Source organism: Acomys minous, assembly GCF_964271855.1.
Source record: "Acomys minous genome assembly, chromosome: 2".
NCBI classification, from domain to species: Eukaryota; Metazoa; Chordata; class Mammalia; order Rodentia; family Muridae; genus Acomys; species Acomys minous.
The window spans coordinates 24,436,477-24,580,655 of NC_140484.1; the positions used below are offsets into that span (position 1 = coordinate 24,436,477).

Consider the following 144,179-nt stretch of genomic DNA (forward strand, 5'->3'; position numbering starts at 1 on the left):
TTTTGGTAATTGCTCAGAGGGAGATAGCGACAAGGAAGAGAGAGCCTTGCCATTTGTAAGCAGCCACATGGCAGGGAGGAGGGTTTCAGAGACACAGTGGAAGCATACTTATGCTCTGTCCAGCACCCAAAAGCAAGAGATTAAAAAAAGAAAGAGGGGAAGTAATTCAGAAAAGTGGCCAAGGTTAACTCAGCTGCATGGCTGTGGTTATATAGTGATTGTACTAGGGGCAGGATTTCTGGCAAGGAAAAGCACATTATCTCATTAAAAATATCATTATTCCTCCTATCTCTTTAGCATGGCTTCTGGTGAATCCGGGCAAAATAACCAAGGGCTTTCTCTATTAGCATTTTGTCATAATGATGTAAAAAAGTAATCAAAACAATTTTATTTATTTGTGTGTGTGTAAATGTGTGTGTGTGTGTGTGTGTGTGTGTGCATGTAATTGTGCTATGGTATGTGTGTGGAGGTCAGAAGACAGTCTCTTCTTCCACTATGTTGTTCCTTGGGACCAAGCTCAAGCTGTCAGGGCTGGAGGCCAGTACCTTTACTCAGTGAGACATCTCGACAGTCCCTTGAAGCAGTTTAAAATGCAATTTCTATCCAAACAGCACTCTTATTTTGCAGAAGTAGGACAGCCAAGCTTAAAATCCATATTGTACTGCAAACAGAAAAACTTGGATGAAGCAGGGTGTGTTGGAGGACACACACTCACTAAAAACAAAACAGTGTGGCAAATGTAGAAGGGAGAGAGCTGAGGGTATGGGAGTAAAGCCAAGTATTCATGGCCAGTGTATTTTCCTTCTTTTGTTCTTTCTTTTGTTGTTGTTGTTTTTTGTTTTTGAGACAGGGTTTTTCGGTGTAGCCTTGGCTGACCTAGACTCACATTGTAGACCAGGCCTTGAACTCACAACGATCTGCCTGCCTCTTCCTCCCGAGTGCTGGGATTAAAGGTGTGTGCCACCACGCCCATCTTGACCAGTGTATTTTCAAGTGAGTGCTAAGAACATTTCATAGGGAAAGAATAATCTTTTCAACAAATGATGCGGACACACTGACCGTGCAGACAGACATACACCAATGAGTTTCATTCATATTATATATAAAAGAGTAACTTCAAATGAGTCAAACATCCAAACATAAAGTTTTTAGGAAGAAATGTGGGTGCAAACATTCATGGAATTCAGTTAGAAAATACCTAATTTAAAAGAGAGGTTTATTAATTTATTTTTTGGGTATGAGTATTTTGTATGTACACCAGATGTCTTTCTGGTGCCTGTGGTCAGTAGAAGGCATTGGATCCTCTGGAATTGGAGTTACAGGTGGTTGTGAGCTGGGAACTGAACTCAGCCCTCTGCAAGAGCAACAAGTACTGTTTTATTTTAAGGCTTATATGTATCTTTTTATCATTTTATTCTATTTTTGATATTATAATTTAATTACAACATTTCTCCCTTAAAGTCCTTCAATACACTCCTTTCTACTCTCTTTCAAATTCATGGCCACTTTTTTCACTAATTGTTAGTGCAATCATTTATGTATATGAATATATATTCCTAAATATAAGCTATGCAGTCCATATGATGTTGCTTGTATGTCTGTTTTCAGGGCTGACCATTTGGCACGGGACAACCAGTTAGTGTGTTCTGCCCTGGAGAGAACCATCTGTCTTGCTCCCACCCTTTTTCAGCAAGAGAAACAAGTACTCTTAATTGCTGAGGTATCTTTCTTGATAGTGTTCTTAAATAGGGCATCAAAATCCTAAGGGAGAGAAGAAAAAAGTAACATATTGATCTTTTTCAAAACTGAGAACTTTTGGGATTAACAGGGTTTATATATATCTTTGGGTGGCTTGGAATTTCTGATTTTTCCCCCAGCCTCCCAAGCGCTGTGTGTCATGACACCAGGCTAGAAGCAAAAACTTGTCTGTTAAGGTACATTATTGAGAAAATGAAAGTATTATTCAAAGAATTGAAAAAAATTGGAAATCATAAATATCTAGGTGGGTTTTACATCTAAAATGTGTAAAGAATTCTTACAAGTTGACATCAAAACATTAATAGCCCCCCTGCTTTTTTTTTATTTATTTATTTATTTATTTATTTATTTATTTATTTAGAGACAGGTTTCTCTGTGTAGCCTTCGTTGTCCTGGACTCATTTTGTAGAGCAAGCTGTACCTCGAACTCACAGCAATCCACTTGCCTCTGCCTCCCGAGTGCTGTGTTTAAAGGCGTGTGCCACCATGCCTGCCGATAACAGGCCAAATTACAAGGGCCGATGGACTTAGATTTAGGCCTCTGTCCAAGTAGACAAACAGTGGGCAATGGGCACTTGAGAGGATACCTACTACCATTGATCATTAAAGAGCTTAGCACGAGGACCAGAACAAGGTACCATTTCACACTTACTGGGATGCCACTAATTAAATACATCAAAATCAACAAAGTAACAAGAATTGATGAAGCCATAACAATTTGGAAGCTCCATAATTCCTTGTGAGAATGTAATATGATGAGGCTACCTTGGAAAACATTTTGAAACACTTTAAACATTTCCACAAAGATATATGTGATCCAACAGTCCTGCTTCCTAAGTATGCAAGATAACTAAAAAGACAAGTTCATGGGGGCTGGAGAGATGGCTCAGAGGTTAGGAGCACTGACTGCTCTTCCAAAGGTCATGAGTTCAATTCCTAGCAACCATATGATGGCTCATAACCATCTATGAGATCTGGTGCCCTCTTCTTGTGTGCAGGCCAGAACATTGTATAGTAAATAAATAAATAAAAGATAAGTTCATTCAAAAGATTATATACAGATTTTTGTAATAACATTTCCTTAATAGTCAAAATGTGGAAACATTCTAAATGCTTATTAGCTGATAAACAGCTAAGCAAAATTAGGGTTACCTATCATTGAGAAGTTAGTTAGGAATAGAAATATTACATCTCAACATGGGAATGCATTGACAATATTTTTCAGTGATAAAGAAACCAGACACCAAGGGACATAAATTATCTTTTATATGAAATGCCCCAAATAGAAAAATCTGTAGAGATAGAAAGCTGCTTAGTGATTGCTAGTCCCTGAGGCAGAGGAGCAGGAGAGGGACCACTTAGTGGGCATGGAGTTTCTTGTTAGGGTGCTGAAAACTAACCCTGCTGATGGAACTATCTAAAAGTGATGGTTGTACAACTTTATGAATATATTAAAAACCACTGGTTCGCACACTTTCAAATAGATGGTATTTGGGTATGCGAATTTCATGTCAACAGAAAAGCATATGCTTGCAGGCTGTCAGGAACACTGGCCATACCTGTGTGAAAGGGACTTTAAAAAGATGGAGTATTTAACATCTCATTACAGAGGAGCATTAAGAAATGAGCATATCTAATTGCTTTGATGATAGGAGAACACTAATTTTGAACACCAATTAAGCAAAATGTCACCCCTCAGAATGAATGACATTCTTTTCAGTAGTAAACCTATATTATACAAAATTACACTGTACTATTATTATAATTTGAATCTCAGTTAAAGTTTGTGGAAATGTTTTCTCCCTAGTCACTTAAATGCCAAAAAAGGCACAATTTGCATTCTGATCTGAAAAGCCTAAAATATTAGCTGTTTGACCAGTAGTATGTATGAATATATCTATGCAGATATATTTACATCTATGTGAGTGTATGGTATATATGTTGATATATGGCATATATACGATATATTGATTATAAAATCCATTGTATAGAAGAATATTCATTTTAGAAGTATTTATATTTTCCCACAGTCCTTTTTGATTAAGAACATGAATAAAACTAAATATTATTTCCAGTTATATTATTCAAAGCAGAATTCTGTACTCTATAGATAATGCAAATTAATTCTAACTAATGATAATTATGGTAATGACAGTTATAACAAATAAAGAAATCCTGTGTGCTTCATTTTGTCTTAGGATAAAATAGTGTCAATTTTCCACTTTAAACCAAAGAAATACTGATTGTCCTTTGTAAATTAGCTAATGTTTTTTTTATTGCTCGGCATTTTCAATTTAAGTGTGATCTGTTGTATGATCTTTCAACTTTTACACAAAAGTCATATGGCGCCAGGCAATCCTGTTGCAGGGTTTGCCTTGAGCTTGTGTGATATTCTGCAATTCTTCTCTCTTGTGGACAGTGTCAGATGCTCATAGTGTGTCTCTGGTTCTGGCAAGAGAAGATGCTTCCATTCACTGCTGCAGGTGTCCCAGAGGACAAAATCCTTGACCACCAACTTAGCCTGAAGTAACCATAGGACCAGTGTCCTGGTCATCTTCCATCCCCTTTATAAGAGGTATTTCAGAAAGCCAAACAGAAAGGGAAAATAATTGCACCTGGCTACAGAAAATGCATGGTAAGAAAGCTTTCAAGCCAGGCAGTGGTGGCATGTGCCTTTAATCCCAGCATTTGAGAGGCAGAGGCAGGTGGATCACTGTGAGTTTGAGGCCAGCCTGGTCTACAAAGCAAGTCCAGGACAGACAAGGCTACACAGAGAAACCCTGTCTCAAAAAACAAAAACCAAAACAAACAAACAAACAAAAAAGCTTTCAAGAAGTGTGCAAAGTTAAAGGAAGGAAAGATGCCCTATGTACCTGAGAAGACAGGGCCTTCACTTCTAGTGCCCAGTCAAGACAAGTCTTACATGTTTCTGAAGTACAGAAGAACCGAATTGATGCTTTGTGGGGCTACATGGTCTTACACAACAACACAGAACCAAGTCGCTTTCTGGAATATTCATTGAACCTAATACTCTAGGTCTATCATGCAATCTGGGTGTCAGGGTAGAGGCAGAGGAAATCACACTAAATTCTAGATCAATTTAAGTAATGACAGCTAAGTATGATGGGGATGCAATGTTTTAGGAAAACAGTAGGACTCTCCTCCTTAAACAGAGCAAAACTCAATTTTATCTTGCATGGAAAATAGGCTTCTCTGTGATCTATTCCCAGTTCACCTTTACAATTCCAGATGCATTTGAGCACACACAGCTATGGGGGTGTTTCATGTGTTTACAGACTTTGTCTGCACTGCACTCTCTTTTCCTCCAGTCTCCCACACAGACAGTCTGAGAACCTTCTTGAGGTGAAATGGCATCTCAATGGAGTCTTTAGTGCTAATTCTAAGGCAGTGTTAAGTCCACTCTCCTTGGAGTGGACTTTTTTTTTTTTGGTTCACACATATATTAAGAGACTAATCATAATGCGGTCTATTCACACTGTAGTTATTTAGCTTGTCTTCCTATGAGGCTGCAAATGACTGCAGAGCCACAAATGTGTCTTATTTGTCTATTCCCAGCACTGACCATAGCCTTGCCTGGACACAGGCACAGCCTCCTGCTCCTGCTCCTGCTCCTGCTCCCTCCTCCACCACTACCTCCTCCTCTTCCTCCTCTTTCTAATATTACATGTTGAGGATAAAACCCAGCACCTTGAACACACTAAACATATGCTGTTCCATGGGGTTACACCCAGCTGTGAATAAAAGTTCCTGAAAAGAAGCTGTGTCTGGTTATGAGTGAAAAACTCCTGGAGAAAAAAAAAACTGTGTCTGCAGAGACTGATATGACCAATCAGAATTTCAGAACTGTGAAGAGATTGGGCTTTTGTAGCTTCAGAGGCAAATTGCCTTGTTTTGGGCTAGTGTTAGCCTTCCAGAACAGTCATTCCTTGTTCTACTCTGTATAGGAGCTAATATATTGTGACAATAGATAAAATCCTTTTAGAATCTATTGACTTAGCAGAACACTAGCAAAGAATGTCATCAGCAGCATCTTAGGGCTATTTAATACCTCCCATCTCCCTCCATCTCACTGTACCTACCAATATATTTTATTTTAATTTGTTTCTTTCTGGGTTGTTTGTTTGTTTGTTTTGTTTTGTTTTTGAGACAGTGTTTCTCTGTGTTACCTTGGCTGTCCTGGACTCATTTTATAGACCAGGCTGGCCTTGAACTCACAGTGATCTGTCTGCACATTTATTGTTTTAGGTTTTTTTTTTTTTTTAATGTATACAGTGCTCTGCCTGCATGTTGGCCTGAATGACAGAAGAGGCATTAGATCACGCTACAGATGGTTGTGAGCCACCATGCGCTTGCTAGGAATTGAACTCAGGACCTCCGGAAGAGCAGTCAGTGCTCTTAACTTCTGAGCCATCTCTCCAGCCCCCCAATGCATTCTAACTTTGCTTTGATTGATGACTCTCTCTGTTCTGTGAAACCATAAAAACTTCCCGAAACTGCTCCATGTTGGAGCATGGAACTCGCGGTAATCTAAATCTGTGTTCCCAGTCCAGGATCACTCACAGTGGCTCCAGAACAAACGATTTATTTTTCTCTTTAAGATGAGAGCTGTGGTTTTCACTTAAACACCAGTTTGGCAATTTTCATTTCAAACATGATTTTTGAAGAGTAGGCGAGTCTTAATATGTTAAAAGCATTAGAATGTACCCCAATTCTTCAGCTAAAGTCCCCCCTTTTAATTTTCTCCTTATCCTACATTCCTGTAGCTTCTGCCTGAAGTGCTGGCTCCCACGCTTTGGAGTAAAACTTCTCTAAATGCTGCCTGTCTCTTTCCTGTTCTCGACTAGGAACCTGCTTTTGTTCTGACCATCCCACTGAGATAGTTTTCTTTCTTAATGATTTCCTTCTTTCTGGTGGTTTGAATGATGGCTCCCACCGGCTCATACATTTGAATACTTGGTGACTAGTTGCCAGAATTGTTTGGGAGGGATTAGGAGGTATCACCCTGTAGAAGGAGGTAGACATGTTATTAGGGGTGAACTTGAGGTTTCAAAACCCGGGTCATTTCCAGTGTTTATGCCTGTTTCTGTCTCTGTCTCTGTCATTGTTCTCTGTCTGTCTGTCTGTCTCTGTCTCTGTCTGTCTGTCTCTGTCTCTGTCTCTGTTGTGTGTCATTGTTCTCTGTATCTCTGTCGGTCTCTCTGTTTGTCTCTGTCTCTGTCTGTCTGTCTGTCTGTCTCTCTCTCTCTCTCTGTTTGTTCTCTGCTTCTCTTGTCTTCCCAGCTTCTGTCTCTTCTCTTTACCTCTCCATCCTCCTATACTTGCCCCATGGTTGTGGACCATGATGTGGGCTCTCAGCTGTTTCTTGCTCTGCTACCATGGACTCTAATATTCTGGAACAGTAAGCAAAAGGAAGTATTTTCTTTGATAAGTTGCCTTGGGCATAGTGTTTTATCACAGCAATAGACAAGTGACTAAGATGTATGTGCCTATTCTTTGCTGGACTTAAAGTGTCCACTCCCTGCTGCTCTCCACATGCTCTGGCTTCTCCGCAGTCTTTTCCAGCTTCTTTTCCTTTCTCTTTTCTCAGGAACTTGGGGCATTCTCAATCTACTTCTCTAGACATTGTCTTGAGATATTTTCTCTTGAACTTTTGCTTGCTTACTTGAATATCCAAGATAATTTCAAATTAAATTGTCTTTTTTTTTTTGCCAGTTTTATCTATTATTTTAAAATTTAGGACCGTATTTTCTCTTTTCATTAGGTGGCACGTATTTCTCCCTATGGTTTTCCATGGATAGTCTCTTTGTAGAATATCCAGTGCTGAATAGAATCCCCACTAGGGGGTGTGCATGTATTGCTTATATGTTAAAAACAAAACAAAAGAAAAAAACTCCAAGAAACTAAAAACAGGCCTAGTAAGGAAAAATACAGAACAATTAATAAAATAAGTGTCTTTGAATGTATCCGTTCTCTGACATTTCCTCCCTCCCTCCCTTCCTCTCTTCTTTCTTTCTTTCTTTCTTTTCTTTTCTTTTTTTCTTTTTCTTTTTTGTGATAAGGTCTAACCCTGCAGTCCCATCTAGGCTGAAATTATCTGTGTAGGCCAGACTGCCCTTGCATGATGATCCACTCAACCCCACACCCTGAGTGTTAGTGGTATAAGCATCTGTCACCATGTCTACCGGCTCCCTGACTTTCTAGTCATCTTTTGAAATAATTCTTTTTAAAAAAATTTTATTTATTTACTTATTTATTCATTTATTCATTTATTTTGTGAGACAGGATCTCACTATATAGCTTCGGGTGTCCTGGAACTCACTATATAGACTAGAGTAGGCTGGACCAGAACTCACAAAGATATCAGAGATATGCCTGCCTCAGTCTCCTGAGGTCTGGGATTAAAGGCATGTGTAACTATGCTCAGTAGAAGAAGAAAAAAACTTTAAGGTTACAAATGCAAACTTTATTTTGTATAGAGAACGATCAATCTTTCAGTGAAAGGAAGTGCATTTTTAATGTTTTAAGATCCAACGCAAATGAAAGTATGACTACATGCATATGTTGGGACTAAAACCCTTCTGATTTTGTGGGGACTAGGCACGCATGTGGTGTACAGACATGCATTCAGGTAAAGTACTCTTATATACATACAGAAATACATAAAAAACATAAGATATAATGCAATAGTAAGCACTATAATGAAGAGAAAGAGAACGTTCCCTAAAAGCTTGGGGGGCGGGGGATGAGAGTAACTATGGTGACAGGGATTGTCTCAGAGAAGAGGACATTTGTGTATTCCACACTAACTCCCTTTCATTACAATGAGGCCTCAGAGCGTCTCTGCCGACAGATTTGTGTTCCATTTCTAGAACACGTGTTCTGTTATCTGCTATTGCTGTAGAGTCTTTCTAGTGGCCACAGGGTGGGATTTAGATATTTACATATGGTAATCCCGGTACAGTTTTAGCCTCTCTAATATGAAAATATGAGACCCAAAATGTTCCAAAATCTGGAACCATTTTGAGTGCCCGTATTACAAAAATTCCACAGCTAAAATGCAGGTGCACTGAAAGTATTGCACAGAATGACCAGTAGGCTCTGAAGTTAATGTGAAACATGAGGGAATGTCATGTGTAGACTTGGGCCCCGTCCCTATGATAGCTCCATATGCATAGACACATAATCAAAATGTGGAGGAGCCTGAACTACAGAGAGACACTCTGCCCTTTCAGCATTTAGCACAGGGCTTACACAGAGGGGACTGATACAGGATTATGGAAGTGTTAAAGGAATGTTACAGGAATGGCTTCTCAATATACGTGCGGGAATACAAAATCGAGAAAACCATTTGAAACTCGAAGGTTTTAGGTTTCTGCCAAATAAAGGGATACCCAACCCATACTATACCCATTTAATCTTTTATCATTAATCCTAGGGCCAAAGGACACTCACATTATTAGTTCATTTGAGTGTGAGTTAGGTAATGGGACATTAAAATGAGAGGCTGAAGAATATGGAGAAGCAAAAAAAAAAAAAAAAAAAAAAAAAAAAATTAGCCTTATACCAAAGAAGTCTGCTGCCTTGGGCCTGGGAACTCATTGGAACCCCAGCAAACAGCCATGAGCATACTTGGCTGAGTGGTGAGTTACCACAAGCCCTTTGGCAGAGGGAGTTTTTGCTCCTCTTTTGCTCATTAAATAAGCCTAGATTGCTAGAACGTTCCAGTTTATGGAAAAACAAACGGTCCTCAGCTTTTGTCCTATGTACAGCCACGTGTGGGTTTGCATAGCAATGATGAAGGCCATGTAGTTGGATCAGCTGGATGAGTACCTCCACGGAAGGAGGGCACATAGAAAAGACGAGAACTCAGGTTTGCAGAGCGATGTTCTTCCACACTTCCCAGAGCAGTTTGGAAAACAGGAGACTGCCAGCAGGAGACATCCGAAAGCTGTATTCCCAGGCGCCCCCTTTGATGACTTCATGATTTTATAGGCAATGAGTCTGGTTGAGGATTTGCATGTCTTAAAGCTGTAGTTTTCTTTTAATGAAAGAAATAAAAGGGATTAAAAACTGAAGACGTGACTTGATTTTGATGCCAACATTTCAGTTATTATCTCCAGTACAAGTGGCAGAGTGGGGAGGCAGAGAGGAATAGAGAAAGGAGCAACACCTTTCACATGTTAAGCAAACCTCAGGAAACTCAGGGGACAGCAAATTCAGACGAGTGCTTTCGTATTTTGTCAATGTTTCCAGAATCCATACCTTCAATCTTCCTTCACAAGGAAAGCATTGGGAAACAGATGGGAAAGTTTTAACACTTTTATTAGGATCCAATTATTTGGTCGTGAAGGCTGGAGGGAAGCTGCAAGTATTCCAGATTGTTCTGTCACAATTTCAGAATAATATCATGATAGATGAAACTGAAAGTCAGCATATACAAGATAATGCTGAAGAAGGCAAGGGTTTCAATAACCATGTTTATGCACTGTGACAGCTAATAAATTAAAAATCTAGCCAATCTTAGGAAACGGACCCAGCCACTAGTAGGGTAATATATTAGAGGGGACTGTTCTATAAAAAGAGGAATTTGGACCATGTGCCATATTGACAATGAAAAGGAAAGACATTTTGAAAATCATATCTCAGGATTACTTGGGGAGTCCACGTGCCACATAATTTAAAAGTTGTTATAGACTAAACAGGCTTCTCCTTCTTAAATTCACATGATGAGACCCCACTGTCCAGTGTGGTGGCATTCGGGGGACCCCTGGGAGGTGGTTGGTTACATCACAGTGGCAGAGGCCTAATGGGATTAGTGTCCATACATAAGAGATACCAACAGGTCCTCGCATCCTCATTATAGTATGAGAGCAAAGCAAGATGGCTATTTGTGAACCACACCTCTGCATCCGTTGGCCTCTGTTTTATATTCCAGGGTCTCCAGAGCTGTGAGAAATTACCTCCCGCCCCCATAAAGTCAGTCTACGGTGTTTTTGCTACATGAACTTGAATGAACTAAAACAAAACAAAGGCAAGGACCAGAAGTGACTATGAAATATTACTGAATGAGGCAAGTGTGTAGCTGGAAAGTAAATTGACAATGAATTTTTGGTATAAAAACGAACGATCTCTAAATCTTTGCATAATTCCCCATTCTGAAATATGATTTAAAAGCACCAAGCCAGAACATATATGCTGAATCGAGGAGGGAGTAAAGAAGAAATGAAATCAAAAGTAGAAAGGAGTTAAAATTCAAAAAAGCAGAAGTGTCTTGTGAGATGAAGCATTTTCAGGGATTTTTCAGAAACCTGAGGACAGGTCTAAACCCCCAAAAGGAAACACGGAGGCATTTCAATGTGGTCACACATCATCCTGGACAAACAAACTTTCCTCAGGTTCCGTTTCCTCCTCTGTATAGATGAGTGGACAAACGGCTGCAAAGTTGCCTTCTAGGTGCAAATTACTGTTTTTGTTTGAGATTAAATACAGCACCAAGTGAAGCTGAAGAAACTTCTTCTGCCCTCCCCTTTAATGTTAGAAAATACTACTTTGTTGTGTAGGGGAATTTTAGTCCAGCAACATGGCTTCTCTGATCACATCCAAAGACCTTCCAGGGCTGTGATCCTGCTGGAATGCAGACATACCCTTAGTACACACCTTTGATCCCAAACAATGAAAGTAAGGTTAGTTTGTAGAAGGGAAGGACCCATGTTTGAAAGTGATGTCTAATTGAGAGGCAGACAGAGTGGTGAATCAAAGAAAGAGCTGAAGAATAGGATTTGCCCTACACTTAAGAGAATGGAGAGGAAAGAGAGGTGACTTAAGAGAGAACAGAATAGAGTGGGGTGTGTGTGGAGGCAGGGAGACATTTTTTTTTTTACCGGAACAGTTATACGGAGACAGGCTGCAGAGGAAGAACAAGCTAGAGACAGGTGACAGAACGCGCCAGAGAGTGAGAAGGAGCCAGACGGTTAGAGCATAATGCCAAAATTGCTGCCAGGCAGAGCAATTTAGTCAGAAGCTGAGTGAAGCCAGTTTGAACCAGTCAGCTTGGAGAGGAGCTTGAGCCTTAACAACTGAGTTGAATCAGCCAGCCAGAATTCAGAAAGAGTTAGAAAGGGTTAGGTTATTTGGCAGTAAGTCTCAGAAGCTGAAAACATTCTAGGCCTACATATGATTGTGCATGTGGAGACTAGAGGCTTCCGGGACTAGGCCTAGGCTGCAGATGGAGGCAGGAAGCCTTTGAAAGGACAGTCACACCAGGCGAAGACGGTTACATCTGGTGATGCTTTTGCACTGTGACGTAGGCATTATCTTCCTCCGCCTCTCACCCTCACTTCGCTGCGCATTTCAGTAGAGCTCAGTCTTGGATTGAAGATCCTAGCCAAGTTGCTGTGAGCACTGGGCGTCCATTTAGGGCATATGTATTTCTTTTCTCTTTAATTTCTTTCAGTGTACAGGGGCAAGATTATGGACCTGGCAATTAGCCAAGCCCAAGTTTGAATATAGTAATTACTTAACCAGGGCATTGCAATAGTAGCTCTCTCCTCATCTGCCAAAATAGGGCTATGACTTTGAACAAATGAGAGTATTATTCAGCACTCAGATCAATGTAGTTAGAAGTTTTTCTTCTTATTATTTTATAAATCACCGGGGCTTAACTAGAGAAGAAAAGGCATTTGAATATTTTTGGGTCCTGGAACTATATAGGAAGCACTGTGGCTCTCAATAAAGCTTTCGAACAAATGGAATGAAGTAAAACCTCAAGGGTAATAAAAATCAGTCACCCTGACAAAGTTTGAATACCACGGGGGCGGGGTGGCTTTAGGCAACAGTTGTCTCCAGAACATTTTAACTGGCCATTTTTTGTGTGTCTATGCAAGATTTCCAGGATGTGAAGGGAAATCCAAGTCACAGCTCTATATTGTGTATTCGGAAGACTTAATATAAAGGCATATTTTCTTTCTTTCTTTTTTCTTTTTCTTCTCTTCTCTTCTCTTCTCTTCTCTCTCTCTCTCTCTCTCTCTCTCTCTCTCTCTCTCTCTCTCTCTCTCTCTCTCTCTTTCAAGCAGAGGCCTGCTTTAGGTTAGGCAGAGTTGAAGCGAAGCCCCTGAAAGCTGATGCTCAGTGCCAGGGCCCTGGGCACCCCTCCCTTAGTGTTTCCAACACTCCCACCTCCCTTTTTTTCCTTTCTTTTCATCAGAGCTCCTAACCCACCCCCATCTGCTGCTGTGGCTGCTGCTTCTTTTCTGTCTTCGTTTTCTCTCATACGTGGTGAAAATGGGAAACGGAAGTATCTATTTGATGCTTACTGTGGTGTTCAAAAAATTTCTTTAAAAAAATTTATTAAGGGATTTAAGAAATTTCTCCAATGAGGTTCTTCGCCGGCTCTTGCGCCGACCCCCCAGTCTAATTGAAAAGCAAACAGCTCCCACCGGCTTGTCATTTGCTTCAGTGCTGAGGCCAGAGGGTCTGCAGCAGGGAGAGCCTAGGGCTGGGCGTTCGCACCGTGCGGCGCGGCGGGGCTGCCCAGCAGGGGAACCCTGTGCTGGAGCCCGTGGGGCGCTGGTGGCGGCCGGAGGCGGTGGCTGGGACGCGGCACGGCTGCCGCAGGGGAGCGGCGGCGGCGGCGGCGGCGGGCGCGAGGGGCGGGGCGCACTCCGCAACTTCGGCTGCGGCCGCCGGGCGCTCTCGGGCCCCGGCGCGCGCCGCTGCGGGGCTGCGGTGCCGGTAGCCCGGCCCGGCCGGGCTCGCCACCCCGCGCCTCCCCGAGCGCCCGTCGGGGACCGCTGGCGCCTCCCGCGGGGAGTCCTCTCCTACGCGTCACCCGCAGCGGCAAAGGGGACCCTGGGACGTGTGGGGTCGCGAGGCCGATCCGGGCGCCCCCCAGTGGCCAGCGCCGGCCCCTATGGCTGGGCCGCGCGGAGCCGAGCGGGCAAGGTGAATCCAGCCCTGGGGCCGGCAGCCGTGGCGCTTGGCGGCGGCGCCGGCTCCATGGGCAGCGGCGCTGGGCAGGATGATGGACGTTAACAGCAGCGGCCGCCCCGACCTCTATGGCCATCTCCGCTCGCTCATTCTGCCGGAGGTGGGGCGCGGGCTGCAGGACCTGAGCCCCGACGGTGGCGCCCACCCTGTAGTGAGCTCCTGGATGCCGCACCTGCTGAGCGGCTTCCCAGAGGTGACGGCTAGCCCTGCTCCCACCTGGGACGCGCCCCCGGACAATGTCTCCGGCTGCTGGGAGCAGATCAACTATGGCAGAGTCGAGAAAGTTGTGATCGGCTCCATCCTGACGCTCATCACGCTGCTGACGATCGCGGGCAACTGCCTAGTGGTGATCTCGGTGTGCTTCGTCAAGAAGCTCCGCCAGCCCTCCAACTACCTGATTGTGTCCCTGGCGCTGGCTGACCTCTCGGTGGCTGTGGCGGTCATGCCTTTCGTTAGTGTCACCGACCTCATCGGGGGCAAGTGGATCTTTGGCCACTTCTTCTGTAACGTCTTCATCGCCATGGACGTCATGTGTTGCACGGCCTCGATCATGACCCTGTGCGTGATCAGCATCGACAGGTAAGGACCAGGCCGCCCCGTCCCAGGCTCCGCTGGGAGATGTGCTGGGCTCTGAGCCCGCGCCAGCCTTTCCTGGGAGGATCAAGCCAGACTTCACCGCGGGATGAAGGGCTGAGCTTAAAATACAGTCCCACACCCATCACCCCCTACACCAATCAAGCAACTTCAAGCACAGGCTAAGCATACCTTTAAAAGAAACCTTGAAATGTTTCTGGTTTAGTGTGGCGATGATGCTAAGACCGGAGCTTTTTAAGCACTATCAATTCCACCAGGGGTCTCTTTGCTTTTATTTTGTTTTGTTTTGCTTTGTTTTGTTTTTTTGGTTTTTTCTTTTGGGGGGGGGGATTGACTTGATGCTCTCTAGCTTGACAAGCCGCTGCTGTGACCCATAAAAATCATTTCTCTCTTTAAGAAGTCAGTCAGGAGGGAAAAGGCATCGTGCTTCCCAGATTTTAGGAGCTACTTTTGAAGGATTGAAGAAAGGCCCTTGAATGGTCCTAGTATTGGGCTCTTAAACGCTGCACTCTTACGAATGCTAATTATGAGTCTCGTTCTCTTGGAAGTCTGGTTTCAGTGTTTGGCCATGCTGCCGGTCTCCTGCAAGCTTACCGACTGGAGCCTTACTCCTGTCTGCAAGGTTGGTTCTAGTCTTTGGTCATATTCCTTGGGAAATCTAGGAATATAATCTCGAGAACTCCCAAGTGGAAGAATTGAAGCAGAGGTTGACCATCTGTCAGGGATGGTGGGGAAAGAGAGGGAGAGAGAAAAAATATGCCACTTTGGCTGTCATGGCAGACGAGGAGAGTCCCTGGAGTTTCTTCAGACTCGTAAGACTACAGAATTTTGACATGGAGCTGGTCTTTGGCCTTAGACATATGCAAATGACAACTTGAGGTATAGTTTCAACACTCCCTGGCTACAGGACCGTTCTGTTTCGCTTGGAATTGAAACATTAAACCTTAATATACACACTTGGAATTCTGCCGGTGACCACAAACCAGCCCAGGACCGTACCCTGTTGTGTTTAATGAGACAGAAAACAGCTGTTTATTTTCTTAGTGGACCCTCAGTATGTTTAAAGGTGTAGATCTTTCAGCGTGGGGAGAAGAATGGCTGATGCCTCTGCATTTAAAATGACAGTGCTTCACAGGGAGCAGTGGCCTGCAGCTGAGATTTCCTCCCATTTTTTTTTCCTCCTTGAAAACACTGCTATGTGTCTGTTCTTTTATTTTGCTACTTGACCAGAGTTTATAGTTACTAAGTAAAGGGAATGACAGGAGAGGGGATACTTGTCAAGAAAAGGAAGCATATTGTAGTCGCATTTAGGTAGTGATTTATGTATTTTTAAAAAGTGATCCTGCCATTTTATGTGTCACGGAAGGAGCTTCTGACAGCAAACAAAGAATTGCTTTAAGACAGGAGCATGAACTGCCTATGTGAGAATATTGGCACCAAATCTGGCAGCTGAAGTTCTGAATTACTGTAGTTAAAAATGACAAAAAAAAAAAAAATGCATTTACAGCCTGGCTGTGACAAGAGGAATTCGGAGACTGCCCTCAATATACATAATAAGTATATCCACGAGTTGTATGCGTAGATGCTGACTGCTCTGCCAACCAAGAGTTCTTCCATGAATGGTGACCTTGTAAACGGACCTCAGTGTAATAAAACAAATATCAATTTATGCTGCAAGTGATGCCTTTGTAACCCTTTCTTCATCTCATAATTGGAAAATGATAAACAGCACATTGTGCTAACTTGTCAGCCCGTGCCTCCGTTCCTGTGGGCACGTTCAGGTTTGGCTGAGCTCACCCTGTGATCCCTATACTTGGGCTAAAGGTATCCTTCACTCTGTGTGCACATGCAATTTAGGACCAGCAGTGATGTCCTGAGTACAGAGTAGAGGTTAATTCTTGGTGGACTCTGGTTTTCATTAACTATATCCTTGTGACTATAACAGATTGTAGCAATATAGGAATACTTTGTATCATTTGTTCCTCCAAGAGTTGAAACATTGGTGATTCCCTCCCCAACAGAATTTTAGATCTGCATATTATTTCTTTAGGTAGAATGAGAACTTGATAAAATTGGCAGAAATACTGAATTTTCTCTCAAGAATCCCCAAAGCTAGAAGTTGGAAGAAGATGCGTTTATAACTAAGGTGAATTTATTTCAGGGAAAAGAAGTTTCTCCAGCTCCACTGTAGAGCTTGCCAGTAATACCAAAGGTACCATCAAAATAATTTGTTCTTCTTTCACTCCCTGAGTAACTAACATGGGTGGCATTTGCACTTTGTTCCGGACAACCAAGGATGAGTAACACTATTCACTATTCTTTTTTGGCGCATACCCACACAATTGTATGACTTTGGATATATCTGTTGGGCATTTAACCAGTCCAAAGTGAAACCTGAAATTTCTTCTCACCACGCCCTACCATCTTGGGCTCTTTCCACAGCTGTTTCTAATGCAAAACCATATTGTTTTCCATTAGGCCTCAAAATTCCCATCCTGCACTCATTTCACAGAAGTAGCAACCACCAGATTAGAAAACTCTTTCCATCCCATCCCTCTCAAAGACTTGGATCTTTATTAATGCTTCCACTTTGGTCTTTGACTTTTCTTCTCTATTAGGTTAACTGCAGTCTTCCATCTTTAAGAACTCCTTGTTTTTGGACTTATTCCTTCCTTTTGTTTTTATGCCTCTTCATGGTTAAGCTCAAAGAACTTTGTCCACAGCTGTATTTTCTTCTTTACTGTTCATTTTATAAGTTCTATATTGCCAGGGCTACTGTAATATTAAAACTCATCTTTCTAGTTTCATTTTCCCACCCTATTCATATCCTATGAAGAATCTAGAATACTACTACTACTACTAATAATAATACTAATGATTCATATATTATATTATTCATAGCCTATGAAGAATCTAGAATAATAATAATAATAATTAATAATAATAATAATAATCATCATCATCATCATCAGAGTGAACAAAGATTTATTGAAGTAAAGTGATAAAGTACTCCCGGGAGTGAGAGAGAGAGCCCAGGGAAAAAGCACTGGAGTCTTTGAAAAAAAATCTTAGTTAAGATAAAGTTAGACATAGTAAAATACACACATTTTTCTCCTTTGCAACAAAGCTTAGCTACGCAGCTCAGGCTGCCCCTGAGTTCATAATCCTCCTGCTTTCACTTTCCAGATTTTGGATTACAGCTATGAAATGACAATTGTCTAATGCATGGATCTTAAATGTCCAATCCAACTCATGTCATCAACGACACAGGAAAGGTACTCTTGTCATCAAACAAAGCTCCCTTGTGCCTTTCTTAGAAACTCTTCTCTGTGAAGCCACATAGCCAATGGTCATCTCAAATCTCCTGTGTAGCTCAGGGTTGCCTTGAACTCTCAACCCTTCTGCTTCTTCCTCCCAAGTGGTTGAACTGTAGATGCGTGTCCACCAGACCCAGCCTCAAATCCCCTAATATATACAGCTTTAAAACATGCGGAATAAACTTTATTTGTTGTTTTTGGAGCTTATATAAGAAATGTAAGTATTTTTTTAAAAAAGGTAGCTGGGCAGTTGTGGCAAACCCCTTTAGTCCTAGCACTCAAGAGGCAGAGGCAGAGGCAGGTGGATCTCTAAGAGTTTGGGGCCAACCTGGTCTACAGAGCCAGGGCTATACACTGGAACCCTGTTGCAAACAAACAGACAAACAAACAAAAACAAAACCAGAAAAAAGAAAAGATATAGGTGCATAAAATAGCACCGAAGCTTGATGGACAGCCAGCCCAGGAGATGGGTCATCTCTGGTGGGTCCCCTTAGGAATTAGCATACACCAATTTTATTAAGATTTTAAAATAATGTTTCAGAGGTAGATGCAATCTTATTTGAATAGCTTTTCATACATCTGGAATGTATTTTAAAACTTACTTTTTGAAACACATATAGAACAGTGCACATCCTAAGTGTAGAGCTTGGCAACCACAGAGCCAAATTATAGTCAAGAGTATAAAAAATTCTGTAGTCCTTTTAGTCAGTGGTAAAAAAAAAAAATAACAACAGTGTCAAACTCACAGAGGTCTCCCTTCTTTCCTCTTTATTCACAGTACATGGTAACCTCTATTAGTACTGAAGGGAGAATGAATGAAAAATTGTTTTGTCATTTAAGCCAATGTCCTGACTTTTAGCATCATAACGTAGTTTTGCTTGACTGGAACTTCTAAAAAGGTAGAACTGGACTTCTATAGTCTATGCTACATTTTTGGTTTGGATTTTGTTTGTGACAAGGTGTGATTATGTAGCTCTGGCTGGCACAGTCTTCCTGCCTCAACTTCCCTTAGTGCTGAGATGTTAGGCATGTGCTACCGTGTCCAGCTTTAGCACATACTCCTGTGAGCCCTCCTTCCTCTGCTCATCATAATGTGCACAAGATTCATGTGTAGTCTTTAGCCTGCTGGTGGTCCAGTTGTTTTTATTTCTGAGTTGTCTCTCATTGTACAATGATGCAAGCGTTTGCTTTATATATAACTCTTCGCTTGTGCTATTATGCAGCAGCTGTTCTGAACGTTGGTTTCTCATCAAGTCACTCGGTGGCCCTTGTATTACTTACTTTTCTATTGCCATGATAAAAACACCATGGCCAAGGCAACCTATGGAGGGAAGGATTTATTTAGGTTTATGAGTCTCCAGGGACAATAGTCCATCACTGTCATGGCAAGGAAGCATGACAACAGGCAGGCGTCATGGCTGGAGCAGCAAGCTGAGCTCTCACTTCCTGAACCACAAACAGGAAGCAGAGAAAGCAAGCCTGGAATGATGACAGTCTAAATTCTCAAAGTGCATCTCCAGTGACAACACTATTCCCAGCAAAGCCACACCTCCTACGCTTCCCCAAACACTGCCACCAGCTGGGGACCTGTACTTAAACTGCCCAAGCCTACAGGGAGCATCTCACTCAAATAGATGCAAGGCAGACACATTGAGGGGTTGCTTGTTTTGATTCAATTAAGGAATGACATATAGAATACTTTCCTTAGTGTGACAAAATCTGAGGAGAGACTTACGGATGAATAGATTTGTTTCACTTCATAGCTTGAGGGGGTGGCTCATCACAGCAGGGAAGGCATGGGCCAGGACATAAAACCACTGTTTCCATTGTTTTCACAGTCACGGAAGTAGAGAAAGATGGATAATGGTTGGTACTATTTTCTCTTTGTAATTCTGTCCAGGACACTAGCTCATGATATAGCGTTGCCCGCATTGATGGTGGGTCTTCCCTTCTCAGTCAAACCTTTTACAGACACACCCAGAGGTGATGATAAATTCAGTCAAGATGCCAATGAAGGTAACCATTAGGCCCCCCTTTTAAATTCAATATCCAAATATATCACTTAAATCTTAACATTCTACTCCTGGCTCATAAAGACTAATTTTTATCTTAATGCAAAATTCGTTTGATCCATCTCTAAAAGTCTTTACAGACTTAACAGTTCCAACAATATTCAAAAGTCCAAAGTATATTCTGAAACTCAAAGGAATGTTTTAAGTATGCTTGCATATTAATCACCATCAACACCACCACCACCACACCAGCACACCACCACCACCACCACCACACCACTACCACACCACCACCACACCAGCACACCACCACCACCACACCACCACCACCACCACACCACCACCACCACACCACCACCACCACCACACCACCACACCACCACTACCACCACTTCATCACCACAACCATCACCACCACCACACCACCACTACCACCACACCACCACCATCATCACCACCACCACCACCACCACCATACCACCACACCACCACCACACCACCACCACCACACCACCACCACCACCACACCACCACACCACCACCACCACTACCACCACTTCATCACCACAACCACCACACCACCACACCACCACCACCACACCACCACCATCATCACCACCACCACACCACCACACCACCACTTCATCACCACAACCATCACCACCACCATACCACCACTACCACCACACCACCACACCACCACCACCACCACCACTACCACACCACCACCATCATCACCACCACCACACCACCACCATCATCACCACCACCACCACCACACCACCACCATCATCACCACCACCACCACCACCACACCACCACCATCATCACCACCACCACCACCACCACACCACCACCACACCACCACCACCACCACCACCACCACCACACCACCACCATCATCACCACCACCACCACCACCACACCACCACCATCATCACCACCACCACCACCACCACACCACCACCACACCACCACCACCACCACCACTACCACACCACCACCACCACCACACCACCACCACACCACCACCACACCACCACACCACCACCACCACCATACCACCACACCACCACCACACCACCACCACTACACCACCACCACCACCACCACACCACCACCACCACCACCACCACACCACCACACCACCACACCACCACCACCACCATACCACCACACCACCACACCACCACCACCACCACCACTACCACCACTTCATCACCACAACCATCACCACCACCATACCACCACTACCACCACACCACCACCAGCATCACCACCACCACCACCACCACCACCACACCACCACCACCTCATCACCACCACCACCACCACCATACCACTACCACCACCTCATCACCACCACACCACCACCACTGCATATGCTTTCAGTATACAATGGTAGATAGTGAATATTCTCATGGCAAAAGGGAGGAATGGGAGGATAGTAAGGATCAGAACTATAACAAAGATCAGATCAAAACAAGATTGAAACCATTCAGGACAAACACCAAACCCTGTAGATCCATTTCTGCCATTTGGGACTCATGATGGAATCACCTGGGCTCCAACAGCCTTATGTAGGTCTGCTCTTCCCATTATGTGAGTTATGTGGCAGGTAGCACATATAGACTCTTTTCTTTTCCCTTTCTTTCTTTCTTTCTTCCTTTCTTTTTTCTTTCTTTCCTTCTTTCCTTTTTCTTTTTTTCTTTTTCTTATTTTTTGGTTTGGGGAGAGGAGGTCAGCTCTCCTCTGTGCCTTTAGATTTCCTTAGTGGATGCCCCATGTTTCTGGTGTCTCTAAAATTCTGGAGTCTCTATTTCCACTGTAGTTTCACCTTCCTAGCTTAATGAAATGGTCTCCTAGGCCTTCTTGAGGGGAATCCAACGTTGCTACATATTGCCAGACCTTATTTGCTTTCTGCAACCTTTGTGAAAGCCCTGGAGACCTCATTCCCTCTTGTATCTTTCATGCCTGAAAAAATCGATACCATGCATAAGACAGTGCCTCTTGAGATGTAGCCTGAACCCCTGGGACCATACCGCAGCAGCCCTTGCATGCCTTTGAGGCTGACCCTGGGAAAACCGCTTCGCTAGGTGACCGTTTTGGAACAGAAAAGCCCTTCTCTGTTCAGTCTCCGACCTTTTAAATATACTTGCGTTACTACAGTGCATTATTCAATGGGTGGGGTCTTGCCTGTAGAGCGCCTTTCTGTTATCCTAGTGCAGACTGAGAGTTTTCCCGTTACAGCGCGAATCACTTCAACAACTACAGCTTATTTCTGAGCACCCTCTTTTTTTCACAATTTTCCATCCTCACATGCTTCGTCCCTCACCAAACGTGCACACGTCTTTCATATATTTCTGCTTCATTTGTTCTCTGTCACTGCAGACCCGGATAAGAGCGGTAGCTGATAACCATGTCTCAGTCTGTGAATTATTCTGTCTCGGCATTTCCCCTAGCAAACAAATTAGTCGATTATCTTTAAAACTCATCCTCGTTCACATTCTCAGGACATGGCAGAACACCACCAGAATAGAACATGCATGCTCTCTAGCCTAGGTCCTGATAGAACCCTTGTTCCACCCGGAAACCCCGTGAACGGAGGTGTCCAGCGTCTACAGTTCTGTTAGCATTCTGGTCTTCCAGACTCTTACAGGAATGGTCCACTGAGCTCCATTTACAGCATCTGAGATAGAGGGATTCTGTAACTTGAAGGTCCAGACCCTCCCATTCGCCCTGCAGATTAGTTCTAAGGGCCCAGGACTAAATACATGGTCAGACTTATCATGGCAACAGTTGCACTCCTGCTGCCGACCTCCTTGTTGCTATGGCCAAATACCAGAAGAAAAGCAATGCAGAGGAAAACTGCTTCATTTTGAGACAAGGTCTCTCATTAAACCTGGAGCTCACCAGCTGGTTAGGCTGGCTGAGCAGCAAGCCTGAGGGATCCACACTTCCCTGCTTCCTTAGCATTGGGATTACAGACACTTGCTGCCACACCTGGCTTCCTTTTTTTTTTTTTAAACCTAAGTGCTGGGGCCCTGAACTCAGCTCCTTGGATATCTTTGGCAAGCAGGTTCTGAGTCATCTCCCAAGTCCTGAGAATGGGTTAACTTTGAGGGGATCAAATTTACCGTTGTGTGGAAATCATACTCACAGGTCACGGTGCAGTTGGTGACCTTACGTTCAGTCAGGACACAGGTGAGCCTAGTTGCTCAGCTTTTCTTCTTTTTATTAAACCCCGTGTTCTAGCCCATGACACGATGCTAACTACGTTCAGAGGACCTGGCTTTCTCCATTAAAATTTTCCACAAACACTTTCTTGACACAGCCAGAAAAATGTTTCCAAGGTGATCTTAAATCCAATCAAGTTGACAGTGAGCTATCACAGGCTGTCCCCGTAAGTCAGTGCTTTTCTGATGACGCGCCACCGCTGGCAGATGCCCCTTTCTAGGTTGTAGCTTTCCTAGGATTTCAGCTCAGAGATTTGAGCATTCTCAGTGACTTCTCTCTCTGACTTGCTTGTATTTTGATCTCTTGAGAACCACAGGACTGTCAAAACTCCCACTGAAAACTTTTGGTTTGGGAGCTTTGCAGCTTCTTAGCTGCCTGCTCTCCTTGGTGAGAATTCAGCAAATGTCTCGAGTGGAATGGCAGATTAGTGCTCACCTGGTTTTCTGGTCCTCCCTTCTCGCTGAGATCTTGGCCTCCCAAGTCTCTTATTTTTGTCTCGCTGGTCCCAGAACATTGCCAAAAAACTCTCCTGGTGTTTCTGACTCTTAAAAGCATCTCCCTGTATAGGCTCTTTCCTGGATCCCCAGCCCTTTAGGCCTGACCGGATTTTGGCTAATGAGCCAAGGGGGATTTTCCGCCTACCGTCCTGTCTTCTGTAGTGTTTTTAGTGCTGACATCGCAGTGTCCTAACAGCTCCGTGATACCCTACTAGAAGGGGTGTGTTCCCTTTGTGCTTTATCAAGCTTTTTATAGTTGCTTTAAGTGGCAACATTGGTCTGAAACATCTGAAAACCTCATTACAGCTAGAAGAAAATCCGTGCCTGAAATAGTTTAAACGTACAGATGTAGAAATAGCATCATGTAAATTTCTTGCTTAAAACCCATCATTGGCTTTTTATTTCCTCTGGAATGAAATTAAAACTCCTTTAGCATGTCTACAAGGACCTTGATTGTCCCTGTCTCATTCTTCGACATCTTGTAGAATACTATGCCTTGCTTTCTATATTCTGGTCATATTGATCTTTTGTTCTTTTTTTTTTTTTCCCCATGACTCCAAATGCTTTCCTGTATCAGCCCTCCTCCAAGAAAAACTGTTACATAATATCCAGTAATATTATGCATAACAACATTAAAATTTTTTAAACCTTTGTTTTTATTTTATGTGAGTGGGTATTCTGCCTACATGTGTGTTGGATTTTCTGGGGCTGGAGTTATAGACAGTTGTGAGACCCCATGTGGCTGCTTGGAATTGAACCCAGGTCTTCTGGAAAATCAACCAATGCACTTAATCCTTGAGCTATCTCTCTACCCCCCACCCCACCCCACCCCACCCCACCACCTCCCGCTTAATAACAGTTCAATCAGAGATGGACTACAAATGCAACTTTAGTCTCATAAAATTATATTACCTAGTCATGTTATGGCCCTTTCAACTTGGGCAAATAATGTGTTCCCATAATGTTAAAATTGACTGACGATGTACTCACCCAAATGTATTTCCAGTCTCTGCTGTTAGGCAGTGCTTGCCTGTATTTGTGAAACTGATTTCATATTTGAAGTTCTGTTCACTAATGGGTGATTTTTGGTTCTACCTACTTGTTTTTGAGATCGGATCTCAAACACCATTTAGTCTGATTTTGAACCAGTTATCTCCATGTTTCAGCCTCCTATGTGCTGAGACGACAGCCATGTACGTCCATGTTGCATAATAGTTAACTTTGATATTAAGTTAGAAAGCTTAAAAATGTTCAACCTTCCAGATGAGCAATAATTAAAATGTCTGAAATAATACTAAATGCTGGCAAGAATGAGGAGTAAAGAGAATTTTCATATGTTAGTAGTGTAACTGTAAACTGGTGAACCACTGAACATGTCTTTCTGTCGTCATGTGGTACTGATGGCACATATGCATCATGCCTTTGTTACTTCACCGCAAGCACGTATATATGAGAGACTCTTGTCTATTAAAAGCACTCTATAAAAATCTTTATAGTACTCACCAACTTTAAACTCCTGAGCTTAAGGACTGGATAGCATAATTGATAAACTTTCAGACCTTGCATCTGAAAAACTCCTGAGCTTTAGATGAATAATACACATGTGTCAATGATAGAATGAGCAGATACATTGTGATATATATATATGTATATCACATATATATCATCATATATATATGAATAAATTGACTATAAATCAGAACTACATAGAAAGCTTAGTAAAACACACAATGCCAATTAAGTCAAAGTTTAAATGTCATATACTTTTAATAATGAATATTGTAGGGTCACTTACATAATATAATGCTGACCAGAAGGAACAAAGTACAAAAGAATAAATATATGTGATTCCATGCACAAGAAAAATAAGACATAGACAACATTGTGTAGGATGTGTATTATTGCTAACCTAAATAAGGAGAGAATGTAGTTAAGAAGAACAAGAATAATTATCATTTCCAGGTGGGAAAGAGATTGCCAGCCTATGGCATGCTTCTGGGGTACTGCAATGCTCTCTTTCTTGACAGGAATTGTAATTAGAATTTAAATTTATTGTTAAAGCATTCACATATACTTTAGGCATTCCCTAGCATAAACACATCATTTTGTAGCAAAAGAAACAAAAGTGTTTATTTGATGACAACTTGTGAAGCACATTTGGAGCTCTTTCAGCTATATGATTACTCTGAGCAGATGCGGTTACTGTTTAAGTATCATCAGCAGTCCCGTGCGTCTGGCTCCCTATGTGGGGGCAGGGGTCATCTTTGGGTTGGTCACAGTTACAGGAAGTCACCTGGTGCTTTCCCAGGAGCCACAATGTTTAGCTCTGACTGGCGTCTGGCTGAGGTCTTGTTTCCTTGCCAGGTACCGTGACTCATTGCCTTCGATGATCTGGGTTCTGTTGTTGGCATTCGTTCTGCTGTGATCAGCAGTGCAGGGGCATTCTGGCCTCTCTTGATTGCCTTTCTCTTTGAAGGAAGTTCTTCTTGCTCAACTCCCGTATTAATTTGCAGTTTGTAAATACATTTTAAAAACTGTTGGCTCTTCTGGCTTTGCGAAGGAAAGATGAGAGAGAAGAGACAGAATCTCTTGTTCTTTCGGGAGGTAACACTTCCCACAAACAGCTTTAATTTTCTTTTCCTCTTAACCAACAGGATTGTTTTTTTTGTTTGTTTGTTTGTAGACCACTGCCACATACCAAAACTCCTCTCATCCTCCTGTACCATCATGAAGTGCTTGTTTTTATCCCCATGAGTTATTAGTGGAACCGAAGGTTCAGAGAGCACAGGTGACTTGTCTAAGGTATTACAGTTTATACAGCTGGAACAATGTTCAGACCAATTCAAGCAATGCATATTTAGTTACATATGTTATATATACATTTAATAATTGGTGATTAAAAATACCAGAAAGCATCCCAGGCAAATGAAAAGCATTCATGAATGGAGGCTATTACTTAGCATTAGAATGAGCCCAGAGAGAACCTTCCAAGTTAAGTGGTAACAAGGAAGAAGCCCAAGCCAGTAAGACGTTACCCCCTGTTGCCTACTCTGCATTTGCTTTCCCCAGTTTCCATCCTCTCCTTCCTCCTTAGTTATGGAAATGCTACCCAAACCTATGCTATGGATTCCTAGAATAGAGACTATTTCTTGGCTTCTCTTGCAGCCAGGTGTGGTCATGTTACTGTTTTGGTCCAAGAGATGCTAATAGAGCTATTAATGTTTTGGCTTTCTGATAACTTCCTTCAAGACATTCAGCATGAGCCCTCTCCCTGCTTTTCTGTCTTCTCTCCCTTCTTGTTGCCTAAAATAGGAACCAGGTGACAAGAGGTCTGGCCACTTTCGCCAAGGGCCATGTTTTAGAAGGAGGAGCAGTATGAAGGAAGGCATCTTAGTTCCCAGATTAAGGAGTGCTGGGGTCCTTAAATTCTTACTGATTAGCAGTTACTTCTGCTAACAGTTTCAACTCAATCTGAACCACTAGATCTAGCTACTAATTTCTTCCCCACCTTAACTGCCCTTCCTACAAAGATTTTTCACATTTCCTCAAGCCTCAGTGTAGATGTGTTATTTTTCCTTTGTACATATTTCAGATATAATCTACCATTTTATGAATGTTTCTTATGTTACTTAAATTTATAGACATGTAACAGTAACCAATAATGTCTCATTGAATCTTCTCAGCATGCCTGCAAAGTGTATCTATTATCTGACATCGAGTGTATATTCTGATCAGAAGTGAACATGACATATATGACCACTTCCGAGATGAATTTCTAGGTGACAATGCTGAGGAAGCTCATCCGCATTGCATGCAGCAGGAGCTGTCGGAATCTAAAGGCCATTTGGCTCTTTTACATCCTGAAGCCATTGCCACCGCGTGGCATGTTAAGCATCACTGGAATCCCCACACTTAGATCACTCCGCACCTTCTCCTTCTTGCCGTCACTTCAATTTGTAATGAAAGCTTTGAGACATCGACTGTATTGAATTCACGATTCCTGGGCTCATCTGTACAATCTACCCGGCAGGGGCTGGGCTAGTCTGGCTAGCAGTTGCATTTCTAGCTCCCAGAAGAATAGCTGGGAGGCAGCGAGTGCCTCAGTTGTCTTTGTGGACTGCCTGAGGGAAGAAGGAGAAAGAGGGAGTGGAGAAGGAAGGAACGGCATCTCAGATCTTGGAATCCATGTATCTGGGCCTCAGTTCTTAATTCTCCACCTTCTGTAGAACATTCCTCTTAGTGAAAGTGGCGTTTACTTGGGAAAGCAAATTAGGATGAAAGAGGTCATGTGCTGAAAACAGAAGCAAGGTGTAGGCTGGGATATTGCCTAGGAGCGGTACCCCCACTAGGCATTGTAAGCGGGTGAGTCACTTATAGCTTCCTGCACCTGTGGAACACAGACACAAGGTGCCAGTAATGTGAAAGCCTTAGCAGTTGAAGTAGCAGCCAGGCATGGATTTTGCCATCATCGCTGTTAGATCAGGATAAAAAGCGCAAATGAAATTAAACGAAAACTCTAAAGCTTTCTCTTTCAGTGAATCAACACACTTGCAACTAAGCTCAGGAATCTCACAAAGAAAGTGATAGGTTTTAGGTGTGAAGGCGATGCCTGAGCAGAGCAGCTGGGAGCAGAACACCATTTATTGAGTGTGCACTGTATGCCAGGCCCAGTGACAGGAGATTTACATGATGAATTAAAAAAAATCCCTTTAATGATTCTGAGTATTTTTATACTGAACTCAAACCCTTCTAAGGCAAGGGAGAGAAATACATTGTTTAACCATAGTAGGTAAATAGTTTATCCTAGGGATGCACAGAAAGAAACAAGGAGTTGCAAGGGCTGTATGTGTATCTGCTCTGACATCTGGTCTTCTGTGCTTTCTGCAGGTCCTTTGGTATTGACATTGTGAACATGCTAGCCCTGGCAACCACAGAGCACTTTCTCTTCCCTTTCAGACAAGATGATGACAATATTAAGAACAACCATAATTTCTTAATGTCAGATCTGAAATCCTTTGGGCTAGCTGAATGTATTTCAGAGTTCTGAATTTTTTGGAGTTTAGAAATGCAATTCAGAGAATGTATATTACATGCTGTCGTTACAGTTAGTTATGAGTCATCTTGATTATATTAAGAGATACCCAGCTGCAATCCCAGCACTCAGGGTGGCAGAGGCAGGCAGATTTCTGTGAGTTCGAGGCCAGCCTGGTCTAAAAAGTGAGTTCAGGACACCCAAGGCTTCACAGAGAAACCCTGTCTTTGAAAACCAAAACCCATAAACCAAAAACCAGAGAGGAGGGGGGAGGGGGAGAGAGAAATGGTAAAACATTTTTTGGGGAATGTTTGCATTTATTAGAGAAAACTAAAGTCTGAAAAAATAGTAATAACAGCTCACATCATGTTTTGCTACCACGAAGGCTTACTGTCAGCTTACTAGGGAAAAGTTACCCTTTCCAAGTATGCTTGTATCAAAATTCATGACTTGTGTAAAAGGGTCAAGAAAGTGAACATAGCAGGTGGAATCAAGGGTTCCAGCCAGCTGATTTGACAGTTGAGCAATTCTCCTGGATTGCCTGGTTGCACCCAATATAATCATGAGGGTCTTTAAATTGGGAGGCGGAGGGCAAGTTAGAGAAGCAGGCAAAGCCATGGTGTAACAGTTGTGGTGGCATTCTGTGGGAGGAGGACCCAAGCCACCACTACTAGCTTTGAAGATGGAAGAGACCACATGCCAAGGGATGGGAGTAGCTTCTAGAAGTTAGAAAAGATGAGGAAATGGGTTCATATTGAGTCTTGAAAGGACTGCAGCCTTCTCTTGCCATCTCAGGTGTTAGGCAAGGAAGGCGCATCTCACACTTAGGACCCAAACAACGACTGAATAATAAATCCACGTTGCTGTTAGGTGCTAAGTTTGTGGCAGCAGAGAATTGGATACAATCAGTGGAAGAGAAAGATCTGCTTTCCGAGCTTTTGGGTGTCAGCTTTATAGATAAGAATCAACGGTGGGGTTGAAATTAGTTTTACCACTCAGTTAACATGCTGCTGCGCTGACTTACCCCTCTCAGGTGCCACGTGTGAAGGAGCTTTTGTTAGTTCTATCTTAGGTAGAGAAATCCAGCTCTGGAGGTTAGCAAACACTCCAAAGGTCACACAAGTACTGAAGGGAAGCCTGGGACTTGAAGCCATTGGTGTTGTGGGTCAGGAAGCGGGTCGATGCTAGGGATGTAATCTAGGCTCTTGTGCACGCTCGTCTGAATTATACTCCTGGAACTTCTGTATGATACAAGATACTTATAAAACTGGAAATACTAAAGCTTTATTTCACAGGTTTTGATAAACTGGGTGGCATGTAAAAAATTGTTTATACAGTTGGAAGCAGTCAGCTTGGAGAGGAGTTTAGGCCAGACCAGCTGAGTTGAGCCAGCCAGCAAGAATTCAGAAATAGCTAGAAAGGCTTGAGAATGGCTCTCATCTCATCCCATAATCTGAGGAAATACAGACATTTACCCAGAGACAGAGAGACAGAGATACACACACACACACACACACACACACACACACACACACAGAGAGAGAGAGAGAGAGAGAGAGAGAGAGAGAGAGAGAGAGAGAGAGAGAGAGAGAGAGACAAGAGACAGACAGATACACAGAGACAGACACAAAGACAAAGACAGAGAGATACAGAGAGACAGAGACAAGAGACAGACTGACAGACTGACAGACTGACACCCACACACACACAGAGAGAAGCACAGAAAGCCATGAAAGAAAGTTTAAAAACTGAATAAGAAAGCTAGAGGAGATTTATTTAATAAGCAAATCTTTCTCCGTTGCTTACTAAGCATTTAAGTGTCAAAGATAGCTGAATAAAGACACAGACCTGTGTTCCAGTGCTATCTAGCAGAGAGTATCAGGATTATTTTATTCACATATTAGGAACTTAAAAGCTTGAAAAAATCCAATTAAAGATATTGCACAGGATGACCTTTCTTGAAGGAATTATGAATCACTTAATTTCTTGTTGCAAACAATTGGGATTTTTTTTTTAGCTCTAACAATAAAAAAAAAAAACAGCTATCAATAAAAACTGGGAGGTTCACTGAAAGGCTTTTCCAATGGTTCAGGCAAGAGACAGTTGTAGTTTGAAATGGTGAGAGGCAGTGAAAATGGAGACAAATAGAGGTATCCGAGATGTATCTTTAAGATGCTTTATAGGTCTTCCTGATAGACTGGTTATGAGATCTCATTGTGCTTTAGGCTCAAGAAATTCAAGAGACAGTGATGCTGTTGACTGTGATGTAGGTTCAGTGGTCAGAGGAAAGAGTTGTGTTTTGAATGATGAACTTGTTATTAGCAGACATTTGGATATATGATCCTAGAATTCCGGAAAGAAATCAAGGCTAGAGATACACAGCTGGAGATTTTGGGTATTGTACTGGTTAGTTTTAAAATGCCCCAACCAAATTCACCTGTGGGTAAGCCAGTGGTTCATTTTCTTGATTGATTATAGATGTAGGAGGGCCCAGTTCACTATGGATGATGCTATATATGGGCTAGTTGTCCTGGGTGCTATAAGAAAGCAGGCTGAGCAAACTGTGGGGGAGAAGTTTAATAAGCGGCACTCCTCCATGACCCCTGCACCAGTTCCCGTTTCCAGGTTCCTGTCCTGAGTTCCTGTCCTGACTTCTCTGAATGATAGACAAGCTATACAAGGAAATAAACCTTTTCCTCAAGTTGCTTATGGTCATGGTGTTTTATTATAGGAATAGAAACCTCGCTAAGACAGGTGTCACTGTAGTGATTTTGAGAGAGAGAGAGAGAGAGAGAGAGAGAGAGAGAGAGAGAGAGAGAGAGAGAGAGAGAGAGAGAGAATGGACAAGAAACAGCATTCTAACAGTCATAATATCAAGCCTTTGGGCGATAAAGCAGTTTGAAGCTAAGAGAAAGAGGCAGAAAAGTTTAGGAAGGGATGCTCAGTGGGATATGAGAAATGCCTGTGGAAATTAAAGGGAGGATGTTTTGGTGAAGATGGAGTGTAATCAGGTTGCTGATCTGGAAGTCACTGGTGATCTTGACAAGGGTAGTTCTCAGGGAAGTGGTGGGAGGGGTCTAGGAGATGAAGGTGGTTGTGAATGGAGGAGGGCAGCAGAAAGAACAATTAGCAACATCACTTCCAAGAAGTTTAGCCATCAGGCACTCATCAAGGAACCCAGATTCCAGCCCTACATCTGCTGCGAATTGCTTATGCATATGTCTTGAATTGCATTAGGACAGGCAAGAATGTCGACTTCATTATTCACTTCTACATACCAGGTCTCACAGAGCTCTGGGCACACAGTAGGCACTTAGTCATTTTAGTTGAATGAAATGATGGGTGACTTTAGGAGTATATCCTAGAATAGAAACACCTTAGGCCTGAGACCGTGTCCCATGTCTTAAGTCTCACAGGCACCAGCTGAGACGCATACATATTCCTGAATGTATAAATGAGTCTGATGAATCTGGCTGTAGAGCAGGGAAGATGCAGGTAGGAAAACTCAGAGATGGGAGATGTCCAGACCAAGGTTCCTGGAGCAATGGGTATGACCCAAGCCTGAAGTCTCAGGCCAAAGAGCTCTGTTGAGACGGATAGGTGGTAGGCTCTTCAAAACTTGACTGATTCCCTAACCGTGACTTTATATATCATTCTTTAATTTTAAACCCCATCCCTTGTAATGAAAGATATATCTCCATAAAAGAAATGTGGTGATTTAATGAGATAATATCAATATAGAGGTTAGCCAAAAGTCCAGCTTTTTTTCTTTATTTTTTTTCTTTCTTTTCTTTTCTTTTATTTTTCGAGAGTTTCTCAGTGTAGCTTCGGCTGTCCTGGACTCGCTTTGTAGACAAGGCTAGCCTCGAACTCACAGTGAGCTCTTTGCTTTTGACTTTCTGAGTGCTGGGATTAAAGGCATGCTCTACCATGCTTGACTTAGAGTCTGACTCTTAAGAAACACCCACTGATGGTCAACATTGCACTAAGGACTTAGGTTCTCCAGTCAGGACATCTGGGATAAGAACATTGTAGCCAGGCAGTGATGGCACACGCCTTTAATTCCAGCATTCGGGAGGCAGAGGCAGGCGCATTGCTGTGAGTTCAAGGCCAGCCTGGTCTACAAAGTTAGTCCAGGACAGGCAAGGCTACACAGAGAAATCTTGTCTCGAAAAAACCAAACCAAAACAAAACAAAAAAACAAAAAACAAAACAAAACAAAAAAAAAGAATGTTGTTGCAATGTGAGAACTCAGTGATGCCCTTGTTGGCTCTCCTTTTATTCTAAAAGGGATATGTAAATACAATTTATCTTTGTGAAAAACCTACAAGTGTTGAGGTTTTGGGGATGATGTCCCTGGGTTGAGTGTTCCTTCCAAGGTTTTCTATAGTTAGGACAGACAATTTCATTTTCTGCCATCTTCATACAAGACTGCTGCTTTATTTTTCCATGTTGTATCTCCTCTTGATTAAGTGGTAAGACCCTTGGTGGCATTTTAAAAAAATGTCTGTTTTCCCTTAGCTCCTATTGGCATTTGGAAGGTATTTGATACACATTTTCTGCATGGGTGAATGATTAAATAAGGAAACAAATAAAATAAACTGATAGTGACTATTTAATATAATCTTGAGTATGAAACCTGTACCCAGGGTGAATTGAATGGAAGGATGTGGAAGCCACACCATCTATGATGACCCAGTTTGGACTTGTTGGGCCTGTTTCCTTTCCTTCATCACAGCTGCCAGCAGCATTTGTCTGTGACTTTGAAAGCACAGTTATGCTCCATATGATTTATGAAGACACTGCTGATTTTATTCCCAGGATGTTCTGTCAGCAAGGTCTTCCTGTAAGGGCAGTCAGTGTGATGGGGCTTTACCTGCATAGCTTATTACATGGCCATCCCCAGAAGCCTTATTGGGTTAGCTTCTAAGCCTCACAGGCACAGCTTGACAGTGGAAATAGTATAGAAGGGATCACTACAGCATAGGTCTTGCCAATATACCTGCACAACATGGGAAATCAAATGGTGAGCTCATTTTCTCTTCAGAGCCTTCCTAAACACATTGCTCACTTGGTTGAACTGCAGACATTTTTTTTTTTATACAAGTGCACTAACTCCTGTCTCCTACAAATTTCTTCGGTACTGGTATATTCTCCTCAGATGTCTCATTTGTATACAGGCTTGTAATGTACAGCCCTTTGAAAGTATGATTTTATTGCCTTTCCATATGGGTTCTAGGAGTGGTCTTTATAGACTGCTCTGGCTAATAGAATTTTAACAAACACGACGTGACTTGAAAAAGATGCCCATCTCCAGTTGCTGCTTTGGGGAACCCTGTGATATTGGTTACCTTGGGGAAAAGCCAAGGTTAGATAGGATACCCCATAGCTCCTTTTCTTGGCCCTGTTGTGCATTACATGAATGAGGTTATCAGAAATTATTCAGCGCTGTTCAGGCTTCATTTCCCTGCCTGTAACATCCCTTAATAGCAGCCAGTAGATCCTGAGTGGAGAAGCAAAGTGGGAATGACCAAGAGTGAAAGAGACCATAGGTGAGTGTGGAGAGAAACAGACTTCTTGGGAGACAGGCTTCAGTGAGACAGCTCCTTTAACTGGGGGGGGGGGGCACAGTGACTATTTAAACCTTTTAGTGGTGAGTAGGGGCTATCAGGGCGGTGAGTGTACATCATTGGCTGGGGCCAGGGTGCTGAGGATGCCTCATTTGCATAAGGAGGAATTCCAGGTGCTGCTGGACATTACCTTATTAAGGGGGAAAGGCTGCCAGGCGATGTGACCTCCTCAGGAGGGCAAGGGTGGGCATGCCAGGGCATGCAGGCCTCAGGGCAGGGTGGGAACAGTCCTAGTCCTGATGATCTTAGCATGAGATTGACACTCCTGCTTTGAGATGGCTCCCCCATCCTATGGTTCCCTGGCACCACAATTCAGCCACCAGATCTATCTCCTGACCACCAATATGTAAGAAAAACCATCTGAGATGAAGCAGATGTGCCTGAACTAAAACAGTGAGCTGAAAAGGGTGTACTAAAGCCACAAATTTTAGAATGGGTTGTTGCTCTGCAAGAGCCAATTAATGAATTGACTCTCCTGGATTCATGTTCCAATATTGATTTGTTCATGTATGGCACAATGCCCATTGTACTCTCTAGATGGGTAAGTTTGAGTCGTCTCTCTAGGAGACATTGGATACTCCAATGACAGGATTAGTGTCTGCAGGAGGGAAAAAAAGGTATATGTAAGTTCAAGCCCAATGCCAGGCACAGGCATCCACTTTGGAAATGTGAATAAATATAGTAAGAGAAAAACTGGATAAATATATGCAGACCAATTAAGTATGTTTTAATATTGGCTCCTTTGTCACCTGTTGGTGACATCTTTATGTATTTCTTCCCACTTAGTGATACAAAACTTCCTGTTGGGTATATTATCATCGTTTTGTATTTTCACACTCACAGTTATGGTGCCTTCTTTGTCCATCCTTATAACTTTTTATTGTACCACACAGATCAAAGCAAAGCTACCCCAAGTTAAAAAAACAAAACAAAACGGGGTTATGTAGCCATAAAAGACATCAGCCAAAATAAAGCCTTTTGATAAAAGGCAAAGTTTCCTTTTTAAAAAAATATATTTTATTAATTTATTCATATTACATCTCAATGGTTATCCCATCCCTGTATCCTCCCATTCCTCCCTCCCTCCAATTTTCCCCTTACTCCCCTCCCCTATGACTGTTCCTGAGGGGGACTTCCTCCCCCTGGATATGCTCATAGGGTATCAAGTCTCTTCTTGGTATCCTGCTATTCTTCCTCTGAGTGCCACCGGGCCTCCCCATCCAGGGGACATGGTCAAATACGGGGCACCAGGGTTCGCGTGAAAGTCAGACTCCACTCTCCACTCAACTGTGGAGAATGTCCTGTCCATGGGCTAGATCTGTGTAGGGGTTTGAAGTTTACTGCACTTATTAGTTTCCTTTTTCTAATGTACATTTTTCAAATGGCATTATAGGATGATTGATATTTTATTTAGGTATTTTCTTTTCAATGTAAACGTCTTGTCCTTGTAAAATGAACAGTTTTCCCACTGAAAGCTATTAATTTCATCTTGTCTAAGGCGATAACTCTTCAAACAAATTCATTTAAAATGTTGCTTCAGTACAAATTGCTGATCTGTTCATAGCATTTTGGAAAGGCCAGAAGTCAAGTGAAAAAGGCTTCCAAAGTGGAGGCAAAGGAAGGCAGCTCAGGTCAAAACTATTAGCAGACTTCCAAGAATTACTTGTTAAATACATGCCCAATGTGGGATTAATAGCAAACATTAGCCTTGATTATCCGAATCCCGTGCTGCACGATGAACCCCTTATTTAATCTTCATGACAGCTCCACATGGTGGGTTCTAATCTTCCCATTTCCCAGATGAGGAAAGTCTTAGAGAGTTTAGTCTGTGTCCACAGGATAACTTAGGCTCTGGAACCAAACGCTATTGTGTCTGATTTTAGACCTAGAATCTTAATCCTTGAGTTTCACAGGAAAGGGAATGCAAAATATCTACTCATGATGAATCGTGTATTTTTTCATGTTTTTAAAAATATATTTTATTAATTTATTCATATTACATCTCAGCTGTTATCCCATCCCTTGTATCCTCCCATTCCTCCCTCCCTCCCATTTTCCCCTTACTCCCCTCCCCTATGACTGTGACTGAGGGGGACCTCCTCCCCCTGTATATGCTCACAGGGTATCAAGTCTCTTCTCTAGCCATGGAGACTCACCTAGGGACATGAAGTCCTTGGCTGGCAGAAACATCCTATTTCTCTCTCATTGGATCACCAGGATGTTGAGAGGGTAGGGGTTGACCATGGTGCATTTGTGGATCCACAGCTATTCCTAGCTGCCTACACACTTTGGCTTTGCATATAATTAGGTCAAGTGGCCTCACAGACTACCAGACGTCAGAGAATGGAAAATGGGAAAAGGCCTGCTCTAGTTTCTATCTGCACGCCTCGTCTCCACACTTCTCCAGTCTTTTCTTCTGGAAAACTGACCCATAGCCTAGCTTCTGGCTGGGTGCTGACGCAGGGATTCCAGGGAAGGACGCATCAGAGGGGGAAGGGAGGGCGTGCCGCTGCAGGGACAACTTGTACTTCCTGTGCTTCTTCGTAAACCTGTTCTTTACGTTGTATTTCTTATATTCCCCCGTTTTTATTAGTTCTTTGAGAAGTTTGTACAATTGATGTCGACCATATTCACCCATCCTCCATCCTTCCCAGATCCATCCCACTTTCCTTACATACCTAATGTTTTATTCTCTCTCTTTTTGTTGTTTTGTTTTGAAACCTATCAAGTACAGTTCGTACTGCTCTTATATTCTTGGACCTGTGGCCTTCCCTGGAGGCTGGTATAACCCACCAGGATTTCCACCACTAGGGGCTGGTCTTGTGCATACGTAAGTCACAACTGCTTATATTACCCTGTGTGTCTGGAAAACACTTTCATCATTGTCATCTGTCACCTGTAGCTCTAAATGTTTCACTGCTTCCTCCATGATCCCTGAACCTCAGGTAGAGGGGATGTAATGTAGATGTGGCATTTAGAACTGAGCGTTGTAAAGGCTCCTGTTCCCCACATCATGATCAGTTGTGGGTCTCTATGTGAATCGTTATCTACTCCAAAAAGAAGCTTTTCTAATGAGCTGCACTAATCTATAGGCAAGTACTTAGGAGTTGGTTTAATACTATGTCCATCTAGCAGAGTATTTGTACTGTGTCTTTCCCTAAGGCCTGTGAACTGCCTAGATCATAGGGTCTTGGTTCTAATAATGGTGCCAGGTATGTATGAGTTTCAACTTTTGAAGTGGGCTTTAAATCCGATCAGAAAGTGATTGGTTACTCTCGTGGTGTTCATGCCGCTGCGGTACCAGTGGGCATGTCTCTTCAGGCCACTTATTATTGTAGTTCACAAAAGCCACAGCTGGGTAAGAGTGATGATTACTTTCCCCCTCCGGTATCATGCATAATACTTCCAGCACCAAGAAAGCTAGCCAGTAGGGAAGAGGCTTCCAGTGAGCACCACCTTGATTTCTTTACGTTGTGTGACTCAAGTATGTGGTGTCTTCAGCAACAGGGCCTGAACCATCACATTCTGGAGAGTAATCACGAATACTGGCACTATCTTTAATGGTTTTGGTTCCCTGGGGCCTCATTCGCCAACAATGCGATAAGAGTTAATCCACTCCTGACATCATGCCTTCTATTTGTTAGTCTGTGGTGCTTACCAGGGGCATACACAATAAAAGTTTTAAAAAATATTTCTCGTCCATTTGTATTTTGTCCTTTGAGTGCTCTCTGTTTAGTTCCATGTTCTATTTTAAATAGAGTTGTTTGCTTTCTTGATCATTAATCTTTCAAGTTCTTTGTGTACTCTAGATACTAACCCTCTGACAGATTTTTCCCCCATTCTGTAGACATCTTCACCCAAATATTGATATCTTTTGCTGTACAGAAGTTTTTTAGTTTCATGAGATCTCAAGTCTTTTTTTTTTTTTTCTTTTTTTTTTTTCTTTTATTAATTTATTCTTGTTACATCTCAATGGTTATCCCTTCCCTTGTATCCTCCCGTTCTTCCCTCCCTCCCATTTTCCCCTTACTCCCCTCCCCTATGACTGTTCCTGAGGGGGATTACCTCCCCCTCTATATGTTCATAGGGTATCAAGTCTCTTCTTAGGAACCTGCTGTCCTTCCTCTGAGTGCCACCAGGTCTCCCCCTCCAGGGGACATGGTCAAAGTTGAGGCACCAGAGTACGTGAGAAAGTAATATCCCACTCTCCACTCTACTGTGGAGAGTGTTCCGTCCATTGGCTAGATCTGGGTAGGGGTTTAAGGTTTACCGCCTGTATTGTCCTTGGCTGGTGCCTTAGTTTGAGCGGGACCCCTATGCCCAAATCTGCCTATCATAATGTTCTACTTGTAGGCTTCTAGGACCCTCTGGGTCCTTCTACTTTGCCTTTCTCCCATGATTCTCTCATCTAGAATCCCACTAGAATGTCCTTTCCTCTGTCTCAGTTTCCTGGTAAGTGAAGGCTTTCGTGGGACATGCCCCTTGGGCTAATATGCAGATATAAGTGAGTATATACCATTTGAGACTTTCTGCTTCTGGGTTAACTCACTCATTATGATCATTTCTAGCTCAATCCATTTATCCACAAATTTCGGGAAGTCCTTGTTTTTAATAGCTGAATAGTATTCCATAGTGTATATGTACCACAGTTTCTTTATCCATTCTTCTATTGAGGGACATTTCGGCTGTTTCCATGTTCTGGCTATTATGAATAAGGCTGCTATGAACATGGTTGAGCAAATTTTCTTGTTGTGTGCTGGAGCATCTTCTGGATATATTCCAAGGAGTGGAATAGCTGGGTCTTGAGGAAGCCCTATTCCCATTTTTCTGAGATAGCACCAGATAGATTTCCAAAGTGGTTGTACTAGTTTGCATTCCCACCAGCAATGAAGGAGTGTTCCTCTCTCCCCACATCCTCGCCAGCATGTGGTGTCGCTTGAATTTTTGATCTTAGCCATTCTGATGGGTGTAAGATGGAATCTCAGAGTTGTTTTGATTTGCATTTCCCTGATGACTAAGGAGGTTGAGCATTTCTTTAAGTGTTTCTCAGCCATTTGATATTCCTCTGTTGAGAATTCTCTGTTTAGTTCCATGCCCCATTTCTCGATTGGGTTATTTGGTTTGGTGGTATTTAATTTCTTGAGTTCCTTATATATTTTGGATATTAGACCTTTGTCAGACTTAGGGTTGGTGAAGATCTTTTCCCAGTCTGTAGACTGTCGCTTTGTTCTCTTTACAGTGTCTCCTGCCTTACAGAAGCTTCTCAGCCTCATGAGGTCCCATTTATTAATTGTTGACATTAATGTCTGAGCTGTTGGTGTTCTGTTCAGGAAGTTGTCTCCTGTGCCAATATGTTCCAAGCTCTTTCCCATTTTTTCTTCTAAGTGACTTAGTGTCTCTGGTTTTATGTTGAGGTCTTTAATCCACTTGGATTTGAGTTTTGTACAAGGTGACAAATATGGGTCCAGTTGCATTTTTTTACACATAGACATCCAGTTAGACCAGCACCATTTGTTGAAGATGCTATCCCTTTTCCATCGAATGGATTTAGCTTCTTTGTCAAAAATCAAATGACCATATGTGTGTGGATTCATATCTGGGTCTTCGATTCGATTCCACTGATCAACCAGCCTGTTGCTGTGCCAGTACCATGCTGTTTTAATTACTATTGCTTTATAGTACAGTTTGAGATCAGGTATGGAGACTCCTCCAGAGCACCTTTTATTGTACAAGATTGTTTTAGCTATTCTGGGTTTTTTGTTTTTCCATATGAAGTTCAGAATTGAACTTTCAATGTCTTTAAAAAATTGTGTAGGTATTTTGATAGGGATTGCATTGAATCTGTAGATTGCTTTTGGTAGGATGGCCATTTTTATTATGTTAATTCTCCCTATCCATGAGCAAGGTAGATCCTTCCATCTTCTCATGTCATCTTCAATCTCTTTCTTTAGGGTTTTGAAATTTTTTTCAAACAGGTCCTTCACTTGCTTAGTTAGAGTAACTCCTAAGTACTTTATATTGCTTGTAGCTAATGTGAAGGGTGTAGTTTTCCTAATTTCTTCCTCTGCAAGCTTGTCATTTGTGTATAGGAAGGCTACAGACTTTTTTGAGTTAATTTTGTATCCAGCCAATTTGCTGAAGGTGTTTATCAGTTGTAGGAGTTCTCTGGTGGAATTTTGAGGGTCACTTATGTAGACTATCATATCATCTGCAAATAGGGATAATTTGACTTCTTCCTTTCCCATTTGAATACCCTTGATCTCCTTATGTTGTCTTATTGCTCTGGCTAGAACTTCGAGTACTATATTGAAAAGATATGGAGAGAGTGGGCAGCCTTGCCTTGTTCCTGATTTTAGAGGAATTTCCTTGAGTATCTCACCATTTACTTTGATTTTGGCTATTGGCTTCCTATATATAGCCTTTATTATGTTGAGGAAAGTGCCTTGTATTCCCGATCTCTCTAAAACTTTAAACATGAATGGGTGTTGGATTTTATCAAATGCTTTTTCTGCATCCAAAGAGATGATCATGTGGTTTTTTATTTTCAGTTTGTTTATGTGGTGGATTACGTTGATGGATTTCCGTATATTAAACCATCCCTGCATGCCCGGCATGAAGCCTACTTGGTCATGATGAATGATATCTTTAATGTGCTCTTGTATTCGTTTCGCAAGTATTTTATTTAGAATTTTTGCATCGATGTTCATCAGAGAAATTGGTCTGAAATTCTCTTTCTTTGTTGAGTCTTTGTGAGGTTTAGGTATCAATGAGACTATGGCCTCATAGAATGAGTTTGGTAATGTTCCATCCCTTTCTATCTTTTGGAGTAGCTTGAAGAGTATCGGTATTAGCTCGCCCTTGAAGGTCTGGTAGAATTCTGCACTGAAGCCATCTGGCCCTGGGCTTTTTTTGGTTGGGAGACTATCAATGATTACTTCAATTTCTGTAGGGGAAATAGGGCCATTTAGCTTGTTTATCTGTTCTTCACTCAACTTTGGCAAGTGAAATTGATCAAGAAAATCGTCCATTTCCCTTAGATTTTCAAATTTTGTGGCATATATGCCTTCAAAGTAGGATCTTATGATTCTTTGTATTTCTTCAGTGTCTGTTGTTATGTCTCCCTTTTCATTCCTGATTTTGTTGATTTCAATACTGTCTCTCTGCCTTTTAGTTAGTTTGGCTAATGGTCTGTCTATCTTGTTGACTTTCTCAAAGAACCAGCTCTTGGTTTTGTTGATTCTTTGGACTGTTTTTTTAGTTTCTATTTTGTTAATTTCACCCCTGAGTTTGATTATTTCCAGACGTCTACTCCTTTTGGGTGTTTCTGTTTCTTTTTTTTCTAGGGCTTCCAGTTGTGTCGTTAAGGTGTTTATGTGTGATGCTTCCAATTTCTTTTTAAAGGCACTTAGTGCTATGAATTTTCCTCTTAGCACTGCTTTCAATGTATCCCACAAATTTGGGTATGTTGTTCCTTCATTTTCATTGAATTTCAGAAACTCCTTGATTTCTTTCTTTATTTCTTCCCTGACCCAGGTGTCATTTAGCAGAGAGTTGTTTAATTTCCACATACGTGTAGGCTTTTTGTTATTTCTGTTGTTGTTGAATTGCAGTCTAAGCCCATGATGATCTGATAGGATACAAGGTATTATTTCAGTCCTCTTGTATCTGTTGAGGCTTTCTTTGTGAACTATGATGTGATCAATTTTGGAGAAGGTTCCATGGGGTGCAGAGAAGAAGGTATATTCTTTCTTGTTTGGGTGAAAGGTTCTATAGATATCTGTTAGATCCATTTGACCCATGGCATTGGTTAATGATGTTATTTCTCGGCTTAGTTTCTGTTTCGATGACTTGTCCTTCAGTGAGAGTGGGGTGTTGAAGTCTCCCACTATTATTGTGTGGGGATCGATGTGTGGTTTAAGCCTTTTTAGCAGATCTTTTACAAATGTGGGTGCCCTTGTATTGGGAGCATAGATGTTCAGAATTGTGATGTCATCTTGGTTGACTTTACCTTTGATGAGTATGAAGTGTCCATCCTCATCCCTTTTGATTAATCTTGGTTGAAAGTCTATTTTGTTCGATATTAAAATGGCTACGCCTGCTTGCTTCTTGTGACCATTTGCTTGGAATATTTTTTTCCAACCTTTTATCCTGAGGTAATGCCTATCATTATGGGTGAGATGTGTTTCTTGAATGCAGAAGAATGTTGGATCCTGTTTATGCACCCATTCAGTTAGTCTGTGTCTTTTTATTGGAGAATTAAGACCATTGATGTTGAGAGATATTAACGACCAGTTACTATTAAGAGTCTTAAATTTGATGTTGGTTCCAGTTGAGCGTTTGTGTAGTTGTGTTTTTGCCATGGTATAGTTATCTATTTCCTGAGTAGTTTTGGTTGTAGCTTGCCCCTTTGGGATGGAGTTTTCCTTCTAGTATCTTCTGTAAAGCTGGATTTGTGGATAGGTACTGTTTGAATTTGGTTTTGTCATGAAATATTTTGTTTTCTCCATCAATGTTTATTGATAGTTTTGCTGGGTAAAGTAGTCTGGCCTGGCATCTGTGGTCTCTTAGGGTTTGCAGGATCTCTGTCCAGGCCCTTCTGGCTTTGATGGTCTCTGCTGAGAAGTCGGGTGTAATTCTGATAGGTTTGCCATTAAATGTTATTTGGCCCTTTTCCCTTGCAGCTTTTAATATTTTTTCTTTGTTCTGTATGTTTTGTGTTTTGATTATTATGTGACGGGCAGTTTTTCTTTTCTGGTCAATTCTATTTGGTGTTCTGTATGCCTCTTGTATATTTATAGGCATCCCTTTCTTTAGATTGGGGAAATTCTCTTCTATGATTTTGTTCAGAATAGTTTCTGGGCCTTGGAGTCTGATATCTTCTCTTTCTTCAATGCCTATTATCCTCAGATTTCTTCTTTTCATGGTGTCCTTAATTTCTTGGATGTTTTGTGTCAGGAGTTTTCCAGATTTGGCATTTTCTTTAATGGTTGCTTCAAGATCTGAGATTGTATCTTCTAGATTTGAGATTCGTTCTTCCATCTCTTGGATTCTGTTAGAAAAGCTCAGCACTGTGTCATTCGCCTTCTTCTCTGAGACCTCACGTTCTCGTTTTTCTTCTGTCTGTGTGTTTATCATTGAATCCATTTTCATCTTCATATCTTGAACAGATTTTTTTATTTCTTTCATTTGGTTGTTTATATTTTCCTGAAAATTTTCCAGTTCCACTCTATGTGTTTCTTTTATGTCTCGCACCTGCTTCATTGCTTCTTCCTGCATCTGATTTCTAATTTTAATTGCTTCCTCCATTACCATCCTCATTACCAGGGATTTGAGGTCATTTTCTTGTGTTTCCATTGTATGTGAGTTCTCCGGATTGTTTTCTTTGGGATAGCTGGGAACTGGAGACTCCATGTTGTTTTGGGGTTTTTTGCGTATGCTTTTACGCTGTCCCTTAGACATTTTGCCGTCTCTGTTTTTTTTTTGGTAACTTCCAGAGTTGAGTGGAGGGAGTCTGGTGATAGATTCACTTGTTTTCTCACGATTTCCGTAGGCTGGAAGCCCTGATACTTCACTTGTGTGAATGGCGGGAGGTTAGCCCTGTCGTTTTGGGCTCTCACCGCCAGTGATCCTCAGCTCCCCTTTGCTGTGGGTCCTGCAATCGTTCTGTGTCTCTGAATGATCGTTGGGTCAGGCCAAGGTATCCACAACCTTTTGGGTCCCCTGCCAAGTCCAGCCAGGGATACTGGGCCTGAACCACGCGTGGAGCTCAGCTAGTTTCTCAGGGCCTGAACCGTCTGCCACAGCAGGAGAATTGCGACTGTACTGAGCAAGCACCCAGGGTGGAAGTGAGCGCCCTGCCCAGTTTGCGTCACAGCAGGAAAACCAAGTCTGCGCTGAGCACACACCCAGGGTATATCTGAGCGCTCCGCCCAGTCCGTGTCACAGCAGGAAAACTGCTGCAGCCCTGAGCAAGCACTCAGAGTATAACTGAGAGCTCCGCCCAGCCCGCGTCACAGCAGGAAAACTGCCGCAGCACTGAGCAAGCTCCCAGAATATAACTGAGAGCTCCGCCCAGCCTGTGTCACAGCAGGAAAACTGCCACAGCCCTGAGCAAGCACCCAGAGTATAACTGAGAACTCCGCCCAGCTCGTGTCACAGCAGGGAAACTGTGTCTGTGCTGAGCCAGAGCCCAGGGTAGAAGCGGGCACCCCGCCCAGCCTGCGTTACAGTAGAGGAGCTGCGCCTCGGGCAGAATTGCCCGCCGAGCCGAGCCCGCCTCTCCACAGCACAGCTCACTGAGCAACCCCAGGACTCCGGGGCCGAACCGTCCGCTGAGTCCAGCCTGGGTCTCAAGGCCACTCGACCCAAATCCTGCCCAGAGTCCCCTCGCCCGTCCACCGCACTAATCGCCTCCACTGGAAGGCTCTGAGCTGCAAACCTCAGCCACCGCCTCTGTCGCCGCTGGAACCGCCGTCGCTGGTGCCCGAGCCACTGGGGGAGCCGCTGGTAGCACTGCTGTCCCAAAAGCCGCCGCCGCTCTGATCCGAGAAAGTCCTCGTTCCTCCCGTGTGCAGGGGGAGGCAGGTCCTCCGCACCCTGGTCCCTCCGAACCGTGGAGCACTTCTGCTGCCGTGGTGTGGGGACCTTGGTGTTCCTGGCTCAGAAATCTGTGCAATTCCCTGAATTGTTCGCTGGAGCTTTCAAACACGGTCCACACTGCTCGCCGCCATCTTGGATCTCCGAGATCTCAAGTCTTAATTCCTGCTCTATCTTCATCCTGTTCAGAGAGTTTTTCCTGCAAACAAGTTCAAGACTATTCCATACTTTCTCCTTAGTCATATCCAAGATAACAGATTTTACATTGAGATCTTTGATTCATGTGGAGTTGAGTCTTGGCAGAATGAGAGATAAGGGTCTATTTTTATTCTTCTACACATAAATATCCGGTTTGACCAGCATACATTGTAGAAGGTTTACTCCCATGTGTATTGCTGGCCGCTTGATTAAAAATCAGTAAGCCAAAAGAGTGTGGGTTTATATGTAGGTTCTCAGTCCTATTCCATTGATTAATCAATGTATCTGTTTTTATGCCATTGCTATGCTGTTTTTATTACTGTAGTTCTGTAGCACAACTTAAAATTGTGGAGGGTGATGGTATGTCAAGCCATTCTTTATTGTTCAGTGTTGCTTTTAGCTGGCATTTTTCCGTATGAAATTTAAGACTATTCCAATTTCTCTGAAGATTTGCATAGGGATTTTCATGAGGATGTATTGAGTCTATAATTTGCTTTTGATAGGATGGTAATTTTTACAATGTTAAATCGAGAACATGGGAGATATTTCTATCTTCTAGTACCTTCTACAATGTCCATTTTGGAATACAGTTTCATGACAAAGTCTTTAACTTCCTTCGTTAAATTTATTCAAAGATTTTTTTTGAGGCCATTATGAATGGAATTGCTTCTCTGGTATCTTTCTCAGTGTTCTTGTCATTTGTATATTGGAAGGATACTGATGTTTGTGTGTTAATTTTTCTATCCTGTTATTTTGTTGAATGTGTTTATCATCTGCAGGGGATTTCTGGTGGAGTGAGGATTTTTTCTTTGCATAGAATCATATCTTCTGCAAATGAGGGTACTTTAACTTCTTTCTGTGCTATTTGTGTCTCCTCTATTTCCTTCATAGGTCTTATGGTCCTATAAGATGCAGAGGTGGGTCTGCCCATGTAAATCAATAAACATAATTCACCACATAAATAGGCTGAAGGAGCCAAACCTCTCGCGTATCTCATTAGATGAAGAAAAGCCTTTGATAAAAATCTAATATCCCTTCATGATAAAAGCCCTAGGAAAATCTAGGAATTCAGAGGACATATCACATCACAATAAAGACAGAAAACCTACAGCCAACATCTTGCTAAATAAAGAAAAAGTAAAAGTATTTCCACTAAAACCAGGAACAAGACCAAGATATCCACTCCCCATCCCCGTCCCCACCCCACCTTGTAGTCAATGTAGCACCGGAAGTCTCGCTATGCCTCTTGACTGTGCCTCTCCTCAACTGATCTACTAAATAACTCCTCTCCTCTGGGCCTGCTTCCCCTTCCCTTCTCCATGTGAGCCCAGGATAGTGATTGCGATCTTGTTGTCACAGTCTCATCTGTGATTCCCTACTCCAACCCACACCCCTGAAGCATTCTCCTGGAGTTATCTAACTGGGTGGCACTCTGTTGAAAACTGGGGAGAGAGTTTTAGAGACTGCATACTTCCCACTTCACATCCTATGAAGAAAAAACCTGAAACACAGAGGAATCAACATTTGCTGTGCCAGCTATTGAGAGCCAGCTGTGTAAGGCCATTTTTTTGTGTGTTTCTTTGTTTTGTTTGTTTGTTTGTTTGTTTTTGACCAGTGATATTCTGCACACCCCCAGTGAGGGTATGTACTGTCTTGATATACTTGTAGGCAAGCCCAACCTGTTGACATCATGGCACAACATCTACGTAATTCATCTTTGTCATCTACTGAGTTCATGCATGAAAACTAACTATACAGGCAGTTTAAAACAAAAAGGGAAGTAAATTAGAAACATTTTAAATAAGTTTGCTTACAGTTTGGTTTGGGCCACATGCATAGTTGCCCTGGGGTGTAGGTTGAGTGTGGCTGATAGAGTATCCTCCTTGTTCCAAATCTTCCCATGATGCCTTTTAAGCCAGATCTTAGTTGGATAACATCTCCCTCGGCCTTTGCCTTATCCTCTATTTTCTGGAATTAAAAATGCCACTAAGGACTTCTCTGTGTATCTCTGGGAACAAATTTAAAAGCTGTGTAGGCAGACGGTTTCTGTGTATAACCAATGCCCTGCCGGGCAATCTGTTTTTGTTCTTTAAGAAATGTAAAGTATTTATCTGTTTGATGACACCCACAGACCAAAATGGTTACATGTCAAGATCTTTCTGAGGGGGCAGGTTTTCATCACAGTGTTTGCTGGTAACGGTTATTGAGTCATGCCCAAGCTTGGGTTACTGATGGCAGGTTGTTTGTGAGGTACTAACACAAAATAAATGGCCGATAAATATTTTTTGCATGAATGAATGAATGCTTACACTGTTGAAGGTTTATAGTAGTGTTAAGCTGGTGGCAGTGTGAACACTGTGGGGAGCAGATCTACTTCTTTGACTTTTGATGTTCTGTCTCTGGCTGTTGAGGCCTCCTGAAATGAACTTGAACATTGCTGACACCTTGGTTATGTTTTAGTTTGTTTTTCATACCTGTGATAAAACAGGAGCAGAGCATCAGAGCCCTGAGTTTGGCTCTGTCCCTGACAGTTAGATATAACACAGTGTCCACACCGCAGAGCTGGATGGGCAGCACCTTTTAAAACACGTGTGTGCAGGAGAGTGTTTCTGCCACTTGTCAGGAGGTACTTGTTTTTACTCAAGTGTTGGGGTGTCACAACTGGCCTTTGAACTGGTGACAGTGTGGGTGGGACTGTCCTGTGGAAATTGGTCTGAAGGGTGCTAGTTCAGCTGCTTGGGGCTTCCAATGTCCACAGAAACTCATTTGCTGTTCTTATGATTCTGTGGAGGTTGATAGCACAAAAATATCACCAGGGACTGCCTTTCTTTGTTGCAATTTTTCCCTTTCTGGTAGCCAATATGCCTGGCAGACTCAAGACCTGGGTACAAAGCAGTAGTGGTTGTCTGAATTCACATTCAATGACTCCTCCTATCAAAAGGTTTGCTCCCATGAAATGTCTTTGTGGGTTTATGCCCATCCCTTCCCTCCCTCCCTCCCTCCCTCCCTCCCTCCCTCCCTCCCAGCAATAACAAGAAAATGCAGAAACCAAAGGATGATTCATTATTCTCTTAAACTTCTAGGGAACAAGTTAAAAGATCTTTATTACAGCATTTCCTTACGTAGAACAGTTTGTTTCCCTTCTGTCTGGGAACTCACCCCCTTGTTATCTGAGTAGCCACGAGCTTTCTACTTCAAACTCTAAAGGCTGTGCCAACCCACACCATGGAAGGCCTTACTTTGAGGTAAATCCTGCATTTTTCCAGAATACAGAAGTACCTCTCAAATATTTCTTCCTGATTTGAATAGCAGAGTTTTGTATCTGATAAGTGTCAACATAGTTATGGTGAATAAAATGCAAATTTACTGAACAATTAAGCTATCATAGTAGTTTTTTTGTCATTCTGTACTTTTCTCAACCAACTGATATTAAAGTATAATTACTATTGTGTGTGGGTTTGAAAATGCTTAAATTTTTTCCAATATTTTAAGAATAGAGAGATTTTTTTCCTCTTACATACTGCCCTAACTCCACCCCCCAGAGCTAGAAGGAAGCTGAGTGGCATCAACTTAATGAAGTTCTTGGCCTGGGTTCAGGGCTACTATTTGGGATTTTTGTGTCTGAGTTATGTTTTGGGGAATGGGACTGAACTAAAATCAGAGACAGGGCAAAAGTGAGCTAAGGAACCAGGAGACAGTATGAGTGTTTAGCACCAGAGGAAGCTATGGGCTCATCAATGGAGGCGTTTTGGGCTTTTAAGACTACCAATAAACCAACGGATATTTAGGAGAAGTTGGGAAAGAATGGAGTCCTTGTCCAAAGCAAAGGTCCAAATCTTGGCAGGTTCCTGTAGACGTGAGTTCTAGCCCATAGTAGATAAAGAGGCAGAGAAGGTAAAAAGGAAAGGATGGTGACGAAAACTTGATATTTCCACCATATTTTTAAAAATCTTTTTTTGTTGTTGCTGTTGCTCTCTCTATGTGTACATAGAGAGACTAGTGTGTTTGAGTGAAAATGCTGTGTATCCATCAGTACAGTCTTTGTCACCTCCAGCGTCCTCCAAAGTTCCCAGTATTTACCACCTATGTCTGTTCTCTGGTCTCAACTATGCATCTGCTTTCTGTCTTTATAGATTTGCCATTTTTTTCCTGGAAGTTTTATATAAGTGGATCAATACAACATATAATATGCATGTTTGGCTTTGCTCATTTGGCATTATATTGTTTTAGATTCATCAATATTTCAGTATGCATCAATAGCTCCCTTTCTGCTGAATGGATTCTATTTTATTAGTATACCCTATTTGGGTTATCCACTCTATGGCTGGGAGACATTTGAGAGGCTTCTACTTCTAGCTGTAATAAATACAGGCAGATTGTCCAAATCCAAAAATCGAAAGTCCAGATTACTCCCAAATCCAAACATTATTTTGAACTCTGACATGTTAATTGAAAAATTCCAAGTGTTATCTCATATGTCCATTAGAACACTGCAATAAATACATCTTATAAAATTATCTTCAGTGTGTATTTGTAACACATATATCAAATATAAACAGAACCTCATGTTTAGGCTTGGATACATTCTCCAAAATATGACATTCAGTGTATGCAAATATGCTAAATATGAGAAAATATCTGAAATCTTAGTATTCATCTAGTTCCAAAGATAAGAACATCTTAGTCTGTCATTCTTTCATGAGGATTTGTATGTGGGTCTTTGGGTGGACAGTGCTCTTATTTCTCTTAGGTAGAGACCTAAGCGTAGAATGATACATGTTTAACTTTGTAAGCCACCTACAAACATTTTCCTATGGCAATTGTGTATTTCCAGCATCAGCTCCTGGAAGGTTCGGTCATTTATATTTGCCTCATAATGAGGAATACTGATTGTCAGTTTAAGAGGATCTGGAATCACCAAAGAGATAAGTCTCTGGGTAAGTCTGTGAGAGATGGAAGAGAAAGACATAGCCTAACTTTGGGTGGCGTGATTCCATATCAAGGTGAAAAGGATTGTGTGATGGCTCAACAGGTAAAACCACTAGGTGCTTGCCAGACGAATCTGAGTACCTGCGTTCAACCCTTAGGACTCATATGTACTAGTGTTGTTGTTTGTTTTTGATTTTGGTCAATTTTACACAAGCTTGGATCATCTTAGAAGAGGAAATTTCAATGGAGAAAACTGTCCCATCAGAGCAGCTGTAAGCAAGCCTGTGGGCATTTTCTTGATTAATGACTCTCGTGGGAGGGCCCAACATGGGCAGTGTCCTCCCTGGGAGAGTTGGCTTTGCTTACGTAAGAGAGGAGGAGACTGGTGAAGTCACCGGAGTAATAAGCAAGGTTCCTCCATTGTCTGTGCTTCAGTTCTTGCCTCCAGGAGTTTCTGCCTTGCCTTCCCTTCATGACAGGCTATTATTGGGACAGGCAAAGTGAAATAAACTCCTCCTCAGGTTGCTTTTGGTCGTGGTGTTTTGTTCACTGTCCGGCAGTAGCCGGGGTTCTATGTCCTGTGGGCGGGCCCAGGTGCTGTTTACTTCTGGATGGGAAAAGAGGGAGCTTCTCAAGATCAAAGGTCTGGTTTCTCTTTCAGGAGTGGGCTTAGAGGGCTCAGGGTGAGGCTTGTGTGCTAGGCGAGGTTCCCGGTCTTACCGGGGACCGGGGGAGGTAGAAATGAGTTTTCCATTGGGTGTTGCAGTTAGCTCTTTTAAAATGACATTGCTGGTACCAGTTTGTAGTGGAACTCGGGAGTTCCAAAAGCCCGTGGTGATATCAAAAGTATAAAGCCCTTTGTTAAGCTGCCGTGCTAAGCACGGCCCAGGATGTGTGCAGATGCCCAAAACCAGCCAGAAAGCACCTGAAGGGTGCTTCACCAGCATCAATCAGCAGAAAGATAGTGGTGGCGATGGAGCAGGTGTTAGTGGCTGCAAAGGCAGCTCTACCATCGTTGCCTGACCAGCAGTCAAGCCCCAGGCATCCAGTGGCATCCAGTGGCGGTTCTTCCCCAGAATAAGTGAGTCTTAGGCTGCCGTGGTAGCGGAGTGGAGGCATGCAAAGAGAGGCTGTCTGCTCTGCACAGGTGGCAGGGATAGTAGAGGGGGGCAGACAATTTGGAGCCCAGGAGATCCTTTATGAGCTCCAGATGCTGTACATGGAACTGCAGGATTTGTGTTTGCCGTGCTGGGTGCTAGTCTTATTTTGGTCCATCTTTACTTTCTAAGGCCCTGATTCCTTCCTTGGGGAATAGGAGTGTCACTCTGTGCTTTTTTTTCTTCTGGAAGTATATAACTTGTGCTTTTTTGTGTTATTAGGGCTCACAGTTAAGAGGTTGCCTCAGTTTTATAGAGACTCTGCATTTATACTTTTGAACACTGTGGAAACTGAAGACTAACGAGGTTATTTGAAGTTGGAGTGAACAGGCTCTGCATCTTGTGATGGCCACAAGCTTATGGTAACAAGAAGTAGAAAGCTATAGCTTAAATGTGATTAAACTGGAGTATGAGATTGACAAGGAGCAGACCTGTGATGGTTAATATTGGGTTGTCACTTCAATAGGATCTAAAGTCATGTAGGAGGAAAATCTCTAGGCGTGTATGTAAGGGATTATTTACATTGAGTTCATTGGAGTGGGAAGATATGGCCTAACTGCAGGTGACATCATTTCATGGGGGTCCAGGACTGAGTAATAAGTGTAAATGAATTAATTGTACATCAACATTCATCTTTCTGTTTCCCGACTACGGGTTCTAGCTCCCTAACCCACTGATCTACCTCTCCAGTTCCTGTTAGGGGTTTTGTTCTATGTGGACAGGTATGGAGGAACAACTTGCAACTTTTTCTAAGACATGGAATCCAGCTCAGACTCCTAAGGGAATAATTTGAGAATCTCTCAGAACATGCCTATTTGTACTTCCCATAGACCAGGGGATTTCTTGATAGGTCATAAACCAATAGTCTTCTAAAAGCCTTCTGGTGATTCTAGTGACATCAAGTTTGGAGAAACCGTATGGAGAACACACTGTTGCTTTGACTAGGATCGTATCTAGTCTGGAGTGAGCTGCATACAGAAATGTGCTGTGTTAACTTTTGCAAACATGACTTCTTCTTGAACAAGAGTAAAAGGAAGAGAGCCTTATTTTTGGAGCACTCTATGTTTAAAGTTCAATTACTCTTCCAGGTTGGGCTTCCCTCCCCCCCCCCTCATATGGGAAAACCAAGGCATAGAGTTAAGGGACAGCTCACTCCATCACACATAAAAGAGAGCCTCACATTCTCAGAAAATTGGGGTTCTTCCTGTGAAAAGCAGGTGAATCTCTCCCTGGAACGTGGCCCCAGAGAACACTGAAGGGCTTCCTCACAATTCTGCAAACAGTTCCTCATTTAGATTATGGGTATTTTTTGGTGTGGTTCTAACAGGGTTGCTTATCTGGCTCTCCAGTTGTCAGGTTAGAAGGAGAAAGTAAGAAAAGGGAAATGTGGCTCACAGCAGGCATTTTTAACACATTAACACAGCAGAGTTGGAGCCAGAGTCCCAGTGGAGAAGGGGAAATGGCTTCCTTCTCTGAAAAGCTAGTGGGCTGAGCCTGTTAATCTCCATGTCTCTTAGAGCTCTAAAATTCAGTGTATTTAAGACAAAAGCTATAAAATGCTGGAGAAAACCATTCAAGAATGAAAAAAAAAAAACCCTAGAAATCTGGGCTTGGCATGGTGGAAATGTTCCTAGCTTCACTACTCTTGAGGGCAGGGTTGAGCCACACACAGCATGGTATCTGACTTTTGTGCTAAAGATGTTGAATCATTAGATAGGTTTGTTTTATAGACCTCCTCTCTGAAGGCATACATGTTACTTTAGAAAGATAGCACTTAAAAATAATAAGAAAAAATTTAGGCTTAAACATCCACTGCTTGTAAAAAAAAATTCTTTGAAAGACTACTTAGACTACTTCCTGGATATGGTCTTCAGTGTGTGTGTGTGTGTGTGTGTGTGTGTGTGTGTGTGTGTGTGTGTGTGTTTTCCGTTTGACAATTCTTGCATCTTTGTGTTGCTTTATGTTAACTCGAAGCATTTGCCACCCAGATTGTACTTTCTACTTTGACAAGGTTTCTAGTCCTTCTTATTGAACTTGAAACCAACCTTTTAAAACTAGTCTTCTAGGAAGATACAAGTGAGGGGATAACGATCTGGGTGTAAGATGAATAAATTATAATAAATAAAAAATAAATTAAAAGATAGTCTTCTAACATGGTTTTGTGGTCACTGATCATAGGCCTATTAGAGTGTTGGTATTTTGAGGACAAGGACTCAGCTGCCTTTTGCTTTGGTTCCACCAAACATCCAAAAATAAATCGGTCTTAGATAAATAGAGTCAGAGAATCAGTGAATGAATGAACTGAAAAAGCCCTGAGGATTTGTCTTTTTTTTATGCCAGTACTCTTCTTTTTCATTTTCCTGTTTTACCACCTTATCTTGCCTTTACCCCCCCCCCCCCCCTGTACTCAGGCATACTTTTCTAACATTAAACTGACTTTACTTTTCTTGGATTAAACTCCTCCATGACTATGACTAAGGATTCTTTTAGTTTATTTAAGATTCTGTAAGTGTGCTGTCACAGATTTTTCACATTTCAACCCCTTTAGCCAACTTTCCTTAACGTTAGCATAATGCCTGAGACAGTCAATTTAAAAAGAGGCAAGGTTGATTTGAGGCAATAGTTCTGGAGGTTTCAGCTGATGGTTGGTTGACTGCATTGCTTTGGTTTCCTGAATCATTGGGATAGTGAGAACAGAGAAGCCTTCATTTTTGCAGCTAGGAGCTAGAAAGAGAGAAAGAGGCAGGGACCTATATATCCCCTTCAGGGACCCCTGCCCCATGACTTAAGTCTTCTCACTAGAGAATACCTCTGGAAGATTCTGCCTTCCCTTAATAGCATCATATGTTGGGAATGAACCAACTAGCACACAGGCCTTTGAGTACAAAATTGCAAACCATAAAAGCATCTCTTATAGTAACTTTTTTAATGACTAGAATATAAATTCCATGAGGGAAGAGGATATAACTTTTTTTCTTTGTATGTTGGCATAGTGCTTGCTTGGATTACAACTGGCTCTTTGCAAACATCAGTGGAAATGAGAGATTATGAAACTAGTCTGTAGGTAAGTTTGATGATTGGACCCTGTCTAGAGCTACTTTTGATGTGCTATTAGGGTTATATTAACCTCATAAAATGATTGTATAACTTTTTATCTACCTGTTTTATCTATACATTGAAAATTTTTCAATTTATTTTTAATTGTGGTTAAAAACACATAGTGTAAAACTTACCATTTTGAGTATTTTTAAGTATATAATTTACCAGTGTTACTATCAGTGTATTTAGATTATGGACAAATCTTTAGAACATTTTCAACTTAAAATCCTGAAACTCTTCACTTACTGAGTGATACAACACTTCGCTTTCCCCCTGTACAGCTCCTGGCAGCTGCCATTCTCTGACTTGGATTGCTTTAGGTACTTCATAAATGTAAACATATATGTCATTTGTCTTTTAGTTGGAGGATTATCTCACTTAAGATATCATACTCAATTCATCTATGCCATAGCATGTGGTAGGACTTACTTCCTTTAGGGCTTAAATAAATATTGCATTGTGAGTATGTTATAGCTTTCTCTGACCACTTGTCAGTGGATGTACATTGGGATAGCTTTCACCTCTTGGCCATTGCAACTAATGTTGAAATGAACCTTAAGTATGCAAGTGTCTCTTCAAGATCCGGCTTTCCTTTGTGTTGGCTACATCCCAGATGTGAGACTGGCAGATCATGTGACAGCACAGCTCTAAATATCATGAGGAATGTCCATAATGTTTGTTGTGAGTCTCTGTTTCATTTTGTACTTCCCCAACAGTAAACAGCTTTGGAGTCCTCCATATAATTTTCTCCACCTTTAGTCTGGGTTGTTGTTGTTGTTGTTTCCGTGTTTCAGCTTCTTTAACCATTTGTTAAATGGAGCTGAGAGACATATTTTTGTGATTTGTATCCTCTTTTCTCTAATTGCTCTTGCTGTGAATGTATTTTCTCATTTTTACTATGTGTGTGAGAGTGTATTTGTGTACATGACCATGAGTATGTGTGTACAGGTCGAAGTGATAGATTGACACCATGTATTTTCCTCTAACACTCTCCATTCTATTTCTTTGAGTCAGGGTCTCTCATAGATCTTGAAGCCTGCTGATTGGCTAGATTGACTTGCCCAAGATCCCCCATGGATCTTTTTCTACCCACCAGTGCTAGAATTTCTGCCATGCAGATCACTTTGCCAACTGAACCCTATTCTCGGCTACTGTGTATCTTCTTTGAAGACATGCCAATTAGTCATTTGCTCATATTTTTAAAATAAAGTTTTAAGAGTTCTTTATGTATTTTGTATGTTAGGTATTCATTTGGGTCTTATTCAAAAATATTTTTTTACCTCTATTTCCTCAATGACCATTTCAACCTCTTGATTGCTTTTTTTTTGAAGCATAGATTTATAAAACATTATATTGCACCCTTTTTCTACCATCCTACTTCTGTTACTTGTGCTTTGGTTTCATAAATGAAGCCATTGCCAAACCCTCTGTGATGAAGATGTGCTTTTCTAAGACTTTTATAGTCTTAGGTATTAGGTTTTCAAACCATTTTGAATTGATTTTTTGCACATAATGTAACAAAAGGATCAGTATTTATTGTTTTGTGCCTAGATATTCAGTTTTCTCAGTTTTGGTTGTTGATGAGACTGTCCTTTCCCTGGAGTTTGTGAAAGATCATTTGACTATTTGTGCCTAAGAGCTTGTTTCTAGGCTACACACTTAATTCTGTTGGGCGATAAGTCTGTCTTTATGCCAGTGGTGTATTGTTTTGACTATGGCAGCTTTATTGTTAGGTTTGAAAGCAGGAAATGTGGGTCATCCTGCTTTGTCCCTTTTCAATATTAATCTATTTGATATATGTAGTAAGACTTGACAAGAATCTACAATGCATTTTTCCGTATCTGCAAAATACATCATTGAGATTTGACAAACATTACATATAATATGGTTATTGCTTTTACAATATGGAATTTTAAGAATATTAGTTTTTACAGTACATGGGTATAGGGTTTGTATTTATTTATTTATTTCATCTTTAATTTGCTTCAGTAGTGTTTTGTGGTTTGAAGTATACAAGTCTTTAGACTCCTTGACTGAATTTATTTCAAATTATTTCGTTAGTTTTTATTGCCAATGTAAACCTAACAAGTTTTAAAATTTACTCCTAGATTGTTCATCTATTAGTAGCATAAAAAATGGAACTGATTTTTGAAGATTGATTTTTGTATTCTGAAATGTTTTTGAAAAAATTTTTTAAAGAGGAAAACTTTCAAGAGTTTCTGGAGATAAGATTATTTTCTTTCTGAAGAGAGAGTTAGACCTTTTTTTTCCAGCTTGAAAGCTATTTGTTTGTTCATTCTAAATTGTCTGCCCAGGACAAGTGGAGCATTCTATGTTGGGTAGAGGTGACTAGACTAGGCATTCTTGCCTTGTTTCTAATCATAGAAAAAAAAACTGACTTGCACTCTTTCAATATTAATTGCTGTTATGATGTGAATGTACATGTTCATGTGGCCTCATGTGTTGATGATGTTGGCCATTGATGTTGGTGCCATTGAAAACTGACTAGGTCTTCAGGGTGCTAACTTTATCAGTGGGTTAATGCCCTGATAAATCATAGCAAACTACATCATTAGGAGCTAGCTGGAGGAGGTCACCGGGGTGTGAGTGAGTGTGTGTGTGTGTGTGTGTGTGTGTGTGTGTGTGTGTGTGTGTGTATGTGTGTGTGTGCATGTGTGTGTGTGTGTATGTGTGGGTGCCTTTAAAGTTGATACCTTGTTCCTGAGTTTTTCTTGTGAAATCAATCCATCAACCAACCTCTCTTTCTTTTCGTTTCTCTCCTCTCTCTTCTTCATGACTGCCATGGTGGTAGCAATTTTGCTCTTGTATACTCTTCTCCCATTATGCTTTGTCTCCCCACAGCTGAGAAACAGGAAACAGCTCATGATGGACTACAACTATGAGCCAAAATAAGCCTTTATTTTGGATATTTTATCTCAGCATCAAGCAATAGATTGATTGACAAATATGATATTATTTCTGACCTCTTCATATACAATCTTTATTATGTTGTGATGGTTTCCTTCTGTTTCTGCTTTTGAGTGTGTGTGTATGATCATGAAAAGGTTCTGCATCTGCTTAAAAGCCTTTTTCTGTTTTGCATTAAGTAAGAAGATTATGTAGTTTGGGGCCTTCATTCTATTAATGTGCTGTGTTACAGTGATTGATTTTCACAGGTTGAACCATCCGTGTTTTCAGGAATAAATATTACTTGTAGTGTACAATTCTATTAATATGTTAATTGAATTTAGTTTGTGGAGATTAGCCCATCAATATTCAGTTTTCTGAATATTGTAATTATCTTTCAGTATTTTTGCACTTGGTGTGTTTTGACAATATGTAAAGAAATATCAATGAAGCCATCTTGTTGCAGAACTCTGAAAAATATTTTCAGCTTGTTTCAGTGTTATTCATCTATTTACAAGGCCTACTGATTCAAGGAAATTAGTATTTCTCACATACATTGCAATTTAGATGAATTTTACATTGTGTACTACCCAAAATACATATGGTGACCTGTGAGAGCTTTATTTTATCTGTGTTTGTCTAGTTAGTATTTGTCATTTGTCTTTTTAATGGGGTGCATTTTACTTTTAAATACTTGTAATCAACACACATAGAAAAATAATTTAAAGGAGGGCAGACCATTATGGCCATGGGAATATGGTGGAGAAGTTCTTTATGGTATACAGGAAGTAGAGAGCAAGGAGAGGGATAGACTAGGGACCACGCATAACTATCAAAGGTATGCCCCAAGTAACTAGGCCCCACCGGCTAAAGTTTCTAGAACTTTCCATAAACTGAGAACTAATTGTTCAACACATGAGACTGTGGGTGGCATTTCACATTTAAACCCTAACAGGAAAGATGTATGCCAAGCCTTGAACTCAGGGCCTTGAGCTTGCCAAGCAAATACCCTATCAACCCCTTTAATTTTATGCCTTTAGCATAATCTTTAATTTCTTATGATTTTATATTTGTGTTTATTTCAATATGTGTCACTAAACATTTGAAAAGACACCCAGAGGGTATTTGTTGATGGCAGACTGTTTACTTATATGACAGTATGAATGCTCTAGATTTGGTCTTCTCTTTTATGGAATAGCTGTACTCGAAGGTTAATCAGGTGCCATTGTGTTATGTTTTTCTAACACTAGAATGAATGTTTTAATTATTTTTCCTTAAATGTAGTGTACCTTTTCCATCTGTCAATCCCCTCTCCCCATGTTACTTTGATTATTGATTTCCCTACTGAAAAATCCTTACTAGACCCTCTTTCCTTCAGAATAAACTTTGATGGGTTGTAAACTTTTCTACCTCTACATATGTCTCCTGTTGTTTCTCATTAAACCCTGACACAAATGAAATATTCTAGTGGAATTATTTTCCTACATCCCTTTGTCTGTTTCCAAACCTTCCTTGTAGCACTTATTTATTTTGATCCATATTTCTCATGCTTTGTTCCATGCTTCCCTTGGTCTCTCCATGCAGCCTGTCTGATGTTGAACTGACAGCCTCCTGATTTCTGGGAATATAGGCAGGTGCTACCATGTCTATAGTGCAGTCTCTCTGTGTTTTATTTTTGTATTTTCTACTTTGTTTGAGATTTTGTTTGCATATAAATATTCTTTTCCATATAACAAAACCATACCAATTATCCTTGGCATACACTTGACCAACTCTTTGAATCATGCCTTTGGTTTTGTTCTGCTTTTGTGTTTGTTTGTTAATGGGATGGTTTTCAACCCTTGCATTAAAAAAAGATTTATTTATTTTTATTTTATGTGTATCAGTGTTTGGGCTTCATGTACATATAGAGCAATTTTAATTCAGCAACATGGCTGCTCTGACAAGGGACCATATCCAAAGACCTTCTAGATCTATATGATCTAACTGGAATGCAAACATGCTTTGGGTTACAGTATGATCTGGCTGGGATACAGACAAGCCCTTAGTATATACCTTTAATCCCATACAATGAAGGTAAGGTTAGTTTCTAGAAGAAAGCTGTCATGTTTGAAAGTGACATCTCATTGAGGGGCAGACTAAGTGATGAATCAGAGAAAGATTTGACAGAATGAGTTAGGGATAGAAAATGGCCAGCTCTCATGAGAAGAGACAGTAAAGAGAGGCTACTTAAGAGCAGCACAGGGAGAGAGAAGAGAGCTTTGTTTTGTTGTTGTTAACCAGGACAGTTTTTACAAAGACAGGTTGCAGAGAGAAAGAGCTAGACAAAAGTGAGCACAGAAGGAGACAAAAGATTAGAACATATTGCCAGAATTAGTTTGGGACCAGGCAGAACAATTCAGTTGGAAGTCAAGAGAAGCCAGTTTGAATCTGTCAGCTTGGAGAAGAGTTTAGGCCAGAACAGCTGAGTTAACCTAGACAGAGAAGAGTTAGTAAAACAGTTAGAAAGGCTTAGGAACAGCTCAGTATGTATGTGTACTATACATGTATCTGGTATTTAACAGAGGCCAGAAGAGGGAGTTGGTCCTCTGGATAGTTGTGAGTTGCTGGGTGTATGCTGGGAACTAAGCCTGGGCACTCTGAGGGATCAGTACTTTCTTTTAACCACTGAGCCATCCTTCCAGCTTGGATTCCTGCTTTATACTTACAAGAAGTAGTTTTCTCCTATGTGAGAGAAGGACTGGGGAGAGGCTGATGCATCAGGGTAAAGGCAGTTGTATTCTTATTTTGGAGATGGATGAGCCATCTTGTTTCGTGATTTTTTAAATATAAAACAAGTAAAAAATATACCCCAAAGGGCCACATATGGACCTGTGTTGATATTGTTTTATATCAAGAATGATGATCGATTCATTCTTCTGTCACTGCAGAGAAATTAAGCCCCTTCCTCTCAAAACGGGTTAAGAAACAAAAACAAAAATTTCCTTTATCTTCTCAGTTGGACATCAGTGTCTTCAGAATCAGAGGCTTGGTGTTGTCTTGTTTTAATTCTCCGTGCTAGAAACCAAGAAATCTGGAATTTTGAAGAATAAAATCATGTATGTTTCTGCCACTTACATGAGTGTATGGGATGAATCAGTGCAAACAGAATTTTGTTTCAAGTTCTCTTTAATCTCATTCTTTAATCTTTCTGGGAGGTAGAGACTTCTAAAGCTGAGGAACTTGAGCTGCATGACTTCTCTTTTCAAAGTTCTTTAGCATCATATGTCTTTTTATAATACGCCAAAACCAGATCTGGAGATGTCCCAGCTAGGCGCTAAATAACTATAGGGAGCCGCTGCGATGGGATAATTCAGACTCAAGGACTCAAAACTCCTGATAATGGAATAAATTTTATGTTTGCGAGTTACTTCTAAGAAAGACAAGGAGATAGGGATATTATTAAATTTCTACTTGCTAGAAATTATAGTGGTATCTTTAAGGAATGAAAAAATTCAAGGACCCAGGCATAGTAGTGCACACCCTTTAAACCCCAGCTCTCAGGGAGGCAGAGGCAGGCAGATCTCAGAGTTTGAGGCCAGCCTGGTCTACAGAGAGAGTTCTATGGCAGCCAAGGCTACACAGAGAAGTCAAAAAACTGAAACAAAGTTGAAAAGGAGAACCAAGAGTCAATATGAAAAAACATGGCTTCTTGGGCTCATTAGAGATAGGCTGAGAGGACCTAAACATAACGTTTGTTAAGATTTAGTCGCAGAGCACTTTGGTAGATTGGAGCCAAGGATTGTTGGAGCAGAGATCATACAATGCAACAGGTCTAACAAGATAGTTTATTTTTATTTTTTGGGGGGATGGGTGGATGGGTATACAGAGACTGCCCCTGAGTCTTCAACCTCATCAGAGACTTGAGAAGGAATAAAACTTAATTGCCTGAGTATACTGGAAGTGCAGGTTAGTAGCTCCCCCCACCAAAAAAAAAATGACGCAGATAGTTTGCTGCTTGAACAGTCACCCAAAACTTTCTATAACATCGGAGCATCATCTTCAATCTTCTGGCCCAATATAACTGACAGACATACTTGTGAAGCAGGAACTATTGAGGATTTGCTTACTCTGTCTTGGTGGAATTTGGCCATCTACTCTGCCTGCATCTAGGCTTGCCCATTTTTAGGCAGAATTTTGCGTGTGGCAGAAATGAGGACATTTTGTCCAGTGGCTTGTTTGCCAAATTTGAAGCCATCTCCATAAGGAGGTTCTTTGATGCTCATCATCTTCTTGAGGTAGGCTGGGTATTGCCAGGAATTAACCTGTCTTGCTGTCAAAGAATCTTTAAAACATTAAAAACATATTTAAATACAATATTCTGTATATCTCTGAGGCTTTTGAAGACTTTATCTGATTATTTTACCTTATCTATCATGGGATCATAGCTATCTATTAAACCTAGGATGTATATTCTTGTGATAAAAATAGACTAGTAATTGACATGACCCTGATTTGATCAACAATTAGCTTGTATTACTTAATTATCCTAGACAGCCTGCAATAGTGCTTTCAAGGTATTAGAAGTAAACTTTGTATTATAATTGAATTGTATGGGTTCAATACCTCATATTAGAGTAGAAATTTATATAATTTGTGTGGAGAATAATCTTAAATTTGAATTCTATTCCAATGTATCAAAACTAAACTTATTTTGCATCAGTATACAAGAGTTTATACCAAGGAATAAAAAATAACCTTATTTGTAACAATTAAGGCCTTAAGTTGAGGAGTAGATTCAATAATATACCTTTTATCTTATCGTTTCTATATATTTCTATATCCCTCCTTTTTTTCAAGCACTATCCCCATACCTATAAAAGAAAGATAAAGGAAAAGAGAGATACCCCTGAGTCCAACCTTGTTTTCTCCCTGAATAAGACCAGTAATAACTTGTTTTATTTTTTAAGTAAAGATTTGAGTGCTGTTTTTGATTAATATTTTTGTACTTTTTGTCTTACTTTAGGATCTTTAAGTTGGGGAACACCCTTGCAGTTATTAGGAGAGACACAAGATGGAAATATTTTATCACTTATTACTTACAGGCCAACAAGAACATGTGGACTCCTGTAGGACACACATGGTGGCTAGGAAGTAGAGAGAGAGAGGGATGTGGAGGCCCGTGGGCCAATGCCTTTAATGGATCCAGAACAGTAACCAGACAGGTTTATGTGTAGGGAGCTCTCACTGGTGGGCACAAAGGAAGCTGCAACAACTCCTGATGTGATGCAGAGTTGTTTTGATGGTGGATGTGTAAAGGCTGTGCAGACTGTGGAAGCCAGTGGGGTCTGCTAAGCAGATTTTAACTGCCACATAGGGAAGTAGCTACTAGGAGGCAGTTACGTGAGGCAGCTATCTGGACTGACCATATTGAGGAACTGGGAATGTAGTCAAGAGTTACAGGCTTTTATTACGAGAAAGTCTGACATATATTTCAAGTGGTAGATGAGGCAACATGAAATTATAAGAATTCTCTACAATGGTTTCTTCTCCTTTCAGTACACACGAGCAAAAGAATTCCGGCATATCTGTATTACTCATCTGTACTGAACACCCTTTGAATCTTTTCTGGCTCTTTCTTTGGTAGTTTTCATTTCCTCTTTTCCCTGAATTCCATTCAATATTCAATGTGCCACTTAAACACAAAGATACCCACGTAATTTTCCTTTAACATCCAGGTTAGAATCTGTCATCTGCAGATCTATCTCCTTTGAACTCCTTTAGGCATTATTTGTGTGTGTGTGTGTGTGTGTGTGTATGTGTGTGGTATAGGTCTGTGTGTTTACATGTATTACAGGTGATCATGAAAGAGAAGGGCTTTAAGACCTGGAATAAGACCTTCATTAGCCTGTTTTAAATGCACTATCATAAGAAAGATTAAAATGCAAATATATAGAATTATTAAGAGAATTATTATATTAGTACATATTATTACTTATAATTTGTGATCTTTTATTCTTTAAAAATTTTAATTTATTATAAATTATTCAGATTACTTCAAGATTGTTATCCCCTGATATTGTTTGTATCTTCCCATTCCCACCCACCCTCCCTTTTCCCTATTCTCCTCTCCTAGACCTCTGACAGAAGGGGACCTCCTCCCCCACCATATGACCACAGCCTATCAGGTCTTATCTGAAGAGCCTGCTTCACCTTCCTCTGTGTGCCTGCAGGGCCTCCCCATCAAGAAGAAGTGATCAAATCAGGGGCACCAGAGTTAATGTTGGAGGCAATCCCCACTCTCCTCACAACTATGTAGCTGTCCACTGGCTAGATCTGAACAGGGCATCTAGGTTTACTGCATGCATTGTCCTTGGTTGGTGCAACAGATGTGCAGGCCCCCCTGGGTCCAGATCCTCTGGCCTTGATGGTTTCCTTGTGGGGCCCCTGAACCCTCTGGGTCCTTCAATCCTCCCATTCTTTCATACCACTGTCAGTACTCCACAATGCTCAACATCCTTAGTTATCAGGGAAATGCAAATTAAAATGACTCTGAGATTCCATCTTACACCTATCAGAATGGCTAAGATCAAAAATTCAAGTAACAGCACATGCTGGCAAGGATATGGAGAAAGGGGAACTCTCCTCCATTACTGGTGGGAGTGCAAATGTACAACAACTTTGGAAACCAATCTGGCACTTTTTCAGAAAATTGGGAATAGTGCTACCACAAGACCTAACCATATCACTCTTGGGCATATCCCAAAAGATGCTCTACCATACCACAAGGGCATTTACTCAAGTATGTTCATAGTAGCTTTATTCATAATAGGCAGAACCTGGAAACAGCCTAGATGTCCCTCAACTGAAGAATGGATAAAGAAACTGTGGTACATTTACACCATGGAATGCTATTCACCTATCAAAAACAAAGAAATCTTGGAAATTTCAGGCAAATAATGGAACTAGAAATGATCATCCTCAGTGAGTGAACCCAGACCCAGAAAGACACGCATGGTATATACTCACTTATAAGTGGATATTAGCACAGAATAGATGTCCTCTGAGAGACTCCACCCAGCAGGGGATTGGGACAGATGCTGAGCCTTGCTGATATTTTATTCTTATAGTAAGTAATTCAGAGGAGTAGCAAGCTGGTTTAATAAATGTCAGAAACAATCTGTGTAAGACAGCTGCAGCCACATCCAGTTGTGTCCAACTTGATTTTTCCCCCTCTTCCTCCTCCTTCTACCCCCTCTCTCCCCTTAGCTGCATCTATCCCCCTCTTTGCCTGACACCAAGAAAGCCACACAGATGAAAATAACAGCCTTTTAAAAACTGCTTACTTAATTTAGCTGTTACAGTATTTTTAATAGCTTGTTCCCTAACTGATACAGTAGCTCAAAGAGTAGGAAATCCTTGCTCAAAATTAACATCTTGGCAAGCAGGAGTGCATGTGGCTATTAACTGTTCAGCTGAAAGAGTCAATTAATGGGTTCCTCGGCCAGTTTAATTTGTCACCATTTGGCTGAAAATACCGCAGGAGTGTATCTTGTCACTTAATTGAGTGGAACACAGAAATGTCACAGGATTGAAGTTGGTTGCACAATTTTATTCAGGCAGACATGTGTAGGTCTGAGCTTTTGAAAAATGGAAAAAAAAAGACCTGCAATTTTTCTAATCAGTGGCATCTTCCAAGATGTCCAAATATGTTTCCAGTGAAGCTTAATCTTGAAAGATCCCAGAAAAAAGAAAAACACACAGTTAATAGATGCCACAGACAGAGACACATGGGACCTGCATGAAGAGATGAGAGTGAACCAAAGTGTGATGCTACTTCTTGCACCACTTTAAGAAAAGAGTAACCTTATTCAACAATGGAATTGGAATCCAGTGATTGCAGAAGCCTGGCAGCAGTTTAAATGGCATGTGTCTGGCATGGCAGAGCCTGGCCTGGGAAAGGTCTTTCCTTTTGCCAGGTGTGAGCAGTGACCATGCGTGTAAGGCTCTAGTAAAGCATCAAAGTGTGTGTACTAAGCCTTTAGTCTTTAAAAATTAATCGATTGTCAAATTAGGAAAGAAGAATCGCAATTGCAAACCTCCACTGAATGAGTGTTTCCCATGTGACAAACACAAAGCTGCTCATAACATAACCAGGACTGGAATACTGTCCTCCCTATATTGTGGAGAACAAATGGAGACATTGGGAGATTGTGTTTATGTTCAAGGTTGCTCAGCTTACATGCACATTAGAGTCTGGATTTTAATGTGTTTGTGTGTGTGTGTGTGTGTATGTACTTGTGCCTATCTATATGTCTGTATGTGTGTGTATGTATGTGTATGATATATGTGTGTGTATGTATATATGTATGTTATGTATATATGTATTAGTATTTATATGTATGTATATCTATGTGTATATATGTTTATGTGTGTGTTTGCATATATTTATGTATGTGTAGGTGTGGGTGAGGATGTGTATTGTTGGGATTTAGACATGACAGGTGGCTGAGGTACCTTTTTAACCAAAGTGGACCTGGCCTCCAGGTTCTCCCAGAATACCTCAATCTATACCTGTTGCAGGGCATGGCTAGCTTACTCAGCCCTCCACCCTAAACTTTCCAGCCCAGGGGCAGGGCTTCCTCTCCCCCAGAGGTTCTTCTTTGTATAACCAGACACTTGGGTGTTTCTGTCTCTCTGTCTCTGTCTCTCTCTCACATACACATTTCCTTTCCTTTCTCTCTCTCTCTCTCTCTCTCTCTCTCTCTCTCTCTCTCTCTTTCTCTCTCTCTCTCTTTCTCTCTCCCTCTCCCTCTCTATCTCCCTCTCCTTCTCTCTGCGTATGTGTGTATATGTGAATATATCTATGTATGTGTATGTATAAAGGTCGGAAGGGAATGCTGAATGTTCTTTCTGAGATGCCTCTTACCCATTCCTTTTATTTAAATTTTCATATGATAATATTTGATTTTGTTTTTCCCTCTCTAACAACTTCTCCCAAGTCCTATCCAATACTTATCTATTCAGTTTCATGTTCTGTCTGTCTGTCTGTCTCTCAAAACAGAAATAAAACGACAAAACAAACAAAACAAAAAAAAAACCCAAATAGGCAAAAAACACAAACAAACAACCCAGCAAAACAAATATAACAAAACAAAACAAAAATCCCACAACAAAACAAAACATAGAATTTGTTTCGCCTTGGCTGACTACTCCTGGACCCAGGCCTGCCGTGGAGTATGTGGTTGGTAATGCACATTTTCCTCTTTTCTAGTAGGTATAAATTACAAATAGTTTCTTAGTTAGGCATGGGGTCTTATGTCTGCTTACCCCTTTCCATTCTGGGATTTTGGCTAGTTTCAGTCTTTACTAGTCCTAGGCCATCACAGCTCTCTGAGGTCCTTTGTCTGTCTTGTTGTGTTTGGTAGACACTGTTTTCTTGAAGCCATTCTCTACTTCAAGCTCTTACAACCTTCATACCTCCTCTTCTGCATAGATATCTGAGCCTGGAGGTGAGGGGTATGACAGAGACATCCTATTTAGGGCTGAGGGCTGCAGAGTCTCTCACCTTCTGCACAATGTCCAGTTGAGAATCTGTGTTAATTATCAGCTAGTGCAAGAAGAAGTTTCTGTGATGACAGCCGAGAAAAACACTGATCTGAGGCCCAGCCTCATGCTGCCATGGGGTGGTGTGGGGGTGTTCCTGGTAGAGCATAGTTCTCTAGGTCATAAAGGAAAGGAAAGGGTCTAGAAGGAAAGATTTAAAGAGCGGAGGGAAAGAACTCAGTTTTCCATTTTTGAGGCAGGGTTTCTCACTGCCCTGGAGTTCCTCCAGTGACTTTCCAATAACTCCACCAAACCCCACTTGCCCTGGGCTAGGATTACAAGTCTATGCCACCATGTCTGGCTTTCAATTTTTCCCTTATGTGACTTCTGGGGACTGAACTCTGGTCTTCATGCTTGTGAGAAAGCATTTTATTACTGAGTTATCTTTCCAATCCCAATTTTGGCTCTTTAGTTTCTAGGTCCAAATTTTGGACCACTAGAATATACTAACAAAATACAGTGTCTTGCCTACTGAATTATTATTATTATTATTATTATTATTATTATTGTTGTTGTTGTTGTTATTATTGTTATTATTTTGTTTAGCTGTAGCTTTTAGGCAATCATGCTGGCCTGATCTTTCTGTTTCAATTCTCATTTCCATGGAAATGTGATGATTCTTTTTTTTTAAAAGATTTTTTGGCATATACACTTATATTATTACACATAAATTTAAAAAAACTACATACAGCAAGAAGAACCATGAAACAATTAGGAATTATATAAATGTTACATTCAAGGTGTCTTGGCTAATTGTATTTGGCAATTTTGCAGAAAACATATTTCCTATCTTGGTGAGTCTAAAATTCTGAATGAAAATCAATATCTATCATATCTCATCTCTATCAACTTAAAACATCAATCTCAGCAGTCCACTTGCCACCGGGAACTGAAGACACAGTCGCTTGGATAGATGGAGAATCTGATCTTGCCAGAGAGCCTTCCCACAATCCTTTCATTTCAGGCAGATGCCCTGATGTGCATGTGGCCTCCCTCCCGACAGTCTTATCTCCAGCAAAAGAGAAGAAAATAGTATTTAAAAATCAGAGCCCTGGCTATTTTTCTTTCTGCTTTACATTTCAATGACTGTTGATTTTGTGGCTTGGGAAGACCAGACTTAAAAAGGATTTTTTAGGAGAAAAAAAAATGATGAAAGAGTGAAAGCACAGGCCCAGAGGATTGCTGGGTTTCTGTGCCGTCTCAGACTTTGTTGTAGAACAATGTAAGGCATAGCTTACAAAAGAGAAAATGGTATTCATTTCAGAGATCCTCACGTATGGTCCCAGTAGTCATTCAGCAGACAGATGTGCTGGGAAACTCAAGAATGGCAAAGCACGAGTCAGCATACCAGTCCTGTTGGGCCATTTGGTGGTATTGTAGAGAGCTACATACTGGGGGAACCTAGCTGGAGCTGGGGGAGGGGCGGCAGACTGGAAGGACTGAACAGTGGAGAAGACACTTGACCAAGGCCTTGAAGGTTGACTAAGAGTTTGCCGGATGACGATGCAGGGTTGAAAGAGCAGCAGACTTTGTGACTTGGCCCCGCATTTTGCTTTTGTGTTTCCAGCACATTCATATATCTTCCCTATTTCTTTATTTTTCCCATTCTTTATATAGAAGCTTAAAACTATAATAAAAACATTTTCTTATTTCTTCTGTTTTTTTTTTCTTTGAAAATTTCCTACAGGAATACAGTATATCTTGGTCATATTCACCCTACTCCCTTCTCCCAGTTTCCATAAGAGAGCTTAAAAAAAGGAAGTGCAATCCATGTTTTATTTTGTTTTACTTCGAACGGAGTATAGATATATGCTTTGTTGAATTTTACACTAGTGCTTCAGAATCACAACTGTAAATATTTAGTTAGTAAAGAGAGTTTGGTTCACAGCAAAAAGGAGATCGGGAAGTTTTAGTTCTCCTTCAGATTTTATATCTGAATGCAGTCTATTTCTGCTCTTCAAATGATGTGTTTTCTTTGCTTTTCAAGTTCAGTGCTGTTGCGTACAGACTCACACGTGGCAGTCTTTCCTGTGACAATCTTTAAGTCTCTCACCGATTTCCCCACAGAGCTCTGTTTAAAACGTTCTGCTTTGCTAATGCTTTAAGATTCTTAACACATGATCTGTTTGGGGGTTGGAATATTGTTTACACACTAAGAGACCAGATGTTCACTTCTACGGAAAGTTTATTAGTCAGAGTCTACCCAGGGAGGCCAGCCTTAGATTCGGGCTGGTAAGTTGGCTCAGCAGCTACAAGTACTTGCCATGCAACTCTAAGTACCCAAGTTCAATCCCCAGGGCCCACATAAAGGTGGAAGGAGAGAAACAACTCCTGAGGGTGGTCATGTCACCTGGTGTGTGCCTGGCACATTTGTAGCACAATAATGATGATGATGATGATGATGATGATGTACTTGGCACATTTGTAGCACCACACTAATAATAATAATAATAATAATAATAATAATAATAATAATAATAATAACAACAATAAATAAAAAATAATAATAATAACAAACAGCAACAACAACAACAATAATGTGCCTGGCACATTTGTAGCACAATAATAATAATAATAATAATAATAATAATAATAACAATAACAACAACAACAACAACAACAATAATGTGCCTGGCACATTTGTAGCATCATCATCATCATCATCATCATCATCATCATCATCAAAACAACAACAATAACAACAATGACAATAACAACAACAATAATATCCCATATTTATATAATTATATTATTATTTAAAATAATAAACCTTTGGGTAAGAATGAAGGGTTTGTGAAAGTGACTGCCAGAGGCCTGTAGAGTGGTGGCAAAGCCCCTTCATGCAGACCTTGACACTAGTCGTCCTGATTTCTGTAGTGGTCTGCCAGGCCTTGTCTGTGCTGTCACCCCTCTCCACAGGGTCTTCTTGCCTGTGTAAAGCACTCTCCACTAGATGGAGCTGATTCTTGCTGTTGCTGCTCCTCGCCCAGGTAAGTGGAATTTAACAATAACCAGCGAAATCCAATGTTTAGTGAACACTCACGAACCACGTCCCATGGGAATGCCAGCAGAAGGTGACAAAGATACGCGAGAAGGGACCCTTTGGTGACTAAAGGATGGTAGAGGATCTCTCTGTGCATCTTAGCTGAGCCTGTGAAATATGGAAGTCTGGCCTAACTGGGTACCCAGAAACTTTCTAACTTACTCATTGTCTTTTAGATTTCTAAATGTCCTTGTCATTCCGAAGAGATATATTTGTCATTAAACAATGATATTTTCATGAGAAGTCTTCCTGAGAAAATTCAGTGATTCAGGGGACGGTTTCTCCACAGATTCTGCCATCTAGGCAGGTGCCCACCAAGGAGATGTCCTCCTGGGCTGGCTCTTGGGTGCCTGTCACCACTTCTCTTGTGTTCCTCCCTGTGGCGCCTTTTATGTACATCGAACAAACATCCTAAAGGCAAATGTCAAGCCTGGGAATAAGAAAGGCTTAATTTGTCACATCAAGTACAGCTGTGTGTGGCAACTGCAATTTGCATTTTAATGGCCTGCTTATTCCAGAAAAGTGGCGTCTTATAGATTTCCTGTACTATTCATGAATTTCAAGGCTTTGTAGTTTAAAAATAAAAGTTCAGGTAATCACCAAGCATAAGGGACGTTAAGCTCTGTCAAGTTTTCTTACTCCTTCCAGGTCTCCTCACTTTTCCATCTGCTGAAGCATTTCGGAGTCCATCCCTGTGCTCTGTATTGAGATGCATGGACACATACACACAGAGATGCTAATTAATACACCACATCTGGTTTCCTATTGGTTTCACGTTTGAAAGAGCATCTACTTGGTTAAAAAGAAAATCATTGACCTATATGGACAGATATGCTGACACAGGCAAGTGCCTGTTGGAGAGGCAGACGTAGCCTCCTGGACAGAGGCCTGCTTGAGAGGCCTCCTGGGATCTATGGTGCCCTGGAGGCTCCTGGTGGTTGGTTTGATTGTTGAGGTGCATGCAGCCATGCTGAGTGAAGATCAGATATTAATTTGCCTCTCTTCCAAATTATGTGAACATAGCCTGGTTCCGGCCACAGAAAAGCCAGGCTTGTGTGTTGAGATTGTCCCCTCTGCAGAAATTGCCTAGAATGAGCTGTGTTAAAGGTGAGAGCCAAGTGGTGTGAAGCACTCAGCAGAAAGGCCACCCCCGACCCCCGCCCCATGCTCAGCGCCTGCTTTCCAGTTAGACTTGCTTTGCAGCCCAGTCCTTCTCATTAGATGTACGGTGCAGTCTGAGGAGCAGCAAGAAGTTGGAAAATCAAGACAGTTTGAAGACCATGTAAAGAATGAAAATAAACCACAGAGATACTGAAAACTGGTCAAAAGCTGGAAGTTGGAGGGGGTCCGTGTGAGTCTTCTGCTGTTACTTGGCTAAAATGTTGTCACACAGGTCATGGTGAAAGTGCATGGATGCCAGTCAGATAACACTTGTTTAGTGCCAGGCACTGAGTCTTGTGATATATGGAGATCTTGTGTGTGTGTATGTGTGTGTGCACGCGCGCGCATGTATGTGCGTGTACATGTGTGTATGTGTGTGCATGTGTGTGTGTGTGTGTGTGTGTGTGTGTGTGTGTGTGTGCGTGTGTTGATTAGGAGTGAGACCAGCGGACTGACAGATCACAGGCCTTACAAATAAACAATTGAAGTTACATCTAGGGTTTTATAAGTCCCTAGACTCCATTGGCTTTTTACCTAGAAGGCAGAGTTCTGAATGTCATCTTTTTTTTTTTTTCTTTAAGACAGGGTCTCACTGTGCATGATGGTTTGTCTGAGATGCTCCTCATAGGATCAGATGTATATATACTTGGTGTCTGGTTGGCGGCACTGCTTGTGTGTGCTTAGAAAGTGTGGGCTTTCTGGAGAAGTATGTTACTGGGGCCAGCTTTGAGGTTTCAAAAGCTACACACCGTTCTCCTTTTACTTGCTCTGTTTCCTGCTTGGGGTTGGAGATGTGATCTCTGAGCTGTTCCAGTCGCCATGTTCCCACTGGCTGCCACATCTCCCTGCCACGATGGACTCTGACCCTTGCAAGTCCAAACAAACCTTTCCTTCTGCAAGAGTGCTGTGGTCATGGTGTTTTAATACAGCAACAGAAAAAGGAACTAATACACCAAGTCTCTCAGCTAGCCTGGAACTCCTTCTATAGACCAGGAAGGCCTCTGAATCGCCACGTTCCTCCTGCTTCTGACTTCTCAGTGGTCAGATTACAGGCACACAAGGCTTCTCTGTCACTATACTGATCATGAAAATCCAATATTTACATTGGTTGGAGTGACCAAATATATCTTGTTTCTGATTGCCTTTAAGTGATGTCTACGGGACAAAGAAGCCTTGCGACAGAGTTCTGTGTATTTCATTCATTAACTAATTCAGGTAACTAGTGTTTATTTACTGCCTGTGCCACACTAGGCATTGTATTAGGACATAGATTTTGTGCTGAGCAAGGAAAATCATCGTTCTCATTTTAATGTATCGTGCCTTACTGAAGATCCAAATAAATAAGTAGGTACCTGTAGCATAGTGCACCTAACAAGAAGATGTCCCTGTAATGCAGAACAGGACACTCGTGGAGACTAAATTGTCCTTCTGGAGAAATCCAGCATACAAGGTGTGATCTCAGATAGATAGGACTTAGTCTGAAGTTCCATGAAATGTTCCAGGCAGAGGAGCTGCCTATGCAATGGTGGGAACCAGAATTGTCTCCGTAGTGGTTGGCAACAGGACACAGAAGAAAGGACTGGGAGATTTATAGTGCTGGTGCTGGTGGGTGCCAAGTCCTGTGTGCAGCTGCCACATAGTGTACTAGATCAAAGTGAGACCCACCAGCCTTGCTCATGCCTGAGCCTCTCAGAAAAGAACGTGGTCAGCACGACCACTCATTAATCCGTGGGCCTCACACCTCGTGGCTTCCTGATCCTCCAGTTATTGTGACTTAGCTGTAGATCAGTTGCTACATACAGGACCCCCTCTGTCGTGAGGTTGGGTGCCTGTTTTTTAAAAAAAAAACTAGGTGGCAGTATAATTATTTAGTATGGTTGCTGCACACTGGGTATAAACTCTATGCCAAGGTCTATACCAAGCATTTAAAAAGTGAGATTACTTAAGTTCTGACCCAGTCTCATAGGGAGGCTCTGGTACTGCGGTTGTGCAGAGGAAGACTAGAGGCTCTGACTGATGAGGTCATCTGCCTTTGGTTTCCAGTAGTGATGGGATTCACACGCACGCTATTTGTTCTAGAGGTGGGTCACAGACTCCAAAAAGTTTGAGGTTAGAAAAAGAATAACATATAGGTATTGATTATGCAATAAAGGAACTATTCGTGAGACATTTAAGATGAATTTGTGATTAATTTAACTATGACAAAAAATAGAGATAAATGTTAGTATCTCTTGGGTTGGTTGGCATTATGATTGGATAGTGACATAAATGTACGATGATTTAGATTTATTTATTTTTATGTGTATGAGGGTTTTGACTGCATATATGTGTATGCACCATATGGAACCCATAGAGGTCAGAAGAGGAGGTTTGATCTAAAACTGGAGCTAGAGATGATCGTGAATCATCATGTGGGTTTTGGGAACCTGACCTGGGTCCTCTGTAAGAGCAGCAAGTGCTCTTCACTGCTGAGCCACTTCTCTAGTCCATATATATGGTGTATTTTATGATATAGATAATTTATAAAATACACTAATTTTACAGCATCTACTCAATATGACTTATCTTAGCAAGAATATAATTAAATACTAATCTTTTCTTGTATTATTTTATAATTACCCATCAAGAATTAAATTTACTTGGACACTTGTTTGAAGCTACAGGATAAAAATAATAATTATGTAGTAACCTTTCTCCTAGGGGCAGACCAGCCTAGAAACAGTTCACAGTAAACAGCCACAGCCTAGAGAAAAGTCCTGTGGTGGAGCAGTGTTTTGAGTGTGGGCTCTAAAGGGTGGCAGGAACAACACAGTAACTGAGGCAGGTGACAGGGAGGGGCAACAGGAAGCCATTGTGGTAGTGAAGTATGTGTAATGCTGGGTATTTTCTCCCAGAAGTTAATATCTAATGACCAGGAAGTGAAAAGGAAAGAAGAAGAGTGTTAACAACTCCACAGCTTTCAGAGCATGCTCTCAGTGACTGAAAATTTCCTAGTACTTCCCACCTCTTACCATCACCTTCCGATAGCACAGGGGCGGGGGCACTGAGGACCAAACCTTTGACACATGGCTCCTTGGGGCACCATTCTAAGTCCAACCTACAGCAGCAATTATCCCCTTTAATGCTTTTTTAAACAGATAGTGTGTTCCATGGGCACATCATGAGGAGTTAACTTTATTATAACCATGCTAGATAAATGCCATCACTAACCCTATGCTAAAATGGGCCAATGAAGGTTTAGAGAAATTACATGACTCTCAATAGCCTAGGGACTAAAAGTCATGTCTGAATCAAGTCTATCTGATCTCTAAACTCATATTCCCGCACTTTGTTGCTTCTGGATCTTCTCAGTGCCCTTTCCAAGAAGCAAGGCCAACAGTGTGGTATTCAGAGGATGACAGGGAACCAAAGGGATACCTGTTTATTGAATTGCTATTTACAGTAGTTAAGATAGAGAATCAACTTAGATGTTCACCAGTGGAAGAATGGATAAGGAAATTGTATATATTCACAAGGAATATGTTTCAAACACAATGAATAATTAAATCATGCATTTGTTATTTTAAGTTGAGAGAACTCAAACACAGAAAGATGAGTGACATGTTTTCTTTGCTTTGTGCAAGTTAAAAACAATAAAAGTTGATTTTTAAAGTGGAATAAAGATTGCTAAAGTTTTAGAAGGGGAAGTTGATTTGATTGGTGCATATTACAATATTACACAGATGCCATTAGTATGTATAACTAATACAGGACAATCTAAAATGAGGGCATGATATGAATTACCTCTTAATTTTCAAAGTAGACCCATTAACTATATGTATTTCCCTGCCTGCTTTGGTCAGGCAAGACTGTAGCAGGTGGCTTATCCAACAGCATTCAATGGAAAGTGACAAGTCACCTTCACTGTGAGTGTGGAGTCCCTAAGCATGCTTTCCCTCACATTGAGATGTATGTCCAAGCCCTCTAAGATGCTCAGAGTAGAGTGACAGGTGTGAAAATTATGCTGTGATTTGGGAGTTGTTTGTGACTAGAACATAATGCATCTTTAGACTTAGAGTATTTGGGGGAAAATGTAGGGGTAGCGGCAAGGAATGGCATTTATGAGGTTGGGGCAGCTGCAGTGGTCAGCTCAGACTGGCCTTGTCTGTCTTTTGCTGTTTCTGCTATAAGACAAAACACTCCAGTGTTACTTCTGAGCTGATGCTGAAGTGTAGAGCGCCTTACTCCGGCATTCCTATATTAAACCCTCATCTTCAGTGTGTCCTAACTCTCTTCTTCAGCATTTTATCCTCCAGAGGAAGATAAACTTGGAAATTCTTTTAAAAGGTCAGGGAGTGCTCCTGTTTCCCTAGGGAGTGCTCCTGGGATTGCATAGGAAAATAGAAACTCCTTCCTCTCTCTGAATACTTCACCAGGGTCACTTCCATAACCAGAGCAGCAATTCTCCCTTCAATGTGGTTGGTTCCTCTGGGCTAGTACACAGTGCTGAAACGCGAGGTGCAGGATCTTCCCTGCTGATAGTTGAGATTAAACACTAGCTCAGAAATCACACAGAACAAGACAAAAGTCTGGGTTCTTGAGATACTTTAGATGATAAATGTCCCCCATGATCTCAGACATTTGAATATTTGGTCCCCAGTTGGTGGCACTACGGGAGATTTTGGAGGTATGGCCTTGTGGGAGTACGTATGTTCCTATAGGTGGACTTTGAGGGTTTGAAGACTTGAACCATTTGCAGTTCAGTCTCTTTGAGGTTCAAGATGTGAGCTCTTAGCTTGCTCTTCCGGCTGCCATGCTTCCCTTCCCTGAAAGAAGTACCCTTCTGGTACTGTAAGCCAAGCCAGATAACCCTTCCTTTCTATAAGTTGCCTTGGTCATGAAATTTTATCACAGCAACAGACTAATACAGAGCTCAAGATTGCACAGAGAACGTTTTGACGTTGTGTTTGGAGGGTGTAGAATCAAAGTTGGAAAAGGAAATTGAGGCTAAGTTGTGAGAAGCAGGTGGAAGAGAGCCACGTGAGAGAAGGTATCTGGCTGTAGAGCTATGTTTAGATCGTGTGAGAGATAGGAAAGCTCAGTGGGAAGAACCGTAAGTGTAAGTGACAAGGAGGTTGGGTTCACTGCCATGGCAGAGGGTGAGTGCCCAGTGCATGCTCCTGAGGGTGCCCTAGCACACCAAAGGAACCATGTGTGAACAAACAAAGGGAGTTTTCCCTCAGTCCACTGTAGAGTCTATTTTTTAAGGTAGTCAGGAGTCTGTGTATAGGGGTCTACTCTGCTAGGCTGAAAATGTCCAAGGCGAAGACTCATGTCATCCCCTCTGTCCCTTGGGAGTGATGGGTCAGCAAATAGAAACCAACTTTCAGGAGAACGGAGGAAGAAAGAACTGTTGGAAATTTATCTTTACAAATGTATACAGAGGAAGTTTCAACATTGGCTGAGGAGGAGGAGGCATCATGTGCACTTCAGAAGCCGTGTGGGGAGTAACACTGTTATTGATTCAAGTTGTGTTCTCTTCCTGGTTCTTTATATGTCTCACTTCCCATTTTCTTCCACACAGAAACACAAGAGTCAGCTTTAGGTTCCCTCAATTGAACTGTAACTGTCTTCATACTCAACTCCTGGGCACCTTCCCCAAATCTATTCTTTTTTTTTTTTTTTCCTTAGCCGAATCCCAGTTTTGCTCAGAATGGCAATGGTTTCCAGTTTGAATCCTTTACAGTTCTGACCAATGCGATAAAACTGTCAGTTATTGGGACCAGTTATCAGAAAACTCCTTAAAGTTAGACCAGGTTGTTATTTTTCTTGCCTTGGCCTGACTTCTTGCCTGTAACATGGCTGTGGGCACTTCTTGTAGAATCTGTGTTAAGGCCACAGGAGTGTAGTGTCTGTTTAAGATGAATCTGGGTCTTTTTAAGACTTGGAAGGGGTTAGGTCCCAGAAAGCCTTGTAGGCTCATGGAACCTGTATCTGCTGGCTGCCCCTGACAGTAGGTAAGGCAATTATGTTAAGCACAAAGCCTCCCATACTGCCATGCCCTCAAGAACTCTGCAAAAGATTTGCTTTAATTTGCCATGTCATCACAAATTTTTGTCTTACCTCAGCTAGGCAAGACTTTTAATTAATTAGATTTTCTTTCCTTTACACCTCTGTTCATGGATGCTTATGAGAGACCAGCATTGCTGAGACTGTACAATTCCTGGATCATCAAAGAAATTCTATCATAATCAGGAGAAGATGCATATTTAGGTGGAAACATGCCTAATATAGCTTAGAATGATGTTTACAATATGAAACAAAATCCTAATCTTAGAATTCAGTTAATAAGACTTATTCCCTAAGTATTGTGGTTAGTCAATATTCTCACATCTGCCACTATGATTAAATATTTATTTTGTAAGACAAGTTCTCACTATATGTCTTAGGCTAGTCCTGAACTCCATGTCACTCTGCTTCAGTCTCCAGAAGGTTGGGCCACCACACTCAGATTGCATTTTGAGGCAGAGTCTCTCTGTATAGCCCTGGCTGTTCTGGAACTCTCTGCATTGACCAGGCTGTCCTCCAAGTCACAGAGATCCCTCTGTGTCTGCCTTCTGAGTGCTGTGATTAAAATCATACACCTCCATACCTGACTTCATATTGGGATTTTAAAAGTAAGACTAAAACTCATGGTCTTCCAGTCTCACCTATACTGTGAAGTTAGCTGTATGAATAAATAAATTTGTTATACAGAGGAAACATTTCATCTTGCTTGAGATATGCCTAATGAAATTACTTTCTTGGTAAAAGGCCGGGCGTGGTGGCGCACGCCTTTAATCCCAGCACTCGGGAGGCAGAGGCAGGCGGATCGCTGTGAATTCGAGGCCAGGCTGGTCTACAAAGTGAGTCCAGGATGGCCAAGGCTAACACAGAGAAACCCTGTCTCGAAAAACCAAAAAAAAAAAAAAAAAAAAAAAAAAGACATAGAGGTTACCTAGTTTCTGGGTTTTTCAAATAAATCTAATATGTAGGGATGTAGCTTAGTGAAAATGTGCTTCCCTAACATACTCAAGGACATGGGTTCAGTTCTCAGAACACCAAAAAGAAAAAGCAAACCAAATCAATGGAGTTGGATGCTATACACATGTGAATATATTAGAATTCAAGCATTTCTAAGTGAAATGTAAAAGGCAACAACAGAATGACAGAGGAAGACTCCACCCAAGGGATTGAGTTCTGCTGAGTATTAAAATTAGTCATTCCTCAGGAGACACTGTCAACAGAATAAAGTGACAGCCTACAGACTGGGAAAAGATCTTCACCAACCCTACATCTGACAAAGGTCTAATATCCAAAGTATATGAAGAACTCAGGAAACTAAACACCACCAAACCAAATAACCGAAATTGAGAAATGGAGCTCAGAACTAAACAGAGAATTCTCATCAGAGGAACATCAAATGGCTGAGAAAGACTTAAAGAAATGCTCAACTTCCTTAGTCATCAGGGAAATGCAAATCAAAACAACTCCGAGATTCCATCTTATACCCATCAGAATGGCTAAAATCAAAAACTCAAGTGACACCACATGCTAGCGAGGATGGGGGAGAGAGATGAACACTCCTTCATTGCTGGTGGGAATGTAAACTAGTACAGCCACTTTGGAAATTTATCTGGCACTATCTCAGAAAACTCAAGACCCAGCTATTCCACTTCTTGGAATATACCCGGAAGATGCTCCACCACACAAGAACATTTGCTCAACCATGTTCATAGTGGCCTTATTCATAATAGCCAGAACATGGAAACAGCCTAAGTGACCCTCAGTAGAAGAATGGATAAAGAAACTGTGGTACATTTACACTATGGAATACTACTCAGCTATTAAAAACAAGGAATTCCCGAAATTTGTGGACAAATTGATTGATTGATCTAGAAATGATCATAATGAGTGAGTTAACCCAGAAGCAGAAAGAGTCAAATGGTATATACTCATTTATATCTGGACAGTAGCCCAAGGTGCATGTCCCATGAAAGTCTTCACTTACCAGGAAAGTGGGACAGAGGGGAAGACATCCTATTGGGACTCTAGGTAAGAGAAGTATGGGAGAATGGGGTAATAGAAGGATCCAGAGGATCCTAGAAACCTACAAGGAGAACATTATGATGGGCAGATCTGGGCCCAGGGGTCCTGCTCAAACTAGACACTAGCCAAGGACAATATGGGCAGTAAACTGCGAACCCCTACCCAGATCTAGCCAATGGACAGGACATTCTCCACCGTTTAGTGGAGAGTGGGGACTGATTTTCACACGAACTCTGGTGCTCCATATTTGACTGTGTCTTCTGAATGGGGAGGCCTGGTGGCACTCAGAGGAAGGACAGCAGGTTACCAAGAAGAGACTTGATACCCTATGAGCATATACAGGGGGAGGAAATCCCCCTCAGGAACAGTCATAGGGGAGGGGAATAAGGGGAAAATGGGAAGGAAGGAAGAATGGGAGGATACAAGGGATGGGATAACCATTGAGATGTAACAAGAATAAATTAATAAAATATATTTTAAAAACATGAAAAAAATAAAATTAACCATTCCTTTAATAATTAAAATAGTTGATGAGCTTAAGCAGCAAGTACTATGGTTACGAAATAGTGCTAAGGATATATTAGAAAGAACTAGAAACAACTGGAAAATGTCATCTAAATGTCATGTCCAATATAACCAAGAGGTGTACATGGAGTACTAGAAGCGAGGTTTATGAGAATTATGGTAAGCTGTCAAAATGAAAACTAGATTCCAAAGATTTCATGCAAAGAACATAGTACAATGGTCCACTCATTTTTATATTGATTATATGTGCAAGTTATATTTAGGATATATTGAGTCAAATAAAATGTTATTAAAATGAACGTGTGTGTGTGTGTGTGTGTGTGTGTGTGTGTGTGTGTGTGTGTGTGTGTAGGTGCACATGTGTGGGCGCGCATGTAGAAGTGTAAGCACAGTCTTGGTTTACTTCTTCAGGAGCCACTCACCTTGTTTTTGAGACAGTCTTTCACTGGCCTGCAGCTCACCAGGTAGGCTGCCTAGTCAGTGAGTTCCAGGGATCTTCCTAATTCTCCTTGCCAGCATGTTTGTTACAAATGCAGGCCACCACACCTGATCTATTTTTATTTATGTATTTTTATATAGAACCTAACTCAGGTGATTATGCTTGGCAGACAAGCACTGTTTTTTTTTTGGCCTGAGATTATCTGCCTAGTCCTCACCTGTTTGTCATTTAACTTTTTTCTTTTTTCGACTAGAAACTGTAAAAGTGCACACGTGGTTCTCATTTGTGGTTCACATTATATCTCTCTTGAGTAGTCTCGTGCTTGGAACAGATTGTCAGAGCTCCTGGGTGGAAGTCAGTGAAGAGACTTTTACTCTTTCATATTAAAACAAGAGACAGAAAGAAATGAAGGAAGAAGGAGGAGGAAAAAGAGAAGGAGAAGGGGAAGGAGATGGAAAAGGAGGAGGAGAAGGAGAATGAGGAGGAGGAGGGGGAGGAGGAGGAGGAGAAGGAGGGGGAGGAGGAGAAGGAGGGGGAGGAGGAGGAGGAGGGAGTGGAGGAAGAAGAGGAGGGGGAGGAAGAGGAGGAGGAGGAAGAGAAGGAGGAGGACAAGAAGAAATGGCCATAAGAGAGTCTTGGAAAACACGCTTCCTGAGTGAACATCAGTGAAGTAGGTCAGGCAGTAGTCCTTGGGCATCTCTTCCCACCACGTGATCATAGATCTGAAGGCCTCCTGGTAGCCACCTGTAGGATTTAGTTGTCGCTCCTTGTGCTGTTCTTGACTTGCGTTTCTCATCCTGCCTATCTATGCTAGCCACTGAGCTCCCTTGAAACCTGTGGGCATGGCATGTTTCGTTCTTGGTATGGGCCTCTGACCTAAACATCCTCTCTCTCTTTCTGCATCTCCACAGGGATGCTGCTCATTTTAGGATTTACTCAGATACCTCTGTCAGCTAGCCCGCCATCCCCGCCACACTCTGAAGGAACCACGGAGGGTGACAGTTTGCTTCCTTGGTTTTGCTACTATTCTATCTTTATTGCCAGCAGAAGAACATGGCAGACTCTTGACATATGTGAAGAAATGCAGCAATTTTAAGTGTGCCAACTGGGAAAGAGTGATTTATTTGCGAGGAATAACATCTTTTATCCTAATAGCATGTATGGGTTTTTTCTTTGTATTTGAAAAAAAAAAACCTCATTCGGTTCAGGTGTTGCTCTACTATACATCTCAGTCAGTCACTGGAAGTTGTTGCAAACTCCTGCCTGTCAATAGTTTTAAGAATAGACACAGGAAATATTTTGTGCCATTATCTATGAGTACAAAATGGCTTACAAACAGTACTGAATTGTCTAATTTGCTCAAAAAAGAGGTTAGATGTTCTAGTCACACACACAGACACACACACAGACACACAGACACAAACACACACAGACACACACACACACATGCACTATAAAGTGATGGACCTATGACCTCACTTGACTTTAGTAAGAGTTTTACAACATACACCTATATTTTAAAAGGTGATAATATTAAATTAGAGGTCCAACAAATTAATTCATTAAAAATAAGGACTGCCAATGTAGGGTGCTGCTGGAGAGGTTGAAATCTGACATTTTTGGATAGCCTCTGAGCTCAGTCTATAGCGGTGGACTTCCTTTCTCAGGGGAGTCCCCTCTCTGAACCCTAGAAACTCTAAGAAGTGTCACATAGCCCTTGGAAGATTACAGGCCCAACCCTTTCCTGATAAAATTTGTTTAGCAAGCACCTAGGGATTCCTGGATTATGCCACCCTATGCTAAGGAGGTCCTAGCCTTAAGCAAAAGACCTTAAATTGTACCTAGATGCTCTTCCCCTCCCAATGGATAATAAATACTGTTTTCCTTCTTGTGATAGGACCCTAAGCCACTGCATGCAAATGACGTACTGTACTACTTCATATAGAGTAAGTATCTTGGCATCCAGGGAATCAGATATATTCACCCACAAACCTCTCCCCACTGACCAAGGAATATACATAATGGCTGATGGGTGCTTTCTCAGGTGCTCATCTTTCCTCCACCAGGACTGTCTGAGACTTCATTTATTCTGGGGAAGAACTGCCACTGGATACCTGGTGGTCAGGCAGCGATGGTGAAACTGCTTGCACAGACACTGGAGCCTTCTCCATTGCCCACAGCTAGCTTGGTACTGACCATTGGTGAAGCACCTGCTTGGGATTCAGGCCTCACCCTGAGCACTCTGAGCTGCCCCTGAGAGAGAAACAGGACCTTGGGACCTTTGATCTCAAAGTCTGTCTGCTCTTGTCTGGAAGCAAGCAGCAGAACCCAGGCCACCCACCGGACACTGAATGACACGCGAAGATAGCTCAGAGTGTGTGAGGGTTAGTTTAATTGTCAACTTGACATGATTTCAATTTGTTAGACAAAAGGATCTCAGCGAGAGAGTGTCTAGATTAGGTTGGCTAGTGGGCTTGTCTGTGGGAGATCATCTTGATTATATTGAGATGGGAAAACCCACCCACCATTCCGTAGGAGGGGGATTTTGAACCACAGTAGAGTTGTGAAGTGAGCTGTGTACTGGCATGCATACATTAACTCATTGCCCTGTGCTCTTGTCTGTGGATGTAATGTGACTAGCCTGCTGCCCTGAAATGATGGGCTGCAACCTGCAACTGTGAGCCAAATAGACCCCTTCTTCCTGACTTCATTTTTTTAATTAAGGTTTTATCAGGATAGTAAGTGAAGCTAAGGAAGCTAAGGAAGGGAGCAACGGAGCTAACCACAGAAGCCGAGGACCTGAGTTTGATCTGTGGAAGTCACAACGGAGAGAGACAACCAACTCTGGAAAGTTGTCATATGAAACACCATGGAATGAATTTGCCTGTGTGCATGCACATGGACACTCACACACACAGTCTGTACACATACATATATACACATAATAAAATAAAACAAAAATAGCTTTGTAGTGAATATTTAACGTTTTGGTTATACATATTCATTGTAAAGTTCAAGCATTTATAGTAAAGTCTTTATGAGGAAACGAATGCTAACATTTGGTAAGCAGCACTTTAGCTGTTTCTTTATGCCTATGTCCAGTAGAAGGTGAGCTTGTTGGCTCATTGGTTGGTTTAGGTAGATAGAAGGTTCACAGTTTAAAAATTATAAGAATAAAGTTATATTATTCATTAACAAAATATTAAAACTAGCTCACTTCATTAGAGTTATTTAACATTTTATTATTTATTGTCTTAATTTATGTGTGTGTGTGTGTGTGTGTGTGTGTGTGTGCGCGCGCGCACATGCACCATTGTGTACACGTGGACAATTGTAACAGGTGGTTCTACCTTTTCAGCATTTGGGTTCTGGGGTTCAAACTTGGGTTACCAGCCTTGTGGTGAGCACACTTACTGCCTGTGCCATCTCAGTGACTCTTGCTTCACACACACAAAACAAAGTAAGAACGTTAAATAAAGAGTATTAATTTTAAGAAGTATTTGCTTGTGAAAGTTCACATGAAGATTAAAGAGCAAAATCTGAAAGATGGCACAAGTTTATACTTTGAAATTTAGCAGAATCGATTAATCTGTTCATGAAAGTTGAAGGGATGAGTGGCTCTAGGCTACAGAACTTCCCCACCTCCTGATTATTGTGGCTTTATACTGTTTTGATTTTGTAAAAGTTACATTTTTTTTTCTTGTTTGCTACTAACACAATTCCTAGCATTACTTCAGTAATTAGGCAGGTTCTGTGGTTGCTATGGTCTTTCTTGTTTTAAATTATTCATTTTGACTCATCATTTGCAGATGAAATTTATTCCTCTACTACAGAGAGTTTATGGCTATCATATTCCTTGAGATGTTTAATGTTTGAAAATGTCTACTTGTTAACTTTGTAGTCTTAGATAACAGGCCCAAATGCTATTCATGTTTTTACACATTTGGATTTAAAAAAAAATAATTTTCTAGTATTTCCTAGTGCGAGATGGTGCCGTTGAGACCAGGCTGATGTTTTTCTACCTTGCATATTTCTTGTTATTTGCTTTTCATACCAAGAACCTCTGGAGGTCATTCTCATTTCTTAAAACCCTATAGCTCTGCCAGGATAGATATCACAGATAATTATTCTGTATATTTTTTTCTAATTGTGCTATATGTGGTTTGCTCTTAAGACTCAGCTTTTCCATAGGAAAATATCTGCCTACCTTACTTCTGTTTACCTATACACTTTTTGTCGCATTTTCTAGAGTTCACTCTTTTGTCAGAAACACGAGTCCCCTTTTTTCTCCTTATGCTTGCCCCTTATCTTTCATCTTCTCTCTGATTGCTTGAATGAATTCTTCTGTGCATGTTGTTCATGATTGCATCAAGTCTTTTCTTCGCACAATGGTCTGTGTGCTTTTAGCTCTGTCTGTTCTATCCCTGCTGCTTCTAACTCATCATTAGACATGCGCTGGTTGCAGTTTGGCCTCAATTTATTTCTCAAAATCAACAATTTCTTTTCCATCTCATTCTGCTCTGTTAAAAATCTTTAAGCCTCTGCTTCAGTGAGGGCAGGTACTTGCTATGGCTCCTTACAGTGAAAAGCACTTGCAAAAAAAAAATTACTTGTGTTCCAAAGTGTGTTTTCCCTTGAGTTGATTCTTCTGGAGTCTTATACATAGTCTATCCTAGTTCATTTTATTGTTGCAATTATTGTACAAGATTGTATTGTAACATGTACAGAAAGCTTTGCTACTAGGATTCTTTTGCATATTTTGTTCATTCTGTATGTAGTTGTTATTTTTGCTTAGTGTTTGTTTTCACATGGTGTGGTTGAATGCTTCTTCATACTCTTCCTTATTTAATGTCACTTATTTTTGTCCATTATAGCCAGTATTTATTGTATGTACTTTCTGAGGCCTGAGTAGGGATGGGAAAAAGGACAAGAGTGTACTGCATGTGAAATCCTTATTATGTGCTTTCATTAAATGTCCTGGCCCAGCACATCTTCCCCTAGGCAGAGGATGTGTCTGTTTCCTGAAACTTGGCATATCTCCCTGTGTAGTCCAAGAGATGACAAGTGTTGGTGTCCTTAACTCTGCTGAACTGTATCAGGACTTCTGTCCCTCATGAGTTGTCACTTCTTTTCTTTTTGCTGACTTCTCATGCCTTCATTTGATTCTCTGTAGACACTATTTCAGCACTTTAAGCTTTATTTTTTACACACACACACACACACACACACACACACACACACACACACACACTTACAGCAGAGAGGGGAGAGAGAGAGAGAGAGAGAGAGAGAGAGAGAGAGAGAGAGAGAGAGAGAGAGAGAGAGAGAGAGAGAGTGTTGTTTAGGGAATAAGTTTGCAGAATGATTTGCCTCATTCTGCCTTCATGTCATTCTGGGTATTGGAATCAAGTTACTAAGCTTATGTATCAATTGCCTTTATTCACCTTACCATCTTGCCACCTTGCTGATTTCTTCTTCTTCTTCTTCTTCTTCTTCTTCTTCTTCTTCTTCTTCTTCTTCTTCTTCTTCTTCTTCTTCTTCTTCTTCTTCTTCTTCCTCTTCCTCTCCTCCTCCTCTTCCTCCTTCTCTTTTTCCTCTCTTCCTTCTTTCATTTTGATTTTTTGAGACAGAGTTTCTCTGTGTAGCCTTGGCTGTCCTGGAACTAGCTCTATACACCATGCTGGCCTCAAACTCACAGAGATCCACTTGCCTTTGCCTCCCAAATGCTGGGATTAAAGGCATGTGCTATCCCTGCCCCTAAAATGTACTGATTTATTTACTTTCATTTCATGTGCATTGGTGTTTTGTCTGCAAATGCATCTGTATGAGGGTGTCGAAACTGCTAGAACTGAAGCTACAGACAGTGGTGAGCTGCCATCTATGTGCTGGGAATTGAACCCAGGACTTCTGGAAGGGCAGCCAGTGCTCTAAAAAACTGAACCATCTCTCCAACCCTCTTGTTGTCCCTATTAAACAAATATTAAGGAATTTGTTCACTCATCTTCTTTTATCAATACTGTTTCTATGGGTAAGGTTGGGCTAAAAGCCATGCTATAGTAAGCCAGAATTGTTCTCCTCTCTAAAACTTCTCGATTTTAAACAAAGTTCATTTGTCTGCTTTGTTATATGTTTTGGCATTCCAACTTTCTTTTCTTTTTTCCAGAGAAATAAAAGACCAAAATTTTGAAGTGGGAAAATTCAATTTATTGTAAGCAATAACACAATTGAAATGATTAAGGTAATTCAGGGTTGTCATTAATTTTCTACAGTACTATTCATTTTCATGACTTTTTCCATTGATCTAAAAATCATTTGATAGCTTTCATGTACACAAAGAAAGAGAAATATAAATCTGACTATAATCACAGTAACAAACAAACAAACAAACAAACAAACCAACAGCTTCCTCAGGTAAAGTGCAGTTGGCATCCTTGTCTCCTACTGAGTAGTGAGTAGGTTTTGGTTTAAGTCCATCAATAGGAAACTGTTATCTTAGCTTCTGTTATCATAGGAGTAGACATTTAAGATGGCTTCCAGTCTTCGCCTTCTGCAGCCCACATACTTGGTACAATTCCTTCCCTTTGAATGTTGGTGCACATGATCCAACCAGATGATCCCTCTTTCAAGGAAGCTCCAAAGGCCAGGGAGATTCAGAGGTCTCATGAGGCCTTGGAGAGGTGTCTTTCATGAGCTCTGCAGCCACAAGGAGGCGAAGTGTCAACAACCATGTGTACTTGAGAGGACACTGAGGCAGGAGGACACTTCAGCCCTGGCCAGTGATTGAGCGTGGTAAGACCATGGGTAGAGAACTGAGCTGACCTATGCCCACACTCTTTCAGAACTGTAAGATTCACTGCAGTGTTTAAGCCACTAAGTAAACCTAAGGCCATATATAAATATTTAAATATATAAATATTTAAAGTGTTTGTGGACTTAAGTGATTTGCTGTATTTTAATTTTGCCTGGGAATCTCTGAAAAGAAAAGCTCTTACGTCTTGTTGTATAGTAATTTACTTTCTCAGACAAGAGAGATTTGCTATTGTATTTTCATACGTGGTTGGATTTCATCACTATTTTTTTTTCTTTTCTTTGTCTGCTTCTCTTCCTCAATATTGGTGCTTGAGGAGGAAAGTGAGAGTGTTCACTGCTGTAAGTGATAAGTGCAAGTTGGAAGCATGCGTAACGTGGCTTACAACGAATAGTGGACTATCATTCTACAATGGTTTTATAGAGCGGCGGATCAGCATGTAGGCCAATGTCAAATGGTTGGTTTAATATGTTTTAAAATTAATTAAAACAATTAATTAAACTTTCAATTAAAAATAAGATTATTTACATGCATCAAGAGCATCGCACAAACCGTAGCTGAACGGCCTGTTTAATTTTTAAAAAGTGAACAAATGTTTGTCCTTTTCTTCGGTAAAGAGATAAGACTTTCCAGAACTACTTTTTAATCTACCTCTTACCCAGGCATAAGCCCCTTTCCTCCAATTAATCACTATTCTGCTTACATTACCTTAAACTAGACCTGCTTACTTTTAAAGTAGGTGCTTTCTTTTACTTTGGGCTGCTTTATCTCAGCATTGTTTGTGGGAGCAAACCTTGATGGTTGAGCTGTAGATGGTTCATCCTCATTGTTTGATGGACTCGCATCCTGCCAGTGTGCTGCAATCTGTAGCTCTCTTGTACTTGTGGAATTGTGCTCACCACAATCTTGTAGACTAAGAAAGCTTCTTTTGGGCCAATTACTGGTTGTGCTTCTATGAACATTCTTGTACATGCATTTGGTATTTTGGATAAGCATGATTCCTTATCCAGAAGAATTGCTGGATCATAGAATGTATATAATTAAAATGTATAGATAGAATAATCATATCAGGCCCAACAGTTTTTCAAAATTTCTGCATCAAATGACCCGCCTATCAGTGGTTTATGAGAACTGTAGTTGCTTCATAACAGAACATTATCAACTTTAGTCACCATCATCAGCATCTTTAATTCTTCTAAAGGGCAAGGCATCTTATTGTCTTTCTATGTGTATTTCCCTCTTGATATGTGATGGTGAACATCTTTTCATAGATTTATTGAACAGTATTACTTTTCCAACTTTATGTCATGAATCATTATTAGGTTATGAGATCAATTTTGTGCATTAAGATCAGCGTTTAAGGACGGAGGATGTTGCTCAATAGTGGAGCACTTGCTCTCATTCACAAGACTCTCGGTTTGATCTGAGCATTGCAAATAGAAGAAAAAGAACCAACATTTAAAAGGTCTGTTGGTAAAGAACCAGATGTGTAGACATGATGGCCAGATCCCCAGCACCCGTGTAACCAATTCAGGCATTGTCTCAGGTTTATAACCCTAATGCTAATGAGGCTAAGAAAGGCAGATCCTTAGAGTTTGCTGACCAGCAGCCAAGCCATTTGGTGAATGCTGGGTTCAATGAGCGATTTTGTCTCAAAAAGAGACACTTGAAGTCAACCGGTAGCCTACATAAGCACATGCACACAAGTGTGCATGCACACACACATGCACACACACGTGAGCACTGAAAAGTCTGAAATAGTATAACATGGAGCAGAAGAGAGGAGATCGTAATTATAATGATAGATATTTTAGGAGAGTTTTATTTCAGTTCCATATGTGCATATATACATAATACTTTTAATTTATATTTATAAATGTGCTTGTTATATCTCTTAATGCGCACAATGGCAGAAAGGTTTACAAAACCCTGTTGTGTGTTATACACCCAAAGGCCCCTTAGCTTGAGTAGGTAAGACTGCCTCATTTAGTGCAGTCCTTGGACAGAAGCAACGAAGACTAGAAGCAATGATTTCAACCAGGCCACACTGGAAGCTAAGACAGAGCCTTAAGAAGTAGAGGCACAGTGCCTGTGATCCCACAGAGGGGGACGCCCAAGCAGTGTCTGCAGTGAAGACTCCATGTGGTCAACCCCAAGAACACAGATGATCCTGGTCCTCCAAACCTCCTGGGAAGAGAAAGGTGACTGTAGAATCCCATATTCAGAAGCTGCTTGTGATGTTGACTAGTTTGGGGGGAACCTCTACTGTGGCTGGGGTTTTCCTCCCACAAGGGAGAAAGTCCGTGGAAGAGGCTTTCTGAGTGCATGAACTTATTTTAGAACAATTCCACCCGTTTCTTTTACTCCTTGATATTATTCCATAGCAATGAAATGCAGGAAAGTAATTTAATTAAGGACCATTATCTACGTTTTTGTACAGCCAGAACAGGAGGCAAGCGTGGAGTTAGCTTGTTTCCAATCCCTCTCTGTGTGGATTATAGCTCCTTAATGCCCTTTCTTTCATTCCTCTACTTCAGTTGAAGCCCTTTTGTGAGTTGCTTACATTTCTCAATTATGTATTACTTTGGCATCTTTGTCTCTGAGTCGTACTGTATTTTGTTTAACATTTGTATGCATTTTAAAGTTTATTTCTGAAGGCTTCATAAGTACCTTGCTTTCTAATTAAATGTTAGTGTGATAAATACTAACTGCGCATAATTAAGGAACATTCAGAATTAATCTATGATTTTTTTTCCCTCTATGTTGAAGGTACAATTTGTTCTATACAAATTTTGGGGGGAAAGAATGTATAATTTGAATAAATACTTCCCTGAATAGCAATATTACTTTATATAGTTAATTATAAGACTTTAAATACTCATGGGTTCCATTGTGAGTGTTATAAAATATGTGAATGCAATAAAACACTTTTGACATGCTAATCAAATAAAATAATATAAGATGTAATGATGCACCTTTAAAGGATTTTATGTACTATATTGTCTCTGTTGTTAAACTCCTTCAAGTAACTTAGAAATGTTAGAATCATCTTAAATATTTTATTTTGTTATTAAAGTGAAAATAGCATTTTGTATGCTCAGTTTAAAAAGCCTTCAAGGGTAAACACTGGAAAGAAAAATTTAAAAACATTAAAACCTGTACAACACAGATAAAATTCCCATTGACAATTTGCTGTGGATTTGTGTGGATATACGATTATATGATTATATGTACACATAAGTAAACATATACTTAATTTACGTAAAAGGCCAATGTATGATATATTAATGTTACTTATCTCTGGGGGTTGGTTGTTGTTTCCATCCACTCTTTTTGTTCCCATATCACATATATGTATATTGGTATGTATATATGTATACACACACACACACACACATATATATATATTGCATATATAAATATGTGCACAATGCCTTTGGATCATTGACAACATCACATTCTGGTGTGTGAGACACACTGATTTATTTACTCTCTTGTCAAATTGTTAAATGGCACCTTTCCCCTTCTGTCTTTTGTTAACATCTTTGTAAAGTAGTCATTTGGTTTTGTACAACTATCTTAAGACAAATTCCTCTAAATATGTTTCTGAACCAAAGGGTAAATAATGATGTATGTCAATAGTCAAACTGCCGTCCACCCTTCCATGTCTTGTAGAAGAAGAATAGAGGTCCTGCTTCCCCAGCTTTCTGGTATGGATCTTGTCTTTCTTCACCTTGGGAAAATATCGGAGTATATGCCACATGTCAAAATTTTGTTCTCTTTGATTTCAGATAAAAGTTTACATATTTGTAAGTGTTTATTGGCCACCACTATTTCAACAATTTTATTGGAATGATTGCCTTTTGTTGTGGTTCACCAGTAAGAGTTCTATGACTAGTGAGATATTGCTGTTTGAATTCAAAATTCCTTGTTCGACTGTTACTTATTTTTAAATCTATTTTTACTTCTGTGTGATTTTATTCACCCTCAACTTCTCCCCTCAACTCCTCTCATGTTGATACTCACCTCCCTATTCTCACACTCCCTGTCTACATAAAGATATTTAATACCCCATCAACTCCCATCTGTGCTGTCCATATTATTCTGAGTATAGGGCTACCCACCAGAACATGCTCAGCATACCAGGACCTATATCCTTACAGAAAACTGGCTTTCCCTCTCCCAGAAGTCACTAACTGCCCATAGATCTTTAGTTAGGGGTGGGGACTCAAGAATCCCTTCCTACTCCATGCTTGAATATTGACTGGCTTAATCTTGTTCCAGTCTTACCCAGGCAACAAGAGCTGCTGTGACCTCACAGGGAGTGGTTCTGATATGTCCATAATGTACTGGTTTGTTCTGGTTCTTCTTGACCTTCAGCTCTTACAGCCTATCCAGCCTGTCTTCCATGATGGTGCCTTAGCTTTGGCGCGGGGTATGGTATGGATGTCCCATTTGTGGCTGAGGACTCTACAGTCACTTGTTTCTGCAGTTTGACCAGCTCTGGGTTAACCGCTGTCCACTGCGCAAAGAAACTTCTCTGATGAGGTCCCAGAGCTGCACCAACCCTATTCAGAACTGCTGTCCCCTGGGTCTGCAGCAAATGTTAAAGCTCCTGGGAGACATTTGGTGTTTGGCTTTTAGTTATTCCTGTAGTGATTTTAAAATTTAAGTAAATCCCACTTGTTAATTTTCCAGGTTTGTTTTTATTTATTTGTATTGTGGTGTGTGTGTGTGTGTGTGTGTGTGTGTGTGTGTGTGTGTGTGTGTGCATGTGTGTGCATGTGTGTATTGCACATGTGTATACAGGTACCCATCATGACCAGAAGAGGGCATGCTATCTCCTGGAAGAAGGATATAGGTGGTTGTGAGCCACTTGACATGAGTGTTGGGAACCAAATTTGGGTCCTCTGCAGGAGCAGCAAGTGCTCTTAGTTGCTGAATCTTCTCTCCAGCTATTACCACCATTGTTATTATTTTTATTTTAAACAAAAAGTAAAAAAATACAAATGTATATATTTATAGTCCAAGATTTTGTATTGTAGGTTAGGTTACTCCATCATGCTGTGTTGAAGGAATCTGTATATCTTACTATTGTAGTCTAACGATTTAATATTTGACATACTATTTGACCCACCTGGACTTTATATTTAATAAGGTAAAAGAGAGGAAGCAAGTGTTGCCTGTTCCCTGCTTGCTAGTAAGTTATCAGAATGCATGGATGTTTAACCTTTTATTATTGATTTAAAATGGTTCATTTTATATTACACCCCCTTAATATTTGAACCAATTTATGAGACATATCACACCTGTTCTTAGCCAATAAGTTCAAGAGGCAGTGAAGCATTGCATCCACTGTGTTGTAGGTTTTAGTTTTTGTGGCGTTGGGGGTTGAGTCCAAGGCCTTGAGTGTGCTAAGTCAGAGCTCCACCCTAGAGCCACAAATACTTTTGCACAAGATCCATTTCTTTCTTGGCTTTTTTTCTGGCTTCAGTGAGACAACTATTGCTTTGCTATTCTTTTTCAGATTATGTGTCCGTTTTCACACATTGGCTAAAACTGTGAAGTCATTTGGCTAAGTTAACAGAAGTCCTGGGATGTACTCAACTGGGGCTGTGTGGTATTTACACATTTGTTAAGGGAAAATTGGTACTTTCATGGTACTAGCTATCTTATTAAAGAAAAAAGTATTTTTTTCATAGTGTTAAAGTATTCTTCTATGGGTTTCAATAGCAATCTAGTTTTTTTCATGTAGGTCTTGACCATTTTAAAGCTTTTTATTACTATTTAAAATATTTGGTTGTCAAACACTTTACCTTCCTCATAATAGTTATATTTTAATTGTCCAAATATAAATCTATTGATTTTTGTTTATTTATTTTATATCCAGATACTTTAGTGAACACTTGCGGAGTGTATGTTATCTTTCAATTGATTTTAAGTTTTTAATGTTTCACCAAATGGAATCCAGGGGGAAATTTAAAACCTCTTTATTGTAGGGTGTGGCATAAGAATGTGAGCACATACACTCAAAGCACGACAGTGTTTATGGAACATAGTTTTTACACTGAGCGTCCACTAACTATGGTCTGGGCCCCACCCCAAAATATGTTAGTTAAGAGTGCTAATGTGTGGCAGTTGATAGGCAGCTCAGTCTCCATGTGGGTCCTCTAATGTGGGGAGCAGGGCTTGTCTCTGACATGGACTCTGCTGCCCACTCATTGATCACAAGCCTTGCCAGGCCACAGAGGAAGAGGATGCAGGCAGTCCTGATGAGACTTGATAGGCTGAGGTCAGTTGGTAGGGGAGGAGGGCTTCTCCTTTCTGAGGACTAGGGGAAGGCATGGGGGAAAGAGAGAGAGAGAGGGTGGGACCAGAAGGAGATGAGGGAGGGGGCTACAATTGGGATGTAAAGTGAATAAATTAAAAAAAATAAATTAATAAAGAGTGTTGACGTGTATGAGTAGGCGTTCTTATGAGAGTGTATAGTGTTCTGAGATATCATTTAGCACTCCCTTGGTTAATATCTAATGACAAGTATTTGTGAATTCTGTATTATTTATGTAGACAGAAGGAAGTCTGGGTTTTCTTTTTTTTTTTTAAAGATGTATTTATTTATTATGTATACAGTGTTCTCCTGCATGTAACAACTGCAGACCAAAAGAGCACAACAGATCTCATTATAGATGGTTGTGAGCCACCATGTGGTTGCTGGGAATTGAACTCAGGACCTTTGGAAGAGCAGGAAGTGCTCTTAACCTCTGAGCCATCTCTCCAGCCCAAGTCTGGGTTTTCAATTGAGCTTTAGGTGTTCCAGCAAGGGGCATATGAGGAAAACAGAGGCACCCTTGAATTGCTTCTAAGTAGATGGGTAAGAACTTGCAAATTCAGGGACTGCTAACTTTTAGTTTTACAGCCATCCAAATAAAATATAACTTCTTGACCTAAGCAATTCTACTGCCTCCTTGGATTACACCAACCTATTTTATCCACCAACTCAACCCCCTCAGCCCATAAGTAGATGCAAGGTGGTCTGTCGGCGCCACCTGGTGGTTACCTGGGGAACAATGTGAACTAACCTCGGTTCTCAGCTCTTGGGGACTTTGGTTTTTGAATTGTACTGGTTAAGTTAAGGCCAGGTTCACATATGCATTTAGTAGAGCAACTGCATCCAGCCTCATGGCCAGATCATCTTAATCGTGAGGCTCCCATCAGTGCCAAGGTCTTATTTCAGGGGTCAGTTTTTTATTTAAAAATTTTCTCATATATTTGTTTCTGTAGCTTGAAGCTGAGAGAATTCCACATAAAACAAATCCTATTTCACATTTCCTTTCAATAGTTTTCTTTCTCCCTGATTCTTCCCTTATGGCTACTTTTCTTTTTCCTCTTTCTTTGAATTTATTCATCTTGTTTTTTGTCTTTGTTTTTTTTTGTTTTGTTTTGTTTTTGTTTTTGTTTTTGTTTTTAGAGTGAAGCATTTTATTACAGCTCTTTAGTTTCCTTTACAACTATTGTATGGTTTTTGTAATCTAAATGCAAAACCAAACTAGAACCAGAAACATTCTCTACAGAGACTAATAGGTAAGTACATGTGTATATAACCACACAAAAGCACAGTAAGAATAGGAAATAAGAACATATGATATAGATAAAAAAAAAAAACACTTATTTTCTCACAAAATTGCTTGGGAGCTGTTTGGTAACTACAGCTCTAGAGTGTTAGTTAGACACGGTATACCTACACCGAGCAGCCACACAATCCATTAATCCATTATGCCACAGTAGATCTGTTGTCCTCGGTTGACCATCAGGGAAGAGAGCAGAGAGCACACAGGAGGCTCACTTACAGTTGAACTTCAGATAAAGCATTGATACAATTCGAATATGAAGTGCCCCCCGTGGGGTCATGTGCTGAGTGCTTATTCCCCAGATAGTGGCACTATGTCAAGAAGTTCTTGAAACATCATGAGGTAGGGCCTATTGGAGGAATGAGACCATGCTTCTGAAGGTTGTACCTTGCTTCCCATCACTTTTCCTTTCTCTTCTTGTCTCTCACAAAGGGACTAGTTTCCTCCCCCGTGTACTATTTTTTCTCTTAGAATTAGATTTTTAAAGAATCTTATACAATGTATTTTGATCACATTCGTCCCCTGCTCTAACCCCTTTCCCTACCCTCTCAACTTTGTGCCTCCTCTTTTTGTTTAACTCATAGAGTCCAAAATTTGCTGCCTATACATTTTTGTTTTTTGTTTGTTTGGTTTTTTTTTTTTTCCGAGACAGGGTTTCTCTGTGTAGCCTTGACTGTCCTAGACTCACTTTGTAGACCAGGCTGGCCTCGAACTCCCAGCGATCTGACTTCCTCTGCCTCCCGAGTACTGGGATTAAAGGCATGTGCTACCACGCCCAGCTACCTACACATTCTTGTATGTGTGGTCTTCCCTTGGGTCATTGTTGATCTACTTGGTGGATATGCTTTCCAAGGAAACTGATTCTCTTCCTCTCAGCAGCTGCAAACTTCCAGTGGCTCCTTTACTAGGGGTGGGGCTATGTGAACACCTCCCCACCACCCTAGTGGGGAATTGGCCTGGCTAGAGCTGTCACAACTCCTGTGAATTCATACATGCCACATCCTTCCTGTTCCAGAAGATACTGTTTCTTTGTCTCATCTACCATTAATGACTCTTCAAATCTTTATGCTCCCTCTTCTATAATGATCCCTGATCCATGAGAAGAGACATTGCGATATAGATGACCCATAGGGACTTTTGTTCCCTGAACTGGAGATGGAACTCTGTGTCGATCACCATCTACTGTAGAAAGAAGCTTCTTTGATGAGGGCTGAGAGATGCACTAATCAGGATAAATCATTGGGACCCAGTTTAATATTATGCCATTTTGCGGAGTAATAGTAGTAGTCTGTCCACTGAGGCCTATGACCTGTCCACCCACAGGTTCCTGGGCCTAATAACAACACCAGGAAGATGGGTTTTAACTTGCAGAGTTGGCACTGACTACAATTAGAAGGTGGTTGGTTACTTCTGTGACATTCATGCCACCATATGTTTTTCCAGGCTGGTTGTTAATACAGGTCTTTAAAGTTTACAGATGGGTGAGCCTGGTGATTATTTTGCCTCTCTGGTAGTGTTCATATTATCTTCCAACACTATTAAAACAGCTAACAGGGATGATGTGTTTACAGGAGTACCTGCTTGATTTATCCATACTGCCGTTATTCTTGATTTCTTAGGAAAACATCCCTTGTATTAAAAAAAAAAAACTTTTCATTGATTCTTTGTGATTTTCACATCATGCATCACAATCCCACTCAATATCTTATCCCTTTGTATATATCCTTCACTGTAGGCTCTGGACATCTTCTTTCTTTTTAAAAATTTTAATTTTTAAATAACTTATTCAGATTATACCCCAATTGTTATCCTCTCACTTGTATCTTCCCATTACCCCCTCCCTCCCTCCCTCTTTCACCCTATACCCTTCTCCTAGACCTGTGACAGAAGGAGAACTCCTCCCCCACCTTATAACTACAGCCTATCATGTTTCATTTGGGTATCCTGCTTTCCCTTCCTCTGAGTGCCACCAGGCCTCCCCACCAAGGAGATGTGGTCAAATAGGGAGCATCAGAGTTCATATCAGAGACAGTCCCTGCTCTCCACACAACTGTGGAGAATGTGCTGTCCATTGGCTAGATCTGGATAGGAGGTCTAGGTTTAATGGATGCACTTCCTTGGTTGGTACATCAGTTTTTAAAGGCCCGCCTGGGTCCAGATCCCCCAGCCTCTATGGTCTTCTTATATGGTTTCTGGACCCTCTGGGTCCTTCTAGCTCCTCATTCTTCCACATCACTCTTGCCTGGAGTCCCAATAGTGAGTCCCAGTATCTGTCCTGATCCCAGGCTGAGTGAAGACGCTCAGAGGACATCCAGGTTGGGTTAGTATCCAATTATAAGTATATACCGTGCGTGTCTTTCTAGATCTGGATGATCATTTCTAGTTCCATCCATTTGCCTGAAAATTTCAAGATTTCCTTGTTTTTAATAGCTGAGTAGTAATCCAGAGTGCAAATATACCACAACTTCTTTATCCATTCTTCAACTGAGGGACATCTAGGTTGTATCCAGATTCTGGCTATTATGAATACGGCCCATATGAACATAGTTGAGCAAATGTCTCTGTTATGTGGTGGAACATTTTTTGGGTATATGTCAAGGAGTGGAATAGCTGGGTCTTTAGGTAGTCCTATTCCAAGTTTTCTGAGAGAGCACCAGATTGATTTCTGAGAAAGCACTCCCACCAGCAATGAAGGAGTGTTCCTCTTTTTCCACATCCTCGCCAGCGTGTGCTGTCGCTTGAATTTTTTATCTTAAGCCATTCTGATGGGTATAAGATGGAATCTCAGAGTCGTTTTGATTTGCATTTCTCTGATGACTAAGGATGTTGAGCATTTCTTTAAGTGTTTCCCAGCCATTTGATATTCCTTTTTTGAGAATTTTCTATTTAGCTCTGAACCCCATTTCTTAATTGGGTTATTTGGTTTGATGGTGTTTAATTTCTTGAGCTCTTTATATATTTTGGATATTAGCCCTTTGTAAAATGTAGGCTTGGTGAAGATCTGTTCCCAGTCTGTAGGCTGTTGTTTTGTTCTGTTGGCACTGTCCTTTGCCTTACAGAAGCTTTTCAGTTTCATGAGGTCTCATTTATTAATTGTTGGCCTTAGTGCCTGGGTTGTTGGTGTTCTGTTCAGGAAGTTGTCTCCTACGCCAATAAATTCAAGGTTCTTTCTCATTTTGTCTTCTAATGGATTCAGTGTCTCTGATTTTATTTTGAGGTCTTTAATCCACTTGGACTTGAGTTTTGTGCATGGTGATAAATATGGATCTACTTGCATTTTTCTATGTGTAGACTAGTACCATTTGTTGAAGATGATATCCTTTTTCCATTATATAGATTTGGCTTCTTTGTCAAAAATCAAGTGCCTATAGATGTATGGATTTATTTCTGGATCTTTGATTTAATTCCATTGATCAAGCAGCCTATTGCTATGCCAGTACCATACTGTTTTAATTACTGTTGCTTTATAATTCAGCTTGAGATCAGGGATGGAGATTCCTCCAGAGGATCTTTTATTGTACAGGATTGTCTTAGCTGTTCTGGGTTTTTGTTTTTCCATATGAAGTTGAGACTTAATCTTTCAAGGTATTTAAAAATTGTGTAGGTATTTTGATAGGGATTGCATTGACTCTGTAAATTACTTTTGGTAAAATGGCCATTTTTACTATGTTAATTCTCCCAATCCACAAACAAGGGAGATCTTTCCATCTTCTGATATCATCTTCAATTTCCTTCTTCAGAAGCTTGAAGGTTTTTTTCATACATATCTTTCACTTGTTTGGTTAGAGTTATACTTAGATACTTTATATTAATTGTGGATATTGTGAAGGGTATAGTTTCCTAATTTCTTTTTCAGCATGATTATCATTTCTATATGGGAAGGCTACTCACTTTTTTGAGTTGAATTTGTATTCAGCCACTTTGCTGAAGGTGCTTATCAGCTGTAGGAGTTCTCTGGTGGAATTTTAGGGGTCACTTATGTACACTATCATATCATCTGCAAATAGAGATAATTTGACTTCCTCCTTTCCAATGTGGATCCCCTTGATCTCCTTTTATTGTCTTATTACTCTAGCTAAGACTTCACACACTATATTGGAGAGTTATAGAGAAGAGTGGCAGCCTTGTCTAGTCCCTGATTTTAGTGAAATTTCTCTCTATTTAATTTGATGTTGGCTATAGGCTTTCTGTATATAGCCTTTATTATGCTTAGGTATGTGCCTTATATTCCTGATCTCTCCAAGACTTTAAATAGGAATGGATGTTGGATTTTGTCAAATGCTTTTTCAGCATCTGAGATGATCATGTGTTTTTTTCCTTTCAGTTTGCCTATGTGGTGGATTACACTGATGGATTTCCATATATTGAACCATCCCTGCATGCTTGGGATGAAGCCTGCTTGGTCATGGTGAATGATACCTTTGATGTGTTCCTGTATTCAGTTTGCGAGTATTTTATTGAGTATTTTTTGTACCAATGTTCATAAGAGAAATTGGTATAAAATTCTATGTCTTTGTGAGATTTTGGTATCAAGGTGATTGTGGCCTCATAGAATGAGTTTGATAATGTTCTATCCATTTCTATTTTGTAGGGTAGTTTGAAGATATCAGTGTTAGCTCTTCTTCAAAGGCCTGGTAGAATTCTGCTCTGAAACCATCTGGCCCTGGTCTTTTTTTTTTTGGTTGGGAGACTTTTGATGACTACTTCTATTTCTATCTGAGAAATAGAACTATTTAATTTGTTTATCTGATCTTGATTCAACTTTGGCAAGTGGAATACATCAATAAAATTGTCCATTTCCTTTAGATTTTCAAATTTTGTGGCATACAGGCGTTTGAAGTCAGATCTAACAATTCTTTGTATTTCTTCAGTGTCTGTTGTTATGTCTTCCTTTTCTTTTCTGATGTTGTTCATTTTAATAGTGTTTCTCTGCCTTTTGGTTAGTTTGGCTAATGGTTTTTCTATCTTGTTGGTTTTCTCAAAGAACCAGCTCTTGGTTTTGTTCATTCTTTCAAGTGTTCTCTGTTTCTAATTTATTGATTTCAGCCCCGAGTTTGTTTACTTCCAGCTGTCTACTCCTCTTGGGTGTTTCTGCTTCTTTTTTTCCTAGGGCTTCCAGATGTGTCATTAGGTTGCCTATATGAGATGTTTCCAATATCTTTTTGAAGACCCTTAGTGCTATGAACTTTTCTCTTAGCATTGCTTTCAATGTGTTTCATAAATTTGGGTATGTTGTACCTTAATTTTCATTGAATTTTAAGAAGTCCCTAATTTCTTTCTTTCTTTATTCCCTGACCCAGTTGTCATTGAGTAGGGAGTTGTTCAGTTTCCATGTGTGTGTTGGCTTTTTGCTGTTTCTGTTGTTGAAGTCCAGCTTTAGTCCATGATGGTCTGATAGGATACAAAGTATCATTTTATTATTCTTGTATTTGTAGAGGTTTGCTTTCTGACCTACCATATGCTCAATTTTGGAGAAGGTTCCATGAGGTGATGAGAAGAATCTTTTGTATTTTGTATTTTGGTGAAAAGAACTGTAGATATGTGTTAGATCCATTTGATTAATGACACTGGCTAGTGTAATTATTTCTTGGTTTAGCTTCTGTTTCTCTGATCTATCCTTTGGTGGAAATGAGATGTTGAAGCCTCCCACTATTAATGTTTGGGGATCAATGTGTGGATTAAGCTTTATTAATGTTTCTTTTACAACTGTGGGTGCCCTTGTATTGGGGGTGTAGATGTCCAAAATTGTGATATTATCTTGGCTGCATTTTCCTTTGACGAGTATGAAGTGTCCTTACTCATCTCTTTGATGAATTTTGGTTGAAAGTCTTGTGTCGATTTGCTTGGAAGACCTTTTTTCAGCCCTTTACCCTGAGGTAATGTCTATCATTGTGGCTTGAATGAAGCACAATGTTGGGTTTTGTTTATGCATCCATTCTGTTAGTCTGTGGCTTTTTATTGGAGAATTGAGACCATTGATGTTGAGAGATATTAATGACCAGTGGCTGTTAAGTCCCCTAATTTTGATGTTGGTTGTGGTAGAGTGCTTGTGTGTTTGTCTAATTTTGTTTTGCTACAGTAAATCTACCTACTTCCTGTGTTATCCTGGTTGTAGTTAGCCACTTTGAGTTGGAGTTTTCCTTTTAGTAACTTCTGTAGGGCTGGGTTTGTGGCTAGGTACTATTTGAGTTTGTTTTTGTCATGGAATATCTTATTTATTCCATCTATGATTATTGAACGTTTTCCTGGGTATAGTACTCTGGACTGGCATCTGTGGTCTCTTAGGGTTTGTACGACCTCTGCCCAGGCCTTTCTGGATTTTATGGTCTCTGCAGAGAAGTTGCGTGTCATTCTGATAGGTTTGCATTATAAGTTACTTGGTCTTTTTCCCTTGCCACTTTTATTTATTTTGTGTTGTAGTTCTGTACATTTTTGTGTTTTGATTATTATGTGGCAGGAGGATTTTCTTTTCTGGTCTATTCTATTTGGTGTTCTGTAGGCCTTTATATGTTTATATGCATCTCTTTCTTTAAATTGGGGAAATTTTCTTCTATGATTTTGTTGAAAATATTTTCTGGGAGTTAGAGCTGGCTACATTCTCTTTCTTCAATTCCTATTATCCTTAGGTTTCATCTTTTCATGGTGTCCTTGATTTCTTGCATGTTTTGTGTCAGGAATTTTTCAGATTGAACATTTTCTTTGATAGTTGCATCAAATTCTTCTATTGTGTCTTCTACATCTGAGATTCTGTTCTCCATCTCTTGAATTCTGTTAGTGATGCTTACCTCTGCAATTCCTGTTTTCTCCTCTAAGTTCTCTCATTCCAAGCTTTCTTCTATTTGTGCTTTTATCATTGTTTCCATTTTCATCTTCAGATAGTGAACCATTTTATTGATTTCCTTCACCTGATTGTTTGTATTTTCCTGAATTTCTTCCAGTAATTTCTTCATTTCCTCCCTATAGGCTTCTGTCATCATCTCTGTAAGGTCCTCAATTTGTTTGGCTGCATATTCCTGTATTTGTTTGTGAATTTTATTAGTTTCCTCCATTATCATCCTCAGTATGAAGGATTTGAGGTCATTTTCTAGTGCTTCAGTTATGTTTGAGTTTTTAGGATTGATTTCTTTAGAATAACTGGGTTCTGGAGATGCCATATTATTTTCGCTTTTGTTGTTTGTGTTTCTACACTGGCCTTTCCCCCTCTTGCTGTTTCTGACATTAGGTGGTAGTTTCTTGTGCCCTTCACTGGCTGTTGAGAGCAGTTCATTGGTGGTTGTCTATAGGTTGAGATACCTCACCTGTGGGAATCAGGGAACCCTTCCCTGGATCAGGCACGTGACCTGGGTTCAACTCTGTGGCATTTTTCTCTACACCCTAGGCTCCCCACTGGGCCAAAGAGCATAAACACAGCCATTATCCTGCACTTAGCTGGGCTTTGGAGTCCCTCCCTATGGCGACTAGGCCCTGGGGCCTTGGTGCAGTCTGCCAGAGAGTGCTCCTACCAAATGCTAGCTTGTGCTGTTTTGCTGGGCTTTAGTGTGAGTGCCCACACCCACTCAGGCCCTGGGGTCTTGGTTCAGTCCACCAGAGAGTACAGAGTACCTCGACTTAGCCTGAGGTGTTTGGCTGAGCTTTGGAGAATGTGTTCACAGCCACCTGGTCCCCCCCACCTGGGCTCTAGGTCCCTCTATGGACTGGTGGGGTGATCAGAAGTCAGATCTATCCCAGGTCTGCAGTCTGGGCTCTTCTCTGGGCCAGAAGACACTGATGTTGGTGCTCTGTAGCCCACAGTTTAGTCAGTCAGAGAGAGACACACACACACACACAGAGAGAGAGAGAGAGAGAGAGAGAGAGAGAGAGAGAGAGAGAGAGAGCATGCAGGTATCTTCTGATAGGCTGTGTTTTGCTGGACTTTCAAGACCCTGTCCATGGCACCGGACCTGTCCCTAAGTCTTTCTATGGACTGGCCAGGTGGTCTGAGGTCAGATCCACCCATTCTTCTGGATTCTTCCCTGGGCCATCAGATCCAGATGCTGGTGCTTCACTGCCCACAGTCAGTCCCAGCTACAAAGTCCCAGATATAGAATGTAGACACAACTGGCAGGCAAGTATGTGTACAGACTCTGGGGACTGGACACCCTTCCTTGGTGGACCAGTTAGAGGCCAGACCCACCTGTGCTCTGCACCATGAGGACCTCTGTCACCTAGGGCTCTTCACATCTGTAGCTCACAGCCCGGTCCCTAGGCTCTGTCTGGATGATCAAACACAGTGCATGGTCAGTGCTGCCATCTTGGAGGCTAGCCTGGTCAATGCAGAAAGTTCCAGAACAGCTAGGGCTACATAGATCCTGCCTCAAAATGCAGTCTAAGTGTAGTGTTTTGGCTATTTGTATTTGGCAGCCTTGAAGAAAACATACTCCCTATTTTGGTGAGTCTAAAATTCCGAATGTAAACCAATATATATCATATCTCATCTCTATGAACTGAAAACATCTATTTAGACCTAGAAGGATCTTAACCCCTAAACAACTAAGCTTAATTGTAAAACTAAACTTTCTGGTCTTCAGCCCTATCAGAGACTTAAGAAGGAATAAAATTAGTTATCTGAGTAAACAGGATGTGCAAGTTAGTAGCTTCCAAAGTGAATAAAATGACAGACAGTTTACTGTCTGAATAGTCACCCAAAACTCACTATAATGTTGGAGCATCATCTTCATCCTTCTGGCCCAGTATATCTGGCAGACATATTTGTGAGGCAGGAACAATTGAGGACTTGCTTATCCTGTCTTGGCAGAGTTTGGCCAGCAACTCTGCCTGCATTCTCCAAGCTTGCCTATTTTTTGGCAGAAATTTGTTTGAGGCAGAAATGAGGACATTTTTCCCAGTGGCTTGTTTGCCATATTTGAAGCCATCTCCATAAGGTGGTTCTTTGATGCTCATCATCTTCTTTGAGGTAGGCTGGGTGTTTCCAGGAGTTAACCTGTCTTATTGCCAAAGAATCCTTAAAACAATAAAAACATCTTTAAATGACATATTCTATAGGACTCTGAGGTTTTTGAAGACCTTATCTAAATATTTTACCTTATCTTTCTATAGAATCATACCTATCTCTTATACTTAGGATGTATATTCTTGTGATAAAAATAGATTAGTTATTAATATGACCATGATTTGATCAACTAACAATTAACTTGTATAATTTAATATCCCAAACAGCCTGCAATAGCACTTTCAAAGTACTGGAGGTAAACCTTGTATTCTTACTTGAGTTGTATAGGTACAATATCTCATATTAGAGTAGAAACATATATATATATATATATATATATATATATATATATATATATATATTTGTCCACACATCTTTACTTTTATATATTCATTGCAGTGAGTCGTTGATCTATTTGAGGCCTCTGGCTTCTGCTGCACTATCAATGCTGGGTCATCACTAGGACTCTTCTCAGATATCCTGTTGTTGCCCTATGTCATGGAGATCCTACAGCTTTGAATTGTTAGGAAGGTAGATGTTTGAGGTGGGCCAGTTCAAAGCCCTTAATGTGGGCCTGGGTAATAGCCAAATTGGTCAACCTGTTAACCCTCCTTCACTGCCTTGGCTAGCTCACCCAGTGCCACAACTGGCAAGCTGCAGAGTCTGCTCTCTTGCCTCATGCCACTGGGCCAGATGTACTGTGCTGCCACTCTCATGAATGCTGCAGCCTGCAAGGGACAGAGCTAGCTCTCCAGTTCTTCAACTCTCATGACCTTAGGGTCAGATCTCCTTCCTGCCACAGGCAGTGAGGGGTGAGGAGCTGGGGAGGGCATCTCTGTTGCACCCTTGCCTCCTCATAGTAGATGAGTGGCAGAGGCAGCTCTCTCTCAAACTCTCAGGACCAGCTCACCTGTGCCTTTGCCACCAGGGTCAGCTCTACTGTGCTGCACAGGCAAGAGATGGTGCCACATCTCCCAAGTGTGGTAGCTGGTAAGGGGTGAGGACAACTCAACACAGTGGCCCAGGTGGCAGTCCAGATCAGGGACATCTGCATGGCCTTTGGTGGTAACATGAGCCTGGGACATCAACACAGATTTTGGCTGCAATAGGACCATGGGTCCAAACATGGCTTCTTGCAACAGCATGGCCCTCAGATATCCACGTGGTCTGCAGGTACAGCCAAGACTATGCCTTTGGGAGAAACTTGGGCCACAGACATCCACACAGATCCCAGCTGCAGCAGGACCATGGGCTTAGACATGGCCTGCAGCAGCAGCTTAGGCCAATACCTCACCATAGCCCCAGGTTGTTATACAGATTCCTCATATCTGTCAATTTCTCACCACTATCAAGTCTTCAGTTCCAGCTTTTTCCATGGCATATGAACCCCTCAGCTTCACTTTCTCTTTGATCTCTGCACCACACACTACATCTTTCCCATCTTTCCTTCAGTGTTTTTCTTCAGGCCACACCAGCCTCCGAGTGGCTGGGGCGGATGCTTCTCCTTTGTCCTTTTTATCCTTTTGAGATCCAAAACATGGTCCTAACTTCAGTTGATAAGCCAGTGGTTATGGGTAGTTCTTACCACAAATGGGGAAGGAGAAGCTTGAGAAATGAGGAGATGGTGTGATGAACACCTAAGACCCTGGAAAGTACAGAAAATCCCTTTTTACTCACAGTGGCTACAGCCCTTCTCGCTGCCCCTCAGGATTTCACTTTATGCTGCTTCCAAAAATTTTTTTGCTTTGCTTTATTGCTATAGCTTCAACACTAAAGAAGTTCCTGGCATGTAGAAACAGCTCCGTTAATATTCGCAACCCTTTGTATTGTGTTAACTCCATTGGTAGTTACAGTCAACTTCAGCTTACATGCCAAGTGATTAGGCCTATGTTGACTGTATCTGTCCTGAACACAGCCTTGTCTTCTTGACAATATTCCCAATACACTGTGGCACCCACCTATACCATGGCAATTATCTACTAGTGTTATTTGTCCTGTAGACATGATTTACATCAGTTTGTGTGTGTGTGTGTGTGTGTGTGTGTGTAGGCTATGTGATATTCAAATAAAGGATCTGAACAACTTTGGTGTTTGAGAACCTTAGAGCCAATTCCAGAAATGCTTATACTTACTGAAGGAATGAAGATATTCCTGATGAATAAGTGCATCTGACTTGTTCATTTTTACTGTATCTCTGTTTTGTAAATGATGTAGCGATGCCAATGTTCATCAAAAAAAGAGCATAGCTTTGAACTCCCGTGGGATAACATAAGCATCAGGGCTGTTACCATTTCAGAAAAATTACTCCTTGAGGACTTTCAGGAAAAGCGCTGTTGGTTGGTAAGCTGGAAATGCTTGCTTCCTTACATGCCTCAGTAGCGTATCTCCTATATGCATAATAACAGAAGCAAACCCCACCAGGATGGCAAGCTTTTCTCAAGCCCATTAAATACACAGAGAAAAATTCCAAGTGTACAAATATTAAGCCTCTAGCCAAACATCACCATGTATGCTTTTGCCTGTCTGACAGCCTTGTCCCGTTGGCATTGTTAATCCCTGATAAAAGAAACGCAGACCTCATTATCTCTGTAGAAGCATGCACAGGGAAGACACTGGACTCGCCTACTGCTCATAAGAGCGGCCTCTTTCTTGTGATCCCTCTCAGAACCGGAGCACAAGGCAAGCTGCTTTTAATTTCAAAGAATGTTCCTCTGATGTTGTTGTTTCATGAGAATTTTATGACGATAAAAAAATTAACCATTTCCTATGTCCTTTTCCAAAGTCTGAGAGTCCTCAAAATGCTCATAAGTCTGTGGCCTTATGGGTATACCTCCTCTCTACTGCAGAGGGGGCATTGGAAAGCATTCAAAGCTGGCGGGAATTAAGACTGTGGAGAGGAGTAGGTGTATGATGTCAGCGTGACAGACCCATGAGGAGTGATGTCTTGCCCCCGGCTGGTTTTAACGGTGGTTGTCATGGGGAGAGAGCAGGTTAATTCATCTTTACCTCCTTACCTACCTTACCTGCCTAAGTTGTGAGACTCTACAAGGTGTAAGTAAAACGTGGACAAACTTTACAGAAGGGGAAGGGCGCTTGAAAATTGGCAGTGCCTCAGCCTGACTGCGTGACATGGAATAAAACAAGCCAGGTACCAGAGCCTCGGTTTAATCTCTCTGCGAAACGGAAGTGACCGCTCTACTGGACTCTTGTGAGAACTGCTACTAGGGTATGGCTGGTAGCCGTCCATGGGTAGCCAGCGATGACTGTATTCATTTCTCATCTTTCCTTCTCTCCACCAGGTACCTTGGGATCACGAGGCCCCTCACGTACCCCGTGAGGCAGAACGGGAAATGCATGGCCAAAATGATCCTATCGGTCTGGCTTCTCTCTGCCTCCATCACCTTACCGCCACTCTTTGGCTGGGCTCAGAACGTGAACGATGACAAAGTATGCTTGATCAGCCAGGATTTTGGCTACACCATCTACTCCACCGCAGTGGCATTTTATATCCCCATGTCGGTCATGCTGTTCATGTACTATCAGATTTACAAGGCTGCCAGGAAGAGTGCGGCCAAACACAAGTTCCCAGGCTTCCCGCGCGTGCAGCCGGAGAGTGTCATCTCCCTCAATGGTGTGGTGAAGCTCCAGAAGGAAGTGGAAGAGTGCGCGAACCTTTCGAGACTGCTCAAACACGAAAGGAAAAATATCTCCATCTTCAAGAGGGAACAGAAAGCGGCCACCACCTTGGGGATCATCGTGGGAGCCTTCACTGTGTGCTGGCTGCCGTTTTTCCTCTTGTCCACAGCAAGGCCCTTTATTTGCGGCACCTCCTGCAGCTGCATTCCACTGTGGGTGGAGAGGACATGTCTGTGGCTGGGCTATGCAAACTCTCTTATTAACCCTTTTATATATGCCTTCTTCAACCGAGACCTGAGGACCACCTACCGCAGCCTACTTCAGTGTCAGTACCGGAATATCAACCGGAAGCTCTCTGCCGCAGGCATGCACGAGGCCCTGAAACTTGCTGAGAGGCCCGAGAGAGCCGAGTTTGTGCTGTAAGGTCATTTATCATTACCATCCATTCATCCCCTACCCCCTTTCATGACGCGTCTTGAATGTTGGATAAAGCCTCCTGAATCAGTGGCTAGCTTATCTTTTTTTCACCAGACATCTGGTGTGAATTCAGAATACTTTCATTCACATAGGATAAGGCTCAAGAAACATCCAAGCAGGTAGGTATTTGAATGGGAAGAGGAGACGGGTCTGCTGATGGAGTTGAATTCATATGACTGGTGATACCGAAGGTAATATTCTCCATTTCTTTCATCATAAATAACATCTCAATTATGTCTGTCATTGTATCTGAATTCCAACGACGATCCCATTTTAACTGCATTTCCATGTGGTGCAATGTTTTTGGTGGCCTCACAGTTCGTAGAGAAATGCCGAGTTTGAGGGAGGAAACAGATGTGATTCTTCTGATATGGAACCAAATCCGTATAGGAAATGACATTCTAGGACAAGGTGCTAACAGCCACTGAGCTGTCAAGAAGTGCTCCCTGGCTTGGTAGCCAAGAACCTGCTGCAGTCACCCAGTTCTTAACATTGTTGGGGACGAGTCCCTGACACTCCAGGGAGCAATGGGAGTTGAGATCCTAAAATGTACTTACAAAGGGCTGATGGTGACAAGGACTTGGGAGTTTCACAAGTCACTCATGTACTGACAAAGTTGGCGCTGTTACAGAGGATGGAGGTAAGACAGTAGAGTGGTGATCCAGTAATGTGCTGACTTTGATATTCTTAGGGAAGGAGCTACACACAATATATTTCTATTTGCAAATCTGCTCCAGTGCCTCACAGTTGTAGAATACCAAGGGCCGTAGCTACCCTGAAACCTAGTTCTCAGGGGATTAACCTGGGTACCTCAGGGTAACTGCTATAGGATAATTGACTCATGACCACATAGATGTGGACTGAGTCATCCCAGTGCATGCACCCTTGATCACCACGTAAGTCTACTGGGTTGTCTGAGATAGGGAAGAAAGCCAGGGACAGTGGACAGCAGCTTGCTGAGAAGGCGGCTACTATGCTGTCCTTACTCTGAGTGATCTGAGTCTGTTAGGTGTGCCATGCTGTGGGAGGGTCACATCTAGCCAGAATCCTAGTAATTTCTCAGATGCAGGAAATAAAGCCGGGCCATTGACAAGAGTTCTAGGGCTTGGATTGGTTTTAAGGTGAGCTGATGATAGCTATCGATTTCTTGATAAAATAGCTTTGCATTAGTGAGTAGGAGAAAGTGAAGGGTTTCATGGGTAGTAACCTATTTTAGTCAGCGCGCCACTCTATCCCCTGGAAACAGCTATTTCTTAGGGCTTAGCAGCTAGGTTATTTTGACCAGTGGATTGTTTAGCCAGAAAGAGGAAAGTGTGTTGGTTTTATTTCCTGGGAGTAACACAATGTGGAATGCGTTTGAGGAAAGTCTTTGGGAATGACAGGAAGGGCAGACAACAGTGTGAGGCTGTGGCAGGGGGGTCCTATTCAGTAGCAAACGAGGAGAGTGCGGACGGTGTCCTGACCATCTCCCTGTTTACAGGCCTCTGATAACTTGAGGATAATTTTACTCATCAGCTTAGGTAATAAATTCACAGATAATTAAGGTGTAAGAATGGTAATGTTAAAAGCGTGACACGAACAGGTTTTCCTGTTTGAAATAACAATAGCCCACATTGCCTGAGGCTTCATTCCCAGCCACTGCACTGAGAACACTGAATCTTCAAAACTGGACGATGGGGTGGTTTTCTCCATCTCCACTTTGAAGATGATAAAACAAGAGCTGGGTGAGATCAAATCATTTCCCCACGGTCCTTCACAGGAGATTGATAGAGTTGGATTCCAGCCCAGGAAGCCTGTGTTCAGAAGGGCTTTTAGCTTTCATGCTACTGTACCCTTTATAAAAATAAATCAGCTAGAATAAAACGTGAGGATGCTTGCTTGTCTGTCCTCAGCTCATGGGGAGGTATGGGTTTGTTTCCTCTTAGTGCCAGGCAAAGGCCAGCACACCTATAGTGGTGAGGGACCAATTGGTAGTATTTTGAGCATTGAAAACCATATGGTTCTATTGCAACTCCTCATCTCTGTCAGTGCCATCCACTTAAGTAAATGAGAGGACATGGGTATGTACCAACAAAACTTCATTTATGGAAGAGATGACCAGCTGGATTTGGCCCACAGGCAATAGTCTGTTGTCCCTTGATTTAAGAGAGAATTACTGTGCCTAATTACAGTTCTCCCAGTTTGAATTTATAACCATGTAGGATATGCAAATTAGCTAAAATTGTTGGCCTAAAAATACCAACAACTTTAGGATGTATTTACTGTTGTATAGCGTTCACATAGCAGCCATTTCTGAACTCTAAACCAGGCAGCTTTGTTGTCAGCACCAATATTAGAAGATTCATTTTCAGGTTTTTATTTTTTTTTTTATGACTGCTACGCACTGTGGTGGGTACATAAAATATGACATAATTCTTGCTGTTGTACATGTATTTCTACACAAAAATGTATACGTATACTTTTGTGATCTGAATGTTTGTGTTTCCCCCCAACTTTTTTGGTTACAATACAGACTCTAATGCAGCAGTATCAAAAAGTGGGGACTCTATGAGATGACTAAGTCATGAAGGCAGAGCTGTCACAAGTAGGATGAGAGCCCTTATGAAATAGAATAGAGGGAACTGGTTTGTAAAGGAGACAGACACCAAATTCAATCAGTTATGCACTTTCTAGTCCCTACAAATAGAGGGTGGGCTCATAAACTACCACTTTATAACATTTCATTGTAACAGCCTGAGTCTATCATAGCACACTCAGCTTTGTTCTGTTTTGATGAGAGCCACAGGTAGGAGCCCATGTCAAAGGAGAAGGGACCATAGCCAGTGCTTGCACTAACCAGAGAAGACTTCCTGAAGGGAGCATCCTTGAGACTAGCCAAAGCACTTATAACTAACAGTGAACAGAAGGGTTATTCCAGGTAAAAGGGACATTTTATGTAGAGCCACCAATGTAAGACCTTATGCAAAGGACAGACTAAGATCTAGACTCTAGGGCAAGAAAACAGTTGGAGATCAGAGTAGAAATGACACAGAAAGTATTTGTAATGATGTATGCTAGTCCCCAGAAATTTAGACTTTAGGCAACAGATGCTCAATTCAGAGGAATTTTTGCCTCCTATCGTGGAGGTGGTTGGCAACGCCTAGAGGTTCTTTTGGTTATCATAACTGGATTGTGTCTGGATGTTAACTGCCATGTACTAGGTGCAGGTCAGAGAGGCTGCCAGCTACTCTACAATGCACATAAAATCCTCCCACAGAAAAGACTTACCCAACCAGCAAGGTTTGGGGATTCTGCTGTAGATGTGAGCAAGTCCTCCATAGCTTCTGTGGCCAGTGGATAGGGCCATCGGAGCGGGGGCACTGATTCAGTGGCACAGTACAGGAAGAATCAGCAGGCAGAGGCTGGATGAAGAGTTCCCTCACTGGTGTTTGCAGAAACACTGGAGGGGCTTTCTGTGTATGAAATACAGCAGCAGGCATGGTGGGGGTGCAAAGAGGGCTGTGCAACTGTCTTTCTCTCTAGAAGCTCACAGTCCTGTGGGTTCCAGTGCTGTTGAGGTTAGTGACACTTGGTCATAAAAGACACTTTTAACGAGAGTAAGACCCTATGTGGTCCATAGTCCAAGTTACCCTCAAAGAACACTAATTGGAAAGCTGCTGATCAGTCTGACTTGCCATATGTTGCTTTGAAGCTTTGTGGGTTTTTTTTCTGACTTGTTCTTTGCTATTATTAGGCTGGGTGACATTTGGGTTATACTCTACCCAGTCTGCATGATAACATCACCCACTGTGGTCTCCAGGAGAGTGACAAGAGTCATCCAGTTCACAGCTCAGAGCAAAGGAGCAAACCTTCTCAGACTCCCCCTCCTTTCCAGGGCTCCCTCACACATCAAGTGGCCACTTTAAGGACTCTGGGAAACTCCTTATAGTTTCTCCAGCTTGTTTCTTCCCGTCCAGCTGTTTGGGATTGGGTCTGTGTTAACTTTTGCTTCTTGCTTGGCCTCCTTGGCTCCATTTTTTCCTCCTATACTCAGCTTCCTTCTTTTTTCTGTGTGAACAATCTAGACTGTGTGTTGTCACTTTCAAATATTTACCCATTTCTTCCCATTTTCTTACTCAGCATAACCAGAGCCTCAGGAGTCCAGCAGGCACTCGAGAATTTTCCCTGGGGTAACGGAGTGAACACAGGGATAAAAGCTGTGAATACTGTTGCACTGGTAATTTTAATTCACTACTATCAATTTTAACCTTTTAACTATTTCCCAAGTCTTTGAATAAAGGTAGTAACAGAATGTAACAATGTGACCTAAGCAAAGCGTCTTTCTTTCTCTTTTAATTGAATGGTTTTACTCATGGACTTAAACTGCCACAAATTATTTTTAAGTATTGTGTCATGAGGACTTGTTCTTTGACATCCTCTGTGAGCAGCAATGAAAAATAATTTCCAAAATACTTTGCTATAAAAGAATACCATGAGATTGTTTTGAAGCAGCGCTCCCTTTCTGTCTCCCCCTTCTCCTTGGTGGCTGTATTGTCTTTCTCTTCAAAGAACCTCTTATAATCCCTGTCAATTGCAGTGGCTCTTAGCAGTGACTCATTGCAGAATAACCTTGGGCTTCTGCCATGAATTCTGTCAATTTGCTGCTCCAGGCTTTAGGCTGCAGCTTTGGAATCCAACCTGATTGCATGCTTTCTTTGTGGAAAGGGGTAATTTAAAAGAAATGAAGTGGAGTACATCCCAGGGGAAATTGGGAAGAAATATCAAGGCCCCTGAAACCCTGAATGTCTGTGATGAGTTCCTACCTTAATAACAGAAGCAAATAAAGAGCTTGCTATTCCCTGGCATTTTAAATTCCCTCACAGTGATATTTTCTTTACCATTAATTGTCCTAAGTTCAAGGTCACGGTTTTGCCTTTATTAAATCATCAACTAGTAATAGCAATAGCTTCTTTGCTTCGTGCTTTACAGTTAGTTACCTAGAGTTTAGCCTTGAGGTCTCTTAAAGTAGGAAGGGCATTGTTCTACTCAGTGTTTTATTCAATGTTGAGGATCAAAGCCATGGGCCCCACACGGGCCACAAACTAGTCCACTGAGCCCCAGCCCTTGCCCTACCCTCTTTGACCCCTTTCTTTTGCTGTTGTTTTCTCTTCGTTGTTAATACATACATGTAGCACAATGTAAAGGCAAATAGTGTATAGATGTATACAATAAAAATAAGATAATTTACAACCATAGAAGAAGTGATATGAAGGTAGTAGGATTTTAATAAGATATATGGAGGACATATGATAGAGGTTGTTCAGTGTTGAAAGGCAGTCCATTCCAGTGACAGCTGTGGATAGAGGTGGGCAAAGGACCTGGAACATGTCTGCAGTGATATAGGAAGTTGAGAAGGTTGGGGTTATCCCAGGGAGCCAGGTGGGTTTTTGACTGGAAGGATACTAGGATGTAGTGGGCGTGATGGGAGGAGAGCGTACCAATAGAAGAAGAAGGGGTGTGTGTCATGGTACTCATGTCGGTGTGGGATGTCTGTCTGGGGAAGACTGAACTAGGAAGGTGTCATTGACACCAGGAGAGAGGCTAATAGTGTCTAAGCAGTCTGGAACCTGGAAATTTAAGGAATTTAAGGAAATCATCACTGTGTCTAGCAGGTGAGTCATAAGAAAAGATGGACTCTGGAGGTGGTGCTAGACAGAGACCAGGAGGAATTCAGTAGAGCTTAAGATGTGGTGGAAGCAAAACTGAGTTAAAGGATGCTGGGTGTGGTAGTTCCCCTAGGTGTGAAGAACCTAAGGACCAGGGCTAGAATTGTCTCTGGCACATCATCAGTTGAGGACACAGTTTGTTTCCATTCCAAGAACCTGTGGCACTGAGACTTGGCTGAAATACCTTGTTCTTATGCACTACTGCATGAGGCTGAGGGTCAGATGGAGTCTACTGCGGGCAAATCCAGTCATTGGCACACTTACACGAAGGAATGGGCTGAGAGGAGAACTTCCGATAAGCAGATTCAGATACAGGGACCCTTTAAGTGGGGCAGTGAGGATAAGCGAAGAGCACAGGCCTGGGCCTGTGACTGCCCAGCCCAGCTCCTAAACACAGTGCTTGTGTGGTAAGTCAAGGCCTGTGAAGGTATGGCATTGTGGGAGTGTGGTTCCATGCTAGGAGAATGGATACTTTCTCAGTTGTTGGCTTAAACTTCTCTGTGGCCCAGGCCACTTCTGCGAGTCTAGAAGACAGACCTTGAGGGAAACAGGGTTCTGGTTTTTGGGTAGGTCAGTTATTAGGCCACATCTTTCTAGCTTTGAATTGGGTGATGATTCTCAGTGGAAGTAATGCAATTTTGTGTGCATGTGTGTGTAGGGCTGTGTGTGTGTGTGTGAGAGAGGGTGGAGACAGAGAGAGAGAGAGAGAGAGAGAGAGAGAGAGAGAGAGAGAGAGAGAGAGAGAGAGAGAGAGAGAGAGAGAGAGAGAGAGAGAGAGAGAGAGAGAGAGAGAGAATGTACTATGAACTTTGGTCATGTCTTCCTTATTCTTTCCTTTCTTAATCCCTTTTCCCCTTCTGCCAAATCCCCTCTTCTTTTTAAGTTTCCCACTCACCCAGTGTCATATTATTTATTTATTTGTGTGTGTGTCTGTGTTCCACTGCATTTAGTATTGCTTTCCTGAGCATGGGTGTGTGTGTGGGGTTATTTACCTGAGAAAGGGCAACTGAAGAATATGACTGCTTCTCCCCCAGCAACCATTAAACTTCATGAGCTCCCCCCCCACCCCTGTGGGATGTTAGTGGGCCCAGCCACGTGCAGGTGACTACCTCTTCTATGAGTTCATGTATGTGACATCCGTGCCGTGTCCAGAGAATGCTGCTTCATAGCCCTTTCCCTCTGCCCTCTTCCTGCTTCTCTTCTTCCATGCCCCCCGAGCTTGGCAGGAGTGATATAGGTATATCACTTAGGGCTGACCATTGTAGTGATTAGTTATTCCCAGTGCTATGACCAGCTTTGAGTCTCTGCTTAACCACTGTCCACTGAAAACAAAAGCTTCTCTGACTCAGGCCGAGGAGCGTAGTACTAATCTATGGGGCATAAACATAACTATTTAAAAGGAAGTTTGAGACCCTGCCCTTTTAAGCAGAATAATAATAGCAGCCAGATCCTATGACTTCCCAAGTCATGGGTCTTTGATCAGGTTTAAAATAATAGAACATGAATTCTCTCCTGTGGAGCAAATCCAACCCGAAGGTGCTTGGTTATCCCCACAATCATCATGACACTCTTACACCAATTGGCACGTCTTGGTTGGTAGGTAGTTACCATAGAACGAAGGCTTCATAACCGGGTAAGGCTGCTGATGACTTTTCTTTATCAGAAGACTGTGTGTGTGAGAGAGCCAGCCACCAGGGAGGAGGTTTTCATATCAGCTGCAGCTTGATTTCAGCACAGTCTTATTATCTAGTTTTGGAAAGCAGTAATGGCAGTAGTCTATATCGTTTTGGTCCCTCTTAAGCCCCCCCCCCACACCCCACACCCTCCCCCCCCCCCCCCCGATCAAAACCTCACAGGGATGTATCCTACATCTGGCCCTGAGATTTTCATTTAACAACTTCTTGGGACAGCTGTTTCCAACCATGCCAGGTACCTTTCTCCAAAGTCGTTTGTAAAAATTGCATTTTAATTAGCTCACAAAATAGGTGTTCTGATATCTATATCTATATATCTTTAGTTTGACCTTAGTCTCCTGTCATCCCTTCCTCCCCTCTGCCCCCATCACACTCTTGCTCAAGTCTTCCGAGCCCTTAATATTGCCACCTCTATTTCCCTACCGACATTATTCTTTTGGCTGGCATTATTTTCAAGTAGAGAGAAGGTTATGACATTTTGTAAAGATTTTAAGAATTTTTTTTTTAAAAGCAAAGCCATTCTTGGGCATATCTATATTATGAAGGATTTTTTAAACGACTTACTTAGGGCTCATTCTCAAATATATCACAGGCTTGCTAACTTACAGAGCTTTCGACATTTATGAAAAGAGGCATGTTGCATTTTCTTCCCCGTTAGAGATGATCAGGAAGCCTTGCAAGTCACCAGTGACTGAAATCACCGATGGCCACAAAAAGGAAAAAAAAAATTTACCCACCACAAAACAAAAACCCACACCTATGGTCTGGCTAATTTTCTTGTCTTTCTCTCTTTTATAGACAAAACTCTGACCACTGTAGAAAGAAAGGTCATGATACATGATATGAAGTGGAATTCTGGAGACAAAATAATGCAAAGAAAAAAAAAAGTGGAAACAACGGAATCATTGGCTGTGACTGCAAACCGGAACATGGCTTCTGTCTTCTTGGCATGGCTGAAATGTAATAAGGGGTGATCTGTTGTACAAAGTGTATCTTGGGGGAGATGGCGACCTCTTCCCTTTTTCCTGTGGCTCAGTGATATTGTGTTTAAATGAAAATAGTTCTCAGTGGGAGACAGCCAGTCATCTCAGCGGTAAGCACACTACAGAGCTGGGTTCCGGGAGGGAAGCAGTTTCTGGTGCTTTCCACAAGTCCACATTCATGTGAGCGGGCGGGGGGGCGAAATCCTAACGCACAACTCCCATGCTTCCAGTCTGGGCTTTGGGGTAACTCTTCAGGAGTCATTCATGTGATATGACAGAAGGGTGTCTTTCCAAGCAAACTGCAGTAAGCATAGTGTTGAGTGTGTTGTTGCATGTCCGTGTTAGAAAACAGAAACCAGTCATCAGCTAATACAAATGATCCCCCAGAGCCGTGTTTGTTCAAAGCTTCTGTTAAATACTTTGGCTTTTCTGCAGGGTCACGTGACTTCCCAACAGTGTACGTCTACTGTTAAACCCCTTATCATTATGGTGTAACTCAGGTACAGATCTCAGGATGGAGAGAGGCAGAGAACCACCCAAACAAAGCTTTCCTTTGCGCTCACACTCCCGAAGGCTCCTGACAGAGCAGGGTAACTGGATACGAGTGAGTGCCACCTGTCTGCATTGTATATTAACATGATTCTCAGCATGTAGTTTACTCCCATCTTCTACAAGGGTGCAAGGAGCCCATGGGGCTGGTCCATATCTGTGCATTATGAGGAGAAGGTGTAGCAATAGCACATCCACGAGTGGTTGCGGTGCTTCTGGGGACAGCTCAAACATGTTCCTCCAACTGGACCGTTTGAATTGGGTGAACAGGAGATCCACCTGGACCCCTGTTGTGAACACTCCAGAGCACCATTCTGGTTCATGTAGAGAGTTTGTCTCTGTGTTCTCTGTATCTTAAATCAAATGTGTGCCTGATGAATTCTGTCCTCTAAACTCTATCCCCCGCCCCCAGTAAAAGGGTCGACATTAAGGGCAGGAAAGGAAACAGAAAGGGTTCCTTTGTAGATAGTATCATCTAAATGGTACTATGGAGTAGTCTTGGTGAAAGAGATGGAAAGGCGTCGATGAGAAGAGTACCCATGTCTACAAGTGGGGCACAAGTGCAAACCTTTATTTAATAAAAGAGAACTGAAAGAGAACATTATTTTCCTACAATTAAGGAAGCTGTCCTCTCACAGGATAAAATGGAGTTCCAACATGGATTATGGGCTTCTTTACAGATATCACTCATGTTTATTATGTGAAAGGGAGGTAGACACTGTCCTTTCAGACAAAGTGTGTACAAATTCCTTAGCTGTGGGTTTGCTAGAGCGACCGTATATACTTGTATTCATAATTTAAATAACGTTTCTGTCAGATACATGTTGTTAAATTTGAAAATGTTTTATTTATTACATTACATCAAATAAAGGCTGTTTGTAGCTGTAATAAAGCAACTTAAGTATTGTTTTTAATAAAAGGTCTGATGTCATACGTGTGGCTCTATGAAGGACGGCAGCGGGACATCATTCGGCTTGTGCTTGCTAAAACCCTAGCAGGTAGCTGGGGAGTGACAGTGCACACCTGTAATCCCAGCACACAGGAAGTGGAAGGAGGAGGGTCACAAGTGTGAAGACAGTCTGAGTTTACAGCTAGAGACACTGTCAAAAAAAAACCAAACAAACCCAGGAAGTAATTGACTTCCTTGTACTAAATTACATCCCAAAGTAGAAATTTATCCATTTAGTAATTTTTACATTTTAAATCAGAATGTTTGTTTCTTGGATTAATAAACACCAGTCTCTTGCTCCACTTGGGATTGTCAGTGCTGAGAGTGCAAAGACGGCAGTGGCTAAGGAATGCTAAGGAATTTGCCACCAGGGTCCTAGCAGCCGTACATGAGCTCATCAGTGCAGAATGGAGCGCGCCGTAGCAGGTTGCTGGGAGTAATGGTTCTCTTTCTTGCAGCATAAGGCAAGACCCTTTGGCTAGTTAGTTGGATTAATTTAGACTTGTACCCATTTAGTTTTTTTTCATTACAACCTTCACCATTCAAACCAACCAACCTCTTATCCTGCCTGATCTTAATGTCTGAGTGTTGCATTCTGCCCTATTATAACTGCAGGTTCTAGACGCCATGGGTACATTGCACTTTAGATGCATGGCAGGCAAATGGAAGGAAAAGGTAGCACTGAAAGGGAGAAAATCTCCAATAATTTGTCTTTTCCATCTGATATAATTTGTCTCTAGTAAAGGCACAGCTTCTGTTTTAACTAAGAACTGAGAGAAATTATTGAAATAAACATTTTTTTCTATATAGTTTATGACTGAGTAAGAATGTGTATGATGAGTAATCTCCTTTCTCACTTCAGGGGATCAGCCGGCATCTTCTGGCAAGGCTGAATGCTGGGAAATGATGCTTGCGATGGAGGCACTTGTAAGAGATGCTGGGTCACTCTTGCCCCTGTGTTTAGATTTAGCACATACCAAACCTGTGGTACTCAGTACATGTGGTACTCAGAGCTTTCCTGGGCTCGCTGGAAGATGGATCACACATTACTCTCCAAGCACTTACAAGATGTCTTATACATGAGATTGACAATCATATTTTATATAGTTTTATTAGACTGATTGTGGGCGTGAACTCACCATGCTGAATTAAAAATTTGGGTCAATTTTGTATAAATATAATAATTGTTTGAATTCCCATCTGGAGATGGAAGAAATTTTCCTTTCAGCATTTTAATTATCATCTGCATCCTTAATCAAATGAATATAAGTGTTTGCAAGCCTTGACTTATTTTAAACAGTTGATGATGACTTTTCTTAGGATCTCTACACAGGCTCACCACTGCCCAGGATTTTTTTTTCCTACTTTCCATTATCCACTAGGAATGTGTCTTCATCATTGTTTTTGTCACCAGTGTGGTAGTTTGAATGAAAATGGCCTCCATAGGCCCATAGGGATTGGCACTACTAGGGAGTGTGGCCTCATTGGTGGAAGTGTGTCACTGGGGGGTGGCCCTTGCGGTTTCAAATGCTCAAGACAGGCCCAGCGTCTCTTTCTCTTTCTGTTGCCTGCTGATCCAGAGGTAGAACTTTTAGCTACCTCTCCAGCACCATGTCTGACTGTGTGCCTCCAAGCTTCCTGCCAGGATAATACTAGATGAAACCTCTGAACTGTCAGCCAGACTCAATGAAATGTTTTCCTTTATAAGAGTTAGCATGGCCAAGGTGTGTCTTCATAGCAAAAGAACACTAAGACAACCAATATGCACTTTTTATTGAGCAACATCCTGGAAACAGATATGTGGTAGGTGTGTCATACATATTTCTTTTTTTTTTTCCTTTTTTAATTAATTTATTCTTGTTACATCTCAATGGTTATCCCATCCCTTGTATCCTCCCATATGGGATATGACTTTCTCACATACTCTGGTGCCTCACCTTTGACCATACATGTTTCTTAATGGGAAGGGAAAAGAGAAGGAAAGAAAGGAAGAAGAAGAGGAAAGGAAGGAGAGGGTAGGGACCAGAGCTAATTTGGCACCTTCAAATATTTTCACAAGAAGAAGTGAGGGGACTTTGTTGTGGCCTGCCCAGTGAGGAGCAGGGAGGGAGCTGCGGTGAACTCGTCCGTGTACCTCTCAGGGTAGGCCTCCATTGCCAGCGCCACTTGCTTTGCATGACTTACTCATATCATGATGGCGACCTTTTCTCAATTTTCTGCACTGGTGGAGCAGAGCTGTGCATGTGCTACGGCCCATATGTTGAAACTTGTTTATCTACAGCTCGCCAGATGGTCGTTAACAGTACACAAAGAAGCCATGTGGAAACTTCCAGTGGGTCAGCACATTTTGAAAACACCCCAGTAATGCATATTGTGATGTCGTCCTTTACTCTAAGCTTCAAGTGAGAAGTGACTCGTCCAATATGGTGTGTTGAACATTCAGCCTTTGAGCAGCAAGTCAGTGCCTCTAGTTCCCACAGACTGGAGTCTGTTTGAATGAGTGGCTCTTTAAACTGGCATTGTCTATACTTTAAGAAAAAAAAAGTTTGCTTCTTTCTCTTTCTTTCTTTCTTTCTTTCTTTCTTTCTTTCTTTCTTTCTTTCTTTCCATTCTTTCATGTGGTGCTGGGGATTGAACTCAGAAGTTTCCACATACTAGAAAAGCACGGTATTTTCCCTAATCCTCCATCCCTTAAAACCATTTCTGGAGTTGGAACGATAGCTCAGTGTCTGAGAGAGCTTACTGCTCTTGGGGAGGACCCAGGTTCTATTCCCAGCACCCTCACAACAGCTTATAGTATTCTTTAGATATAATTCCAGGCGGTCTGATGTGCCCTTATGACCACCAAGGGGACGACATAGAGGTGATGCACATACATACATACATACATACATATATACATACATACAAGAACTCACACATACAGATAAAATAAAAGTAAACAAATCATTAAAAAAGAAGCAATATCTTAACACAAATAATAGGGAAAAGCTTGGATAAAGTTGCAGTTGGGCTATAATTTTTATAATATACTGTGTAGCATAAGCTAACAGATATAATTTGATCATCTATAAATGCATAAAGGAAGCATGTAGTATGTCTACTGATCACTGGAAGGAGAGAGAGCTTGGCAGGTGGCAGAAGTAGGTTTGGAGATCAAAGTTATGTTATAAAAGAGTCACTTGTATTTCAGAGGGGACCAGTGGTAGTAAGAAAATATCTGTAGTTTATTCTTGATGTGTATCATGGAATATTTTTGGTACCCAATTACCCTTCTGAATTACATCTCAATTATGCTATTGTTAAAATACTCTTTATTCCATGAACCTCACAGTTTCACAGTAAGAGGGGAAGCTGGATGTAGATCTATATGTTTTGGTTTACTCATCAAAGTGAATAGCACACCTGTAGAAAATGAGCCGATGCTAGAGTTACCGAGAATCCCAGGGCTGAAGACTCTCCTGGATGGTCCAACTCCACCTGTATCCTGCTGCCAGAGGGAAACTGCTCTTCAAGAGCTGTGCTCTGACTTAATTTGCTTATTGAAGAATGGCATATACCAGCACTTTGCAAACTGTCTTTGTTGAAGTAAGTGTCTTACAGCTTTGTGGTTGAAGAATAAAACTGAATTATAAAACTGATGAGAGTGCAAACTTGTACAACCACTTTGGAAACCAATCTGGCGCTTTCTCAGAAAACTGGGAATAGGGCTGTCTCAAGACCCAGCTATGCCACTCCTTGGAATACATCCAGAAGATGCTCCACCACACAACAAGGACATATGCTCAACCATGTTCATAGCAACCTTATTCATAATAGCCAGAACCTGGAAACAATCTAAATGTCCCTCAGTCAAAGAATGGATAAAGAAACTGTGGTACATTTACACTATGGAATACTACTCAACTATTAAAAACAAGGAAATCCTGAAATTTGTGGGCAAATAGATGGAACTGGAAATGATTATGCTGAGTGAGTTAACCCAGACTCAGAAAGACTCGCGTAGTATATACTCACTTATAATTGGATACTAGCCCAAGAGGCATGTCACATGAAAATCTTCATTTACCAGGAGATTGGGATAGGTGTGGGGACCTCCTATTGGAACTCTAGGTGAGAGAAATATGAGAGAATGAGGAAATAGAAGGATCTAGAGGGTCCTAGAAACCTACAGGAAGAATATCATGACAGGCAGATCTGGACCCAGGGGCGTCTGCTCCAACTGCTGCACCAACCAAGAACAATGCACGCAGTAAACATTGAACCTCTACTCAGATCTAGCCAATGGACAGGACATTATCCACAGTTGTGTGGAGAGCAGGGACTGATTCTGACATGAACTCTGGTGCCCCATATTTGACCACTTTTCCTTGGTGGGGAGGCCTGGTAGCACTCAGAGCAAGAATAGGCAGGCTACCAAGATGAGACTTGATAGGCTGTGACCATATGGTGAGTGAGGAGGTCCCCCTTCTATCACAGACCTAGGGGAGGGGAATATAGTGAAAGAGGGAGGGAGGGAAGAATGGGAGGATACAAGTAAGGGGATAACAATTGATATGTAATTTGAATAAATTAATAACAAATGCTGGACATAGAACATAAGCATATAATGTAAATATATTTAATAATAATTTTTATTATTTTTATTTTGTTATATTTATTATTCATAATTCATTGTTTTATTTTATTTATCATTATTATATAAAGGAATCATATAAATTGACCATTGTTTTCACTGAAAGTGAGAAGTGACTAAATTGGGGTAGCCTAGCAGGTTCCCCATGTAGAGATTACTATAGTGTAGTCATAGCTTTACAGGACATTAAGTTAGCAAAGCATTCTGGGATGAGGTCATCATAACCAGAAAAGCTCGCTCAGTAGTATGGACTTACTCCAGTCATGATGGAAGCATTCTTGAGCTCTCCATCAATGCTGTCTTGTGGACTTCCTCCAGAGTGGATTCATCGCTTTAAAGAAACCCTGTGAAGTGAGGTCTACAGGAAGGACTCTATTGTGGACTGTTAAATTTTACATGGTCAGAAGCATGGGGCATGTTATATTTGCTCAGAGGGTGAAGAACACGTTGTTTGGCGTTAGGGAAGGAAGCCATATAGGGAAGGAAAGCATTAGTTAAAGTGATGGGCTCCACCTAAGTGCCAAGGCAACAATTTCCTTAAATGAATTCACAACAGGAAAATCTGACCAATTCCCACATCACTGAGAGATTACTTGTACTGAATAGTTAATATTAGCACTGGTTGTGGCATCAGTTAAAGATCAATGTGTACATTCCATTCCATAGCAAAGCAACTGATCAATGTCTGTCATTGAAACAATTAGTTCTTTGTGAAATAGGCATTGGACATCAGCCATGGAGTGTGGAGTGGTGAGACTGTATAAGGTATACACTTTCAGTTTTATGCGTATTTATTGGACATTTTATGATGATGACAATGAATAACTGCTCTGAGTTAAGTGTTTATTACTCATCAGTCATCCTAATAATCCTCATAAGAATTCTAAGAGGTTACTGTTGCCTGTGTATCAGGGATGTGGGAAAACTGAGAGGAAGGGAGCCCAAGGATACTAGCTTGTAGCTAGAAACACCAATCTCTCAGCTGATTGATATTTTTCATTTTATCTTCTCTTCTATGTCACAAGATGCATTTTGGTTACTGAATACTTGCCAAACATCTATTGCTGTGATAAATGCCTGAGAGGAACATTCTAACAGGAGGAAAGATGTGTTTGCCTCCTAGTTGCAGAGACTTCAGTCTGTGGTCTACTTGTCCCACTATTTTAGGCCCAAGGTGAGGCTGAACATTATAGCAAAGAGAGCATAGATGCTTGTTTTATGGCTGCCAGGGGAATGAGAGCAAGGGAGCGAGAGAGTGTGCGACAGAGAGGGAGGGAGGGAGGGAGAGAGAGAGAGAGAGAGAGAGAGAGAGAGAGAGAGAAGGAGAGACAGAAAGGGAGAGGGAGAATGAGAGGGAAAGAGACATAGAGACACACAGAGGGAGAGACAGACATAGAGGCATACACACAGAGACATAGAGACACACACAGAGACATAGAGACACACACAGAGACATAGAGACACACACAGAGACATTGAGACACACACAGAGACATAGAGACACACACAGAGACATAGAGACACACACAGAGACATAGAGACACACACAGAGACATAGAGACACACACAGAGACATAGAGACACACACAGAGACATAGAGACACACACAGAGAGACATAGAGACGCACACAGAGACATAGAGACACACACAGAGAAATGGAGACAGACACAGAGAAATGGAGACAGACAGCCTATACTTTGTGTGATTATCAGCCATCTTCCTTATTCCCTTTTATTCAATCTGAGTCTCCAGCCTATTGAAATGGTAAAATCTACATTCACAGCAGTTAGTCCATTTTTGCCTTACTGATCTTCTAGGTTTCTTTTAATCCAACCCTATAAGCAGTTATATTGTTTGTGTGAGCCTGAAAGTTTGCAGGTGGACTCTGATGGAAGCTACTTTTGAGTTTCCAAATACCTCTTGCCGTGTGAAATGCCATTGTGCTCCTTAGTTCAGGGTTAAATCCCTGATCATTTTAGAAGAGCAAGGATTATGACCACTGCTTCTTCATTCCAGTCTTCAACGCCTCTGGTTCCAGGCCCCTGGTGTCCCAATGTGTTTGTTTGTTTGTTTGTTTGTTTTTGTTAAGTTTCTATTGCAGCCGGCTTGTGATGTTTAGTTTTATGTGTCAGCCTCGACAGTCTGGACATAGAGTACCCAGATGTTTGGCTAAGCATTGTTTTGCACTGTGTTTGTGAGGCTCTTTCCAAGGCTAGCATCTGAATGGTACACTATGTATGAACGGGCTTCAGCCAAGTCACTGAAGGACTAACTAACCAGAGAAGGAAAGGAAAAGGAAGTTTTCTTGACTTTGTAGCTAAGATATTCTTTACCTCTGCTTTAGGCTTGTATGCTCAATTGGACTATACCACTCACTTTTCTGGCTCTGCATTGTTTTGAGAGGTTGTGGGACCGTCTAGGTTCCATACCACATGGGTAAATTCTTACAATAAATTTCTTAACTTCAGGGCGGAGGTGGCTCATGCCTTTAATCCCAGCACTTGGGAGGCAGAGGCAGGCACGTCTCTGAGTTGGCGACCTAGCTTGGTCTACAGAGTGAGTTCCAGGACACCCAGGGCTACATAAAGAGACCCTGTTTCAAAAAACAAACAAAAAATCTTAACTGACTCTCTCCCCCTTTTCCCATCCTTCCTAGATCTGCCACCCTGTTGGCTTTGTTTCCCTGAAGAACTTTAGCTACGTCTCCTATAATTTGTTACTTTCTTTGTTTTCCTCATCAAAACTGACCTGTCCTGTGACCCCTCTTCTCTCATCTTCAGGGAATGTCCTCTTCTTACAAGGCATACGGTAATAGTATACTAAGCAACTTTCCAAATCAATATTGGAACTTGAAGACCTGTGATAGAAATTTCAGGTAGTGTGACAGCAGGCTGTTGGCTAGGGTTCTGTAAGCCTTACAGTTGTTTAACTCACAGATTCTACCATGGATCCCTGAAGCTCAAAGTGTATTCTTATCCAAACCATCTGTGTGACTTGAGCCAGGTCCCTTTTCTGATATCATTAGTGCAGAGAACTGAGGGAATTCCCTAGCTTTTTAGAACAAAAAAATGAATGAGGATAATTAGGTAATAGCTAAGACTTGTCAGGGTAATTTGGCCAGCAGCCCACAGCTCTTGTTGCTGAGGAGCTCAGTGAGTCTGTGAGGCCACTTGGGCTGTGCTCCTGGCCCGAGGCAGCAGTTCTAGTTAAGAAAGCTCAGCGCCGTCTCATTATCCCATCAGCTTCCTCGTGAATGGTTTTGTTAGAAATATTTGACTGTATTTTAGAATTGAAGATAAAATTAACACCTGAGACTATTTCTAGGTGTGTGAATCAGAGACTGCTCCTCACATTGCTTGTTCTCTTGGCTCCTAAAAATTAAATTGCGGCAAATCTTTAAATATTGGCAAAAACAATAGAGTTACTCAATTGAATAAGTGTAAGCAAAATTTGGCTTGATGCCCATTCATCCATTTGGATCATTTAAAGCACAGAGTTTTGGATAAAACCATTTAAATAAAACCATTACAATGTGGATTCTATTGGGACCTCGGGTTTTAAGCAAAATTGCCTATTGCCTTTTATTTCCAGTTCATCACAGGAAATGTGTATGTGTGTTACCTATTGTTGATGAAGACAATTGGGGGGAAAACAGGTTTTTATAAAGGAGATCATAACCAGAATTTCAGAATGGTGTTATTAGACAAATTTGAACTTTTGGGAAAGGTGGAAGCAGAGCTTTTAAATTTGACATTTTGAACAAACAAAGAGGGTACAGTGTAATAAAACCCACTCATTTATTGTGACATCTTTGTGTCTCATTAACTTCTTAAAAGAGAAGGCTGGAAGTTGAGGGCCTTTTTCTATAGCTTTTGTTAGAAATGGGTGCCTTGGGAAGCTTGCCTCTCCCCTTTGAGCTTCAGTTGCTTCATCTGAAAAGAGGAGATAATGCTTCACAGCCCTCACAGGGATGCGGAGTGGAATCCGTAAGTATGTATACACGGTAAGGTCTGAGACCAGAGCCTCCTGCACTGATGCTCACCTGGTGTCTGCTCCCTGTGCGCTTGCTTATTCTCCTCTTCAGTCTCACTCTCCTTTCTTCCCTTAGGGGCAGGCATGTCCCCAAACATTTCTGTAATTAGTACTTAAAGGTTTTTGCCATAGAATATTTGTGTCTTATTAATTTGCATAAGCATACATTTTACACACACTACCATGCTGTGTGCATCCTTCTGCAATATGGCAACATGCCTCTTGCTTTCTTCTTTGTTAATTTTATGTGTGTGGGTGTTATGCCTGCATGTATGTCTGGCACCCTGTGTGTCTCAGGTCCCTGGACCTGGAGTTATAGATAGTTGTGAGCCACCACAAGGTGCTGGGAATCAAATCCAGGTTCTCTGGAAGAGGACCCAGTGCTCTTAGCCGCTGAACCATCTTGTCAACCTGAAAATACTTCTTAAATTGCAAGTTTCTGAGATCTGTTTATATTGGGAGACATAGGTCAGCTTCATCCATCTTAATTTCACTATAATATTTGCTTAATTGACTACACTGCAGCTTTGCCTTTGTTCTCATGTATATTTCATTTACTTCCAGTTTCTTGTAATATAGTGAACACTGCTATAAGCATGTATGGATGTGCCACTCTGCATATATTAGTATAAGTGAAGGCTGCTTCTATATAGCACCTGCCAATGATTTTCATTAGATTTTCTCTCATATCACCTCATCCCGTGATGTGACTGCCTTAAAGGCTGAAGAAATTAACATACTTACCCACCTTTTGCAGACCTACTGGGAAGCTTTGCTTCAGGGCACTGGTCTTCAAATTAAAGTCTATACACTTAGCCCCTCCCTCATTATTTACATGCACACACCCACCTGAACACTTACCTACTATGCATGAGCACGTACATGCTCAAACAGGAAGAGTGTGAATATGGATAGTGTAAAACAATCACCTTCCAAGTTCTCAGACTGATGTGCCCGAGAATCACATGTGCCTTTCAAGTAGAATAAAGTAGAAAAGATCGATGATTAGACACTGATTTATTGGTTTACATAATGATTTACTTAAAGCACAATTTGTACTGCTTATTAAATTCAAACGTGAATTCATCTGGCTACCTGGAACAGAGTGACCTGGAGAAATTGCTAAAGCAATAGGTCATTGCCCTTAGCAACCTGACCACCAAAGCTTATACCTGTCACCTGTTACACCATGTGCTTTGGATAGCAAAAAGCTAGCCACCACATATGCTTTTGTGAAGTCCCACTTGCTAGTCTGCTTACCTTGTGTTTTGAAAACATAAACTGAGGATGCAATCTGGATCTAAGACCAAATCCTTTCAGTAGCCATCTGGGCTTGAGTCCACGGGTGACATCGCCTCTTCTCCACTCGTGTTAGTGTTGGAGCGTTTATTCCAGAGAGCTTCCCATAACACTCCCCTACTTCTTCAACGTCTTTTACACTGACAATCAAAAAGTATTTGTTACTCAGCCTAGTGATTCACTGTTGTAATTCCAGCACTTGAACTGATGAAGTAGGAGGATTGCAAGTTTGAGGCTAGCAGGGTTACATAGCAACATCTCATTCAAAAAAAAAAAAAAGAACATATGTTTATTTGTTTGTTTGTTTGTTTGTTTTTGGTGAAAATTACATTTATCTCTCACTCTCTGTCCTGGTATGTGTATGTGCACGTGTGTGTGTGTGTGTGTGTGTGTGTGTGTGTGTGTGTATGTGTGCGTGTATGTGTGTGTGTGCACATGCACCCATGCAAATTTGATAATTATGATGGAATTAGAAGTGGCATATTGATCCATGAATACTTTAAATTCTGATATTTTGTAGACTGGAGTAGTAGATTTTCTTTCTTCTAGTGATCTCACCTATTTTGTCTCCCATTTGTCAAAGAGCACCTCCCCATGAATCCTGTGAGAGAACACACATAAGAAATATGGAAGAGCTTTGAAGCACACTGGTGTCATATCTTGTCTAAGCAAGGGGTCATGAGAATGTGTGGGTCTTTGCTCACCTAAGAATACTGAGGAATTGTAGGCAGGCATGCTGGGAAACAGCAGCTTTGAGGACCAATGCCTGACACTGAAGAGCAGTAGCCTACTCTTATTTACCAGGCTCTTGTCTTACCTCACTTGTGCTTTCAACTTTACATAGGGAAACATATGGGACTATCCACGTATACTTCCTAGAGTTCAACGTTACACCTTTGAATAAAAGAAATACATTGGAAATAAGCTCAGGCTTTAGATTTTCTTGAGTATTTATTCAGGTTTGCAAAAGAAAACTTTTTTAATATTGAGAAAAGATTATTGGATATTATAAATTCATATGCTTTTTTAAAAATTGGGACTCAGTTCTCCTGTTCCTGGTTACTCATCAACTCTTTCTGTTTTCATTTGTGCATGATTACCATGCACTTATTTGATTTATATAAACAGGTCTGCATAGTGGATTTTGCTACTTAAAAGTCCATTAATACACTCTGGGTAAGGCTTGCGTACCAGCTATCTTCTCTTTATCTGCTGTTAATTTTCAGTGAACTCTGTTTCATTTCAAAATAAATGATAATTATCACTGAGTCTATAAACCGAATGAACCAGTTGACTATTATTTTTACTAAAATATTAATTTATGATAAAATTATACATCTATTAATTACTTATTACAATTTGTAATACATTTTATTTTAATAAGCAGTTATCTAGTAGTAATTAATATAACATGGTCAGTGACATTTTATTTGCTACTTAAAAATTAATGATGATTTTAAATAGAGAAAATTATCTTAACAGTTTAGTTACAAGGATTTTTAAAATAAATTTCAGTACATGCAGATTTTATATTAGAGATGTAGTAGAGTAATAAATAAAAGACATTAAGATAAACCAGTGATAAAGTGAAACATTGAAGAGATGCTTGAAGGTTTCAAAAATAAATTGTAAATGATCAGCCCTAAAAACATATACAAATAATCTTATATCTTAAACAGACTGAGCAGATACCATTTAGAAACACACACACACACACACACACACACACACACACACAACAACAACAACAACAACAGTCAATGAAAGAAGAGGCCATGACTTTGAAACAGCAAGGAGAGGTATGTGTGAGGCTTGAAGGAGGAAAGGGAATGGATTAATGATATACTTATATTAAAATCTCAGAAATAAAAGCTACAAAAGAGACACAGTTTATTTTTTGAAAGAAAAATAGATGGCAATAGTTAGTCCCCTAATACAGCTAGCAGAGCAACCAGTCCTCTGTTCTGTGGCTTCTTTGTCTATGGACTCAAACAACACCAGGTTGAAATAGTTGAGAAAAAAGTTGTGTCAGCAGTGAACACACCCAGACCCTATTCTCTCCTCATTGTCTCCCAAACAGGGTAGTGCAGTGTGGATTTACATGGCACTTGCACTTCTATAAGCATTACAAGTGATCTAGACTTTATTTGAAGTGCATGAGAAGATGTGTGAGATAGAGAGAGAGAGCTGGAGTATCAGCAGATTTTGATGAGCCTAGGCATCCCTGGGAGCATCCTTTAGGGACACTGAGACATGATTGTTCTTATAGCAATTCAAAATTACATGTTTTTAAAAAGTATTTTCATTTATAACTTAAAAAAATTTATAAGTAGCTACATAGTTCTTCATGCGCAAGAAGGCTTAGATGCCTAACAGTCTCGTAGCATGCCAAAGTGGAATTGCTGGGTGGGATGTGGGTGTCCTTAAGTAGACTGTGGTGCAAATTCTCAGTAACTCTGCCATTTCCCACTCCCACAACTGTGTGTGAGGGAGTTCTTTCATTTCATCACGTACTTTCTATTGTCAGATCTTATGTTTTTGCTTTTTTTTTTTTTGAAGAGCCTACTATGTCGTTACCTCGTGGGCTTAACTTTGTTTCCCTAGGAGCTGAAGAAATTGAATGCTTTGTGTATTTGTCATCCATCTTTATTTTCTCCTCTGAAAATTGTTTGCTCGCCGCTCTGCCCATGTTTCTGTTGATTAATATTGATATATGTTTGGACTGTAGAGCCCTAATTCTTAGAGCATGTTGACATTTGAAGCTTCTCTGGGGCCTATTTTTCTTTTGCTATTTCTTCTGATTCTTTATCTAGTTGTCAGCTGAAGTTATTTTCTCTAACCAAGTGTTGCCAAACGGGATCTGTTGCCAGGGTCTTATCTTACAGAGGCTAATGGCTGACTTATTTTTTTCTCTGTAAATGGCACTACTCATAGGCTACCGACTGCAGAATGAGGACTGTATATATCTACATGACAAGATGTGAGCAAGTCAATACCGACAAATAAACATATAAAAGAAAAGCAGCTTGCTACTGCTTAAAAAGCCTTGGCTAATACTGATTATTCAATTAGTTTGCCTCTTTCACATCTGAAATAATTTAGAAAGATCCACTCTTGAGGTACTCCTCAAAAGTAGTCAAAATGCATGTCATCCTGGACCAGGGAGATGATCATATGTCAAACCATTGAAATAGGACTGGCTTATAGAATGCACTGAGCATCATGCAATATAGCAAAAAAGGCTCCCATTTCTTCATGTCATTCTTAGTTACCTCTTCTTTGGTTTTGGATACCAAACTAGGTACAAATTTTCCAGCTGCTTTCAGAGGATTCCTGTTCCATGACTGAATTTGCTTTAAAGTATGAAAATCTCAAAGGTCATTGAACGGGTTTCTATTCTTGCTGCTGTAAATATACTTGTTAAGAAGCAAATTGAGAGGGGGAAGATTCATTTTGGCTGGACAATCTGAGGGAGTAGTGCCCACCGTGACGGAGAAACTGTGGCCGTAGGAGCACAAGATGACTTGGCTCGTTGTGCACTCAGAAAGAAGAGAGATGTTGAATGCTGTTCAGCTTGCTTTCTCCGCCTCATAGAGTCTAGCATCGCAGCCCATGAGATAATGCCACCACATTCAGAAGGAGTTTTTCTTTTTCACTGAAGCCTTCCTGGAAACTCATAGACATACCTAATGGTGTGTTTCTATGTGATTCTAAATCCAACCAAACTAACGACAGAGATCAACCACTGACCACAGGGACTACAAGGACCTTGTACAAGTCCCACAGGTCATCCAGGTGAGAAGTTCCAACCCCAAATGTTTTCCTCTTCCTGCTTGGTCCTCACAGAAGGTTGTGACTCAGAGACTTTCTGCAGGAAAAAAAAAAAAAAGAGGTGGAGTGGCAGGTCACTTGCTTCATACATCCAACCCTAATTATTTTTCTGATTGAAAAAAGGGAGTGGACAAGAGGGTTAGAGCAAAAGAAGAAAGATAAGAGGAAAAGGGACAAGGGTGTGTTCCACTTAGCTGGTGTTGTTTGTGCTTCTCATTTGTAGTAGTATGCGAGCACCTCCATCTCTGAATAATTTTTCCTATTTATTTATTTATTTATTTATTTATTTATTTATTTATAATCACTTTACAGCCTGATACTATTCCCCTCCCTCCTCTCCTCCTAGTTCCACCTTCATGCTTCCCTCCACTCATTCACCCCTCTACTTCTTTTCAGAGAGGGGAGGCCCTCAAAGGATACCAACCCACCCTGGTACCTCAAGTTGCAGCAGGACAAAGTGCATCATCTCCTGCTGAGGCAAGACAAGGAAGTCCAGCTATGGAAAAGGGATCCAAAGGTAGGCTGCAGAGTCAGAGACAGCCCCTACTTCCATTGTTAGGTGAACCACATGATGACCAAGCTGCGTATATGCTACATATATGTAGGCAGTCTAGGTCCAACCCATGCATGTTCTTTGGTTGGTGAGCTCTGTGAGCTCCTATGGGCCTAGAGTAGTTTACTCTGTAGATATTCTTGTGTTGTCCTTGATCCCTCTGTCTCCCTCAATCTTTCTTCCTACTCTTCCATAAAACTCCCTGAACTTGACCTATTGTTTGGCTGTGAGTCTCTGCATCTTCATGGCATTAGGATAAAAAATAGACAGGTTGGTCAATGGAATCAAATTGAAGACCGAGACAAAGAAGCCAAAACCATACAATGGAGAAAAAGCATCTTCAACTAATGGTTTTGGTCTAACTGGATGTCTGCACTAGAATGCAAATAGATCCATATTTATCACTCTGCAAAAAAACCTCTCAAGTCCAATTGGATCAAACACCTCAACATAAAACCAGATAAACTGAACCTAATAAAAGTAAAAATGGGAAGAGCCTTAAATGCACTGGTACAGGAGACAATTTCCATTTCTGACAATTTCCATTAACTGTACCAATGACACTTGCAAGTCCTTTCCCTTGGTGTGAGACAGAAATTGGCAAGCATTTCATCTGTTACTGTTGTCAGATTTTTTCACTCTGTTTGTTTTGGGGTCCACCAGCTTAAGTGAGGACAACTCACCAAGAAGACTTGTGTAAACTAAATCACAGAAAAGCACAATACAAAAGGAAATCAGGAAATGTAGGTAAGAATAAAGTAGATAAATCAAGCCTCCATGATTCCCCCAAAAGCTTACAATTCACTAATACCTTAAGACAAAGATGACTGAGATGGTAGAATAATATTTCAGAGGGCTGTAGAGATGGCTCAGTGGTTAAGAGCACATGATGCTCTTCCTGAGGACCTGAGTTCAGTTCCCAGCACCCACATCAGGTGGCTTACAACTATCTGTAACCCCAGCTAGGGGTATCTGAACCTCAAACCATGCACACTTAACCTCCGCCCAACATAATTAGGAATACTAAAAATAAAAAATAAAAAGTATTTCATAATCTTATCTCTAGGAAGATCAGTGCCCACACAGAAGACTCAAACAGTAGATGAGTGAAGTAGGAAAATATACACAGCATCTAGATGAAAAAGTTAGCAGAGTGGACAAAAAGGTTAGTGATGTGGAATAGAAAGTGAAAACAGTGCAGGAAAAATTCAGCAAAGAAGTTGAGATTATGTACAAGGACCAAACAGAAATACTAAAGTGAATGAATAATAAAAAAACACCTCATTTGGTCAGGCCAAGGTATCCTGACCAACAGCCTTATTCATAATAGCCAGAACATGGAAACAGCCGAAGTGTCCCTCAATAGAAGAATGGATAAAGAAACTGTGGTACATATACACTATGGAATACTATTCAGCTATTAAAAACAAGGACTTCCCGAAATTTGTGGATAAATGGATTGAGCTAGAAATGATCATAATGAGTGAGTTAACCCAGAAGCAGAAAGACTCAAATGGTATATACTCACTTATATCTGCATATTAGCCCAAGGGGCATGTCCCACGAAAGCCTTCACTTACCAGGAAACTGAGACAGAGGAGAGGACATTCTAGTGGGATTCTAGATGAGAGAATCATGGGAGAAAGGCAAAGTAGAAGGACCCAGAGGGTCCTAGAAGCCTACAAGTAGAACATTATGATAGGCAGATTTGGGCACAGGGGTCCCGCTCAAACTAAGGCACCAGCCAAGGACAATACAGGCGGTAAACCTTAAACCCCTACCCAGATCTAGCCAATGGACGGAACACTCTCCACAGTAGAGTGGAGAGTGGGATATTACTTTCTCACATACTCTGGTGCCTCACCTTTGACCATGTCCCCTGGAGGGGGAGACCTGATGGCACTCAGAGGAAGGACAGCAGGTTACCAAGAAGAGACTTGATACCCTATGAACATATAGAGGGGGAGGTAATCCCCCTCAGGAACAGTCATAGGGGAGGGGAGTAAGGGGAAAATGGGAGGGAGGGAAGAACGGGAGGATACAAGGGAAGGGATAACCATTGAGATGTAACAAGAATAAATTAATAAAAAAAAAAAGAAAAAAAAAACAAAAAAAAACAAAAAAAACAAAGTTGCCAAATAAAAATAGCCGAAAGACTATGAAAAAAAAAAAAAAAAAAAAAAAAAAACACCTCATGCTGTATCATCAACACATAAGAGGAAGCAGGAGAAAAGGTTGTTAGTGATGAAACATGGGGCAGAAATTATATCACATTTTGTATCAATAAAGAAAAATAAAAGAATGAACAATTCCAAATTAGCCAGAGGATAAATAAAAATGGTCAAATTGCAGGAATGAACAAATTCTTCTATTAATAACCTTAAATAGAAATAGCCTCATTCACCATTAAAATGATGCAGAATATCTGACTAGATTAAAACACTAGCTCAGTTGTATATTGTTCCCACAATAACCACATAAAGTGAAGAAAAGGATAGAAGATAATTTATCAAGCAAATTATAGCTAAAACAGCTGGCATAGTTGTTCCGATACTTGATCAAGTACATGTCAAACCAAATTAGTCAGAAGAGATAAAGAAGACCCATGTAGAAAAATAAAAATTCCTTAAACATGTATGACAACTGTACATATGTACTGAATCATGAGGGTACTAATTTCACAAAACTAACAATAATGACCCCAAATTGTCAAACAGATCTTGGTATGAGAATAATGAATTAGCAAATTCTCATCTTTGCATAACCCATCTAAATTAGTAAACCACAAATAATATTTGTCAACTGTATTATAGATTAAATGGGTTTATTAGATATCTGCAGAATATTCTAACCAACAGATATGAAGGACAGATCCTTCTCAGAATCCCTTGACACCTAACTAGACTGTGTGTTAGGCCACAATAAAAACCTTCACAAATATAAAAGAATCAAAAATATCATCTTAATTTTTATCACATTGTAGTAGCATAGAGAGACCCTCAAATTAAAGGAAAAGGAACAAATATTTGCAAATGAACCAAGATTTATACATAATTTCAAAACTATATTTTATAACCAAGTTGGCTTCATTCTACGGATGAAAGTTTGCTTCAACCTGTGCAAATCAGAACATGAAATACAGCACATAAGTACAATTAATATATCATATTATCATCTTGACAGAAATCAGAGATTTGCACCTAGACATATAATAACCCCAAACCTAGATGTCCAGATGCCAGCATAAGAACACAATCAACAACAGCAAGGCAACATGCACCACCAGAGCCTAGCTATCCTACTTTGGCAAACCCTGAATATTCTAACACAGTAGAAGCACAAGGAAATGACTCTAAAACAAATGTTATGAAGACAAAAGAGGTCTCTAAAGAGGAAGTGAATAAATCCCTTATAGAAATCAAGGAAAAGACAAACAAAAATTGAGGAAATGAATAAATTCCTTAAAAAATGAAAACCAAGAAGAAGAAGAAGGAAAAAAACCAGTTGAAGACCTGAAAAAGAAAATAGAAACAATAAAGAAAACACAAATTGGTGAAATTCTAGAGATGGAAAATCTAGGTAAGTGAACAGGAACCACAGATTCAAGCATCACCGACAGACTATGAGAGATGAAAGAGAATCACAGGTGTTGAAGATGCATTGAAGAAATAGGTACAGTAGTCAAAGAAAATGTTAAGTTAAAAAAACTTCCTGATGCAAAACATTCTAGAAATCTAGAGCACTATGAAAAGACCAAAACCTAGGAATAATAGGAATAGAAGAATAATCCCAACTCCAAAGCCCAGAAAATATTTTCAACAAAATCATAGAAGAAAAATTTCCTAACTTAAGAAGGCCATGCCCATAGAGTTGCAGGAAGATTCCAGAACACCAAATATATTGGATCAAAAAGAGTCTCTTTGTCACATGATAATCAAAACACTAAATATTCAAAACAAAGAAAGAATACTAAAAGCTGCAAAGAAAAAGGGCCAAGTAATGTCTAAAGGCAGACCGATTAGAATTATGCTTGACTTCTCAGTGGAGACTCTAAAAGCCACAAAGGCCTGTAAAGATGTTCTGCAGACTTTAAGACACCACAGATGACAGCCCAGACTACCAGTATCCAGTGAAACTTTCAATCACTGTAGATGGAGAAAACAAGATATTCAATGATATGTATCCAAAAATCTAGCTCAACATAAGCCACTTGAAGGAGAACCCCAAGTCATGGTGGTTAACTATACCCATAAAAGCACAGGAAATAAATAATATCATACCAGAAAAACAAAAAGAAGGGAACACACACACACACACACACACACACACACACACACACACACACACACACCAAAACAAAAACAAAACTACTACCACCACCACCAGCAAAATAACAAAAATGAACTATTATTGGTTTTTGATAGTTCTCCATATGAATAGACTCAATTCTATAATGAAGAGGCACAGACTAACAGAATGGATTAAAAAACAGGATCCATACTTCTTTTGCACCCAAGAACTACACCTCAACAAGAAAAAAAACCCCACACATTACTTCAGAGTAAAGAGTTGGGAAAAGATTTTCCAAGGAAATGGACCCAAGATGCAAGCTGGGTAATGCATTTTAACAGCCCATATATAAAAAGAATAGACTTCAAACCAGTATTAGTCAAAATAGACGAGGAAGGGCATTTATTGCTCATCAAAGTAAAAATCTACCGAGATGATCTTTCAATTTTAAACATCTATTTTTCAAACACAAAGGAACCTGCATTTGTAAAGAAAACACTATTATAGCTTAAATCACACATTGACCCTCACACATTGATAGTGGGAGATTCAACACCTATTTTCACCAATGGACAGGTCATTGAGACAAAAACTAAATAGAGAAATAATAGATCTGACAGAGATGAACCAAATCGATCTACTAGATATCTACAGAACATTTCCCAAAACATGAAAGAACATGCCTTCTTCCCAGCACATCATGAGACTTTCACAAAAACCTACCACATACTTAGTCACACAGCAAGTCTTAACAGATACAGGAAAAATTGATATAACCCCCTTCATCATATGAGATCACCATAGGTTAAAGCTGGATTTCAACAACAGAAATAACAGAAAGCCTACAAACTCATCGAAGTTGAACAATTCTCTATGGAATGGCTATGGATCAAGGCAGAAATAAAGAAATTAAAGACATCTTAGAATTTAATGAGAATGAATGCCCAACATGCCCAAATTATTGGGACACAATAAAAGCCATTCATAGCACTAAATGCCTACATTATAAAATTGGAGAGATCTAATATTAACAACTTAGCAGCATACATGAAAGCTGTAGATCAAAAAGAAGAAAACACACACAAGAGCAGTATATGGCAAAAAATAATCCAACTGAGGGCTTAAATAAAAAATAGAAACAAAGAGACAATTCAAAGAATCAATAAAAGAAAGAGTTGGTGTTTTGAGAAAATCAACAAGATAGAGAAAATCAGAAATGAAAAAGGGGACATAACAATAGACAATGAGGAAATCCAAAGAAGCATTAGGTCATATTTTAAAGACTTGTACTCCACAAACTTTCGAATATAGATACTTTGACTTCTTCTTTTCCAATTTGTACCCCCTTGATCTTCTTCAGGTGTCTTATTACTAAGATTTCAAGTAATCTATTGAATAAATATGAAGAGAGTGGACAACCTTGTCTTGTTCATGACTTTAGTGGCATTGTTTTGAGTTTCTTTTAATTTAATTTGATATTGGCTCTGGGCTTGTTGTAAATTGCTTTTATTATGTTTAGGTATGTCCCTTGTATCACTAATGTCTCCATGACATTAATCATGAAAGGGTTTTGGTTTTTTTTCAAAAGCTTTTTCTTCATCTAATGAGATGATCATGTGGTTTTTGTCTTTTAGTTTGTTTAAATAGTGGATTACATTTATCAATTTACAAGTGTTGAGCCATCCCTACACATCTAGGATGAAGCCTACAAAACCATAATGGATGATCTTTGTGACGTTTATGGATTTTGCCTGCAAGTATTTTATTGAGAATTTTTGCCTCTATGTTCATAAGAAAAATTCTCATTATTTGTTGTGTCTTTATATAGTTGGGGTATCATGGTAACTCTGGCTTAATAGAACAAATTGACCAATGTTCCTTCTGTTTCTATTTTGTAGAATAATTTGAGGAGTATTGGTGTTTGTTAATTCTTTCTTGAAATCCTGCTAGGTTTCTGTCCTAAAGTAATCTTATGGTGATTTTTTTGAGACTTTACTTTTCATTATATATTTATATCTATATATACATATCTATATATATTATCTGTCTATCTATCTATCTATCTATCTATCTATCTATCATCTATCTACATATTTTTTACCAAAATGTATTTTGCATATATATTATTACTCCAGTTCATTGTTTTTAATTGGGTTCCTGAGTATGAAAATGAGTGGGTCCCTGGGACATATCCAGCAGGGAGGAAGGACAGCCAGCAGAAGTGAGTTGTACATGCAACCCAACCTTATCATTCTCCATCCTGAGGAGGCCTGTCTTGGGCCCAAGAAACATTCATCCTAGAGCCCTCTCTGCTACTGATTTCTGATCTGCCTGACCCAGCTGGGACAAGGCCAGCAGAGAGGCTAACAACAAAGACAACCAGATGGCTAGAGGTCAGCATAAGAACACAAACACAAAACCCAGAGCTGTATGATACCACCAGAAACCAGCTTTCCTACCAAAGCAGGACCTGGAGATTCCATCACACATGAAGCACAAGAAAATGATCTTAAATCTGAGGTTATGAAAATGATTGAAGGCTTAAAGGAGGAAAATAAATTTCTCAAAGGAATACAAGAAAAATATAACCAAACAGGTGACAGAATTGACTAATTTTCTTAAAGAAATACAAGAAAATACAATCAAATGGGAGAAGGAAGTGAATAAAACTGTTCAAGACCTAAAAAGGGAACTAGAAACAATAAAGAAAACATAGCATAAGGTAATCCTGGAGATTAAAAATCTAGGCACATGAACAGAAACTACAGACACAAGCATTACCAACTGAATGCAAGAGATGGGAGAGATAGATAATCTCAGGTGTAGAAAACACAATAGAAAAAAGTGATACATCAGTCAAAGAAAATGTTAAATCTAAAAAGTTCCTGACACAAAACATCCAAGTATTCTGGGACACTATGAAAAGACTAAACCTATCAATAATAAGAATAGAAGAAGGAGAAAACTCCCAGCTCCAAGGCCCAGAAAATATTTCCAACAAGATCATAAAAGAAACTTCCCAAACTAAAGAAAGAGATGCTTATAAATACACAAGAATCTAACAAAACATCAAATAGATTGGAACAGAAAAGAAAATCCTCCCACAACATAATAATCAAAACACTAAATTTACAGAACAAAGAAAGAATATTAAAAACTGCAAAGGAAAAAGGCCAACTCAAAGGTAAGCCTATCAGTGGATTTTAGCCATAAATCACGGGATAAAAGTACCCCAATGCATAGACCCAAAGAAGAAAAGTAACAAAGAGGACCCAAGGGAGGATGAATAAATCTCACTCAGAAGAAGAAATAGAAAAGCCAGAGGTAGTGGTTGAAGAGAGAGATTGAGGTAGGAGAGAGAGTGCAGAGAAATATGAGGGTGGAGATGAGACCTGGGGACAGTAAGGGTCGGAGGACAGAAGATCTGCAGAGAAAAGAGAAACTGGGCAGGGGCATCTCTGTGACAAGCTGGAGACCTAATTCAGAGTAGGATCCTGGGAGTATATGAAGGGGACTTTAGCAGAGACTGCTAATAGTAGTGGACACAGTAAGTGAAGAAGACACCCTCTAACTAGACAAGACTCCTAGTAGAGGGATAGAGCACCAACCCACTGACAAAAACCTCAACCCAAAATTAACCCACCCTACAAGATGTGCAGGGATAAAGATGGAGCAGAGATTGAGCGAATGTCCAACCAATGCCCAGCCCAACCCAAGACCCACCCCATGGGAGAGAGCCAACTCCTGATACTATTAATGATGCTCTGCTATGCTTGCAGACAAGAGCCTAGCCGAGTTATCCTCTGAGTGGCTCCTCCCAGCAGCAGTTCAAAACAGATGCTGCTACTCACAAACACTGAGCAAAAAGTCGGGGAAGGAGAAAAGGACCTAGAAATGACAGGAGTTCTACAAGAAGACCAACAGAGCCAATTAGCCAGGGCCCAGAGGGGCTTGCTGAGACTGAAGCACAAACCAGGGACCATGCACGGACTAGACATAGGCCTCTGACAAAGATGTAGCCAACGGGCAGCTAAGGCTCCATGTGGGTTCTCTAGTAAAAGGAGCAGGGGCTGTCTCTGACATGGACTCTGTTGCCTGCTTTTTGATCACTTCCTCTGGGCAGGACTGCCTTGCCTGGCCACGGGGCAAGAGGACATGCTCAGTCCTGACATGACATGATGAACTGGAATGAGTGGAAAGGGGGGGGGGGGCTCCCCTTTCCTGAGGAATAGGAGGGAGGGAAGGAGGAGAGGGAGCACGGGGGAGACTGGGAATAGAGGCAGGATGGGGCTATGACCAAGATGTAAAGTGAATAAAAAACCCAACAAACATACAAAAATTTAAAAAAGAAAGAAAATAAGTGAGTCTCTGTTTCTATATCTGTTTCTTATGTCTTTCCTTGGGCTCTTTTCTGTCTGTTTGTTTTGTCCTATTTGTCTGTGTTATTTTCTGCTATATCTCTTTACATTTTGGTTTATTATTATCTCTTATAAGCCTGTTTATTTCATAAGGAGAGACTGAAAGGTTGTGGCTTCACATGGCAGGTATGTGTGGGGAAATATTAGCAGGCATAGAGGGAGGGGAAATCACAATCAGGATATAATAAATGAGAAAAAAAATCCTTTTTCAATGAAGGGAAAGAAAACAAAATAACAACCACAACAAAACCATAAAAGTTACAAGATACTTTAGGAGACACCATGCATTGTGTGAATAATGCCTATTCCAGAAACTAAAACTACTTTCTATTTATATTTGCAATAATTTTTTTTGCATATTTTGCTTAATAAAAGTAATTAGCATTTTATGACTTTTCTATTTGATGACATTTACCAGTAACACACTATGATAAGATATAAGAATTTTAGCAGCTATAACTGTTGCAATTAGCTATTGGATTGACCCTGATATGTGTGGAGTCCTATGACATGCATAAAACGTAATCATGACTCTAGAACCATAACAAGGGACGGAAGACTGAAGTATTATCCCTTTTTACTTTTCAAGTTATTGCTCCATAGATTAGGAAAGGGTCATTTATTTCTACATTTTTTAGCTAACACGTGATAAAGCAGCTAGTCCCTACAGATCATTTGTAATTGACCCATTAGGACCTTTATTGAAAATAAAAAATAAAGTATATGGGCTTTCACATATCTCTTGCACACAAAGCCATAATACTTTAAGTTACATAATGCACTAAATGTTGCTTTTGGGGGGAATTTTTCCTCCTGTTTGGACAGGCTCTTCTGAGAGCCACATGTTTGGTCAGAAGACGATCTTAGAAGGCGGTGTTTAAATTTTAACTGCTTCAGGTATCTTTTGTTTCGATCGCTTTGGTGAAGTATGTTTTGTATTTGGTAAAGTACATGCATCTTAAAGACAGCTTGGAGTTTTACATGTGAGCATGCTCATATAACAGTCCGTTCAACGCTGGACACCTCCAGCACCCCAGCAGGGTCTCTTATATTTCTCTCACTTGATAAGCCCCAGTGTAACTACCATTCATATCCCTAATCACAGAGATCAGCTTTGCCTATTTTACAACTCCACATGAACAGAGTCCCACAATATGCTCTTTATTAACATCTGGCTGCTTCCACTTAGCATCTGTTTGAGATTTACCCACACTGTGGATGTATTACTAGGTTCGTTTTTTCAGAACTGTATGTATTCCGATGTACAGCTACACCATAGCCCACCCAATACGTCATTTCCATTTGAAGACCATGACTCCATATGCATATATTTTTATGAATATAAACAAAACAATCATTTCTTGTGGGAGTGCACCTAGTCGCAGTATTGCTGGACCATAAACTAATATGCATATTTAACTTTAGGAAATCTCACCTAATCAATCAATTATATTCTGAGTAACAATGCATTAGAGTCTTCCCCAAATCTTTCTTTCTTTCTTTCTTTCTTTCTTTATTTATTTATTTATTTATTTTTGTCTTCAACATTAGGCCATCCAATATTTCCAATTTGATGTTAATGAATTTCTCTTTAAAACCTCTGAATAATAATTCCCGTGGAGCGAGAAGCTTCCAAAATGATTCTTGTAGAGGCTGAGGCGGTCAGATGCTGGCTGTGGGAGCGGGATTCAGGAGTTGAAAGAACTCCAATAGTCATGACTGTGGAGTTCACAGGCTGCTCCCCTCACACATCTCCCAGTAAATTTCACACGTTTCTTTAAGTTGGCTCAAGGAGGGTTTCTGAGAGTAGCAGCTAAGACAATTCTGCCTAAAGAGACCCTGTGCTGGGAGGAACATTTGGAAAGCTCTTCCAGGCTTTCTGTGTCTAATACGTTAAAGTTCACAATTACAAGAGTGAGCATTTTGCTTCATCAACCATGTTATGTAACACTTCCCACTTCTTACCTTCTAATTGTAACATAAAGTGTGGTGTATGCCTCACACACTACACAGGTGGGAAACTGGAATTCTCAGGAACTTTGCCCAAGGTGTTGCTCAAGTAGGGTTTTCTTAAAATTTTATTATTATTGTTGTTGTTGTTATTGTTATTATTATTATCATCATCATTATAAACTTGTATATATGTGCATGTGTGTGTGCATGTGTGTGTGTGCACATGTATGTGAGACAAGGGTGCATATGTGTAGAGGTCATAGAACAGCTTTCAGGAGTTGGTTGCATCCTCCAAGGGATCCAACTAAGGCTGTTACACATGTTTGCGAAGCCATCTCACTGGCTCATGGTAGGATTTTTCTAGACTTGTCTGGAATCCTGTGTCTAAATCCTTATGCCAGGGACATTCATGCCAAAGGGAGGTGAGCATTTTTTTTGGCAAACACAGCATCATAGCTGGTCTTTTGGAGGCAGTGTAGATATTCATGTGAAACAAGGTAAGTAACAGTTACTACAAATGTGGAGTCACAGAATCCACATTGAACAACGGTTCTAAACCCCCTTTGGGAGTCAAATATTCTTTCACAGGGGTCACATATCAGATCTCCTGCATGTCAGGTATTTATATTATGATTTATAGCCATAGCAACATTACACTTATGACATAGCATCGAACTAATTTTACGGTTGGACATCACCATAACACAAGGGGATGTAAGTAAGTGTCACAGCATTAGGAAGGTCGAGAATCACTGACCTAGAAGAACTCCTCAGAGTTTGCTGCAGAAGAGAGGTAGGATCCAGGTGAAGGGTATAAATTTTCCCAGTACAAGGAGTGCATGCTGCAAGGGTCATTTTCTGTCTGTTTCTCTTCCATGTATCTCAAGAGCCAGGGTCATTGGAACAAAAAACTAACTTGGCAATCATTCCTCAAATCATGCTTTGATTTTAAATGATAACTGAATTTCTGTAAAGCTATTTCCCCACAACCAATCATAGTCTGTGTGTTCTTTTCCAGCTACTTGCAATAAATAAATAAATCAGTTACTTGTTTAGGGAAAAAAAAACAACAAGGAAACGTTCTTGTCACTCATTGCTGCTGGCACAGGCTATGTTTGGTTTTCATTTCCATAAATATCTGGTCTCACTGGCTGTAGTATGGCAATTACTACAACCGTTAAGACTGCAAGAAGCCTGGGACAGCCTGGGCTTCCCCCAACATTAAAATGCACAGTGCAGCTAAGGTTGATCTCACCACAAAGATGTTAAGTAATAAATCCACCTACATAAGGTTGAAAAGGCATAAAACCCAAGTTTCCCCGGATGTCCTCGTTTAACATCTGACACTGAGCCGTGCAAGGCGGAGGGAGCCCTGGTCACTGTCCTGTCTTGTCCAGGTTTCTGAGACAGCACAGTGATGACATCACTCCTATTCTTATTCCATGCTACTTGTCCTCAGCCAGCTCTGTGTGTAGCCATATCCTCTCCCTTTGTAGTTCCTCATTGATGTATGGTAACCATTTCCCCCTTCTGGCTGCTTCTCTAGTTTTGATGCCTAACAAAGGCAGATGTGGGCCAAACAGCTTCAAACCAAGTGTGGTGCTGAGCCAACATCACTGCCGTTGTGTTTATAGCACGAGTGAATTATAAATAGACCTTGCTCCCCAGGGTCAAGTGGCCTCTTACTAGTCAGGGGTTTGTTTATAAATGTAGAGCAGACCCTTGGAGGAGCATGTAGGGACCTGGGACCTGGGCATTTAGGCAGCTGTCACCTCCTGACCTCAGAACTCAGGCAGGGATGTGTTTCAGACCCCTGGGAGGGAGAGAGCTGCGGAGCTCGTTGGCTGAGTCAGGCAGGCTCACAGAGGAGGGAGGGGGGCATCAGTGTTCCAGACTTCTCCTTCTTTTTGCTGTCTTCTGCCATGCCTGCTCACCAGTCCAACTCATTCTGAGGCCAGT

General features: G+C 41.0%; 1 protein-coding gene across 3 annotated transcripts; it reads left to right on the forward strand.

The window, feature by feature from the left end:
• Positions 1-13,478: 13,478 nt before the first annotated feature.
• Positions 13,479-117,172, forward strand: HTR7 (5-hydroxytryptamine receptor 7). Of its 3 annotated transcripts, XM_084755242.1 has the most exons (4): positions 13,479-14,343; positions 106,514-107,269; positions 111,447-111,543; positions 115,525-117,172. In XM_084755242.1, the coding sequence occupies exons 1-4, from the start codon at positions 13,796-13,798 to the stop codon at positions 115,534-115,536; spliced, it is 1,413 nt and encodes a 470-aa protein (XP_084611368.1). In that variant the 5' UTR covers positions 13,479-13,795; the 3' UTR covers positions 115,537-117,172. The 3 variants fall into 3 exon arrangements, with proteins under 3 accessions (XP_084611368.1, XP_084611370.1, XP_084611369.1); XM_084755244.1 differs by lacking the exon at positions 111,447-111,543 and having other exon boundaries at positions 106,514-107,274; XM_084755243.1 differs by lacking the exon at positions 111,447-111,543.
• The last annotated feature ends 27,007 nt before the right edge of the window (positions 117,173-144,179 follow it).

Bases quoted from the DNA above. Each gene is read 5' to 3' on its own strand.
- HTR7 (XM_084755242.1), top strand. From the start codon at position 13,796: ATGATGGACGTTAACAGCAGCGGCCGCCCCGACCTCTATGGCCATCTC. The intron at 14,344-106,513 runs GTAAGGACCAGG...TCTCTCCACCAG, and splicing joins TGCGTGATCAGCATCGACAG to GTACCTTGGGATCACGAGGC. The intron at 107,270-111,446 runs GTAAGGTCATTT...TTTCTTACTCAG, and splicing joins GAGAGAGCCGAGTTTGTGCT to CATAACCAGAGCCTCAGGAG.